Source organism: Eublepharis macularius, chromosome 5, assembly GCF_028583425.1.
Source record: "Eublepharis macularius isolate TG4126 chromosome 5, MPM_Emac_v1.0, whole genome shotgun sequence".
In the NCBI taxonomy this organism is placed as follows: domain Eukaryota; kingdom Metazoa; phylum Chordata; class Lepidosauria; order Squamata; family Eublepharidae; genus Eublepharis; species Eublepharis macularius.
The window spans coordinates 84,086,904-84,201,106 of NC_072794.1; the positions used below are offsets into that span (position 1 = coordinate 84,086,904).

The following is a 114,203-nucleotide window of genomic DNA, read 5'->3' on the forward strand; positions in this document are numbered from 1 at the left end:
CTAAGCAGGAGATAAACATAATATTAGTAGTGTTACCAACCTCCAGGTAAGGTATGAAGCTCTCCCAGGATTGCAACTGATTTCCAGACTACAGAGATTAGTTCCATTGCAGAAAACGGCAGCTTTAGAGGGTGGACTCCATAGCTTCATACCCTACTGAGCTTGTTTTCTACTCAAAAGTGTCCCAGATCTCCAGGAATTTCCCAACCCAAAGGTGGCAACCCTAAATGAGGCTGAAACAGTTTCTCAGCTTGATAAATACTGGTAAAACTTTTAAGAGCTCTGCACTTTACAATAAGCTGGGTCCTGGGTCTAAAGCTTGGTTTCTGGGCCATAGCCTTCAAGGTTGGGCCCCCCTCGCAAAGTGCTTAGGGTAAGATGAACTGAATAAGTAAATGGGGCAGCTGCATCCCTTCTGCTCTTCCAAAGCTATCATTTGAGTTAACCACTAGCCATCAAAAGCATAACTCAGTTTTAAGTTGGTCCTCCAAGAGCCAAGCTACAAGTGACGCCTGACACAGGTTGGACACTTGTCAGCTTCCCTCAAGTTTTGATGGGAAATGTAGGCATCCTGGTCTTGCAGCTGTAATGGAGAGCCAAGCTGTAAAACCAGGACGCCTACATTTCCCATCAAAACTTGAGGGAAGCTGATTCAGTTTTGTTTTCCCGGCCATGTCGGACGTTCCTCTCCGCCGGTCCGGGGGGAACTGTCTGAGCAGGCTGACTGGGCGGTTGACCCGCGAGGGTTAACCTCCAGGACTCCCAGGGAGGGAGCCTGGATCCGGGGCGCCGTGGGAAGAACCCTCTGGAAGTAATGCAGGGGGTAAATTGCCCGCTTGCTCCAACGGAGGCCGGCAGACTTGCGCAGCACCGCCTGTGCTGCCGGGCCATGGAGAACGGCAATAAGCAGATTTAAGGTGAAGACCTGTAAGTAAGCGAAGCCCTTCTGATTTTTAAGCGTATGCGAAGGATCGGTGGGAATTGAAGCTAAAAAGGCGCAGACTTCTTCCCCTGCACCGAGTTTCGGAACTTAGTTGGCGCCCCCCCCCCTAAGATGGCGACGAGAAAGCAGAGCCCAGCAATGAGTAAATCGGTGATGGTGACGTTACAGGGGAAGGGGGAAACGTTGGAAGAGCTGGTGAGACGAGCAGTTTTCGATGCTGTGCAGCCCTTTGTAGCGAAATTGAATGAAATGGGGCAAAAGGTTGATTCAGTGGAGAGCGAGGTGAAAGCCATTAAAGAAACAGCGACCGGAGCAGAGCAGTCTGCGCACGAGAATGCAGTACTCATGAAAGCAACAAGTAAGGAAGTGAAGCTTTTGGAGAATCAAATAATAGGATTACAAGTGGACCGTGCCCAAACGGTATTGCGTCTTCAAAATGTAAAAGAAGAGCAAAGTGAAAATTTAAAAGATTTGGTGTCTGGACTTTTGGCGCCATTCGCAAAGGCAACTAAAGAAGAGATAAAAAACGATATTTTAGAAGTCCGGTGGACATCTTCAAAGTATGCAATGAAGCGGCAGCTGCCTCGCGAGATTATTATTGACTTTTCATCTAAGAAGATTCGGGACACCATCTTAGACAATTCGTATAATGTGGACTTGGACTATTTGGGCAATAAGGTTAAAATATTGAAGGATGTTCCATTTTTGGCTCGTAAAAGAAGATTCAAGTATAAAGGACTTGCGGCTTTCTTGAGGAAATGTGATATAAAATATAAGTGGCTGTTTCCAGAAGGCGTCTGGTTCAGATATAAAGATCAAACTTACAAGATTACATTGGACGCGCAGCTGACAGACTTTTTGTTCAACCATCAGGAGTTTCAGCAGGAAGAAAGTTCGAAGTCTGAAGGGGAAAGTGGGGGGGAGGAAAGAGCGGGCGCAGCTGCTCCAGCTGCGCAGAGAGAATTAAGACCGAGACGCAAGGGTGGGGGGGAAGAAGTTCTGATCCTGAATATAATCTGTATTGTATAAAACCTACCAATCTGACAGCATATTAGAAAGTTAATTTTTAAGAAAAATTGCAGTATGAAGGGAATACAAGACATGTAGTGTAGTGTTTGTTGTTTGTATGTTGATTTTCCCTTTCCCCAGTTCTCCCTTCCCTTTTTTTTCCCTCTCCCCTCCCCTTTATACTTTTGTAGTCTTCTGTAGTTTTTTATGTTAGATATTAAAAAATAAAAAACTTTATATAAAAAAAACTTGAGGGAAGCTGACAAGTGTCCAACCTGGGTAAGGCGTCACTTGTAGCTTGGCTCCAAGTCTCAAGGCTGCTACAGAAAGAGTGTTGTTTTGCATAACCAAGAAAGATGCTTGCAAGTTGCAATGACAGTTTAGAGAAAGTTTTAACAGATCTCAAAGGCTCTACTCATGAAAGTCATACCCTCCCTCTTTAATCTCCTCTGCTATTTTGGGGCTCTAATGTGACAGGCATTATCTCAAGTCTTGCAATGATAAATGGAATGGGGACACAAATAATGTACATTTTTCTCTTTCCTTTTTCAGTCATAATTTATGTTCAAGTTTTTGAAGGTTTTTTTTATATACACCAAATATCTTCATATGCATTAGATTATATAAAGAGGAATGCCCTGGCTGTCCTTGCAAAGCTGGCTTCACACAAGGAGACACCATCAAACAGAATTTGTTTGTAATTACACATCTTAGATTGCTTGCGAATGCTCTATTTCCTGCTAGTGGACAACTTGTGCCTCTTGGGTTCCAAGTTATTTAAAGCTTCTTGCAAACATCCAACCCAGCTTCCATGACAAACAAGATCCAGATGCTCCTTGTTTCCTGGGATGGATGGATAATGGGTGGGTGGGTGAGTGTGCGCATGCGCATGCACGTGTGTGTTTAAATTTGGTGCTTTTTCAGAACATCAGCCTGTTCATTTTGGGGACCCAGCAAAAGGTGACATTAATCCACTATATAAAATGTATAGGATACTGAGCATATTTCCTCCTGCTATCCTGGAGATGACGTTGTCAGTGACAGCCCATAGGAATGAATAAGCAAACAATTATGTTTTATGTGTGTTTGCCACAGTGCAAATAGCACTCCACTGGGCCATCTCGGAAAATGGTATGGAGGGGCAGCAGTGCTTTATCCATTCACTGTAATCCCTGTCTGCATTGGTGGCCCATGTGCTTGAGAGCTGAGTTTTCAGTAGGGAACTTACACCTAGCATCTGAGTAAAAATCCCCATGGTAGACACATGTAAAACATAATATGTAGTTAGGTATCCAAGAGGGTGAAGAAGTAACATTTTTCTAGTGAATATATAGGTTCATATCCTTTACTGTTGAAACAATATAATTCTTGCCGGTGTGAACTCTTTACTCCAATGCACAATTTCTTAAAACAGGACAGATTACTTCCCAATTGCTTACAAAGAATTTGGAACATGGGCTTTTCAAAGAGAATAGCATCATCATGTTAAAATTGCATCAGGAAGAGTGGTGTGAATGGCATTTTGACAAAGCTGTGGATCACAGAAACAGTGCATATATAACATCTGCCTTTGTGGGTTTTATGAGACTATTCAAGAACAGAATTTGCAAGACAATTTATATTACACAAAATCTTTAACTCAAACACTCCAACATACAGAACAATATAACAAGGTTTATATAGGTATATAGCAGTGAGCAGAAACTGGCAACACATAGTATCAACAAATTAAGTCAAGAGTAAAAAAGTCTATACAAATTCATTCTAAAAGAGTATAAACTTTTATATTGTCTACTTCAGCAGCTCTTTCCACTCCAAGTCTTTCTCTTTATACAACATTTACAGTTGCAGCGCTTTTATTGCTTGTGTCATTTTAGGTCAAAGGATTTTACCCCTGGCCAAATCCAAAGTCCTTTCTACCCCAAAGTGACCCATGTCATCGGATGCCCTCTACAGCCCTCTTTCTGTATACATATGATATCACTCATTGCTTCATATTTACTTCCTTTCATTGCTCATTTCTATAAAAATCTCATCCAACAAGAAAAGTCTAGGCCTCTTTCTAATTTCACACTCTTCTTTCTTTTCCTTATCCAAAGTAGGTCTATGGTTTCTTCTCAAATATTTTATGAATCTGGCTATCTGAACATTTATGAACATATGAAGCTTCCATATACTGAATCAGACGCTCGCCGGCGGCACCCCCCATGTGCCCGGCCGCCGGGCCAAAGTGGAGCGGGGCGTATTCCCCGCCAAGGAAGGAAGGTGGATGAGGAGATTCTAGGAGATTCGAGTGCCCATGGCTACAGAAGAACACCCCCTTCCCCTGCCCTCCCCTCTCTTCTCCCAAATGGACGAGACGGGCACGCGCTTTTCCAGCTGCTCCGTGGTTGGAAGGAAGCCCTCCTGATCAAGGAAAGCTGGGCTTCCATTCGCGTTTCCAGGGCAAAAGAAGGAGGGCAAACAGCTCCGGCATTCCCCAGGCTCCGTTTCCACGGGGCTCCGTTCCCTCGGGAACAGATGGCTGGTGCCAGACTGTCTGCAGACTGCAATCCCAAACGTAAACTGATCGATCCGATCGAGACCCAATAGAGAGCCCCACCTGAGCGCTGAACCGGGAGCCGTGGACGGAACCGATCAGCCCGGTCCCAATGGCGCAAACGCCAAAATCGGGGCAATTTTCAGACCATAATTCCGATCGTGCCCATGTCTATTAAAAAGTCAGCATTGTTATTGTTAAGAAATATATAAGTAAAAGGTAATGAGAAGATGGGTAATAATGACTTTTTCGTTTTTTAAGATAAGGAGTTGAAATAGGTTTGAGTTCTCATGTGTTGCCCATCTGAAAATATATACCTTAAATAATCTTAATATTATCCTATCATTTTTAAAGGTTACAAATAACCTTAGTTGAATGTGTTTTAAGTTGTGTTGTGATCCGCCCTGAGCCCGCTGAGGTGGGGAGGGCAGAGTATAAATCCAATAAATTAAATTAAATTAAATTAACATGGGCAACATACTGCACTGAAACCTAGAAACGTGGACACGACTCATTAAATATAATATTGTATAGTTTGGCCCTAAGACTACTCAGAAGAAAAGGATCTAAACCATCCCTTTGATCTAAAATTTATTCTCTAAAGGATCCAACAAGATAGAATGTTTGACTGAAGGCTACAGATAAATCAAATAGATCTATCAAACAGGTGCCCTCCCCCAGTCTGTGTAAGGGAGACAGGTAGCATTGTTGAGGGTGCAGTTGTGTGGTCCCTGGTTGCTGCCCTAGTGTCTGCATTCCCTGCCTTGCAAAAAAGAATTTGACTGGAAGTAGGGACATGAACCCACATCTGCAGAGCTCCCTGGAGTTTAACTCCAGGACTTCTGCTGTACAAAGCACCAGCCACTTTAGGAGTTGTGTATTGGAAATATTTATATTTCATTTGCTAGCAGAGTTACCCATTCAGAAGTGCTTTCCCTGACATGCAGTAAATAGGTTCTTAGACAAATATTGTAGGGAACTTACATTTTATTAAGGTAGATTTCATTGACAGCATTTTCTTATACAAGGCAGAAGAAAGAATCCTAGTCTAAAAGTGAACTTCCCTATTGGGCATGGTCAGCTGTTCCAGTATCACATGCATGCAGGTATGTGGATTAGGCCTCCATTCATAAGAGATATATAGGTGCATCCTGCACCTTTGCAAGCTATGAGGAAGAAAGAGAAACCCTCACAATGGATTCAGGAAGAAGAGGAGGAACAAGAAGGCATCCCCACCTTAAACAAAGAGAGGCATCTTGCTAATCAAGAAATAACACATACATACAGAGGGACATGCAGCGCCTCTCAATGTCCAGGCATTAGGGTTGCCATGTCCCCTTACTCTTCAGTGGGAGGGGGGACCCAGCACTCACTTTTTTGTCACTCCTTGCATGCATGCTTCCAGGCCTGCGTAATGACATCACTTCCCGGAAGTGATGTCATCGTGCTGCCCTGGGAGCATGCCTAGGAGGCCTGTTCCACTGCCTTCCTCTCCTCCCCACTGGCCACGTAGGGTTGCCAGATTCAGGTTGGAAAATTCCTGGAGATTTGGGGTGCAGAGCTTGAAGAGGTTGGGGTTTGGGGAATGGAGAGCCCTCAGTGGGGTATAATTCCATAAAGTTCACCCTTCAAAGCAGCCATTTTCTCCAGGTGAACTGATCTCTGTTGCCTGGAGATCAGTTGTAATTCCGGGAGATCTCTAACTATCACCTGCAGGCTGGCAAGCCTATGGCCAGGTGAGTGATGGCAAGGGGTGAAGGGTGGGAGTGGGGTATCCCCCACCCTGACCAAGGGACCTGGATCCCTACCAGGCATGGTGAGTCACCTATTAAAACATCATGGAGGCAGCAGCTCCTCTCTTCTTGCTTTCTGGTGTTCTACCTTTGGGCAGAGTCAGAAGGTTATCAGTGGCTGTGACTGCGGCTGCCTCGGTCCATAATGGATGACTATACCTGTGTGAGCAGTGGGACGGGGCATCAGTGGCAACCCACTCCTTGGCTGGAGGGTGTTGCTGTGGTTCTACACATCATGGATGTGTTTAGCCTTCTTTTGATGGGCTGACACCCTTCTGAAAGATCAGGTGCAGGGTTAAGAAAGATGTTATCCCTGAAACTAAGCAAAAGCCTTAGTGGACAGTGGTCACTCTCTGTTCTATTACCAACCTCAAAGCCCAGAGTACAGTCTAGGAGTGAAGATGAAATTGCTATATAGTCAATTGTATTCGCTCTCCGGGTAGAAATGTACCACCAGAGCTGTCAAACCTGATGCCATGAAGGATATGTAGCTGATGAAGACAGCAGTTCTAACAATCTTAATCCTGATTTACTCAAGATCGGATCCTGCAATGATTGATCCAAAAATAGCAGGGCCTATTCTGACGTTAAAATCTTCACACAGAACAAGGTGGGAATTAGGAAAATGGAATGCCAAAGTTTCAAGACTAGTAGACAAGAAATCCCAAATGTTCTCCTCATTCTGAACTTTTGAGAGTTTGTGAAGAATATAAACATGGACATCTATATTTAAGTAAACGGAAATGAATATTATAAACTCCCAGTACCATGACCTTTCATGTAGGTTTTAACAGCAGGAACTGCATAGGCATGAAATCCCTGAAGGGTGTGGGTGTACCAGACTGCTGCACCCATGTTTCCTGTAGACATAACATATTGAACCTACATAGGACCCCAAGAAATTCAGAAGCATGTAATTTGTTCTCCCACCCCATTAAGTTCCAAGACAAAAGGTTTAGTTGTCAGTTGGGTTTCTCCAATGTTTCTAGTCTCTCATTAGAGTCCATGAAAATACACCCATTATTAAGGGAGGCCAATTCATTTATGACAGAAAAAATTTCAGTTTGGATCCTTGCGAGGAGGCCACATGTTCCCAGCTCAAAGTCTTTGAGATAGTGGTTTATAGTCTCTTCCTCACACCCCCTCTCTTTAACAGAGTGGTGAGGGAGTAAAGGTGTATTCTTTAGTTGGAGAGAACTTGTCATTAGCAGGGGAAACCCTTGCAGGGTTGGATAGAGAAGGGGGGCAGAGCTGGGATGGGCTTAGGTGGAGCCACATCTACATTAACCTCAATAGGAGGGGGAGGTGGCGTGGCACCGGCTCTGAAGGAGAAGGTTGCTTGAGAAGAGAGCTCTGTCCCTTCTCATCCTAATTCCTCATTGTACATCGTCATAACAAAACTAAACATCAAAATAAGAGAAGAATATGGGCAAACAAGGAATGGGGAAGAAAAAAGGAAAGTTAAACGTCTCAAAAAGACTGCAAGACTTCTTCCCAAACTCGCAGCAGGCAGCAGAGGAAAACTGCGCTGCAATCGAAATGGCGGATGAAAGCAGCAGAGGTAGGAGCAATTTAACTACCCTTGCTGATCCCACGCTTATTGGATTTCTGGCCCATTTGGAACAAAAAATAGTGAACAAAATGTCAACTTTGCTTCAACAATTGATACATCAGCTCATAGAAATAAAATCGGCTTTAGATAAAACAGCACAGATTGCTGGACAAGCACTAGCATTAAGCACATGGTTACAGTCTAAACTATCTGGGTTACAACAAGAGAACAAGCAACTACAAGACAAAATTGTACATATGGAGATAACAGCAAAAAAATCAAATCTGAAGTTTAGAAATTTTGAAGAGCAAGCAACTTTAAATGTTGATCTGCCTTCTTTTCTAGCATCATGACTAGCACAACACTTACAACTTAAAAAAGGTACAACCCCTTTGATTACCAAAGCTTACCGAGTGGGATCCCAAAAAAATCCAGAATCTAAGAAGCCTAGAGATAACTTAGCTACAATTCCAGACGGGGAAACACGGAGAAAAATCCTGGAAATAGCAAGGAAGAAAGGCTCAATCCCTTATAAAGGAACACCTATCTCAATACTTACAGACTTGCCATCTTCAGTTTTAAACAAAAGAAGAGAATTTAGATCAATAACTGAAGCATTGAGGAAAGCTCAGATAAAATATAAATGGACCAACTATACAAAACTTCATGTTAAAACACAGGACGTTACTTATCAAGTTACAGACCAGGAATCTGGAAGATTACTTTTGCAAAACCTTAGTATCAAGTTTTCTAACAACTGTAATAGTACCATACAGAAAAGAATCCAATCTCTTCCCAACATACAGGGGAAGCAAGATTCCAGTGAGATGCAGCCAGCAAGCCATGAGCAAATAAAATTTGATGTAACAAAATGTGATGTAACAATGCAAGTTAAATGCAAAATTTAATATCATGTAAATATGTTATGACCATATAATCTTTAAAAATCATATAGGAGTAGAGGTATGGGGGGGAGGGAGTGGAGCTCATATAGGGCTCCCATTTATTTTTTTTTACAGTTCTTTAAGTTTGGTATATATTTAGATACTAGTAGTCTATAGGGTGTATTTCTTAGGCTACAGGGAACCGTTTAGCATAATTTAGACCATAGTTTATTTATCAGTATGTAAAACATTCATTATTTAACCGATCTAGGTATTAATATCATTGAAAAATGAGGGAGATTAAGGTTAAGTGTGGGAGCGGGGAATGAAGGAAGGGATGATATGAAAGAGCAACATGTCATAGAAACTTTGATTGGGAAAAAGCAGCACATTTCTCTTGCCACTCAGATGGTTAGAACGATCCTGAAGATTGATGATATTCACAGACCTGGTGAATCTGAAGAATAAAAGCATAAATCCCAGAAATGTGGCCCCTCATCAGCTGGATGCTAGTAATTGCTTATAGGCTGCATTTGTTTCAGATTCTTAGATCAATAAATCACTGTTGTGACAAAAAAAATAACAATAGGAGGGGGAATCTGAAGAGGAATCTGGGACAAGGGTGGAGGTCTTCTGTCCTTAATTTCTAGGAGTCCCGATCTCAATAACTCCATTCTGTCAGTAATTTCCATCTGCTCTGAGGCTGGCAGAGTTGTAAAAGAACTGATCAAATCCTCCTGAAGGATGTGTCTCACAGCAATACTTTCAACAGAGGCAGGAGGGTCAACCCAGCTAATTAGATCTTGTTGGGGGGCACTATTCATAGCTGCTGAACTATAAGGGAGTAGATCTTTCATATTAACAAGTGGAGATAACATCATGTTGGAGTTAAGAAAGCTTTTCTGTGAAAGAGTAGCGAGGGAATGGATAGGCAGCCAAAAGTTAATAACAGTTTACATGTCTGATGTGTATCACTAAGGATCTCTATTGTTTTCAAGTCCAGAGAGCTTATTCTATTGCCAAACTGGCTTCTCAGATATTGCACATGAAACTTTGTATTTCAAAAGGGAATGTGTCCATTGTAATAACAATATTTAAACAGAGTACTTTTCGCACTAGGATTTTAAAGCATGTCCTTACTTGTTCTGCATCCCATATTTGCAGGGGTTTCACACTTGCAAGCTAGTCTTGGGACACAGTGCCGCTCTTTTTCCCCATTACCCCAATTTTTCTCCCTGCAGACATACCCTGATGTTAATTTTTAATTAGCTGCCCAGTCGGGGCTGACCCAATTAATGCCAATGTGAACGTTTTGCAGCACTTCCCCCCTCCTTTTCACTAGGAGCTGATTGGTTTGTTTGGAATTAACCACACCCACTGAGACGCACCAAGCCGGGCTTGGCTGGGACACCCGCTCTCGTGCTCCGCAGCACAAGAGCCACCTCATCTGAGCCACCTCGTCCAAGCCCCAGCTCACTGTGTGCTCACCTGAGTGCGCAGTGAGCCGGGGCTTGGCTGGGGTGGCCACTCTCATGCTCCTCAGACGAAGGAACGTTACTACATATGCTCAGAGTTTTTTTAAAAAATTGCTGTGCAAACTGAAGTCCTGCCTTACTCCTTTGGAAGAGTGGGGTGGGATGTAGTTGGTGGGTATGGGGGGGGGCTTGTCGGTAGATGTAGAAACGTTACTATGCATGCTCAAAGTTTTTTTTAAAAAAGGTGACGTGCACTGCAATGCCCCAAAAGTCCTAAACTGAATAGAGGCATTGAGGCAGGTCTGAAAGGAATCACAAGAGGCCAAATTGAAGCTGCTGGGAAGTGTGAAAAGATCGGTGCCAAGCCAAAGCCACTGTGACTGCTCAAAAATGGCACTTTAAACTGTGAGTGCAAAAGGGGTCTAGATCTTGTGAGGTTGCAGAACTAACTGATATGAGCCCATGGTGGTTCTAAATTGAGATGAATGAAGACCAACTTTACTCCTTTGTGCTTCTCCCAGGAGTAATTGGGAAGGCTACCCAGTTGTAACCCACCTGGCACCACTTATCTTTAGGGAGCCCCTGTTGTTTAGTCACCAGCTGGGTTAGATGGTCAAGCTTAGAGAACACTGAGTTTAGTTGTTCAAAAATACTTTTTACAGTATTAGTAGTTAGTAAAGAATACTCTTTCAGGATATGGCTGGAACTTCTAGCATTTTCCCCATCTCCAGACACTGGGAGGGTGGAGAGTCTGTGTTGATCCTCATGCAAAACATTATCTTGAATAGTCTCAGCAATGGCAGAAAGAGCTGTATATCAGTTTGAAGTGGGGACATTATACGAAAGGCAGTTAGCCGAGGCAAAGTAGTTGCCAATCTTACTTTGTTTGCAAGCAAGAGGAGAGGTACAGTCCTCTAGCTCACATGTTTACAAATTCCCATGCCTTTGCAACTATTTGTTACCCTCCCTAGGTTAGACACAGCTCCGTTGAAAAAGAAAATAATCCAATAGCCGAGAACAGCAGATAAAACCAGCAAAAATTTCAAGCTCTTCCACTAATTATGGGTGGCCTCGGCCATAGTGAAAGACTTTAAAGTAGCACCATCGATTGTGAATCCCACACTACCATAAAGAGGAAAATAAATTCACTGAGCAGCAATTTATAGTGATTTATGGTAGATTAGCCTAATCTCTAGTTCTTCCTAAGGAAGGTTTTTTTCTGCAAGGTCACAACAGCATGTGTTGGATACTGGATGTTTTCATAATAAATAAACATAGAGTAAGGCTCCTCAAGGCAATTAGTCACTCTACTCATACAACTGCCTTGTGCAAGTTTCGTTTCAGGCAGGTTACACAGACTAAATATCAAAGGCAACTGTTAAGAAAAATAAACAGGAGCCTCTCCAGCTGATGGTTATTCTGTCGCCATCTTAGCTCCTATCTGAGGAGAATGCATGGTGGTCCTTGAGAGCCATGCTCCAGAGCCGGGATGATGGCCCCTAGAGTGTAATAACAGCCTGCGGGTAGGGTTGCCAGGTCCCTCAAGTCTCCCAGCGGGAGACTGGGACGCTGGCTCCTACCTCCTCGGTGCTTTTCTTGTTGCGACCATGCGCACGCTTCACGCGTGTGCGCTCTTGGTGTGCGTGATGACGTCACTTCCAGGAGTGTGGTCATCATGCAGAGATGATGCGTCACGCGCGCCGGGGAGGGCAGTGGGCAGCTCTTGCCACCACCGCGCCCCTTGTCCCTGCCAGCGCGGGCAGGACAGGGGCAGCGGCGGCCGCAGTGAGAGAGCGAACTGTGGTGGCCACAGCCTGCTCGCTCTCTCGCCGCAGCCGTAGCTGCCCCTGTGCAGCCAGCGCCAGCAGGGACAAGGGGCACAGCAGCGGCAGCGCGAGAGAGAGAGAGAGAGAGAGAGAGAGAGAGCAGGCCGTGGCCACTGCAGCTCGCTCTCTTGCCGCCGCCACTGCTGCTCCCCTTGTCCCTGCTGGCACTGGCTGCACGGGGATGGTGGCGGCCATGGCGAGAAAGCGGGCTGTGGCGGCCACAGTGGCAGTGGTGAGAGCAGCGTGCTCTTACAACCGCCACCTGCTTTCTCTCTGCCGCCGCCTGCTCTCATGCTGCGGGAGCGCACTCCATACCCAGGGGCACACCACGCCACCCAGGGAGGGGGCACCCCAGGGAGTGCACCCCCCGCCGGCCAGGTAAGTAGGCACAGGGGGGAGGGGGGATCAGGAGATCCCCCACCCCAAGCGAGGGGATGGGAACCCTACCTGTGGGCCAGGGAAACTGCTTGGAGGGCCAGCATCCCATCTCCAGTACCAGATTTCCAAAGTCCATCCCTGCCTCTGCAAACAGCTAAAAGGGGAGTGGCCTCACAGGGTAGAAGCCCCAGAGATCCCAGAACGTTGCTCCACACACACACTCCCGGTAGCAACCTCACTACCCGCATGCAGCGGTCCTCTGACCAGCTTATCAAATGCCAGCAGCACTTATGCAGAACGAAAGTCCTCTGTTTTACCTCCCCCACCCCCGCCAGACACACAACAGGCAACACTCCAAGCCCCACCCCACTGTCTTCAGTGAAGTCGAAAGGAAGAAGAGGGGAGGAAGCTGGATGGAGCTTGAGTCTCCAAGGTGCCACTGGACACCTGCTCCTCTTGGCAGCAGAGCCACACAGGGCAGCCTCTTGCGGCCACTCTGTCCATACTGGTATAGGGCCAGAGATCAATCGCTGGAACATGTGTAAGGGCAGACCGACCAGGAAGTGGAAAGGGGAGTTACTGTTAAGCACAGGTAAGAAAACAGACAGGGAGGGAGTTGTTCGATATAGACTTTATTGAACAGCCAAAAGGGAAAAGCATGCCCCACTGCCCCTGTCCAAGTAGGGAGTTGTGCCTGGTGGCATGGAGGTCAGAGCCAACAGAGCCATCCTTCATGCTGCCTTCTACAGAGCACAGTCAAGACTTGGGCTACCTGGGGGATTATTCCGTGGGCTGGGATCATATGGTGACTGGGACGGATCTCCAGGGGCTGGCACAGCCATGTTCCTTGGCCTCCCTATTGGCTCGCCACCTGCCTGGGAAGGAAACAGACATATGTGTAAAGTAGGGGCAGAGCTTTGTGCAAGCCGCAGGTGAGTCTTCCATGTCCTGGGAGTCTGTCCCTCACTAGGGTCAGCGGTGGCAGCACCTCCATCATCATAAGCCCTGACAGCAAGCACGTGCTGGATGCCCCTCTAGCAAGAAAGTGCTTCTTGTCTGCATTGGGATGTCCCACTGCTGTGTAGCAGCTTGAAGCTCTGATCCTGTGAGGAAGACAGTCAGAGAATTATGCACCCACCATTGCAGGGAAGTTACGAGAGCAATAACAACAACAACAATGTTCGATTTATATCCCGCCCTTCAGGACAATGCCCATTCAGAGCGGTTTACATTTACAAAGTTTACATTATTATCTTCATGGCAATCACCTTGTAAATTGGGTGGGGCTGAGAGAGCTTTAAGAAGCTGTGACTAACCCAAGGTCACCAAGCTGGCTTCAAGCAAAGAAGTGGGGAATGAACCCTGGTTCTCCAAATTAGAGTCCTGTCACTTTTAACCACTACATCAAACTGGCAAACACCCAGTCACCCCAACCCCCAGCCACAGTCTCTCCTCTGCTAGGGGAGGGGGATGCATGGATGAGGGAGTCTTAATGGAGCCTCCAAATCAGCTGCTGGAAGCCCCCCCCGAATAGCTCACAGGCAGGGGGCAACCCCCCCCCCACCAGTGAGCCTCCCCTGCAGAGGGTGGCATTTTGGTGGTGACCCAGGAGAGGGGAGAGGGGAGGCTGGTGTGAATGAATGAGTCAGGGCAGCCACGTCCTCAGCTCCTCCTTACCTGCCAGTGCCCCATCGACCCTCCCCGAGCCACAACTCAGGAGTTGGATAACCTGGAAGGGATATTTGGTGGTAGTTGTTAGTCAGACATTCTGGACTCTCCTCTCCTGTGTGTGTGCACAGAACTCCCCAGATTTCGCCAAGTCCCTCCAGTGCACTCTTGTCCCGCCACTGTGTGACCCTCTCCCTGCCTCATGCTCCCTGCCTCATGCATGGCAGGGGGCTTTCAGACAGTGCCTCCAGCTGCGCCTTTACTTACCTGAAACCATAGCTGCCCCTGCTGGAGGTTATGTAGGGTGTGCAAGGTACTGATTGGCTGCTGGGGCAAGGGCTTGGCTGCCACAAGGGTGCAAGACGATTGGTTCTCATGGTAGTTGGCATCCGGTGCTCCACCGAGCCTCTTGGACGGGACTTGGCAGGCGGGGCAAGCGGATAACTTTCTGCCACTGTGAGGGGAATTCCTAGCCCAGATTAGTTTAGAGAGCTGATTAACTTGTGCCCCATTCCCCTAGACTGCCCCCCTGGGCACCACAGGGACTTATGCCAAACACTGTTATGAGGAGGTTACACCAGTGTAAGTATGGGATATGATGGTGTAACCCTTAGTCCATTCCCTGAAAGCTTTCCACACACACCTCTCAGCATTGGACTGTTAATCTGTTTCTACATTGAAACCATATGCTTAATAATCCATCCCTCAAAATATGGGTGCCATCTTGTCTTTTAATAGTTTTTAGTGATTTCTTCAACCATAGATAATTATGAATCCCTTCTTCAGTGTCAATTGTCTTCAGTTTTATATTTCTTCTGTTTGAGTTTATAATCCATTCTGATAGCCACCCTAGTGTAGCCGCTTGGCAGTATAATATTTGTTACTACCAACTCACCCCAGCTTTTTTCATCTTGTAATATTTTAAATCTTATTCTCGAGCTTTTCCCATTTCATGCAAAGTCACTTATTATTTTCTGCCATTTTTTAAAAAAATTCTACAATACAAATTGTTAAAATTTGGAAGAGAAATTTTTTGGGAATATATTCATTTTAACAGCAGAGTTTCTTCCTAGTCATGAAATGTTCAATTTTCCCCATCTTTGCAGATCTTCAATGATACTTGTTCAAACTTTTTGATGGTTGTCAAGTTATCATTTTGTCACATTACATTTATTCCCAAATATTCAATTGGTTTTCCTGTGACTGTACAATTTGTTATTTTTTTTAATCTATTCTTGCTCCATTCTGGTTGTTGCTAATGAAATTATCTTAGTCATCTTTTTATCAAGAGTACAATTCAAATCTAGGTATTTGTTCCATTACATATTTCAAGGAAATATTTGGTTTTGTCACTGATATAACTACATCACCTGCATAATTTTTCATTTTGTATTCTTCTTTGCCTTCTTTTATTCTGACAATTCTGGCATTTTGCCAAATTTTCACAGCCAATATCTCCAATGCCATGATAAACAATGGTGAAGATAATGAACATCCTGTCGCACTCCTTTTGCTATTTATATACCTCCATTCTGCATGAAGGGGCACGGAGGGTAGTCAAGTTAACTTTAAGGGCTTGAGTCAACCAGGAGCCCTCCACGGACTTTCTTTTACAGTTGTTTGATCTCGTTGTGGAGAAAAAAAATTGTTTTTCAGAGCAGTTTTACTATCAGATTCAAGGCATTGCCATGGGGTGTGCCACTGCCCCCAGTGTGGCTAACTTATTCATGGCACACCTAGAGGAGGATTTCATTTGCAATGCTGATTCTAATCCTTTTTTTATCTTATCGTTTATTACTGTCGTTACATTGATGACATTTTTTTGATAATCAGACAGGGAAATGCACTTGAAAGGCTTGGTGAGTGGATGAATTCTATACATGAGAACATCAGATTCACGTGGACTTGTAGCACGTCAAGTTTAAGTTTTTTAGACATAGTTGTCTTTAAGACAGACGGTAATACTTTGGCTGTTAGATCTTTTCGCAAAGGGATGGACCGTAACTCTTATTTGAGTTACACTTCCCACCACCCCAGGTCCCTAAAACAGAACACACAATTCAGCCAGTTACTTTGTATTAAATGTAATTCCTCATATGATTTGGACTATAGTAGGGACTCCAAATGCCTGATGCAGGCATTCTTTAACAGGTGTTATCCTCAGCAGACCCTTAACAGAGCTCTACAACAAGCCTCTACAGTACCAAGGGACAAGTTGTTTGACAAGAAAGGAAAAGACTGTGACAGCCGCTTAAGGTGGGCTTTGGATTTTACTCCATTATTGTAGGCCTGGAGTTGGCATGCCATACAGTCTGCATTAGCTGATTTACATTTCTACATTCCTGATTCCTGGTCAGTTGGCACACCACACGGGAATCAGGAGAGTAGTGTCAATATGTTTCATCTGAACACAATAAAATCTCTCATCCTTCTCAGAGCACAATATCCCCATACACTCTAAGTAATATTCTTACGTCTTAAGGTCCACTGTGTTCATCTCGCTATGCTTCATAGATAAGACAAAAGCATGATCACAGCGTATCTGCTTAGCTAGCTGTGACTGGTTTAGAATGTGTAACTGTTGCTATAGACATATTTGGTCATTGCTCTTTTCCGGGACTTCCTGAAAACTTTCCAATAAAGCCCTCGCCTCCGGAAGGAGGGTCAGACTTTGCATCTGGATCTGGGTCTCGTGTCATTACTACACATTATTCCACAGGATTAGACACATAATCAACAGACACTGGTTTATAGTTCGTGACATCAAGGGTTGTGAGTTGCCCCCTTTGATTGGTTTCAGGCGTACCAGAAATTTGAAAGATGTTATAATACATCCAGACTTTGGGGTAGCAAGACATGTTAGCACTCACCCTGTTGGATTATTTAGGTGCGGCCACTGCCGCGTTTGCCCTTTGGCTATTACTGGTACTAACATTCCCATACCAGGCTGTAATGATTTCAAGAAATGGGTGCATGTATCTTTAAATGCTTGGTTTGAGCTAGGTGAAGAGTGGGGGTGAAAGAGAGGAATGAGTGAGCGATATGATTGGTTGACTGAGAGTGTGGGCGGAGTGAATGCAGTTTAGACTGACAGTGCAGGGAGAAAAGTTTCAGTCAGAAGAAAGCAGGCTAGCTGTGTGCTGCCTGAATATGTTGAAGTGTTTATGAGAGAAATATAACCTGTGTGGAACCTGAACTGAGCATGCTTGTGAAAGGACATAGGGAAAGACAGGCCAGCTGTGTGCTGCCTGAGCAGGTTTAATATTTCTGTGAATAGCAGTCAGAGGAAAGCAGGCTAGCTGTGTGCTGCCTGAGGAGTTTTAAGCATTTCTGTGAGACAAATATTGAGTTAGAGGCAGGGGCGGCGGGCCTATTGAGGCTAGGTAGGCGGTGGCCGCAGGCGTGGGGTGCCGGAGGGAGCGCCGGAGGAGGTGCGGCGCGCGGGAGCGCGCGCCACAAAGCACCAGCCTCCTATCCCTCCCACCTCGCGCCACTGCCGCCGCCAGCACAAGCCCCCGGCCAGGCGCAGCCACCGCAGGCAGGCATCTGCGGCAGCGCAGGCAACCAAGCGGGAGAGCTCGGAGGCCGCCCGCCGCAGCAATCGGGCCGGCGGCGGCGCGTGCACTCCCGTGATGATGTCACGCGTGACGTTATTACGCAGGCTGGTGCGCGTGTGCATGCGCGCGCGTAGGGGCGCCTGGCCAGCCGGCCGGCCGCAAGTGTGGTAAACCCTTGCGCCGCCCCTGGTTAGAGAAAGAGGCTAACTGTGTGTGAAGCCTTAGAAGAGATCTGTGTGAATGAGAGTAAATGAAGTAACTACTTTTATGAAACCAATACGCTTCTTGAAAAATAAATTTTGTTTTGTTATATCCCAGAGTAGCTGTCATTGTTATATCCCATTCCTATCCTCAGAACCACATAGAACCACGAAGGAGCCTAATGCTTAGGAACGTTACCAAAGGGAAAATTTAAATAAAATATCTTGGAATAAAGTATTCCTGGTGGCAGCAGACTACCCAGATGGTTAAGGGATAGATTAAAAGAAAAATCTACCCCAAGGAAAGTAAAGATCGTAACACAGGCACTCACAATATCATTGTTAACCTTAAAGATTTTGTCACGTGTCAGACTCAAGGTGTGGTATATTTAATTATCTGTACATGTAACTTACTTTATGTGGGGAGTACTGTCAGGTCCTTAAAAACTAGGTTACTAGAACACATGTCACGCATCAGGACTGGCAATGTGGAAGCCCCACTTGTTGACCATTTCCTGCGGTTGAATCACCGGGAAGATGATTTTAAATTTATGGTTCTCTTCTCGGTCAACAGGTTCCCTCCCGGTCTCTGCAGAAAATCCTCCTTCAGAAGGAGTGTTTCTGGATACACTGTATGTGTTCTTTGAAACCTAAGGGGCTGAATCTTGAAATGAATTTGTCTTGCTTTCTGTAAGTTTGCTTTTTGTAACTCTGTGACACACATTGATGTATATATTGCATAGTAGGAGCTCTGCTGCCGCCTTGATTTTTCCTGTGTTAATTACCGGGAGGTTTTTTGACAGTTTAACTGCATTGGTAAGTCAATGTGAGGTCTTCTACCTTGTTTTTGCTGTACATGTACTGAGCTTTTTACTATTCCCTGTTAATTTTATATGATTGTAGGTCACGTTGGATTCCGCCCCTGAGGAGGTGCGTGTGCATGAAACAACTGGCAACAGCCAGTCCAGGTTGTTGGGCGGGGGAGTACACACTCCCATAATTCTCCTCACATTGCATGTGTATGCAGAAGAAGGAGAGAGACATTTTACACACTGCAGATTTCCAAAGCTATTTCGATAGATGAACTTACCTGACCTATCACTTCATGGAATTATCTGAGTGGACTCCAGTCACTCGGTGTCGTTCACTGGACTTTTCACTGTTTGGACTCTTTTCAGTTTTCAGGAGCGGCGTGCCTGTACCTTTACGTTTGATTGTTCCACAGCTTTCTAGCCTACAAGCTTGAGCCTATTGTATGACTATTGTGTTTAATATATGCAATCGCACATTTACTGATTTTCATTATATTTTACTTAGTATGTATGATTCTTGGATCATTTACCTCCAATTGCAGAGAGTTCTGCCTTGATGTTTCTGAACTTATAGTGGAGGAGCCTCTCTGGTCGTACACTGATATAACTATATCATCTGCATAATTTTTCATTTTGTATTCTTCTTTGCTTTCTTTTATTCTGACAATTCTGGCGTTTTGCCAACTTTTCACAGCCAATATCTCCAATGCCATGATAAACAATAGTGAAGATAATGAACATCCTGTCGAGCTCCTTTTGCTATTTTGATTTTCTCCATTAGGGAGACATATACTAGAATCCTAGCTTGCTGATCAGTATAAATGCTTTACATCCGATTTAAAAATTCGATCCTACAATTCATATTTTGTGATCCTTTCCTAAAAAATTGCCAAGAAATGTTATCAAAAACTTTTTATGTATCCAAAAAATTAAATGCCATTCTTTTTCCTTTCCTCCTTGAATACTCAATTGCATTGAGCAGATATCTGATGTTGTCTCTGATATGTCTCTTTGGAACAAATTCTATTTAATCTTCATGTATTCAATTTGGAATACATTTTCTTAATCTCTCTGCCATTACTGTTGTAAAAGTTTTATAGTCCACATTCAGTAGTGAAATTGGTCTATATGACTGTGCTATTATGGATCATTCCCCATCTTTATTTATTAAGGTTATATTCACCTCTTGTTACATCAATGGAATATGCTTTCTAGCTTATATTTCATTCATTATTCTTTGTGAGGATATTGCTAATATGTCTTTGAAGCATTTATAATATGTTGCCATCACTCCATCCGGGCCAGATGCTTTACCAATTTTTAATTTTTTGATAGCAGAGTTAATCTCTTGGAATTGTTATCGCTTGATTCGAGATTCTTTTATGTTCAGATGTAAATTCTTTTATTAATACCTCAGGTAGGTATTTCTCCATCTCTACTTCATCTATAGCTTCTTCCTTATAAATATTTGAAAATAAATGTTTAATTTGCTCCTTCTTTTCTTCTGCGTAAACTACTTTATTTCCTTTCCTAATTCCAGGTATCCTTTTTTCTGTCTCTTTTCTTAAATAATACACTAGATATCTTCCAGGTTTGTTCGCAGCTTCAAAATACCTTTGTTTTCAATATGTAATTTTTTTTGCACTTCTCCAGACCAATAAGTCTAATCGGTTTTTTAATTGCTTCATCTCTATACTGACTGATTCTTGTAGTACTTCAGAGTTTCACCACAGCATAATGTCTGAAGTTTCAGGATTCTGATTCTCTTCTTGGTGGCTCAAGATATATTAATCAAGTAGTGTATCTTCAGGCAAAGATTTTCTCATCACTTCAAACTGTGGTGCATGCCCTGGTAACATCTAGATTAGATTATTACAACACACTTTACATGGGCTGTTCTTGAAGACTATCCAGAAAGTGCAGTTGGTACAGAATGCAGAGGCCAGAATATTGACTGGAGTGGATCATAGGGACCATATCTTTCTAGTCTTGTTCTATCTCTACTGGCTCCCAATTTACTTTCAGGTCAAATTTAAATGCTGGCATGGACCTTTTGTAAGTGGTCATACTTGTCGTCACAATATTAGGGCTTATGAATATGACAATATCATAAGCCCCTCTGCTCATGTGTTTAAAACACAGACAAGCTGCCTGGCTAGACAGGAGATGGAAAAGTACTGGAATGTGAGAAGTGAAGTAAGGCTAACTTAGCCCAACACCTCTGAATTTGTGCATAACCATAGAACAATAAAAAGACCAACGCTATGCTGGGGATTATTAGGAAGGGAATTGAAAACAATCAGCTAGTATCATAATGCCCCTGTATGGTACTGCCTCATTTGGAATACTGTGTACAATTCTGGTCATTACACCTCAAAAGAGATATTATAGCACTGGGAAAAGTACAGAAAAGGGCAACTAGAATGATTAAAGGAATGGAACACTTCCCCTGTGAAGAAAGGTTAAAGTGCTTGGGGCTCTTTAGCTTGGAGAAACAACGACTGAGGGGTGACATGACAGAGGTTTACAAGATTATGCATGGGACAGAGAAGGTAGAGAAAGAAGTATTTTTCTCCCTTTCTCACAATACAAGAACTCATGGGCACTCAATGAAATTCCTGAGCAGTCAGGTGATTAACACATGGAATTCACTGCCACAAGAGGTGGTGGTAGCTTCAAGCATAGACAACTGCAAGAGGGGATTGGATAAACATGGACCAGAGGTCCATCAGTGGCTATTAGCCACAAGGTATAGATGGAACTCTCTGTCTAGGACAGTGATGCTCTGTATTCTTGGTGTTTGGGGGGGGCAATCAGTGGGAGAGCTTCTAGTGTCCCTTCCCCATGGGTAGACCTCCTGATGACACCTGGTTTTTTGGCCACTGTGTAACACAGAGTGTTGGACTGGATGGGCCATTGGCCTGATCCAACATGGCTTCTCTTATGTTCTTATGTTCTTAACAATGGAGCTCTCCAGAAGTACTTGAATGAATCCATTCACACACCCTGCCAATTTTACCCTTTACCCACTCTCCTATTATAGCCTCACCCATCCAGCCATCGTGGGTCATCAAATAATCTTTTTACACCTATAGTTCCTCTCAGGAAAACCTAATCAAATCTTCCTAGTTCATTGTCCCACCTTGGAGACAGTTCGCCAGCCTTATTGTCTCACCCTGGAAAGAACCATTAAGGTATTGTTTTAGGGTAGAGACTCAGTCCTGCCTCAGGGCATGTTACACAGTATATCTGACTGTCTTGCCATGTGCTCTGTGTGTGTGTATTCTGGACCTTCCACATGCCCTGAGATGGCATGTCTGAGCCCTTCTCCCTTTTGCCATGAAGTACTGGTCACTGAAGCTGCTCTCTCTTGGCCACCCTCAATCTTCTGGACCTGGTAACTATAAAACCAACTTTGCAACTCTCTCCAACTTTCTTCCCTGTTTTTTCTAGTTAGCTCTATGTGTGTGCTGTGTGTTTTGTATGCAATCGATCTGTAATATTTTAAATAAAAACCCTTTTTGATTGAATATCTGCCTGCTTATTGAAAGGGTTCTCTGGAGGAAGGGATCTTCATAGACATTGGTGCACAAGATCCCATAGTTACCGCCTCTCGCATAACTGTCTTCCTTGCTACTAATTCCCCCCACAATTCTCTTATTGCAAGGAGACCAATTTAGGTAACACTTTATAACCCTATACAACTTGGCACTAGCATATCTTAAGGACCATCTTATAATAACAACATTTGATTTATATACCGCCCTTCAGGATGACTAACACCCACTCAGAGCAATTTACAAAGTATGTTATTATTATCCTCACAACAATCACCCTGTGAGGTGGGTGGGGCTGAGAGAGCTCCTAGAGACTGTGACTGACCGAAGGTCACCCAGCTGGCTTCAAGTGGAGTAGTGGGGAATCAAACCCAGTTCTCCAGGTTAGAGTCCCGTGCTCTTAACCATTACAACAAACTGGCTTTTCCATATGAACCTACCCATCCACTCCAGTCATCTTCAAACGGCCTGCTTCAATTGCCCCCAACATCTGAGCCTAGATGAATAGCAACCTGCAAAGGGGCCTTCTTGATCATAGCGCCAAAACTTTGGAACTCCCTCCCGTGTTAGCTTGGTTGCTAGCCAACAGTTTACCGTGCGAAAGGGGGGAATCTTTGATATATCTTCAACTGAGTCAGATTTTCCCCAATGAAGAGAGAGCAAGGATACAACACAGGCCTGGACATAAATTTCAGTAAGTTTTATTCAAATCATTTTGCATAGGTTACATAGGCTTTGAGTATCGTGGTACAGCATGGTTTTAGCATAGCAATAGCTTGATCAACAATACAACAAGAACAAGGCATAGTAAATCATCTTACCAATCCTGGAGATGTCCCAGAGATTCTCGTTGATGGAAAGAATGGGAGAGCGTTTTGCCAACCTGAAAGGAAAAGGAGAGAGATAGCAAGGAGGTATTCCTTCCTTTCTCTCCTCCTAGCTTCTTAGACTCCATGGTTTTCTTGCTCATTTTTATACAGTTTTGGCTTACATCAACCCATTCAAATTCACCAATGAGATTCTTCAGAGTCATTCCTGGCACTGGAAATCGCCTAAAAATTGCAGCATTTGCAGATTTTGCGCTGAGATCGTGACATCTGTAAAACGGTCAGGTCATTCTGATCCCTTAGCATTTGCTATCATTACTCATATGAATATCATGTATCAGCAAAAATCCCCTAGATCTTAGCTTATTGCCACGTTTCCATTCAAAGTTCATTTAGACTCCATTTTGTTTGGTTCAGTATATCCTTAGTTCCTTATGATTAAGGCCTATGTGATTGATATATGCATAGTGATTGCTGAGTTATTTCATGTAGAGATATAGTGAGATTGATTGAGCTGTGAATATATGGATATATGCATGCATGTATGTGTGTTTCCAGCAATACAATCATGTGGTTAGTGTCAGCGTGATGTTATAGTCAAGGCAGTGTTTCTCAGTGACTTGAACTAGTATTTCTGAATGGTCTGAACTAAGTCTGCAATTGGTCAGTCAGTGTTTCCTCCTTTAAAACCAAAAGCTCTTTAAAAGAATCTCTCTTGCTGTGGATTTTCCTCATGTTCTCTCTTTGATTGTGTTCTCATGATTGCTAGTGTGTGCACAGTGTTTTCCTTCTTTAGGCATAAGAGTAGATGTATGAATTACTGGGTTTTAATGTCTTTGAATCTTAAAAGAGAGAAAAGTTATCCGTTTAAAGTAAGCTTCTGAGTTACTGTCTGTCAGCCCCTCCTTTTCTGCTAGGTTCCTGTGACACTGAGCATGATCAGGTTCTGGCTGACTGAGAAGATACTGACCTGCTATCGATTTTTGCTTCTGTACACTGGCTAATGCAAACAGCAAAAGTAAACACTTTGTCCTTTCCCGTTCAGAATATGTCATTTTGGAATTCGTCCCAAATGAGCATAGCTGTGTGTCAAGTAAAATAGTCTGGTACTTTCCATACTTAAAAATGGATTCCAGGATCTTTAGAAAATAGGCCGGCTTCACTTATACAGGAATACAACATCCGAGAGAATTTTATCTTCTCCTTGTACTGTTCTCTTCTACCTCAAGGTAAAGACCTGACCTGGATAGCCCAAACAAGCCTGATTTTGTCAGATCTCAGAAACTGAGTAGGGTTGGCCTTAGTTAATAAGTGGATGGGAGACTCCAATAAAGACCAGGGTTGTAGAGGCAGGCAATGACAAACCACCTCTGTTAGTTTCTTGCCATGAAAACCCCACCAGTGGTTGCTATAAGTCAGCTAGGACTTGACAGCACTCTCTACCACCACCTGCTTTTTTTAGCTTACCCTCAGAAACTCCTCCTTGGTTGTGTTGTGTCTATATGTTTATGTTTATATGGCTGGTATGTGTGTGAGAGAGAAAATAATAAACTTACGCTCTGAGGCTTTTCTTAGGTTTAGAAGAGAAATGAGAGTTCTTTATTACAGGGAACTCCATACTCTGATAGGAAAAAGGAGAGAGAGATTCGTATCTATCTGTCTAGTCTAAGGATGGCTCTGGATTGCAGGACAGGTCCTGCATCCATGGTACAAGATGGAGAGGAGAAGTGTGTCTGTGACAAAGAGGAAGAAGAAGGAAGAAGTCCTGACATTAGCAATCTACACATCAAAGGATTGTTCAGGACAGTAAAGAGTAGAGAGGAAACAGATGCCCTAATTTCTCTATCTTTCTAACTTCCTGGTTTGTCCGCCTCTGAAACCTAAGGAAAGGGACAGCATTGATCCTCCCAACGCTATGCATATCAACCTGAAAGGTTAATTTGCAGGGCAATATGTTCAAAAGTCACTTAAATCCCATTTGTTACTCTTGCTGCAGGTAGATTCAGCTGTCTTTCCTGCAGGTAGCTTTCCAGCATTCATCCAAGAAACAGCCACTTAATGCAAATTAATTACAAATAAGAAGTGGGCTCTACCCATTACGAGTTGTAGGTGTCTACCACAAAAATGTAGACATTGTCTATTCTAGTACAACTGAAATTTGTGTTGTAGCATTGCTCTTTTAAGGGTGAGATGAAGGAAACAATCCAGCATGTAGTTTAATACTGACTCATGTCAAACTGTCCTCATTTATTTATGTCATGTATTGTCATATGACATTGTCACGTATCATGAAATCTACAAGGTGCCCAGACTGATTGCAGAATATTGTGGCTGTGCTCAAGTGTTTGGTGTTTGTATTTTGAAGGTTAGTAACACAAATCTCCACATGACAGCTACTAACAGAGTGCTCCAAACCATTTTTTATGGAACTCAATGTTCTCTTGAGAATTACTTGGAAGAACTAAATTGAATATTGTTTAAATAAACGTAGCTGCTTGTCTTGAAGCTTTCACCTTACCCTCTCAACTAAACTTAGATATAAGAAGTGTTATTTTCACTGTGTTCTGTATAATGAATAGAACCACTCTAGTTTACACAGTGTGCTGGCAACAACACAGGAAGCTGTACTGAAGCTGTTTTTTGCATGGAATTGTGCTGCCTTGAACAGCTGCTTGTAGAGCTGAGATGGCCCTTTCAATCAGGACCCCTTTTTATTAGTCCACATGGCCTCAGATCCAGTGCTGAAATATTGCCAAAGTTTGAGGTCGAAGCCTGAATCAAATTAAGTCTTGTAGTGGTGGTGGGGGGGGGGAGTATTTGTTTCATGACCATCCCTGCACCAGATTCTGCAAATTGTTTGTTTTCTACTGTGCCACAAGAGTGGAAGGATTACAGTGTTCTAAGCAATGTGCTGCAAGCCAGCACGTGGCTTGAAAAAGCCCCCGTGGTTCTGTGCCAAAGCTTGGCTGCTGTTCCATTCCAGTATGCCAGCTATATTTCCCAGCCCATAGATATGGTTTGAAGCATTAATTTCTAAGCAGAGCCACTACAAAAAGGAAGCTGTAAATACGGGAAGCAAGGGAAGTTATTACTAGTTGTGGGTGTCTACCACAGAAATGACAAGTAGAACTTACTAAGATTAGTGAAGGCCTGGAAAAGTTTCCATTGTTCCCACCAAGTGGGGAGAAAGGACAACAGTCCTTACTTTGTTGCATAAGCTTCTGAAAAGCCAGCTCTTTAGATGCAGAAATGTTCCTGTCACAATTAGCCACAAAACTCTTCGATGTTTTTGCTACAACAGACTCAACACAGGTATTCTTCTGGAAAGGGCGAGCTTGGGGAACATGCTCAGAGATGCTTTACTATTAATTATTGTTTCACATGTACCAAGATAAGGGCTCAAAATTCAAAGACAAGGGCCAAGTACAGCAGTCTCGGGGACTTGACACACACCTTCGGGAGTCTCTAAAAGCGCTGAGAAGAGAGAGAGAGAAGACAGAGCCCCAAGCGCCTCGCGCAGTTCGCAGGCAGCTCAGCCCCCTGCACCCCTCCCTCCTTCGCTCCTCTAGCCAATCGCCCTGCGCGGCGCCTCATCCGATCCCAACGGCGCCTTCCTACTGGTTGGACATCATCCCTCTCCACTTCGTTGAGGGAACAGCTCAGCCAATCAGGAAAGAAGAGTGAGAGCCTTCGAGTTGCGTGGCGGAGCAGCCGTGATTAGATCGGGAGGCAGTAGGGGGGGGATTTGTGCGCGTGTTTTGAGGAGGGGGCGCAGTTAACGGTCAGCTGGAGCAGGGAGTTTGAAAAGGGCCTGCGTGTTGGCACGGGGTGTTTGGGGATCTTACGAGCGCGCTTTCTAAATAGATTCCTCGCGCTACAAAGGGGCTTTCTGCCTTCTTACCCCCTCCCCCTCCCAAGTGGAGCTCAGTAGGAGAGGGCGAGGGTCTCAGTAGCTGGGGTGGGGTACTGGATGCGGGCCCGGAGCTGCTGAAGCGCGGCAGGGTAAAGGGAGTGTGTGGGAAGAAGCCGTGAAGGAGCTGGCTTCTTTCCATACCAAGAGCGGGGTGGAGCCTGCGCCGCTTGCAGCTCTCCAGCTTGGAACAGGTGTCTCCTTGCGCTGAGGAGGCGCCTGAGAGGAAGCTTGTCGGCGTTTGTTGCGATTCATTGGTGCCAGCCGGAGTTGAGGAGGTGAGCAGAGAGTTGCTGACCGGCTCAGGATGGAGCCTCTGCTGTCTCTAGGGATTGGGCTCCTGCTACTCCTGCTGTGGGCCAAGTACAAGGGGATAGAGTACGTGCTGGTCCATCACCGCTGGATTTTTGTGTGCCTCTTCCTGTTGCCCCTTTCTGTCCTTTTTGACATCTACTATCAGTTCCGCTCTTGGATTGTACAGAAGCTTCACAGTGCTCCTTTGCAGCATAGTCAGCGAGTTCGCTACATCCAGTCACAGGTGAGACTTGGGGAGGTGCGGGAACAAAGAAAAAAGTGTGATTTAGAATAGGGAGATGTGTTTTTGTTGCAGTGTAATAGCGCGTCTGCTGATGCCCAGGTTTACATCTCTTCTTAGTGGTGTGTGTCTTCTACACTGCCTATCTTGGGGATGAAGCCTGCTTCACAGGGGTGTTGATAAAGAAATTATATTCATTTATTGATAGCACGTTTGCAGGGTGTGTTCCAGCTCACCAGAACTGTTCAGACAACAAAGCGACTGGTTTAAGGAGCAGAGAGTTCTGCAGACAATGCCAAGTGAGCTTTTATTTAATTTTCAATTAGTGATTTTTTTCTTATGACACACACAATTTAGACTATTTATTTATTTACAAGATTTTTATCCTGCCTTTCTGCCTTCACAAAGCTACCAAGGGGCTTACAGATTTAAAATAATACAAATTAAAGTATCATCTTAAAAACTATTAAAACCACTACATAATTTAAAACCAGAATTTAAAATAAATACTTTTTAAAAAAAGTTTAAACATCAGGGAGGGAGGAAATGCTAAGCAAAATTTTAAAAAGGCTTTACCCACTGGTGGAAGATGGAAACAGCAGGGGACAGGCAAACCTCCCTGGGGGTGGGGGTGACGCAAAGCTTTCTGGCGGTGTACTGGCTGGCAATACGAAGCAGGCTTGAAGCAGTAGAGACCACACCAAGTAAAGTTAACTATTTACAGGTTTATTCACAGAGATATATTCATATGTACAGTCCAATAGCTTATACAGTTCAGAGTGGCAAAGTGCTTTGCCAGACTCTGATAGCTATGCAGGCACATAATACACAGTACTAGTCATACATTTATACATACTCACGTCCAATCAGTATGTACCTGTGCACTCAGCACTTTCGGCTGATGCAACCTTTTAACCTTGATGCTCACATGACTCAACTGTCACTTAGATCAGTATGATCAGACCATGCTGGATCTTGCCAGAGTTACTTTCACACTCTGACACGCCTCCCAAGATTTCAGCATGTCAAACACAGTTCTCCTCTGAGTTTCACATATCTTTCAGTAGGTAAACACTTTGTGAAAACATCAGCTACATTTTGTTCTGAGTTGCAGTGCTCAATATTTACATTCCCTTTTTGCACTGCTTCCCGTACGTTTTGATATCTTATATTGATATGCTTGCTACGAGTATGTACACCTTGGTCTCCTGCTAATTGCTGTGCTGCTGTATTATCACACATGATTGTCACAGGTTGTGTACATTTTACAGACATATCTTTTAATAACTGATGAAACCATTCAAGTTGTACAACACAGTCACTTAAAGAAGAGTATTCCGCTTCACAAGAACTCGTAGACACATGTGTTTGTTTAATGGTTTTCCAGTGTATCAATGCTCCAAACACATATATTGCAAACCCTGAGGTTGACTTGGAATCAGAATGATCACCCCAGCTTGCATCACTGTATGCAAACAATGCCTCATTTGTGTTTGGTCTCAGAACTAGTTTGTAATCCATGGTACCTTTTAAATATCTCAGTACCCTCTTAGCAGCTTGCTAATCTTTTTGGTATGGGTTGGCATTTTTCTTACAGAGCCAGTTTACTGCACCACATATATCAGGACGAGTCCATCCTGCCACATACAACAATGATCCTACCAGTGATTGATACAATGCTTTATGCATGAACACTTCATCATCTGGTTCCTTGCAGAAACTGGTTGTCATTGGTGTTTCTACACAGTATGCATCAGACATATTGTACTTTATTAACATCTGTTCTATTTTGTCTCTTTGACACAATTCATACCATCCATTCTCATTTCTGGACACTTTTACACCCAGATAGTGTTGAATAGGTCCTAAATGTTTCATCCTAAACAGACCTTGGACAGTATTCATGAACCAATCCAATTCAAACTTTGAATAGTAAAAGAAACAGACGTCATCTACATAAATCAGCAATTTGCACACTTTCCCTTGTAGATTAACTTCATACAGACATGGGTCAGCTATGCTTTGCTTGAATCCATGCTGCTTCAATGCATTTGTTACACATACACTCCATGCATGAGCACTTTGTTTTAACCCATATAAGGCTTTCTTTAGTTTCAATACTTGTTGTGGCTTACCACACAGAAACCCAGGTATTTGAATCATATACAACTCCTCACTTATTTCTGCATGTAGATATGCAGTCTGGAAATCAAAGTGATCAATCCTCATACCTTTTCTAGCTGCAACTGTCAGTGCTGCTTTAATGGTTTCTGTTCTCACAGTAGGTGCAAAACACTCATTGTAATCTTGCCCTTCAACTTGAGCAAAACCTCTCGCCACCAACCTTGCCTTATATTGCTTGTTTCCATCAGGCTTATTTTTAACAGTAAATATCCACCTGCAACCAAGAGCTTTTTTGCCTTCTGGCAGCTCTGTAACAGTAAACACTTCGTTACTTATCAGTGAATCATATTCCGCCTCCATAGCTTCCAACCAGCTTTTTCTCTCTCCTGCATTTAGAGATAATACCTCTTCATAACTTTCTGGTATTTTGACCATATTTACAGAAGGAGAATACCTCTGAGGCGGTATACCTTTATTTACCCTTGAAGACACTCTAGGTGCTGGTACTGGAGTTTGCCTAGGTGCTGGTATTGGGCTTTGCCTAGTTTCAGAGGTAGCTTGTGCCGGAGCTTGCACTTCCTCTTTAACCTCCACACTGCTTTCTGCATCTGCAGATAGTGGCACCAATACTGATTCAGGCAAATCATTTGCATGTACCTTTTTCCACCCTAGTCCTTCACAAAACTCAGCTGATCTGCTATAGGTCAGCACATTTTCACCATTAGCAAATCTGTACGCCTTCATTCCTAGCTGATAACCTAAGAATGTAAGCTTGCGTGATCTGGCCCCTCCTTTTCTCCTTTTTACCAGAGGTATATTGACCCAAGCCTTAGTTCCAAATACTCTGAGATGGTTTAGATTCGGATCCCTACCATACAGCACCCGGTAAGGAACCTAATCTATTGCTTGAGTCCAGATCCTGTTTATGATATAGCATGCTGCCTTTGCAGCTTCTGCCCAAAACGACATAGGTAAACCAGCATCTGTCAACATGGAATGCATCATTACCTGGAGCATCCCTGCTCTTCTCTCTGCTATTCCATTTTCAGCGGGTGTAGCAACATTAGCAATCCTATGCCTAATGCCATGTCTACTAAACCATTGTGCTAGCTGTTTAGACACGTATTTGCCACCCATATCAGTTTGAAATGCTAGTATCTGGTGTTGAAACTGCTTTTCCACCCTTCTAGCCCATGTTTTAATCGTTTGGTACACTTCAGACTTTTGCTTTAAAGGGTAACACCACATGAATCTACTTGCATCATCAACTAGCAGTAGGAGATACCTTCGTTTAGAATGGCTATTTGGGAAAGGTCCCACTACATCAGAGTGAATTAAACCCAGGGGTGTTTCAGTGACTCTTTGACTCCATCTGGCGACAGGGACTGCTTTGGATTTGCATTGTTTACAAACATCACAATCTAAGTACACTTGACAATCAGACAGTTTCTCATTTTGTAACAACGCAAGTGTTTTTTGTATTGTTCCAAAGCTGGCATGCCCCAAACGCCTATGCAATAAACGTATGCATTTCTCATGTAACCCCTTATTCACCACTGAATGTGCCCTTCCTGTGTTAGCTTTCAACACATATAAGCCATTTTTTAACTCCCCTTTTGCCAGTTGCCTACCATCCCTCAGGATATCACACCCTTTATTTTGGAATTGTACCTTAAAACCTGCTTCATCTAGCACACAAATACTCAGCAGATTATTTTCTAGTGTGGGTACACATAACACATTATCAAATACATGGTTTAGTGCTGGGAACACCACACTCCCTTGGCAGGTCACTTCAGCACAATGCCCATCTGCCATACTCACAGATTGTAAAGCTGAAGACCTTGACTCCTGCAATAAACTTATGTTATTGACGATGCATTGGCATGCGCCCGAATCTAAAATCCAATTATACTGCGCTGGAAGTTCAGGTTCAGGTCCAGTAGCAACTACCATTGTAGCTGTCTGCTTCTGTGTTGAGCTGAACGTCTTCTTTCCACGACACTTTCTCCCGGCTGGGCAGTATCTGGCAATATGTCCCAAGGATCCACAATTGAAGCAACGCCGCTGCACCTGCAATGCTGAAGAGCTCTGTGACGATGTGTAACCTTCTCCAGCCGCAGCATTTCCACTGGCCTTGGCACTGCTCCCAGGCTTGGCTCCATGCCCGGACTTGGCTCCGTTCCCGGACTTGGCTTCGCTCCTGGAGTTGGCTTCTCCTTCTCTTTCACGTTGCACAGCTCTTGCTTCGAAATCAAAAAGCCTTCCAACGATGTAATTTAGATCCAATCTTGTTGCTTCCACAGATTCCAGTGCAGCAATTAAAGGATCGAAAGAGCAAGTAAGAGAGCTCAGAATTAGGTAGACCTTGTCTTCCTCTGAGATATCCTTCCCTCGCTGCACCAATAACTGAAAATAGGTAGTCAGTTTGTTTAAATGTTCTCTTACTGACTGATTTGGCTGCATAACGGCTCTATACAGTTGCCTCATAAGCAAGATAAGCGACCCTGCAGAGCTTGGCACAAACACAGCTTTCAGAGCATCCCACGCCGCCTTTGCTGTCTGTGCTTCGAGCACATGAAGGAGCTGTGAATCTCCAATGCTCAGAACTATCAGGGCCAATGCTTTCTGATCTTTCACCCTCTTCTCAGCTGTCGGAGCTTGAGGGGGTGCATCAACACAGTCCCACAGTGACTCACGTATCAGCAGATGTCGCATCCTGCACGACCACACAGGATAGTTGGTGTCAAACAACTTTTCCACCAGCAAAGACATCCCTGCTTGAACTTGAGCCATGACTGCGTCGTTATGCTCCACCAGCTGCACACTCGCCTCCTGCTCTGCCTCCTCCTCCGTATCCTCAAGGTCAGAGAGAGCTGGACTGCTGCCGGCACCGGACTGTATCTTCTCTGTATCTGTGTCACTCTCACCGGTCTCACTGGCTGACATTCACAGCTGCTGGCTCCCAACGCCTCCAAACTTCACCGGAGCCTCCAGAGCTCAGCACACGCCGCTGTAATCCTCCAGTCTGCACACCTGTTATGCCGCCAACTGCCAGTCTGGGCCCATAACCCTGACGCAAAGCTTTCTGGCGGTGTACTGGCTGGCAATACGAAGCAGGCTTGAAGCAGTAGAGACCACACCAAGTAAAGTGACCTATTTACAGGTTTATTCACAGAGATATATTCATATGTACAGTCCAATAGCTTATACAGTTCAGAGTGGCAAAGTGCTTCGCCAGACTCTGATACCTATGCAGGCACATAATACACAGTACTAGTCATACATTTATACATACTCACGTCCAATCAGTATGTACCTGTGCACTCAGCACTTTCGGCTGATGCAACCTTGCAACCTTGATGCTCACATGACTCAACTGTCACTTAGATCAGTATGATCAGACCATGCTGGATCTTGCCAGAGTTACTTTCACACTCTGACAAGGGGGAGTTCTAGAGTTTTGGTACCAAGACTATCTGTCTCTCAGGCTGCCACCCACCTAATCTTAGAAGGTAAGGGAGGTGAAGCAAGGAATCCAAAGATGACCATCAAGAAAGTTCTTAAGGGAGTAGGCGGTCCTTCAGGTTTGTTGGCCCCATGTAGTTGGGATCAACAGTATTTTAAGATTGTTTTTATCTTTTGTTAGCTGGTTTAGTGGCTTTGTGAGGGCAGAAAGGTGGGGTAAAAATGTTAAAAATCATAATTTGTCTAAATCGTGTCTCTCTTCTTGTCCAAGCAGTATTTGCAGCATGTTAGCAATGCAGTATGAAATCACATGAAAACTTTAATAAAACATTACTGACTAGCACAGGACTTTTGCACAACTATCATTCTCTGTATTGAATTTAGATGTTCCTGGTCTGCTGATTAGACCAGCTAGGCTGAACTTGGCATTTGATAAGAATCCTGATGTGGCATCTATTAAACGTGATGGGACACTTTCCAATGAGATTAACGAGCTTTTTTTCTCTAGGTGCGAGAATGGAAAAAAGAAGGCCAAAAAACATATATGTGCACTGGCCGTCCTGGCTGGCTTACAGTATCTCTTCGGGTTGGAAAGTACAAGAAGACTCATAAGAACATAACCATCAATTTGATGGATATTCTGGAGGTCGATACTGAAAGACAGGTAAGCTTGAAATTTATCTTAACACTTACATTGGACTTTTGTTTTAAGGGATTTAGGTCTTTGAAACCTATCATTAAGGCCACCAATTGTTGTCCTCCATGCAGTGTGATTTCCATTATTCTCTGATATGCCTGAACCAATTAATTAGGTGCCAGTCTACAACCACGAGAATCAAAGGAGCAAGACCTTTAAAGCAGCAGTAGTTAATTTTTCCTTTAATACAGAGTGATGCATAAATCATAATTCAGTTCTTTTAAATGCAGTTTTTTAATTCACGTGGTTTTTAGATTTCAGTGGAAGCCATAACTTGAGGAGACTTGAAACCTATTGTTTATTGGGTATTATGTAAGATTCTATAAACCCTAATATCATTTTTTCCTAAATATGTTTTGGAAAATGGAGCTTGTTATACCATTCTTACGTGAGGTCCATTTTAAAAATAACTTCTCTTAAACTATTTTCTAGCATATTTCATTTTTAAAATAAAAGTAAGGAAATCTAATGCTGAGAGTTGTTGTAAAGAGTTGAAGCTAAAAGGTTGCCAAAAAGATGCAGATTCTCTGATGTCTTACTGTATTGACTGTTTGCTGAAATAATTAAGGTAACATCAAACGTGGCCTGGCCCAAAAGCACATTCTTTGCAATGTGTGACTCTCTGCCTTTTTAGTAAAGGAAGCTTTCGTGACAGAGTGAGAATTTGAACTGGGTCTCCCGGATCTTAGTCTGACACAATATACCATGCTATACATACCCAAACAAAAAGGAGATTCTTGGTGTTGTTCTGAACCTCCATATGTTTTGCAGGAAAAGTGACGTAGGATTTATTTATAACAATCTACTGTCCTCACTACATTTCTTTGGCACTGTTACGACACCTTTCTTTCTCTTGGGTAGATTTGGTCTTTAAGCCTTTTATTCTTGCCCCCTCTTGGTAGATTGCTGCCACCAGAAATTAAATTCCAGAATAACTTAAATTTCTCCTTTTAGTAATGTGCCCAACGGACAGGATTTTTCATGGCACTATGTGGCCCTGCGGAAAGGAATGGGATATAGGAAGGAATGAAAAAAAACACCCCAAAGTAAACTTTTATTTTTATAAGAAGCGTATCGGTTTCATATTATTTCTAAATCTTGATGGTTTCAAAAGAGTAGTTCTCAATTCTTAAAGTTACATTACTTAAACCCAGTCACATAGATCTTCTCTCAGGCTTCACATGCAGTTTGCCTGCTTTTGATACTAATTTCTCGCTCAGTTAGAAGTAAGACCTTTTCTCAGGCGTGCACACAGTTTGCCTGCTTTCTCCTGTTCCTCCACAAATACACAGTTCAGGCTTCCACACAGATTATATATAAACAAGCTCAGGCTGCGCACAGCTTGCCTCTCTTGCCCTGACTCAATATTTTTCTCAGAAATGCTTAACCATGCACGCAGCTTGACTTTCTTGCTCTGACTGAATCTTTTTTTTTTAATAAAATTTTATTGGTGAGTGGAAAAACAAAAGAAAATTTTCCAAATTTAACACATATAATCCCATTTTTACCCCTTACTCTGTCCCCCACCCTTTTCCTCCCCCCTCCCTATTGACTTCCAACAGCTTTCCAACCCTTAACCCTTCTTATTACTTAAATCTATTTCATTTATATTTTCCTACCAACTTTGAATCATAATATCTCTTACTCTAAGCATATTCTTATTCTTTTACATAAACTCTATCAAACATACTATCAATATAGTATATCTCATATCAATATAACATAACAGTATAATATAATATATAGCAGGGATCGCACTATCTCTTACTTTAAACTTATTCTATTTCTTTTCTTTTAAGAATATACTCCATCAAATACACTATCAATATAGTATATATTATAGTAATATATTGTATATATATTGTATATATATTATATGCTATGCCACCAATGTAGCACAGCACACAACACCATATAGCACAACCACATACTGTGTTATAATGTAAAGTCTGATCCACTAACCCGTTATTTTATGTTATATATCATATATAGCAGGGGTGGCCAAACTGTGGCTCGGGAGCCACATGCGGCTCTTCTAGACATATTGTGCGGCTCCCAGAGGTCTCTGAGTATCGCCGTGGTTGTACAGTTTATTTTATTTTAGTCTATGTCTTTCATATTTTTAATAACAATGTTGGGGTTGCCAGGTCCAACTCAGAAAATACCTGGGGACTTTGGGGGTGAAGCCTATCAAGGATGTGATATCACTTTTGTCAAAGGTCAGGTGATGGCTCTTCCCAAGCTCCACTCCTTCCCATTATGTCACTGCCAGCATACTGCACCAAAACCCCACCCCTTCCCGTGATGTCACTTTCAGGACACTCCCCCAAACTCGCCTCTTCATCTGAAGTCACTTCAATGCATCATGCCTTGTGGCTCTCAAACATTTGACCTTTATTCTACGCGGCTCTTACATTAAGCAAGTTTGGCCACACCTGATATATAGTATACCTCATTGAGATGTCTGTTTACCCCTTCTCATTATCCCATATATTCAGTGTAAAATTCCCTTAAATATTATATTAGCCTAGATTATAATTACATTCCCCCTAAATGGTAAGATCCCTTCTCTCTTCTCATTGCAACATTGTTCTTTAAAAATTTTCAGACTGCCACAGTTCTCCTTTTACATCCCACTTTTTTTCCAAAAATTGTTTCAATTTCCCCCAATCAACAATATATTGTCCTAGGTCAAGATCTTTAAGTTTCCTTGTCATTTTGTCCATTTCTGCCATGTACAGCAATTTGTAAATCCAGTATTCTATAGTTGGTATTTCTTGTGTCTTCCATTTCTGCGCATACAAAAGTCTTGCCGCTGCTGTCATATAAAATAACAATGTTCTATGCTGCGTTGGAACTGCCTCCATTCCCAAGTTCAGTAGCAACAATTCTGGGTTCTTATTTATTTGTATTTGTAAAATCTCATTTATTGCTTCAATTATTTCTCCCCAGAACTGTTTAGCTACTTCACATGTCCACCACATATGATATAATGATCCTTCATGCTTTTTACATTTCCAGCATTTGTCTGACATGTTAGTATTTCCTAGCGCAATTTTCTTTTTTCTCCCTCAGTAACTAAAAATGGCATTCACTTCACCCCCACTTTCTGTCATCAACCAATCATATCACTCACTCATCCCTCTCTTTCACCCCCACTCTTCATCTATATCACACCAAGCATTTAAAGACACATACACACATTTAGTTAAAATCATTACAAGCACTGTTTGTAATTCATCTTGGGACTCTTGTAACATTATTCAGAAAAATCAATTTGCTGTGGAAGAGATTTCTTTTAAATTTTGAATTCTGTTTTTATCATGTGAGATCTGGCAACTGAATGGTAGAACATTTATGCTACTTTAAATTAGCATGGAAAAGTAACTCTTAGAATGGCCATTTATTTGCTCTGTTAGCATTCTCCCTTTATCCTCTCCTTTTTTTTTAAATAATTTTTTTATTTTTAATATCTAACATAAAAAACTACAAAGAACTACAAAAATATAAAGGGGAAGAGAGGGGAAAAAAGGGAAGGGGGGAGTGGGAAAAGGGAAAGGGCAACACATAACAACAAACACTACACTACATGTCTTGTATTCCCTTCGTGCTGTAATTTTTCTTAAAAGTTAACTTTCTAATATGCTATCAGATTGGTAGATTTTATACAATACAAACTATATTCAGGATCAGACTTTCTCTCTCCCCCCCCCCCCCGCGTCTCGGTCTCAACTCTCTCTGCACGGCTGGAGCAGCTGCGCCCGCTCTCTCTCCCCCCCCCCCACTTTCCCCTTCAGATTTTGAACTTTCTTCCTGCTGAAACTCCTGATGGTTGAACAAAAAGTCTGTCAGCTGTGCTTCTGATGTAATCTTGTAAGTTTGATCCTTATATCCAAAACAAACACCTTCTGGAAACAACCATTTATATTTTACATCACATTTCCTCAAGGAAGCCGCAAGTCCTTTATACTTGAATCTTCTTTTACGAGCCAAAAATGGAACATCTTTCAATATTTTAACCTTGTTGCCCAAATAATCCAAGTCCACATTGTACGAATTATATAAAATGGTGTCCCGAGTCTTCTTAGATGAAAAGTCAATAATAATCTCGTGAGGCAGCTGACGCTTCATTACATACTTTGAAGATGTCCGCCGGACTTCCAAAATATCGCTTTTTAACTCTTCTTTAGTTGCCTTTGCGAATGGTGCCAAAAGTCTAGACACCAGATCTTTCAGATTTTCACCTTGCTCCTCTTTTACATTCTGAAGATGCAGTACCGTTTGGGCACGGTCCACTTGCAATCCTATTATTTGATTCTCCAAAAGCTTCACTTCCTTACTTGCTGCTTTCATGAGTACTGCGTTCTCGTGCGCAGACTGCTCTGCTCCAGTCGCTGTTTCTTTAATGGTTTTCACTTCGCTTTCCACTGAATCAACCTTTTGCCCCATTTCATTTAGTTTCGCCACAAAGGGCTGCACAGCATCGAAGACTGCTCTCCTCACCATCTCTTCCAGGGTTTCCCCCTTCCCCTGTAACGTCACCATCACCGATTTACTTATTGCTGGGCTCTGCTTTCTCGTTGCCATCTTGGGGGGGGGGGGCGCCAACTAAGTTCCGAAACTCCGTGAAGGGGAAGAAATCCGCTCCTTCTTAGCTTCAACTCCCACCAATCCTTTGCATATGCTTAGAAGTCAGAAGGGATTCGCTTACTTACAGGCTTTCACCTTAAATCTGCTTATTGCCGTTCTCCATGGCCTGGCAGCACGTGAGGCGCTGCGCAAGTCTGCCGGCCTCCGTTGGAGCAAACGGGCAATTTACCCCCTGCATTGTATGCAGAGGGTTCTTCCCACGGCGCCCCGGACCCCGACTCCCTCACTGGGAGTCCTGGGGGTTAACCCTCGCGGGTCAACCGCCCGGTAAGGCTGCTCGGACGTTTCCTCCCGGACCTGCGGAGAGGAGCTTCCGACATGGCGGGGAAAACGAAAACGAATCTCCCTTTATCCTCTCCTATTACCACCATACTAACAGTTATTCCAGTACTGTACTGTACGTTTCCTCCCGGACCTGCGGAGAGGAGCTTCCGACATGGCCGGGAAAACGAAACCGAATCTCCCTTTATCCTCTCCTATTACCACCATACTAACAGTTATTCCAGTACTGTACTGACTTTTTTCTTCATCACGTTACTACTGTTAACTAGCTTGACATCTTTCCTTTCTCATTTTAAACAACTTCCCATTAATCTAGCACAGGATATAAAGCTGCAAAAAAAAAATTAAACCCATCTATACATACTCATTCTTGCTCTGCTTGCTGCTACTGCCCCTTGCCATTCCCCCTTAGGATTGCAGCAGCCATAGTCTAGAAACCCATTATTCCCCCCACTTTTCCTTTCCCCTTCCTAACTGTACTATAAGTATACAGTGGTCTGAGCTGGAGAAGGGTGTGAAGGGAAGGTAGAATATCAGTCCAAGGCCCAGAACATAGGCATAATCTGCACCACAGAACCTTCAGAATAATTTTGAATTTATTTTTATTTGTGCAAAGCAAAAAAAAGAAGGAAAGAAGTAACAACAAAGAAACAATGCTGGTGAATCTATAAAAGGTCTCCAAATATCGAAAAATAAGTCCATGTGCAGTTGTCATCTCTATGCGATAGGTTCAACTGTTGATAAGTTCATGAAGTCCTCAATCAAATGAGTTATGAGGAGTGGGCTTTTGTCTTTCCAGTGCTGTAATATAAATCTTTTAGTGACAGGACGGCACAGAGGGACCATCAGTTAGGTTCCATGAGTCAGGCAAATAATTTAAAACTACACAGATAATTTAAAAGTACATAAACATCCTCAGGCAAATAATTTAAAAGTACATAAACATCCTCAAACATAAATGAGTTTTCTAATACAAAATTAATATGAGTAATGACTTCTTCCCAAAAGGACCAAATTACTGGATATGTCTAAAGCATATGCTTAAGAGACTCATTTTGTAAGTTACAGTGCCAGCAATTGGACACTGTACTTAATTGTTTACTAAAAAGGCACTGTGGTGTCCAGTGTACTTAAACATAATTTTTTGCTGAATAAATCGCAGCATAAATCCATGGGAGCAACTGGTATTAAGGCTTAAAGCCATGTCTCATTGCCTTGGCCGAGCTGGATGACCTAGTTCATGATTTCATTCATCTTTTGGAGTCTGCATATCATATTTATTAACAAACATCAAATATTTATAAACAAATGTTAAAGGTTTCATTTTCTGTGTTGATTCAATAAGAGTTTCCAAAAGTGAAGAAGATTCTGAAATGCTCAAAGCGGTAGGGTCATATTTGAACACCAACAGATGTTGCAATTGTAAATATTTGAAGGCTGCTGAATTGGAATTCATATGCAAATTTGACTCTGTCAAGCTGGGACTGAATAGAGACTATGAATGGTTATCACATTATCACAGGTAACAGATTTCCTTTACAGAGGCGTGGTCTGGGGGAGCCCAGAGACGCCTGGTGTGGGCTTTGTTTGTCAATTATCTCAGCCTGAGTGCGTGTGGGCTTTCGGGGACCACAGTTCTCTTTGTCAGATGCAGCTGGCAGGGAGAGCTGTGGTTATCGAGGGCTTATACTACATAGGAATTGTATACCTTCACTGCGGCAAACTGACTCCACACCAAAAGGAGATGTTTACATTTACAAGCAAAGGAATGTTTTGATTGCCTTCACACTAATTGCATCCTGTCTTCTTGTGATATATGTCCCGTTCTTTCCCCTCCCCTCCTCTTCTGTATTTGACCAGTTCGGATCAGGCATCTGATGAAGAGAACTTGATTCTCGAAAGCTTATGCTACAATAAAATAAAATTGGTTAGTCTTAAAGGTGCTACTGGACTCTTTTTGATAATTGTAAATATTGCCATTCAGCAAAGTAGGCAAATCCTATCTAGACCTCAGCTGAGGAAAAGATGATAAATCATCATTATAACCTATTAGTTGATCTAAAGCAAAAATCCTGTTGTCTGCCCAAGCCTTTTATTTAAAAAAATTCCTTCCTATTTTAAAATCTGGATTGGCCTGTAATGTTAGTTGAATGGGTCAAATTGATATTGTTGTAAATGCTTTTCTGATAGGCAGGGCAGAGAGGTATGTCTGCCTCTGTTTTAAAGCATAATATGCAGCTTTACTTGATGCATCTGCTTGTCAGAATTGTTGAGCTGCTCCATCTAAAGCATGTTAATAAACCTGGACATTGCATAGTTTTAAGTTGTCTATTCTCCTCAGTTGTAAAGAAATATTTTCAGTAACACTAATCTGCACAATATACTTATATGTGGTATTTCTTGTTTTTTTAAAAAGCCTATGTTGCCTCTGGTGTGCATTCCACATGATGAAATGGTTGGTGTACAAGCAGCAGAACATGAATGACAGTATTCAAACTATGGCGTGTAAAATGTCTTCTGCCTTAGGTTGTCCGTGTGGAACCCTTGGTTTCAATGGGTCAGTTAACAGCACATCTCAACCACTTGGGCTGGACTATTCCAGTGGTACCAGAGCTTGATGATCTTACAGTAGGTGAGAAGATTGCTGCTCATAAAGTAACTTGATACAGTTCCATGGGTTTATATCAGGGTAATATACTCAACAAATAAAACTGAATTCTTGTTGAATCTTTTCTGTGATGCTACAGATCTTATGGTGGTTATTCTTATTAGAGGGATTTATCAGTAAATTTCTAAGTAGCTTTCAGCAGAAAGCCAGGTGCAGTGCAGCTGATTTCTGTACATTATCTTTTACTCAGGTGGCTTGATCATGGGAACTGGTATTGAGACATCTTCACACATATACGGACTTTTTCAGCACACTTGCAAGGCCTATGAAATTGTGCTTGCTGATGGAAGCCTTATGAGATGTACACCAGTAAGAGAGCCTGTTACTTTTTTATGGCTTACAATTTTATGCCCAAGGATGTGAATTTCAAAAGGCAACAAGTTAAACTATTAAAAACTTTAAGCATTAATTGGAAACTGCCTCTGATACAAGGAGAAGAATGACCCTACATATTCTCTGATTTCTCGCTTGTCTTTCAATAAGACTCCTCTGCTCATCATTGGCTTTTTTGTTTAAATATTTATAGAAGTACATAAATGGTAAACACATCCTTATTGTTCAAGTGTTTATAATTTACATCCCTAATTATACTTGTATCATCACAAGAGTTACAGTAGCTTTTTTTTTTCCTCAGGAGGAGAACTCAGACCTATTTTATGCAGTGCCTTGGTCTTGTGGTACCCTGGGTTTCCTGGTTGCAGCTGAAATAAAGATAGTCCCAGTTAAAAAATATGTAAGATTGCATTATGAACCTGTGAGAGGACTGAAGGCAATATGCAAAAGATTTACTGAAGAATCTGAAAAGAAGGAAAACCATTTTGTGGAGGGGTTGGTATACTCTTTGGAAGAGGCTGTCATAATGTCAGGAATTCTGACTGATGAAGCTGATCAGAGCAAGGTGATATAATTATTCTTTATGTTGAGATGAAACAAGGTGGGAGAAATTGGAGATCAATAATAATAAGTTTAAGGTTCTGATTTTTACTAAATGACAGTGACCTCCAGCCTATAATTGGGGAATTAATAGGCATAAGTTACAACTAGTTAAACAATTTCAGTATTTGGAAATACTCTTTCAATATAACGTGTGGAAACAAAATATTGAGGAGGCCCGACAGCTGTTCAAATGACCAAAACAATAACTATTTTTTCTTTTAAAAAGGCCAATATATACCAGCGGTACTCTCAGTGTATAACTCTTAAGGTGGGAGCTCAGTTGTTATATGGTACCCCAGTCTGTATTTCTGGTTGCCATGAGCAGCTCAATACCTTTTCTGCTAGATTCTTTCAAAGAATCACTGGAGCTCCACACTGTGTGGTAGGAACCATATTGAGAACTGAATTAGGTGTGCGCTCCTTCGAGGCAAGGGCCTAGGCATCTGCTTTTAGATTTTGGCTCAAGATAACTTACGTCTCCCTGGGAAGAACAGGTGGGCTTTTTTTTTAACTTAGTATGGATGCCTTTAAAACAACCTGGCAGAAACAGGTTACCTCCTGCTTGGACTATCTGGGGATTTCCCCTAATAATATTAACTGCCCCCGTCTGACTTTTATTAGAAATTTGATTTTGAGACATCTTTATGCTTTATATGAGTTCAGTACTAGAACCTGGGCCTGTAGAGTTTGTTCCTCTCTACTTGGGACTGGTATATCCAAAATCTAGCCCAGCATACCTCAACTACTTGACTGTCGCTAAATACCAACAAGCCTTTATGTTGGCTCATCTTAATTCAATCCCAACAGCAGAACTATCTGGCTGTTTTGGAAGGATCCCATTAGCTGACGGACTTTGCAGCTGCGGAACAGGGAGTCCTGACACATTGTTTCATTGTTTATTGGATTGCCCAAAATTCCGTAGGTATAGGACTATGTTTGTCTCTCCCTTAGTAAAGGATCTGATCTGCGTCCCAGCTCACAATAGATTACAGATTCTGGAAGTGATCATAATATTACTTTGGCAGTAGCCAAATTCTTTTCCAATGTAATCAAATCTAATAAATAGCTAGATCTAAACAACTTGGTGTTCCAGCCGTGTTGGTTATATCAGTCATTATTATTATCATTATTTGCTGTTATCATTATAATTATTTTTCTGTTCTTCTATATTGTTGATGCTCAAGACTGTAGTCGTAAGAGTAGAGAATAAAAACAGATGTATTGTGTGGGTAAAAATCTACTGACATTGACAGGAAGAAAGAGAGCAGGAGGAGGAGTGCAAGTATTGTCATCCTTGCTAATCACTATTATGGAGGAAACTCATAATGGTGGCACCACTATACGAGGCTTATTATTAATTTGCTTATTATTAATATTGGTCATGACAACTGTTATGTATTGTACTACTACATTATGAAGCAACATTATGTATTGTACTACTACATTATGAAGCAACATTATGTATTGTACTACATTATGTATTGTACTACTACATTATGAAGCAAAATCAGCATTATTTTCTCACTGTGTTCCTGTTCTTTGTGTTAAGGTTAATAGCATTGGAAACTACTATAAGCCATGGTTCTATAAACATGCAGAGAAGTATCTGAAGGCTAACAAGACAGGAATAGAGTATATTCCAACAAGACATTACTATCATAGACATACACGGAGCATTTTCTGGGAACTCCAGGTAGGATCTAATTTGTATAGGTTTATTATTGTATTTATATGTACCAGCAGTGAGTTGGCAATTCTGCAGGTGGTTAAGAGGAGAATTTGGGATATTGAGGCGCAGACTATTAATGCCGGCAGCTCCGGAGTCTGCTCCCCTCATTCACTGTCCCTCTATTCCTCGCACACCACCATGGCGGCATATATTGCTGATCTGATAAACCCTGTGTTTAGGAGGGCTTTTATGTTAGCGAGGTTCAATCTCTTTCCCTCAGCAGTGGTCACAGGCAGATACGAGGGTATTCCGTATAGGGATAGGCTGTGTGACTGTACTCTGAGGGAACCCGATTCAATCTCACATATTCTTTTTCGCTGCCCCAAATATTCTGTTATGCGCAGTTTATTGATTCGTCCTCTTTTTCCTGTGCAGAGGGATTTTTTGGATAAGGATCTAAAATTTTTCTTAGCTGACAAGAGTCCAGCAATAACCCTATCCGTTGCTGAATTCCTGGCTTATGTGTGGAAGTCAAGGGTAACATTTTATAAAGCCCCCTATGACTGTGCTGTATCCTGAGATAATTTTGCTGTCTGGGGACATGATTGTGCTGCCCTATGAATTTATTTCACAACATTTCTCCTGTTTTGTCTGTATTATTTATGCCAATAAAGGTTGCTGTGGCTGTGAATGTACCAGCAACTAATTCAGACATCTTTTGTGGTTTCTCTTTTTTTAACTTGATGGCATCTCAGTTTTATCTCCCTCTCTAGTCATAACCAGCCTAGTTGCTGGGAGAGCACATTGATTTTCTCATAAAAAATAACACTGAACTAAGATTGGGATTTCCCCCAGAAACCAGAGCCAAATAAATTTCTTCCTTAAACTATGTCTTTTACTTAATTGGATAGTAAAGCCAATCCTGAAACACTTTATGCACATATAGCATCCTATAGTATTGCTGAGTTGTAGTGTAATGGTCAGTAACTGGAGGCTAAGCTCATTCCCACACCTGCTGACAGCCACAGGCAAGAGTGTATGGCAGCGGTACTCACTTCATGGCTTATGGAAAGCCACAATTGCAATTCCATCAACCGAAAGAGCTGCATAACTCTGCATATTCCCTACACCCCACTGCACTAACCACACATATACAACAATATTAACTATACCATACTAATATTAAATGCTGTCAGTTTGATACATAATACCTGTGTTTATATACCACTCTTTTGAACAGATTAGTGGCCCACTCCGAATGGTCAACAAAGTCAATGTTGTTATTATCCCCATAGTGCAGCTGGGGCTGAGAGCAGTGGCTTACCCAAGGCCAGCTACTGAGCTCATGGAAGTAGTGGGATTCAAACCCACAGAGTGCTGATTTTTCAGGCCAACCACTTAACCACTATGCTGAGCCACCTCATTCAGCTGCCTAAATTGATGGAGCTTCAAACATCTCTGCAACCTTGATGTATAATCATGATGGTGCTGAGACTTCCTGCTGCAATAGTGTTGCAAAGGGATACTCCAAGTCAACACAGCAAAGTAAAAGGCATTCTGGCTTCCTGTTGCTGATACAGAGCCTTGCTACAAGTGACATTTTACACGTGAAGGATAAAGGATCGTTTTCGCAAGTCTTTCTGGGAACTGAAGTTCCTCTCCCCCACCCCTTTTCCTTCTGTTCCTTCCCCTCGCTGCCTGAAGAGACAGAGAGAGCCTACGGCAACATCAGCTTTTGCAAATCGTCTTGCAGGGGGTGGGGGGGAATGCTCCGGAGAAAGCTGAGAAAGTTGCAGCTGCCTGCCCCAAAGATCATTGAGAGCAGGCTTGTGACTGGAGAAACGATTTGCAAAAGTTGCTGTTGCCGCAGGCTTTCTGTCTCTTCAGGCAGCGAGGGGAAGGAACAAAAGGAAAAGGGGTTGGGGAGAGGAACTTCAGTTCCCAAAGAGACTTGCGAAAATGATCCTTTATCCTTCACGTGTAAAATGTCACTTGTAGCAAGGCTCACAGTTGCCAACTAGCCTAGAGAAAAAACATCCCAGTCCTTTAAATAGAGGTGTGTAATATGTAGAAGAGAAATGAAGTTTTTTGTGGCATGAAATGTAAATCACATTACCTGCTGTTAACTGAAGATCAAACTAATACTAAGCCCTTCTAAAGAGACGAGACAGTTTTCTCCAAGCCAGTTGGCAACCCTAACTGCAGGAGACCACTCTGATCAACCACCAGAGATCTGAGCAGGCCCCTACAGCCGGAAAGTCTGCATGCCTCTGCTTTTTCACTCTATCTTCAGCCCCAGGCAGCAAGCAAGATGGCCTGTGAGCTTGAAGAAGAGTAAGCTGGCTCTGGAGAAAGGGAAGCAATCCCTCATGCACATTGTGCCCCACTTCCTCTTGTTGAGGTGAGACTACAATGGTCATGGTGAAGTTTACTTTCCTTTTTCTACAACCAATTTGCTGATCTCCCGATAGCTGACTGAGTGCTGGGATGAGAGCGCAGAGGATATGGAGAAAGAAGCATTGTTGTACAGGAGGGGGCTTTATTTCCATCCCCATCACATGGCAGTTTATTCTGCCATCATCACCTCTGGAAAATACAGGGACAGAGGCTTGGAAGGCTGCCTGGCCCAGGAGCTGAGCAGGCCAGTAAGGGCTGTTGCCAGGCTGCCTGTGAGCTAAGATAGCAGGCATATACACTGTTGTCAGGCATAGGCTGGTGGGCAGTGCCCAGCCTCACCACCCACTGCCTGGGCCCACCACCAACAGCAGGAGGCAAGCATGCTGATGAGGATAATGCTGGTTGGGGTGGGGAGATGTTAGTGGGCTCGTGAGGCTACTGTTGGATATAGGTAAGTGGTGTAATGCCTGGCTTCACTACCCATCTGTGCCAGCTGCAGCCACCAGGAATGGTGGGATGCAAGCAGACTGGTTGGACTGCTGACCCTGGAGGGGAGGGGGGGTAGGCTTGTAAGGCTGCCACTGCCAGGCAAGGTCCGGTGGCACAGTGTCTAACCTCACCCCCCTTCCTGGGCCCACCTCTGTTGGATTGGATGGAAAGCAAGTAGACTAGTGAGGATGTTGCTGGTGGCTGGAAAGCAAGCAGGGCAGTGAGGATACCTGGGCCCCCTGCTGCTAGTTCATCTTTACCTGATTGGTCTCAAAGGTGATTGTCTTCTGCTTTTCCAGAATGCATGAGCCACTACAAATTTTATTTATTGGTCTCTTTGATAAGATGCACTGGGGAGCCCCCTTGGAAAAGGGAAGCTGCTTTTCTTCTCTGTGAGCCAACGGGGGATTGCTTAAGGTAATTGCCCAGACAGGGTGAAGCATTCCTAATATCAGCCCAGTAGGCAAGAGTTCTATAGCAAATGCTCAATGGACCTTAGAGGAAGGAGAATGCCATAACATGCAATTAATTGCTCACCAGTAAGTACAACTTGCTGTATTGCAATGAACAGCACATTGATGGAGAAAAGGCAGGGTATAGTTCACCGATTTTTAAAATCTATGCTGTACAGTTTTGCTCACTACTTGTTTTTGTTCTTTTTATAGGACATAATTCCTTTTGGAAATAATCCTGTATTTCGCTACTTATTTGGCTGGATGGTACCTCCTAAAATCTCATTGTTAAAGCTGACTCAAGGAGAAGCAATTAGAAAGCTCTATGAGCAGCATCATGTGGTACAAGACATGATGATCCCCATTAAAACTCTTGAAACGTGTATTGAAACCTACCACAGTGACATCAGAGTAAGAGGACATGCCCTAAATCTAAGTACTGTTAAATAGAATTTTTCTGCCAACCACAGGCCTGAGAAGGGATGGAGGTAGCTACAATATAAAAAGCAGCAAGCCATTGACATGACTGTTAAGTGTCTGCTGGCTGACCTTAATTTAGGAGACGGTATACTAATGAAGGGTGTGTCTCAGTAACTTTGACTCTTTACTGTGCCTGATTCTTTGTATTGCTACTGCTGTCTCTAATCAAAGAAACAGAACAGTGTTCTACAGTGGCTGCATGTGTTTCCCTTCTCTTCAGGTTTCAAAGAGCATGTGCATGCATAGCCTCCTATTTGGCTGAGATACACAGCATTAGTAGCTACATCACAGCATACAGGGAGGAAAACGGGAACATTGGCAGCAAGAGAGAGACTTGGGCTCTGATCACGTTACAGTGAATGCACATAGAATTTGTTTGCAGTGTACGCTTGATTAGTGCATTGAGTAATTTTCATCTTACGTTCAACACATGTGCAGCTGAACATGTGATTGAAATTGCACATTATCCAGATACTAGTACCAGTTCATTTGGAAAGTGAACACACATTGGCTCTGTCTTACAAACAGATGTACACTTGTACATGCAGGTTGTAAGTGCATTCACTGTAATGTGAACAGGGCTACAGGCTGAGGGAGAAGCATGAGAAGGGGAGTCTCCCTGAGTGTGCAAGTAAGTAGAGTTATACTCTTAAGTGTATAGTAATCACTCATGCTAACCAAATTGGAAAGAGGCATGTCTGTGAAGACTCTGTCCAACTGAGTATTTTCAGTATTTTATTATCCAAAATAATCATTGTCTATTTCCTGGGGCTTTTTCAGATGTGGGTTTTCTTGTGTCCTTACTGAGCAATATATTTATTTATTCATTCATTTTTATTTATTTATTCAATTTATATACCGCCCATCCCCAGGGGCTCTGGGCGGTGAACAGTTAAAATCGATAAAAACAAAAACTAAAATCAATATACAAATAATAAAACAAATTAACAAGGTGCAGTGGTGGGGAGAATTGTTTCATTTACTATCTTGGTGCTTTAGAAAAACTTCTCCATATGTCAGTGGTGTAGAATACTTGCTTCATTCAGTACTGTAGTATTGGTTTAAAAAAACAGTATGTGTGAGTAGCTTAATTTGAAGTGCGTTCTAGTTGATCATTAGATGACCTTTGCAAGTAGCAGCAAAGATGTGGACTAGAAAGTTTCCATGTGCATTTATTCATAAAATAAATGGATGACATTGCAAATACAATATTAGGTAATCTTTACAGCTGCAAAGTTGTAATATTTTCCTCTAGGAATGGTATGAATACCTATGTTTTTATTGATTTGCAAACTGGGAAATAAAACAAATACATACAATAATACAAATAAAAATTAAATTATGAATTCATTGTATTGACGAAGGCTTTCATGGCCAGAGAACAATGGTTGTTGTGGATTTTCCGGGCTGTATAGCCGTGGTCTTGGCATTGTGGTTCCTGACGTTTCACCAGCAGCTGTGACTGGTGTCTTCAGAGGTGTAGCACCAAAAGACAGAGATCTCTCAGTGTCACAGTGTGGAAAAGAAGTTGGCAGGTAATTTATATCTACTCAGGAAGGTAGGGATGGGCTGAGTCATCCTGTAAGAGTTTCCCAGGGTGTGGAATGCTAATGGAGGAGGCTTCACTGTATCCTGAGGAGGTTCTTTTGCATATGGATTGGTGCTTGATATGCTAATCTTCTCTGCAGGGCTATTGTCAGGTATAGAGTATTTTGTTAGCCTGGTGTTTTTCAGGACTGGAAACCATGCTCTATTCATTCTTAAGGTCTCAACACATCCAACTACTTCGTCAGACTGCACAGGGAAGCCATTGAAATTCATAAGCATAAGCACAATTTCAACAGGAAAGAAGAGATCTTAAGAATGAATAGAGCATGGTTTCCAGTAGTTCCAACGAAGTAGTTGGATGTGTTGTCCAGTATTTTAGTATCCTGAAATAGGATAGTGTGTCCTGTTTGAGTTAGGCTATGTCCAGCCACTGCTGATTTTTCCGGATGGCCAAGTCTGCAGTTTCTTTCATGTCCTTTTATTCTTGTCTGGATGCTACGCTGTGTGGTCCTGATGTAAACTTGTCCACAGCTGCAGGGTATGCGGTATACCTCTACTTCGTCAGATTGCACAGGGAAGCCATTGAAATGCATAAGCATAAGCACAAATTCAACAGGAAAGAAGAGACCTTAAGAATTAATAGAGTATGGTTTCCAGTCCTGAAAAACGCCAGGCTAACAAAATACTCTATACCTGACAATAGCCCTGCAGAGAAGATTAGCATATCAAGCACCAATCTATATGCAAAAGAACCTCCTCAGGATACAGTGAAGCCTCCCTCCATTAGCATTCCACACCCTGGGAAACTCTTACAGGATGACTCAGCCCATCCCTACCTTCCTGAGTAGATATAAATTACCTGCCAACTTCTTTTCCACACTGTGACACTGAGAGATCTCTGTCTTTTGGTGCTACACCTCTGAAGACGCCAGTCACAGCTGCTGGTGAAACGTCAGGAACTACAATGCCAAGACCACGGCTATACAGCCTGGAAAATCCACAACAACCATATGAATTCATTGGTTGATTGCGCAAGTCAGCTCAAGACCAAAGTTACAACTTTTGTCTTCTCTCACATAGTTCTTGTAGTCACCAATCTGATATGGAACTAAGTAACTACATAGTTATTGTAGTCACCGATCTGATAAGGAACTAAGAAATATCAAAGTGGTACTACAGAGAAGGACCATGAAAGTGAGGCACCCCAGTCCCTTCCATGGAAGGCAGTTACACCATTGAAATAGATAAGTGGACATCAATGTCCACAGAATGCACAATTCTTTGGGTGTGGTAGAATTAGTGCGTCATCAGTTCAGTGCCTTAACACTAGAAGAGTGATGTATGCTATAGTGTCTTTAATTTTTTACAAGTATTCAAATATATTACCTCAAAGTTTTCAGTTTGTTTGAATATAGCATTTAAAACAAACTTGGGTTTCTTTTCTAATCAAATATTTGGTTCAAGAATTTGTTGCTTTTGGGATGTGGGGTGCTTTTTCAGTTTTGTTCAGATAAACTTGCTAAATCAGATCATGCTCTGTATAGAGCACTAGAAAAATTTAGAATTCAGATCAAAAAAATTGAAGTAGCATCAGTAGGTAGCAGCATGAAATGTGCAACAGTTCCTTGTTGCTTAACTGGAGGTTGTAATCATGCAGATAAGCTTGTGAAGAAGTAGGATATTGGAGTGATGGTTATACTAGCTTGAGTGTCTTTATGACAAGCAACCTCTCTGAGATTCCTTCTCCCAAAAGTAATTTCGGGGGGGGGGGGGAGGCATTGTGAGGGAGGGGAATTTCTGAGAAGTGAAATATTGTAACTAGGTCCAACTTAAACTATTAATTTCCCCTGTGAATGAACTCTGACAGTATTTCTCCAGCCCAAAGTAGAATACGGAGGACTGACAAAGATACGTACAAAATTTTAGTCACCTTCTTGATTGGGTTAGGAATTATGTATGTATAACAATGTGGATGTTTGACTAAATAGTGTCAACTTTTTGAGTTGAATTAGGGTGACTTTTTTCCCTCCATTGCCTATAGGTTTATCCCCTGTGGCTGTGTCCCTTCATATTGCCTAATAGCCCTGGTATGGTTCATCCAAAAGGAGATGAAACTGAACTATATGTAAATGTTGGGTCCTATGGAGCGCCTCAAACAAAACACTTTGATGCCATGGCTTCCACCAGACAAATGGAGAAGTTTGTAAGGAGTGTACATGGGTAAGGATTTTTTAAGTCCTGAAAAGGAAATCTTGTCTTAATATGATTAGGAGAAGCATTTAGTAAATAACCCTTAGCTTGGCCCCATGATATCGTGGCTACACAAAGTGGATTTTGGCTTATGTTTGCCAATATAAAAATTAAAATTTTATTGTAGGTAAAGGTAATTGAAGCATCTTTTTTGTAAAGAGCTTTCAAAAGTCATTATGTTCTGTTACTAATACGGCTGAAGTCTTCTAAAAAAAGCAAGCTCTTCCATATTAGTTGGTTTATTGGTTTGCTAGAATACATAAGATTGGACTGAAAGGTTTGTCTGTTGATATAATACCAGAACAAATGGCTTTATGTTGCCAAAGCAGCCTAATTTTAGAAGTGGACAATAATTGCTGTCATCTTCAGATGCAACAACTCTTTGTTTGTTTCAGTTTCCAGATGTTATATGCAGATTGCTATATGACTCGTGAAGAATTCTGGGAAATGTTTGACGGCTCCCTATATCATAAACTGAGGAAAGAACTTCAATGCAGTGATGCTTTTCCGGAGGTGTATGATAAAATCTCCAAAGCTGCAAGGCACTAAATCTCTAACCTCAAGCAGGGAAATCAGTTTTCACAATAACTAACTGCTCTTCCCTTACAAAACATTTGTTGCTGTCCCAAAGACTTACATTTTTGATTTGAAAGTGCATATTCCTGCCTTTAAGGAGATATTACCAATTGTTTATCATACAGTGTCCATATTTTTTTAATAATGTTAAGAAATCTCAGTTGTAAGTCATAGCTGCAAAACTATCTGTACTTGCAATTGGCTATATCTTATAGGAGGCGAGTGGAAAAGCAAATCCTTAAGTAAGATGGTAATGTAGAATTGTAGTATCATTTCTGATAACTAGAAAATGCCAGTGGCCTTTTATGGGAGCTTTGGCATCTAGAGGCCTTTTTCTATCTGAGGGTAGTGCCAAACTGAGATTGCCTTTCAAAGGGTTGCTTGATTGAAGTAGCTTGTTCTGGCCAAGATTTCTGCTCAAATACTCAAAAGCAAGCAAGTATTTACAATTAATAAGGCTTTCTGCATGAACACCTTGGAAGCTGTGGCATGGAGGTAGTTTGAGCCAGTGTGAGGTTGTTCTAACTTCACTTGTTATTCCCATCAAGGTGTCCATGTGGTCAGAAAAAATGTAGCTTGCATATATTGAGAAGGGAGGAAACTAATACACTTCTCTCCCCTTTTTATATTAAACCACTGCTTTTAAAGTATTTTTGCTTAGGTACATGTAGGATGTCTGCTGCTTCTTTTGGAACAAACTGCTGTATTTGAGGTTTAAATTTTGTCCTATGCTGCTTTTTAGATGTGTTCTGTTACAAGATATGAAAAATTCTTGGATGATTCATACCTTGAGTTGCAAAGCCAGATTACCAGGTTTCTAATGTGCTTGTTGGAAGAACAGGACTCGCCTCACTTTTAACAGTACAAAGAGGATTGCCATTTAATTTGTAACTGAACAGCAAAAAGTAGTTTTTGTTTCTGTAACTCCTTTTTGCATTTTTTATATATGTTGTGTGAAGAAAATGTGGTGGTGTTGAAGTTGTGTAGTAGCTGATATACAGTAACTATGGTTTGGTAGGTGCTATCTGTTGCCTGCCTTTACTACTGACAAATTTTGCTAATATCACTCAGGGTGGTTCCATGTTATGCAACCTTTTTGCACTGCTGAAGAATGCCTCTTCAACAGCAAACAGAATAGAAATGATGGTGGTGCATAGCATTATGTTCCCCATTGCGACAGGACATATAGTAAGATTGCTACTTTGAAATACATCCCTTTTACCAAAGGTCCCACTTTTCCCTGCTTTTTTCCTTTTGGTTCCTTGGTTTCCAGCCTGCTTAACTGCTTACTGTTCTTTTCCAGCTGGCCAGCTCTGTGGTGCATGGGCATTAATGTGTAGGTGGCTAACTGTTGGGGGTGGGGACTGAGTACTGCTTTTTGCTTTGTAGCGAGCCAGAATCCATGCTCATCCCTCTTAAATTATCATTTCACTCATCATAGCATGATCATGAAATAAACAAGTATACGTTTAAAAAAAACAGAACAGTGGCTTTTGTTTCCTAAAAAGTGTGAAACAGGAAATAAGCCTTTCTCCCTTGGGGAAGAATAGATAATTTACAATTGATTCAGAAATGTTGTGAGATTCTTCCCCTTTGGAGATAATTGGAAATAATTAAGCTGGGATGAGACAAATGGTGAAATGTTAAGGAAACAACAGCCCTGGGAAGTCTCAACAGCACGTTGACTGTTCAGACAGCTTGGTGTGGCAGTTGAGCTTAATTTTTTGTTTTGTTTTGTTGGTAATTTCAAATCAGATCTTTAAAAAAAAGAGACCCTCCCCTCCCCACAGAAGATGCTGGAATTGCAGCAGGTTAATTACAATGGCATCTGGATAGTACATAAAAGGTGGGTGGATTGTGATAATTCTAATAGCACATTATTTGCAGTGCATCTCTCCAGGTTCTTTAGAGCCTTATCAGCTGGAGGAAGCCTGGCCATCTTATGTCAATTTATTTTTCATTCAGAAATGTAAGGGGGGTGTAGTGAGAATCTCCAGATCACTAACTCGCCAAATGTGTGTTCCAGAGCCAGATAAAAGGAAATTGAGGTTATGTATTTTAAAGACCCAGAATCCGAACCTGGAGGCAGGTATAACAAAAGGGGAAGGAATAGCATAATTTTTCTTCATTCTATTCCTGCTTCAAATTGTGAGCTTATTTCCAGTCAGTGCTTCAGTACTAATACCATAGTAGTAAGTCCAGTTTTGCTGGATGAGGTCCTGAACTTTCCCATAAAGAAAATTAACTGGCCCTTTAAATCATTAATCAGCTTCACAGGCTTTTGTTGTCCCCCCCCCCCTTAATTATACCACAAGTTTAACCAAAGTCTGACCCAAAGACTAGTTAGGTATAATTTTTAAAAATGGTTTGCAATATTTATTTGAACTTACAGAAAAATGTTGATTTGAGATATGTTGGCAACTCTCCATGATGTTTTATTATATCCACCTAGTGATTTTATTAGAGTTGAGGAGAAACTGTAAGGGAGAAATTTAATCATTTAATTATGTGCAAGTGTGCAGGCTGTGAGCAATCTTACAACTATTCCATAAAGGTAAAGGTTCTGCTTAAATTTCTGTAGTGATTTCTCCAGACTCTTGAGAATCTTTTTTTTTAATGCTTGTGAGGTATGGGAAATTACTGAAGCAGCAAAAAGCCAACATGGCTATGCCAGTGGGTGTACTCTGAATCCAGAAACAGGGATTAATTGATTGATTTTACTTAAAGTCCATTCTCCCTGTGAACAGTCTCAGACTAGATAACGTCGATATTAAAATTTACATTAAAACCATAAATAAGCATACAATTCTGTCATAAAAACACTCTAGACGGGGGGCCATATTACCCAGCCCCAATAAATGAGATTTAAAGTGTACCAAGGCTTGCTGTTCATCTGCCTGAAAAACTTGGCGTGAAGAATTTTTTTGAGTCTGCTCCGTACTATGTATTTACTTTTGGCTATACACTGTATTTTTCTCAGCGCAGGTTGTTTTTGTAAAGTGGTTTTTGTACCTTATTGCTACAACCTTAACAGAAGCCCTGCTAGCTCTGATATCTAATGTAGTATGAGTATAATGTCGCTGCTGGTATTATCACTGTCAGCATTGATACTTTTAGACAGAAAGTGTACGATTACAATAAAAATACTATTTTGGTGTGAGTGACTAAAATAGGGTTGTACTGTAACATATAATGGTGTACGTGACTTAATTTGAACAGAACCTTACTTTACTAGAGTATTTGCATAAGAACAATACAAGTAAGGACCTGCAAAGGACTCAGGATGGAGGAAATCTCATCCTCTCCCCAAAGATCCTCTATTGCCCATTGCCACCCTCCCTTAGTGGTACTTGTGCCTCCTGCCAGCCAGGCAATGTGGGAGAGGGGCCTTTTTATACTCACAGAGTGATATGACTCTGATCCTCACTTCTGCTTGTTTGGCTCAAAGGATGCTATAACTAATGATATCAGTGACTTCTGAAGGTCCAGAATGATCAACAGTGCTGTGGGTGGTTTCTCAAAGTGACCAAGATCATTAAAGATTGGAGAAATATGTTGCATATAACACCTATAGAGAACCATTTCAATATAGATTCTGAATAAAACCTGATCAGAAACTGGACTGAAATAGGTTTAAATATTGTATTTACTTACAAGAAAGCTTGGAAATTGCACTGGCCCAAGGTTTCAGTGCATATGCCAAAAAGCATGTAACCATTTAGTGTTTACATGCTCTAAAAGTCAGTAGCGTACTTTATAGGATTCTCAGGGAACAAAAAAATCCCTAGTTGCAAAACCAGGCCAATGCTCCATTGAGGCTGTATACCTTTGGGCAACATGTTAAGAGACACCCAGTTAAAATTATGCAATGCATATCTGAGCTCAGGAACAGAGTACAAATCAGCCTTGAGTATGTAGATCCAAACACTACAGAGACACTCTTTCTATAACTTTTGAGCAATAGACCTTCAGTGCTTTGTGGGGACAAAAAATTGCAAACACTGACTACTCTTTTATCACATAACAAAAGTGGCAACATTTTTGATAGCAATAGCTAGCAATTTAAAATTGACATAATCGCAGTACACTAATTTTGAAAAAGACACATGGGTTTACCAAATTCCCTGATTAAATGGTATAAGAAATCATAAGGAGATGATTGCACGTGGGCTTACGATAGTTCTGTGCTGCAAATGTGTAGGTCTCTTAGCTATTGGATCTCTGCCATCATTTGTCAGAATTTCTCTGTGGAAATTAACTATAGCAGTGTCATTGATAATCAGATTCCTTAACTGTAGTTGGTTTCAGGAAGTAGCAATGATTCAGAGACTTGCTGGCCTTTATTAACAGGAGTAATCCGCTCCCTGAAAAAGAGATGAAAAGAATCTGTCAGACATCTTTTGTATCCCACCATTCTTCCAAGAAGCTCAGAGTTACACTTTAGTTTACAACAACCTTGTGAGGTACTATACTTGATTGATGTATATGGGGGACAGTACATTTTCAGAAGGCCATCCTGTGAATGTCCTACCTGACCAGGTTGGGACTTGGAAGGTGTTAAATAAAAGAGCTCTCTAGAAGAAAGGCAGGAGCGGACTCTTCGTTTTTGTGCAAGAAACAAACTATGAACATTCTCTCTTGTTCTTTGTATCTTTTGTGCCTAGGTGTATGCAAGGTAGCTTTTTTAAATTTGTGGAATAAAGGATGCCTCTAAATACATGAATTCCCATTATACCCCATGGGCAACATTCTGCAATAGCAACACAGCAAATGTTTGCCACCATTTGTAGCATAAGGGATAAAATCTTAGTGGTGTCCTATTCCATCCTGTAATGGAATTTGTCTATGAAATCAGGTTAAAGGGTTGAGAAAAATAGCTCACAAGGAACGTTTCATATTATGGCCTTGTAGATTTTTGTTTCAGAGTGTATTTAAAATTTATTTAAAACATTTATATGCTATCCTTCCACCCAAAATAGAGTCCCCAAGGTGGCCTTTAGATAAGGTCTGAATGATATTTCTCTCTGGATAGCTTTTTGTCCTTCTCTATCCCTCAACAGTGAAATCTTCATTATTTACAGAGTTCCATCCCCATGGACCAAACCTGGCATTCAGAACAAGGAACCTGAACTTGGATAGTAAATTGACGAATTTGAATAACTACAGAATGTCATTCCTTTGTTTACAAAACTTCAAAGGGACATTTTTGTGGATATGGTACAATCAGTTGCCACTTTTCTGTTCTACTTCTGTAAGACTCCACTTACTGTAAACACTTGTCTTTTTCCAAGTTACTAAGATAACGTTGGGCTTCATTCGTGTAAAGTGAACGGTATCTGATCGTCTTTGGGTATTTCTCATGTTTTGTGACATCATAGCGGCCAACACCAACTGGGTTCTGTGAATGGAAAAGTAGAGAAGAAGAAGCTTCAGGGACAGGAACTGCTGACTAGTGGCTCAGCAAATTCTTAAGCCTTTGCTTTCTGCATGACAACTGCAGAGTCTTAGGTGGACCTCAAAGTGGACATGCACAGGTCTTAAATGTGTGTTGCCATCTGTGAAAGGATACTTCAGATATTTACAGTGGATGTTTAAAAGAAGGGACATTTGGCACCAGTACAATCATCAATATATCCAATTCTCAACATGGCCAGATCTGTGGATACTTAAATCTGGAGACTGGTGCCATGAAGAGACAGGACAGATCATTATACAAACTTGAGAAAAGCCCCAGATTTGCATAGTCTGAAATCTTTAAAAAAAACAAAACACGGGGGGGGGCTAAAAAACTGCAAAATTATTGAAGTGCCTGCACCTTTAAGAAGCAAATGCCTTAGGAGGCAGCTGCTAGACAACCACAACAGTCTTCAAGTTAAAAGCCTTGGTTTCTGTCAGGCCCCTTTCCAAGGCTGTTTTGGCCTTTGAAGAAGGGCTCATCAGGTCTAGGACCAGCAGCAATAACTGGATGAATTGCTGCCACATGCTTTGCATGACTTAAGCAGGTGCAGCAGCTAGCTACTGTCCAACAGACACCACACAAAAGTTAGTGGATATGGTGGTTAGAGTTTCAGACTAGAATCTGGGAGACCCAGGTTCATATCCCCACTACCATAGAAACTTGCTAGATGACCTTGGGTCAGGGTTACACGCTCAGCCTAACCTACATCACAGAATTGTTGATAAATAGAATAAGCTGCTTTGGATCCACATTGTGGAGAAATACAAGGTAAAAATAATAAATAGAGCTGACAAAGCGGGGGGCAAATAAAATGTAAATTGGTTGGTGGGAGGGAATGAAAGGAGGAAGGGGAAAGTGAAGAGATGGAGACTGCAGGCAGGACAGAGGAATTAGGAGGGCAAGGGAAATACAGGGGAAGCTGAGGAGCCCCGTGCCAGTCGGTTGGTTCCCCACTGCACAACTGGGTCTGGCCCAGTGGTTTGTACTGTACAATGGTCAGATTTTTCCCTGGGATAGACTGCTAGGTCTAGGAAAGGAAGGAAAACAGGAGGGGGAATAAAATTAGGCTGGCTGGGGGTGGTGAAAAGAGAGAAGGAGGCAGGAAAGAGAGGCTATAGGTGCTTTTAGGGAAGGGAAAGTATAAATAGTGGGGGGAGGGGGAAGTTAGAAGCCTTCCCCTGCAAGCCCTTGCAGGTTCCCTGCTTGGTCCTATTTGAGATTTCAGCAATGAACTAGTTTCTTACGAATGTCCAGATGTGCACCCTTATTTTGAAGCCAATGTAAATTCTGCTGTTGATAGAGCAGACATAAGAGCACTTCCCTCAAGTTACTGGGGGAAACCCCTAACAGAAAGGGTAGTGCACAGACAGTAGCAGAGGGCAAATTGTGTTGACAAAAATAAAATTGAGCACACTTTGCTTTCCTTCCACTAACACAGAGAGAAGCTTAGTAAGATACACTGGAGTGGCCATCTAAAGTCTCTGGAGTTACCAGGCAACAGAATGCCTTTTGCCTGATGATATTAGAAGAATAATCTGAAACGCAGTGTTGGAGCCTATAAAGGATATTTTCCAGAACAGGCAACTATGATGTTCATTTTCTCCACAAATTGTTCTTAGTTTCTCTGCCTTGTTGCAAAATGATCACTGAACATTTAAGGATGCTTGTCCAAGAGCAGGTCATGTGTTCTGGCTGTGGAATTTTGCTTCTCCATTACCTCACATTTCTGCCAGCACATGTAACCAGCCCCATATTTATGCATACGCATGTGCGCACACACAGGCTTCAGACAAACTTTTAGTGTTTTTTAAAAGGGGGGGGCACAGTTATCCATTTACCAAGATTTTAAAAAAAACATCCTGAGAAAAGTAGAAAGTGGCTTTAGCTGCCCCTTAGGGCAATCTCAATACTATGCAAGGAAAGTCTGAGTCTATCTACACATATGTAACCTAGCCTCATGTTGTCTGCTCTTACCGAGCAGTGGTTCTGGATCTTGAGGAAAGAAGTCCCTACCATTCTACCTGAGATCTTGAACTGGAGTTGTCAAGGACTGTCTCTTTCTCTTCCCTATCTATAGCAGCCCTGCCAGGAAACAAGCAGTCTGCAGGCCATTCAATGGGCCTGAGAATTTCATATGTGACTTTTAATAGATGCTGCTGCTTCAGGGGGAATCATGCAACCAGAACACCCTTTTATAAACCCATTGTTCCTTATATCTAGATGGAACAATTACTAGCAGAGCAGTGAGAACACCACCCCCATTCCAGCACGCACACACGTACACTGCCAAATATCCTGCATTTGGGCATATTTGCACCTGGCAGAATTAAAATGTTCTTAAGCATCATTCAGAGGTCTTTGATGCTCAGACATCAAGAATTCTCCTGCATCTGTCAACTCTGGTTGTTGGAACACAGACTGCTAGCGAGGCCTCTTCTTTCTGTGTATTTAATCTGCTAGTGAATTGCAGCACATCCCCAAATTATTTCCTATCACAAAAAAACCAATCTCCCACAGGTTGCAAGGAAGTTCAGCTGTCCATCAACAGGATCAGTAATAACTAGCAATGTTCCCCCTCAATTATAAAAGAACCTTCATTCTCAGCCTCTTTGAAGTTGCCTGTTCTCCAGCATCAAGGGGAAAAAACCCGTCTGGAAGTCCCTGCCTGTTTTCTTAAGTAGAAGTGAACTCTTTCACATGCAAGCTTTCCCTGACTATTTCAGTCCATCCAGCTTTGTTCCAGCTCACCACAGGAACCCAGAAAAATATAGATGATACAAGAAAGGGCATAGGGTAAAAGCCTCCCTTTGACACATCATTACTAAAGGAGGTTTAAGCCTGTGAACTGACTCAACACAGTCCTAAGGGAGAAGGGTCCTGAAAGTGCTCAGGGAGCTATGCTGATGTATCTGGCACTTACATCATTGTAAACCCAAGTTACACTGGCAGAGCTTGTCAGTGGTGTCCTGCTAGGGTTTCATGTTGGAGGGGGGGCCACCATGCTCAGCTGCCAGTAGACCTCAAACATAAATCCCCGTGCCTGTGTGTGAATGGGTGGGCCAGGGGAGGGCAGGAGTCAGCTCCCTAAGTTGCTCCAGGCTGGGGAGTTCCCCAAATAGCAGCAGAAAATTAGGCCATGAAAAAATACGGCTTAGCTCATAAGTGCCCATCTACTGAGAAAAGTCAACTGTTCTGTCATGCACTGCCCTACCCAAATGGCCCACAGGAGTACAGGATGGCAACTAACACCACAACCAATCTGCTTGCACCCAGCAGCAGTCAAGCACCCAGTCCAACACCCAATCATATCCCCCCCCCCCAACATAAACCTTGGTCAGGATGCCCAAGAACTCAGTAAATAGGGGGCACCCTGCGGGTCTCTGTCCAAGAACCCCCAGCTGTGTAAGGTGATACTGAGCCTGTGGAAATTCAAGAGCTTACTTTAGCATGTGCAACCTAACTCTATATACCTTAATTGGTAATAAGTTCCACTTGCTCTACTGGAAAAGAATGAAGAGGTTAACTAAAGGATATATTGGTCTCCTGTTGAATGCAAGCAACAGTTATACCCTGCCTTTCCCTTACAGCTCCAGGTGGTTTACAATTCCAAAAATTAAAAACAGATACAATACAAAATCCTTCCCAAACCAGCAGCTTAAAGTCCTTGTAAATAAAATAGCCTTACAGAACCTTCAATACACTTCTAAAGACAGCACGCATACACACCTTCCAAGGGAGCCAATTCTAAATAGCAGGAGCCGCTATAGAAAAGGAAGGGCTCCAGTAGATGCCAAGTGGGCAACTTAATAGAAATTGGAAACCAGAAGACCATAAGTGGCACATGGGAATATATGGGAACAGTCTTTCAGACAGAGTCAGTTCATTTGTGCTACAGATAAGGTATTGGGTATCCAAAACAAACAATTTGGAAGAATCGTGCTTTCAGGCTGAAAGTAGTCTCTAAAAAAACTGATAATATTTGTGCCCCCAATGGCTTTAGTTTTCATTGATAAAGATCAACAATTGCCCATATACATGCATTCTCTATAGTAGCCCTCACCTTGTGGGATGGCCTATCTGAAGAGGTCAGGTCAGCCCCCTTTTGGCTTTCCACAAACTATGTTACAGAATTGTTCAGGAGGGCATTTTTATAAAGGAACAGGTCTGCATTCTACCAGAATGAGTATACTACTGATATGTATTATCCGTTGCTGTATTTCTACTTATGAAATATAATTTCTTGTACTGTTTAATATGTCATCTTTAATACTTATGCCTTGTTTCAGATTTCTGAGATCCTAGTACTATTACATTGTTTATTGTAAGTCTCTTTGTGCTATTAATTGTACTGATTTCCATTATTAATCTGTCTTGAGTCTCAGTGAGAAAGGTGGACTATAAATAACATAAAGTAATAATAAAGAAATATGCAGCAGATTCTCAAACAGAAATGCACAAAGAGGGAGCACAGTGGTGAATGTTTACAGTAAAATTTAGCACAAAGTGGGATTGGAAAGGATTAAATGGAAAACACCTATACCTACAGGATAAGAAACATTTGAACATTACAGCCACCCACAACCCGCATCAAGAGGCCAATGGAAACCACATCTGCATAGCAGTGGTCATCAGAAGTCACAACATTTGAAAATACCTTGCTACTGGATGGATCCAGTTACATGGAGAGGCTCCATGGCAGCACCAATAACCATCCATTTGGTGAGCAGATTTCAGATGGTTTGGCTGTGATACACTGTCATACGGAAAAGACATTTTGGCAGGCTCCAAGCGTGGGATGTAACATTTCAAGTGACCACAAGTACATTTTAAAGGCAGAAGCCAAGGGATGGAATGTATGAGGCCTATTCCTACTATGTCCTTTTTTTTACTCACAGCATTTCCGAAAAAGAGTCTGTAGGCTTTCCGGTCAAATCGTTTTGCACCAATCCAGAATGGTGGTTGAGTCTCAAATTCAGATCGCTTAATAGGCTTTAGGTCATATGATCCTGGCCCTGCTATGAACTGTAGCAAAGTAAGAAGCAAACACTTTTAATTAGTGACTCTCATTATATAATAAGTATTATATAATCACTATGCTAGTTATGACTAATTAGCAAAAATCATTATGGCAAGATGAATACTTTCCTGCCTTCAAGGGGCCACTTCACACATTACATAGAGAAACCCAGATTTTCCACTGACTGATCACCCAATAGGAAGCTGCAGCCAATCCTAGATCATTGGCAGGTATACCTGTATGATATGTGTGTCTGCAAACATTTGTCACATGAATAAGCTATGTTTTAAACATCTATTCAACAAAAATCTTAGAAACTTAAAAGTGTGAACAGACCCTATCCAGCAAGTTTTGTGAACTGTGATTATGCAAGTATTACTGGTACTAATGACTACCCTATTTTCCTAAAAGGAAGACTAGGTTTGTTTCCAAATGTACCATTGAGAGAAAGAGGGAGCAATCTTTAATTCACATACAAGTTACAGTTCTGTTTGGTAATAAAAATAACTTTTGTGTATAACCTTTTTTTTTAGCAGTGTTCATCATCTTTTTGGCTAAATATGGTATACTCTATGATGTGATAACAAAACAACTCTCACACCTCTTCCCCTGCCCTGTCTGTGCATGCCTCCAGTGTACTACCATAAGCACTGAATGGCTTGTTCAGCAGTAGGTCTGTGGTTTTGGATTTTTAAGCAGTCTACCCCTTTCCCATGTATTTGAGATAAAAACACCATTACTAAAGACATGAAGCTACTTCAGCCTGCCTTTCTTCTGCCTGTGGTCTTGAAAATAATTTGTATTCCCTGCTTTGGGGAGGGGGAAAGGGAAGCAGCATCCACACAACTGAAATTTAACAACTATAGAGCTGAACAGCAACTATTCTGTGATCTACGTTTTGCATTTCATACTAGAGATTTTAAATTAATAGTGCAGTTCCAAGGGAATTATACCCTTCTAAATCTATTGAAGTCACTGGGCTTAGAATAGTGTAACTCTGTTTAGGATTGCACTGCAAGTGTATTAATTAGTTTAAAAAATGACATCATCTGTTGTTGTTGATCTAACTTTGCATAAAACCAGCTTGGACCATTTAGATGCCTGATTGCTGAAGTGTCTCCTAGGCACAATTCTGCCTCTATCTAAAATCAGCCCAGTGTTTAGATGGACTAAGACTCTTCATGAGCTGCACTAAAGCACATTTGTTTTTTGTGTTTAAAAAGAAAATGTAACCCTTTCTTTATTTGGCCTCATACTGCTTCCTAATCCGATTGCTCTATTTAGAGGAAATCAAATATTAAACTAACAATTAAACACCAGAGGAAATGCACTTACTGCAGTACGTGGACACTGGTTAACCGTCGCCCAGAAGATCCGTTCAGAGGGGCAGCCAGGGTTCCGAGCAAGCCTGCTGAACAAGCCATGTTTCTTTTTCTCCTTTGTCTCCAGTTCTTCCAGGAAGCTTTTAATCCTGCCCTTTCCCAACTCGATAGTGTATTTCTAGCAATGTTAAATAGAGAACTGCCTCAGGAAGAGAAAGGAGTCAAGCAAACTTGCATTGTTTCACCAGTAATTGCCACAAGTAATTCTTGTAACACAACTCTCACGGAATATACTTCACATTTATACCCATGTGAACTCCGTAATCTGAACTGGAACTGGATGTGGTCCAGTTCAAATGAATTGCCATCATACTGCATGCAGAGTTAATCCAGATGCAGTCCACTGCAATCTGAGGATGTTGAACATAGGGTCTACATGGATTCTTGCCTGGCTATGCTGGCTGATTTTTTTCATAATTTTCCTTCTCGTCCTATACATTCTCTCATATGGGAAAAGGCAACAATAAAATATGAATCTAGACAGAGAATTCAGAAGAACTGATCATCCTTAGATTTCCCATGGACTACCAGGCAGCTGAAGTTATAGGAATCTTTTAGCCTTACCTTCTTCTGGGATAAAGTTATGCTAGATGGCCAATGTGCTATGGTGGCTAAGATCTGGTCACAGCAGATTGTGGAGGGGGTGAAATGGGAAACAGAACCAGGTATGCCATCTTGAGGTCCTTGGAAGCAGGCCAGAGTAAAATTGTACTACCTTATCAGACTATTGTTAAGTATTATGAAGATAATGCTTTACAGTGCATAGGAAGAGCCATACTGGATCAGACCAGTAGTCCATCCAATCCAGAATCCTGTCTGGTGCAGTAAAGTGGACAACCAGTTACTGTGGAGGGAGAATGCAAAGTCCTTCACTTCCAACAGAATCAGCACTGGAGGAAAGTTATTTCTCCATATTTGCGGCTCCATGTGGAGTATTCAGTGCCCATGGAAGAGCAAAAATGGGGAAATAACTCTTACCTCTTGCTGCTTCCATGTAGGAAAATGGCTTAGGAGGAGGAAGACAGAAGGCCTTTTCTCTGCCCCCCACCCCCCAATCTCCTCATAGCTTCTGTATGGTATCAAAGTTCATGAAAAGCTTGAATGTTTAGTTTTAAAAGGGATTGGTGAGGCTACAAGCTTCTCCATGTGATTTTGCACAGGCTAAGCATCTCATTTAAAATGTGCAAAATAGTAAAAAAAAGTCCAGTAACACCTTTAAGACTAACCAACTTTATTGAGGCATAAGCTTTTGAGAACCACTGCTCTCTTTGTCAGATGCATGTGGTTTGGCGAGAGCTGTGGTTCTCGAAAGTTTATGCCTCAATAAAATTGGTTAGTCTAAAGGTGCTACTGGACTTTTTACTATTTTGCAACTACAGACTAACACAGCTAACTCCTCTGGAAAATGTGCAAAGTCACTCAGCACAAGAACTCCAAGGAGTACACACAGCTCCTCTGCATACGTTGCAGCAGTCTAAGCAATGTCCAGAGCCCATACAATCACACAGAGTTCTTTTGCCTCATCAGTGTGGCATTTCATTAAGGCTAAAGATGATGAATAATGTATAGATTTCCTCTCAGAATATTCAGTCTTTCGATCTTAATAGAAACTTAGCAAATATGAATCTTAAAGACTGTAAAAGACAACACATATGAAATTCTTTTTTTCTGTTATAGGAGTAAAATACTTATCCTTTCTTTTGAGGACTGGTCAAATATTTTCTTTTTTATTTATTTATTTATTTTTATTTATTTTTATTTTCATTAAAGAGGGGAGGTCACTGAATTTTTGAAGGCTCATAAACCAAAGTGAAGACTGGCAGCTCTTGCTGGAACTACAAACCAACACTACAATCTTTGAGAACCTCTTGCAAATGAAGAAGATAAGCATACATACTTCAACAGCGTGATGTCCACAAATAATAGGCTTTGATCTGTCTCCTGTGAAGGTGTCATAGGGACCTCTTGTGCTGACCACTCGCTTCAGCATCTCATCCATACCATTTTTGAGATTATAAGAGCCAGGTCCCAAACCACTTCCCTAAAGCCAACCAAGAATTGAGAGAAAACATTTTATACATGCCGATGCAAAGGTCAGCGATTATTGAGCCAGCCAGGTGAAGTCTTAGGAATACATGGTCCTGATCCAACTGTAATTGTACACAAAAAGTACAATGGTCTCAGGTGCAAATGTGCAACCCCATTAACATCAAAAGATACATCCATCCAATTCAGACCCTCATGAGCACTGCAATACAAATGCACAGCCAGAATCATATGCAATTGTATCAGCTACATGTATGGGGAACTGCTTCAATAGATGCATCTCCTTTTTGGCGGGGGGGGGGAGCAGCATTCATCTCATGGCAGCTGCTGTCTGTCTCTAGAGGAAAGACAGCATGCAGTTAGTCTTTGGCAGATGCTTGTTTCCTATTTGGTACATTTGCTTGATCTAGTAGCCAATGCTCCTGAAGAGAGGCTGGTTTTCAACTTCCTAGTGAAAGCCGTTTCCTATAAAAATGTAGTATCAGCAAAAGTCTGGAGTAGTGGAATATGCTGGAATGGAAGCAACAGAGGTTTTTTTTCTATTGCTCCTTCAAAAATGCAGGTGCTTTCCCCAGTAAAGAAAACCGGTATCTCCATATTTTATTATCATAAAATAATTTGGGAATATCCGACACAAGAGATTAGACAGGAATATGCCCATCACTAAACACAAAGAATTGAGAATGCATATCTATCCTATTTGTTCTAGCAATTTAGCAGGGACTTCAAGGGGGAGAGAAGAGATTACAAGTGGCCCTAGGCCTCAGCCTTTAGGGGATCTCATTTGGATGAGGCAGAATGGGGGGAAAGGGAAAAATTATTCTGGATCTAACTATAAACAGTACTGCTTTATCTGAAGAAGGGAGCTTTAAAAGCTTATACCCTGAACATGTTGTTCTTTAAGGTGTCACTGGACTCATATCTTGCAGTAATTATTTGGTTATTTTGTTATTACAATCACCCTTTAAAAAATGAGAAGGTATAGAGGTAGGACTTTGCCTTCATTCCCTACCCAACAACTCCTTCCATGTGGCAAAACAATATTGAACCTTTTCCTTCTACAGGGTTGGTAGTTACCAGACAGGAAGACTATAAAGATAAGCAGCCAAGTGAAGAATTAAGAGCCCAAGCTTGCCATGTTAGGAAAGGTGAAGCATTTTGTAGTTTTGCTGTCCATTATCCCCAGTGCAGTAACAGCGTGTTTTTCCTTCTCCTCCAGGCGAGTATAAGGATTCCCATATGTTCCTGGACCAGGGTAACACTCCTAGCAGGATGACCAATGAGAAGAGAACAATGATTGGACAATAAACACTTCCTAATCATAAATGCACCACAAATGGACCAAGCTGTGCCATGATCCCAGAAACCAGCATGATTCCTAATACCCTTCATATATTATCAAGTAAGTCTAGGGTTAGCTTTTATTTTTATTTCTTTTTTTAAATTTGCTTTTCCCAGCATGCTGCTGCAGTGATGGGAAAATAATCACTTACCCAGTTCTGTTTGTCACAGTTGTAACAGGCAAGGGAATCCTGCTAGGGGGAAAAGCTATTGACAATCTTAGGAAGTCAGTATTTTCTCTGGTACGTAAACTGGTTCTTGTTTGTAGACAACTTCATAGATGTCTCCAGCAAAAGAAATTGTCCAGGAACAGCCCTGGCCCTGGACTTGCCACCTTGCCACTCCCAGCCTCTGGAGCCTTGCATGACAAAAAAAGCAGCTGACAGGGGCCATGAGAGTAACACCCCAAACTCAACACAGCTAGCTGGGGATCAGGAGGGGCCCAGCAGCAGAGGAGATGGCAGCATATGCTCAGCATTGCATCACCAGAAGAAGCAGGCAGCCAGCAGAAAAGAGCAGCATGGATAGTCACTGGGGACAGGCAGGCCTGCAGGTGGCAGGTACAGGCCAGGTGGTGAGAATCTGGCAGGTCTTCTGGGTCAGCCAACTGGAGCCCCAGGCAGTCCCAGGGAAGACTTATTGGGGGAGCAGGGGTGGGAATCAGCCCAGCCCTACTCTAACAGGCCAGGCCATCCATGGGACAGGGGAATGGGGGAGGCTGGCAAAGAGCTGCGGCCAAACCCAACCCATAAACAGCAGATCCAACAACAGGCCAGGGAGGAAGCAATGGGTCCTGATCCAGGATTGCAAGAGCAGACATCCAGGGGCGGGGAGAGGGACTAAGTGGTGCAACCTGCTCTTCTTCCTATTCTGAGGTCTGGGGAAGCTCGAAGGCTGACTCCCACACAACAATGGAGGAATGGGCTCCAAAATCAACCAGGGGAGAACATCACAGAAAGCTTTCGGGTTTGTGCTTTTAGGTGAAGAGTTCTGGATTCTCCTCTTCCTCCGCAACAGATGTTGTAAGAAAACATTATTTGGGCACCCAATATTACTAGTATATCATCTTTGCTTAAATCATTTATGGGCATACTCAGAAAATATAGCTAGGCATTCCTTGTGACAGTTTGTAGTGAAGGAAACAACAATAATCCAAAGAAGAATGCTGTGATCATAATTTTTTTGGAATTCTGACTGACTTTCTAGCAGGTACAGCTGTAACAGCAAGTTGTTTTTCACACTCCACTGTGAGTCACTCTTACTTCATAAATACTAGTATCAAACTAGTGGTGAGAATTTTCAAAAACCCCTTGTTTTTAACCCCAGTGGGCAGTCAGTCTATCCATTTTTTCATTCCCACCTATCAGATTCACGGGGAGTAAAAGATGCGTGGGTAGGCAATTGTTCATCCCATCACCATGCCAACCTTTTCACATACAAAGGCCATAAAACGTTTCCTTTCCTACAAACACAATGGCCTCTTCTCAGGAGAGGTTTATATGTAGTTAGTTTCAGATTTTTAGTGCTGCTAAAGTAGCTAGTAAGAACTAGATTCTGGAATGACGGCAGGAAGAGAGGGATGGGTTCTATACATTGTATCAAGAGAACAGAAAAAAAATCACCAGGATAACAGAGGCACCCTCTTCAACTCAGTTATAATATTATTAAGGAAAATGGTTATAACTTGGTTGCTTTCATTGGCCAAAACTGGAATTACTAGAACTTGACCCAAATGAAACCTTCTCTGACAGGAAGAAATGTCAGCTGAAAATTGTTGATTTCCATATCCCTGTGCTATAGTAGCCCTCACCTACTTTACCCTTCTATTTGCAGTACTGGAAATTCACAGTTCTAAATGGTACAGACAGGCCTGGCACGTTCATGGAGGCGGTGCCGGCAACTGCCTCAAGCGCTGAACTCTGAAGGAGGCGCCGTGCCGGCCAAGGCTCCCAGCGAGCCAGGTGCCCAGACAGTGCAGCAGCAAGCAGGGACGCAAGCAAGGAAGCGAGCCGCCTCCCTGCCCCTGCCCCTTCGCTGCTGCTGCCTGCCTCAGGTGAGGGGGATGCTCCTGTGCAATGACATTGCACAGGGCCACCACCTCCTGCCCCAAGAGCCCCATGACCACACTACTCTGCTGCCCCTACCAATTACCAAGAATACTGAAAGCAGGCTGGAAAAGCTGTGAAAGTTATAATTTTGGAGATTTTTCTGGCACCAGCCCTGGGTACAGACAGGGCTGGATCTACAGTTGCCCGCACCCAGGGCATGCACACGGTCCAGGCGCTGCGTGATGACATCGTTCCATGACGTCATCACGCAAGCAGCGTGTGCTGCCCCACGGCAAGCCGGCTGTCCCAGCATGCTGTGGAGCTGGCAGCGGCAGTGTGAGTGGCTGGGAGGCCGCCCATACCATTTGCCTGCCCCACAGGACAAGGGGTGGCTGGCTTGCCACGTGCCCCTCGTCCTGCGGAGCAGGCGAATGGTGCGGGTGGCCTCCCAGCTATCTGTGCTGCCTTTTGCCTGCCCCGCAGGACAAGGGGTGCACAGCAAGCCAGCTGCCCCTTGTCCTGCGGGGCAAGCGAATGGCACGGGAAGCCTCCCAGCCACCCGCGCTGCCACTGCCAGCTCCACAGGACAGGGGTGCGTGACAAGCGCGCCCCCTGTCTTGCCGCTTGTGCGCTCCCAGGGTGGCAACTTTACCCGGCGCCCCCTCTTTGGTGGTGCTAGGGGCAGACTACCCCTCTGCCCCCCCGTCGATCCGGCCCTGGGTACAGAAGAGGGACAGCAATGTCTAATGAAGTTGCCTTAGAGCAGGGGTCCCCAACGTGGTGCCCATGAACACAATTGTGCCTGCCAACAACTTTCCTCATGTCTGCCAAGTGTTTTTAGAAAATGAGTGGGGCTTTTATAAAGCATGGCCTCTGATTGGTCATTGAAGTATTGGTTGCCTGTACAGATTTTTAAAAACATTACTTTGGCAGAAACTGCTTCCACAGCGCAAGAATCTTCACTGTGTGACTGAAGGTAAGATGTAGCAGCCATTTTGTGTCTGGCTTCATTTCCTGTAGCAGCCATTCTGTGGCAGCCATTTTGTTGCTGTGCCCATCACACTATGTCAAAATTACAAATGTGCCCAAAGGCTCAAAAAGGTTGGGGAACCCATTCCATGTTGGAGGTTTTAAGGGTTCAGGGACCTTGTACTGGAATGATAATTTCTCTTATGAGGTTTCATACAGTATCTTCCTTATTAGAGCAGTTTTAGCTGTAATATCAGTAATATCTGATGACCTATCAGTAAGAATTGAAGAAAATAATGTTGAACAACATGATGTAACCAACTGCCAAGGCAAGTGTGATAAGAGGTCAATCATCAGCCTGTTCAGATTGAGGCTTGCTCACAGTCATCAGATCTGAATATTTTTTCAGGAATACTTTTTATTTTAGTGATATGATTAAAAGCCCAATAAAAGGGCAGAGAAATAGAAAAAGAAAGTAAAGAAAAAAGAGTACAAAGAGAGAAAAAGAACAAAAATTGAAAATAAAGAAAAATAACACATTTCATTTTCCATTTTTCTCTACACCTATATTTTAATAAACATTATACTTTTAGTTTTAATATTTCCAAAATATACCTTTTCAATACTGCCCCTCTTCTATTTATTTCCCCCAAATTTATCTTCCGAGAAATCAAACCCACAAATCATCAGTTCATTTTTCCTCTTCTCATGCAGAAAGTCAATAAGGGGTTTCTAGTTAACCATAAAGGTATACCATGTTTTATCTCTGATCAGAGCTATAAATTTAGCCATCTCCACTAACTCCGTCATTTTCACAATCTAGTCCTCAATTGAAGGCAATACTGTACTTTTCCATTTTTGCACATATAAAAGCCTAGCCACCGTGGTCATATATAGAAATAAGATACCATGTTTGTTTTCCAACTGTTTATCCATTAATCCCAACAAAAAGTCTTCTGGTTTAAATTGTATATTGATCTTCAACATTTTTGTATTATCATATGAATTTGTGACCAAACTTTTTTTGCTTTAGGGCAAGTCCACCAAAGATGATAAAATGTTCCTTCATGTTGCTCACATTTCCAACATTTGTTTGACGTACTTTTATTCACTTTTGCTAATTTATCAGGAGAAATATAGCACCGATACATAATTTTATAGAAATTTTCTTTGTGTGGAACTCAAAATTGAATTTGAGCCCCTTTACCCACATATTTTCCCACTGTATATTATACCTAATTTTTAAATTTGTAAATTATACCTAATTTTTAGCCCATTTTACCATACAGTGTTTCACACCTTCTTCTGTTTCAAATTTCAATGAAAGTTTGTACATTTTGGAAATAACGTATTCGTCATTTGTACAAAGTTTTTTTTCAAACTGTCTTTTTGTAACCAAAGCCCCATAATTTTTTATCTGATTTAAATCTTTCTAGAAGTTGGGCATAGAAAAACCATTAACATTTAGCGATTTTGAATTTGCCATTGAGTTTAGCTATTAAAGTTTCCCTTGTTGCAATCAGTATCAAGGACATTTCCCTTGCTGCAATCAGTATCAAGGACATTTCCAAACAGTGTCACGAACATTTACATAAACAATGTCATAGGATTTTACAAAGACATAGCATTAGCAAGGATCCAATACAGAGTTGAAGAACTGCTGAAACAGAACATAATCAGTTCTAGGAATGACATTAGATAACATGAAGCATAGGTAGTATATAGGGGTACATATTCAAAGCAACAAATAATATGCATAGTAAGTTCAAAGCAACAGATAATGTGCATACTGAAGTCTATGGTTCCTAACTCATTAGTGAAGCATCTGAGACCCCCTCCCTACATACTTTTCTCCTATCTGAGTAAAAAGCCTTTTTGAATAATTCGGTTCTGCATCATTTGTGGAAAGCCACGAGAGTGGTGGCTCTCCTGAACTCCTCAGGCAGGCCGTTTGACTGAATAGGGGCCATCACAGAGAAAGCCCATGTGCGGGCTGCTGTTTATTTTGCCCATGTGCAGGCTGGCACCTGCAAGAGACCCTGTTCAGATGAGTGAAGCTGCCGTGGAGGAATATAGGGAGGAAGGCAGTCCTGTAGGTATGCTGGGCCAAGGCCATGAAGAGTTTTGTATGTAATAACCAATACTTTGAACTGAACATGGTAACTGATAGGTAGCCAATAGAGTGACTGTAGGATGGGAGTGATGTTCATGCTTCTGCATGAAATTGAGTTTATTTTCAGATTTGGAACAATGGGTTCCAGGGGTTGAATTGGGACATAGGATTTTTCTCACATTACAGATGCTAATTTTCTGCATTTCACACCCCTGCTCTATCAAGCAAATTACAGCATGTATTATAGCTAGCTTCCTGACACTCTAATTTACAATACCCCTCCCATCCTCTGCCTGTATTATAAAGACTTCTTCCTTTTCCCACTTCTCATATCTGAGAAAGGGACCTTTTGTTACCAGAATGGGACTCCTTGCAAGTAGGGGAAATTAGTGGCAAGGACAAGGCTATGCAAGAGGGATAACAAAGTGGGATACTTCACCAATTTTTACGGGGTCCCCTTCCCAAGGCAACTGACAAGACAGGTTCTTTGAAAACAAAGAGTGATTTTTATTTAAAGGGGAAAACACACACATACAAGAAGTAACTCACAAGCATACAAGGTTTCTAGGAAAGCAGTGGTGAAATTAGAATAGATTTGAGGGATATTCAGGCAATAATTACCTATCCGGAGAGCAGAATAGTCCACAGTGGAAGAGGGCTTCAAACGGCCAGTGTTCTTGACCAGGAGAGGCTCAGAGAAGGAGACTCTGAGGGCACAGTGCTAGGATCCAGGGAAGCATGCACAATTTGAGGGGGTCAAAGTCCTGGTTCTTATAGGGCAAATCAGGCCCTGGGGCGGGAAGGTGCTTTGGCCATTAGTACAACCAAATAGAAAAGTCTCCCAATAAATATTTTAATTTTTTTAATATAAATATGTTTAAGTTTTGGGAACAAACCATGTAATGTGCTCAGTGCATATAATAAATAGCAATAAATACAATTAATAAATAGTTCATACAAAATTAGTCAATTACATCCACATCATTAGCAGCATAATAGCTCATATATGTACAATCCATGTAGAAGACAAAATCCTTTTGAACAATAGATGGAACAGTCAATGCACTTGTATAAGAGGGTATTGCCATCTGGAATTCTCCTGAGGCTCCCACAGGAAAAGGCAACGAGCAAAGTGCAAAGTGCAACAGTATCTTCAATCTATCCTACATAGTATATCTAGTATGTGTGTGGAACACCACCGGGGCAGGCTCCGCCCAACAATCTGCTAGCCACAATTGTTTTGCTATCCAAGCTTCTTCAAGGGTAACATTATAGTGGTGACTCTTATTCTTACACCAGATGTACCTTCTTCCGATTCGACAGATGCAGTTTCCGTCTCCCTTTGGGGCTTCCATTTTGTGATATATTGCTTTCGCCATTAGGACAAAGACCTTAAAGGTCACCTCCTGGGAAGGTCAAAGATTTGAGTACCTTTGATTGGTGCTACCAGGGTGTGACAAAGAAATCAGATTGGTTACTCCAGGTGCTTTATAAACCAACAGCGTTAATTAAATGTTCCCAGAGCTTGGCGAATGAATTTAGAGTTTTGATTAGATGTTCCCAGGAAGAAGTTACAAACTTATCAGAGCAGATTGATGGCCCTTGATCGTAGGATAGGATTTAATCAATGGAAAGAGGGGAGACTGGAATGTACAGGGTGGTGATTCACGAGCACCTTTATTGTCAAGATAGCACATTCCGTAGCATAGAGAGGCGGGAGCCAATCATGTCCAGTCACTCAGCTTTTACTCACATTCCATTTGTCACTCATTCTCCTGTTTGGGATCCAGCAATGCTTTGCTCAGCTGGCTAGTTTACTAATGCGAATTAAACCGCAGATTCAAGGGGCTTATAATTTTTATATCACAAGCAGCTCTTAAAATGGTGGATGCCGGGCTGACTGCTCACACTTTGACTCTTGAAAGCTCATACCTTGACAATCTAGTTATTATTTATTATTTAAGTCATTTATAGTCTGCCTTTCTCTCTCAGACTCAAGGCAGATTACATAGTGTGAAATTAGTACAGTTAATATCAGGAACATTTCAATAAACAATGCAATAGGGTAAATAAATAAAAGTTTACAAAGACATAACATTACGAAAAATACGATACAGAGTTGATGAAATGCTGAAACAGAGCATAAGCAATTCTAGGACTGACATTATACAACACAGAACTACCCAGTAGGGTCATACTCAAAGCAATAGGTAGCACATAGAAGCACATACTTAAAGCAACAGATAGGACATAAGGCAACATAGTGGTGATGTCTATGGTTCCTAACTCATTAGTGAAGCATCAGAGACCCTCCTCCCTACAATACAACCCTCCTATCTGAGTAAAAAGCCTTTTTGAATAATTCAATTTTGCATTGTTTGCAGAAAGTCAGGAAAGTGGGGGCTTTCCTGACCTCCTCAGGCAGGCCATTCCACAGGGTAAGGGCTACCACAGATAATGCACTTGTACAGGCAGCTGTTGATTTCACCCATGTGCAGGGTGAGTGAAGCTGTTGTGGAGGAAAATAGGGAGAGAGGTGGTCCTGTAAGTATAACAACAACAATAACAACAACATTCGATTTATATACTGCCCTTCAGGACAACTTAATGTCCACTCAGAGCAGTTTACAAAGTATGTCATTATTATCCCCACAACAATAATCACCCTGTGAGGTGGGTGGGGCTGAGAGAGCTCCAGAGAGCTGTAACTAGCCCAAGGTCACCCAGCTGTCTTCAAGTGGAGGAGTGGGGAATCAAACCCAGCTCTCCACTACACCAAACTGGACCAAGGCCATGAAGAGCCTTGTATGTGCTAGCCAATACCTTGAACTTAGTACGGTAACTGATAAGTAGCCAGTGGAGAGACTGCAGGATGGGACAGTGCTACTGGACCCAGATCTTACTCTTCAACTGCATACCAACATGGCTACCCACTGTGTAGTCACCTACCTTGATGCGGTCTTTAAACCTCACTTCTCCAGTGTCACAAGCCCCTTTAATGCTACACGGACGACTCTTCAGGAGTTCCAGAAAATCTGTATAGTTGTATGTACCAGGACCCAGTTTTTGTTTCTAGGCAAGGAAATGAAGAGGACGTATAAAAATTACATGACTGCACCTGTGCCTCTTTAACACCCCTCCATCTGTAAAGGTTGAAGTGTACCACAGTTAGGGATGCCACTAAAGTTCACCTAATGTTAATATGATTGAAATCTGGAAGTTCCTGCTTGGACAAAACATCTGAGAAATACTGAGGGAAGCTAAAATGGTCTGTCAAAGTCAGTGGGCCTTTTTCTCATATTTAATAATGGTGACATGCTTGGCTGAGGGTCAAAGAAGATGAAACCTTGTGGGATCTGTGACTGAGAGTCTCTCTACATGTTACTACGTACCTAGGGATGCTCAAGTGAACCTCATTTCACATGTTCCCTCTCCAACTTTCCATGCACTCGCTCTCACAGTCACACTTCAATTTGCTCTGCGTGAATAAATTCACATGTTCTATATCAATTCCTCCTCAACTGCTAAAAGTATACCAGTCTCCCCCACATATAGTCATTGAAAAGAAGATCTTGACACTTTCTCAAACCTTAAAGAAATGCAAATTGGCAAGTCAAAGGATCTTACAGTACATGTTCTCACCATGAAAAGAAGAGCTGAATTGGTGTTCTGCCCTCCAGAATCACTTGCAGATGTAGTCATACAAAGAGAGGTCCCATGAAAGTGGCATTCACATGCACAGAGCAAGAACAGCCTGCAAGTGAATTGAAAACTACACATACAATCCTGCACTTGAGCGTCCCTAGGTACTTACTAACATGTAGAGAGACTCTGAATCTTCCTAGCGTAGTATAAAGCTGAGTTATAGCTGTACTGGGCCCTCATTCAAATCAGGCCATGCAAGGAGGGGAGATTTAGACATTCCACTACTGTTTGGTTTCAACAAGCAAAACTACAAATACACACAGTGATAGCTATAATTTTTGAAAGGCAAGGACCTATCTTTTTTTCTTTAGAGAGCTAATAATAGTACAAGACCTAGTTTCAATTAGAGAAACCAAGCAGGGATGGAAGGTTTAAATGCCATCTCCCCTCCCCACATCACCCCAGTCTGAATTAGAGCCCCTTGTGGCTTTTATTCACCTTCAAAAGATGTAGATGTACTTGTGATTTCTGCCATGTCTACTTGTGACCCTAAGGCTACAGTTACTTGAGAGTAAGCCCTGTTGAACTCAATAAGACTCCAGTAAATGCTTCAGTAAATGTACTTACGATTACACCACACATCATGCAGACAAATCCCTGGTTTACTGGGAAACAGTCTTCAGTACATTGCCAGGTTCAAGAGAATGCACAGGGGCTGTCTTATACAACAAACTGAGGTACAGTCATAATGAAATTTTGTTCGTTGTCCTCAACTAAATCAGTGATGATCTGCTTCATATTTTCAGCCCTTGTTCCCACCAACATGCAGTAAAGAGACGAAAGCAAAAAGCTCACCAGAAGTTTTCCTTTCTTGCATATTTCCTTAAAATTAAAATGTGGCATTTGAGTGAGTCTTGTTGCTTCCTGTGCTTTTGCCCAGCTGGAGAATGAGAGCTTCTGCAAAGCGCTGGAACTGAAGCCTCCACAGTCAACATTGTAGGTGCCAGGTCCTAATCTTCGGTTCTAAAGTAAATGAAAGATTAATCTTTTTGGCACACAGAGAGTTTCTTTGAAAAGTGGGGTAAATGTTGCAGAACATTAGCAGCTAGATCAAGTCTGCAGTAGACCAGGGGTCCAGCTCAATGGCTGTTCTCAGTATCATTAACATGCTTTTATATAGTCATCCTGCCTATTCTCCTTCTTTGTTTGGCTTACTTAAAATTCCACATACCTTGGGATATCAGGGAAATAATGGCCTTGTTTCCATATTTTTGAAGACTTAAAGTACAAAGAACACATATGAACAGAAGGAATAGAACATTGGTGTGGAATACAAGGAATAGAACATTGTGGTATAGAGACAATGTGCCCTGGCCTGGGTAGCCCAGGTAAGCTTGATCTCATCAGATCTCAGAAGCTAAGCAGGGTCTTCTTGGTTAGTAATTGGATAGAAGCCCTCCAATGAAGACCAGGGTTGCAGAGGCAGGCACTGGCAAACCACCTCTGTTAATCTCTTGCCATGAAAACCCCACCCAGGGTCGCCATAAATTAACTATGACTTGAGTGCACTCTCCACCAAATAGTTAATGTAATGGAAGTGGAGCATTTGCATCACTGGGTGATTGAAGACATAATGTAGCACATGGAGTTTAGAAACATGGGATTTGGGATTATTACACTTTAACAAATCCCACTGAGTAAAAGCCTTCTGTGACACAGAGCTATTTCCAGATCCCTGTTCAACTTTGCAATAAAGGTTATGTGTGTTTCCCAAATTAGATTCTGTGCCTACCTGATAGCATTTTATTTACTATTTGTTTACTATTTGTTTAATAGTTGTCCATTACAATGCCATACTATCTACTTTCTTGGATTGCGAAATGCCTTCCTGTGGTTGCTTTGTGAGTGAGAATTTTAATTACTTTTGCAACAAGAAAACTTTCTCCTGTCTATCTAAAATTTTGCAGGGATAATCCCTTAGGTGAGGAATCCCTGAGATTTCTTCACAGTTCAATAAGGAAAGAAGATATGTTTCTCATTGAATCCAACAGAAAAAAAACCTGACTAATTAAACTAATTTGCTTTAACAATGAACATAATAATGAAAAATGTGGAGAAATACCTTTTCACTTCAGGGTTTGGGCTTGACAAAAAAAACCCACATTCAGGTTTAAAAGTTTTTTCTTCCGCCTAGCAGAAGACAGGCAGAAGGGGGAAAGTCAATTGCTTCCAAGTATCACCCAAGTACCACCCTCAAAACTTTGGAAATGCCAATGGCTGTACTGGTTGGAGACAATGAAATGGCCAGCTCATATCTTAGCTGGAATCTGACACATAAGATTTGCACAGAATTGAAGGTTCGAGAAGCTAGATTGTATCTTCCTGAAGACATCAGGAAAGGATTCTTTGAACCATGGAGCGGTGGACAAAATCTTTTGGCATGGAGAACAGGAACCATTTTGGCTGATTCTATTTGGGGATAACTTGCAGGAGGTAGTTCCCACATCAAGTTCCATCTTTCCACATGGAAGAGACAAAGGGCTGTCTCCAAAGTAATGAGAAACTGTAACTTCTATATTAAAGAGCCTTCCTTAGAACAAGATCAGCTAGGGCATGTATAGGAGTTGAGGGACAGAGGATTGTGTGTTTACATCATTTGTCTTCCTTGTTTGATCTATTGCTGTGTGGAGACCATGTGTGTGGTGGACTTTTGACTATTAATAAATTCTTTACTATTTTAAGTGCCAGTGGTTGTTCTCTGTACCACTTAGACCTCTACTGTTCAAACACACTAAAATGGGTGTCAGGAGAAGGGAGGCAGTCAGTGGCTAAACTATTATTTCCCCAGGAATGTGCAAATGTGGCAAGCCATCCTTGTGGTAACCAGACCTTGGGTAATGGGAGATGCAGTCTGTAGGCAGAGCCTCAGAACAGCAACAAGGAAGGGAAGCTGGGAGTTCTGGGAGACACTAGCACACTGGCCGGGTAATTCCTAAAATGACCAGTTGGTGACAGCATACTGAAGAAAGAGAGAGAGCAAGAAAAACCCTCCAAGTCAGGTGAGCAATATGTTGCCAGGCAAAGACTCAGGATGGACACTGGGCAACTAGACACCTTGGAGGGCCAAACAGAGCAGCACTCATGGGTCAATAGGTCTGTTCAGCCACAAAAAAACCAAACCATGTTCATTCTCACACCTAGATGGAAGTCAGTTTACACAATAGGTCTGTTGGATTATATCATACGTTTGGGGACTGATTGACTTGTGCAGATAGCTAGTTGTGTGATAGGTTAGTTTATATAAGCAGTGTAACATCATAACAGCAAACTTACATGAGATTGTCCCTTCCCTTCTGTGAACTGGAAAACTGAAGATATAAGGGAAGCAGGTTTGTAATGGCAGAAAATATTATACCAGGCTCAAACAAGATTTGTATTATGTTTTATGTATTATTGTCATGAGCTTCATTTTTTGTTCAATAACCTAGCGAGTAAAGAATCATTTCACTATCGATAGACTCACCAACTCTGAACAGACAGATTTGCAGTAAGGGGCCTGCAGGAAGGTACTGGGCTTCTTGACTTTTGGATAAACTGCTGATACATCAAATCTAGCCAAAGGAATACAAGAAGTTACAACAAACCTGGACTGTAAAGAGCCAACACATCCTTATGTTGCCATTGGAATCAAAGTCATGTGACATAAGTGCTTCTTGAACAGTTATTGCCATAACACAGTATTACCTGCAGTTATTTGGAGCATCAGGAGGACACAGCCAGTTTGGACTTCTTTGTCTGCAGCAAATAGACACTGCACCACAACCTGTCTATGAGGCAGTGCTTCAGAGTTCAGTCTGACTCACAGTGTTGAGACAGAATGGTTTACTTTTAAAAAATGCAACTGTCTTTTTGACAAGATATATGTAAAATTTTGGAATAGAAAGTATATCAGTAGTTAATTTAATATTTGATAAATGCCTCTTTGAATGTGTATATGTTATGTGCCGACAAGTTGCCTCTGACCTATGGCAATCCTGTGAATGAAAGACCTCCAAAATGTCCTATCATTAACAGACTTGCTCAGATCCTGCAAACTGGAGGATATGGCATCTTTCATTGAGTCAAGCCATCTGATTTTGGGTCTTCCTCTTTTCCTACTGCCTTCTACTTTTCCTAGTATTATTGACTTTTCCAGGGATCCTACGAAACTGAATCACCCAGAGGAAGATTTGTTAATATATTTTCTGCTGAAGGTATATTGGCTATCAAAATTTCTCTGATGCATAATGTATATTTTTTTTTAATTTTAATTTAATTTATTAGATTTATATTCCGCCCTCCCCCCACCAGCAGGCTCAGGGCGGATAAATCAATCTACTTAAATAGATACACATAACAATTGTGAGTATACAGGATTCATATAACAGATTCCAGCAATATAGCTATTTATAAAGAAAGTCATGAACATAGGCATTGTCCAACAACAACAAAAAAGTAACTCTTATTTCCATTAGAAAAGAGCAAGCCTTCAGCAGCACCACTAAGACTAACAAAATTACACAGCTCACTTCTTCAGATACAGCTAGAATGTGAGTCCATCTGTCCTTCTATCTTGGAGAGTGGTGTGATTACAGAAGTTGAATGATAATAGCTGGTGAATGACAAAGGCAGGCATGATTGAATAGGGTGAGGCATGCAGAGGGGTAGTGGGTGTGGAGAAATTAGCATTGGTAATGAAACAGGAAGCCTTTGTCTCGATTCAGTCCAGGCGGATGCATAGTCTTGAGCTTCCTTATCAGTTGCAATTCAACAGTCTCTCTAATCTCCCTTTGAAATTCCTCTGCAGGAGAACTGCTACTTTTAGGTCAGCAACTGAATGTCCTGGAAGGTTAAAATGTTCCCGCAGGGACAGCTTGCTACAAAACAAGCCCAAAGAAAATAACAACAGAACACCATTGGTGGTCACCTACAGCCCAAAACTCAAGCCAGTTCAACACATGATTAAGGACCTACAACCTATGCTGGATTGTGACACTTTCCTCACACAGGCACGGGGCGGGGGGGGGGCAACCTTTTCTTGCTTACAGAGAGCCTGCTAACCTGAAACAACTACGCACACACAATTATAAACTACTTAACACTAACATGGACTCTGGTATCAAGGCCTGCAACAAACTTAGATGCCAACTTTGCTCTCATATCAATTCGAGCAACATCATCAGTGAACCCAACAACATCAGCCATAACCATCTTGAGTTCACACTCCTGTTCATCCTCCAATGTGATTTACACCATTACTTGTCAGCAATGCCCCTCCACTCTCTACATTGGACAAACCGGCCGGTCCCTTTGGCAAAGAATTAATAGACATAAGTATGACATCAGAAACCAAAACATTCAAAAACATTCTTTCCCACATGCGCAGAAACAGCTTGCAAGAGTTTTTATGCCATAGAAGGTATCATAAATATATAATATTTTTATTTTAAACATTTACATATAACATACTACAAGTAATCCTAGATTTTCTATGTGAAATAACATTGATTCCCATGTAGTAAGACATGTTATCATCTTGCTTTTATTGCACTGTCTTCTACCTTTGGAATTCTATTTTCTACATTGTTTATAGTATACCTTGTTTTAGGCAGTTTGCTGTTCACATTATTTTCTAATTCTGTAATCCTAAGGCCCTTTTCACACTGCTTACCAAGACTCGCAACAACACGGAACATCACACTACAAACATTGTTCACCAAATGTTTTATGGTGTCTGATGGCAATATATCCTGTAATCCACCTTGAGCCTCAGCAAAAAAAGGCGACTATAAATAAAGTAAATAAAATAAATCTTGGGAAGTGATAGCATATATAGCCAAAGGCCATTACAATCAATCACAGAAACTTTGGGCAGTGTAGTATTTTAATATAGTACTTTTAAGTCACTTTATGAATGACATTTTAATTAGTTTTACAAAGAAAATGCACACTTTACTGGAACAGTATGAAAAGCTATCATTGCAAGTCTGTACAAATATGTGTTGTGCATGACCAAATGTAGTTTCTATTAAGGAGCTACTAGGTATGTTTTCTCTAGTTAGGCATTTATAGGAATATAATGTAGGTGGTAAGGATATGTGTGAAGGAACATGTTTATGTGTAGCTTGTGGCTCCTGGGTGTTTCATGACTTTGAATTTGAACCAATATCAACATAGATACCTTTACTTACTTCATTTATACCCCATCTTTCTCCCCAATGAGAACCCAAAGTAGCTAACAACGTTCCCTTCATCTCCATTTTATTCTCACAACAACCTTGTGAGGTAGAGTGGCATGTGACTGGATCAAAGTCACCCAGCAAGCATGATCTACAAACTGTAAATCTCTGGGAAATTATTTGTTCTTATTTTACCAAGAGCATTTTTTAAATCCAGGTTCCTTCTGCCTTCCTGGAAATCAAGTCTTCTGAGCTATAAGCCCTTTTACCAAATCTCAGATGTCTGGAGGCAAGAAACAATTATTTAAGGGTCAGGAGAGGGCACTCTGACCATGCTCAGAGGCACTCTCATATTTCTTGTTTCATATAATCAAAATTTTTCCCTATCTGTAGAAACAAATAAATAAATGAAAATACAGTTTTTGGATCCTGTTGTTGCTTTTCCTACCTGGCTGCTTGAGACCCAAATGGGGCTCCTACAAAGCCCTTTGGTTCCATGTTCCATCCTGTGATAACTGGAGTATAGGAAAACACTTTCTTGATTGGTGACTACAGCTAAGATTCGTTCTGGAATTTCACTGCCATAGCAACATCAGACGCTTGAGCTTCTATTGCCTAGTATCGGGGAGGGGCAAGTCTTCAGGGCAGCCTGCCATGTTCACAAGGAGGAATCAATGTTGAAGCAGCTGGTCCACCTCAGCAACAGAACCCACATTGAAAAAAGAAGACATTGCTGTGATTTAGGGCTTGTCTAGATAGCAGGTTCCTCCCCAGTTTGTTTGTGCTGTGTTGCTGAACTAGAAGTAGGTAAAGGGGTGCCCCGAGAAACACAATAGGCAGACACAACAGTAACTTTTTAAACTGGAGTCTGTGTTAATCCTGCTAGTCTCTAGTTTGCCATTTGGATTAGTGTGGTGATCAGGAGAGGACTGGACCAGCCACACAAACACACACATATCCATGTGATCTGTAGGTGTGAGATGCTCTGGCACTTGAGAAACCCTATTCACTTCAGGTTGGAAGCAAATTTAGGGCTGCTTTTTACCATCTTCATTGCATGCTGATCCCCAAAGCTGAAAAATATGCCCCTTGTGATACTTGTAAGTGGGGCACATGTGTTTAATTTACTCTCTAATAGTTAGCAACTAATGCCTGAGTTCAAATGTGACAGCTGATATCACTGTACTATGTAATTTTTCCTTGTTGAGAGCAAGATCTATACCCTTGTAGGTTACAATAACCTGCCTCAGCCACAACTCACTAAACCAGCCTGTCTGCACTTTCTTGTGAGTAGTGGTGGGATGTGCCTGAATGTGTTTAATATTATCTTATAGCTTCTTCTCATTGTTCAAAAGTATTGCTAAACTATACAAACTGCAAAAAGCCAACCACCATCCAGAGTTTCCCCTTACTCTGTGTTATTTATAAGTACTGTTTTTATATAGTCATCATTTGTAAACTGCTTTGACTTTGATGTTAGTAAAGAAAAGTAGTATATAAATATTTCAATCAATATATCTAATTCTCAACATCACCAAATTGGCGGATACTTAAATTAAGAGACTGGAACCATGAAGAGACAAAACAGATCTTTCTACAAACCTGAAAAATGCCACAGGTTTGCAGGAAAAAAATGTAATTTTAAAAAAGTATGAGTGGAAGTTAAAAAAAACCCAGTTAGTAAAAGAATCACCTGTAGGTTTAAAGAAATAAATGGCCTCAGTGATTGTTGCTAAGTAACCACAACAGTATTGCCAACCTTCAAGCCTTTGTTTCTGTTAGTAAAAAGCAGGGGAAGGGCCCTTTCCAGGGCTGTTTTGGTCCTTAAAGGATTCATTGAGGCTAGGCCTGGCAGCAACCACTGAGTGACTTGTTACTATATGACTTGCATAACTCACCCAGGACTGGTTGCTAGCTACTGTTCAACAGCAGCCACCCCACAAAAGCCAGTGTGGTGTAGTGGTTAGAGATTCAGACTAGGATCTGGGAGACCCAGGTTCAAATCATCTCTTTGTCATGGAAGCTCATTGGGTGACTTTGGGCCAGTTACACGTAGAATCATAAAAACATAGGGTTGGAAGAGACCTCTAGGGTCATCAGGTCCAACCTCCTGCACAATGCAGGACATTCACAACTACCCCCCCCCCCAACTGGCCCAGTGACCTCACTCCATGCTAACATACCTGACAGGGGCCGTTTCCAGATGGCTTACCTGCCTCCGGAACGTCGCGCCATGTTGCAGGGAAAATGCGAAATATCGCGTTTTCTCGTGCGAGTTTTGTGCGACGTCATGCGTTTTCCCTGCAACATGGCGCGATGTTCCAGAGGCAGGTAAGCCATCTGGAAACGGCCAGGGTTGCTGTGAAGATGAAATGGATGAGAGGAGAATGATATAAGCTACTTTGGGTCCCCATTGTGGAGAAAGGCAGGACATAAATGAAGTAAATAAATAATAACTACAGCTGAAGATGGAGTGCAGATAAAAGGTAGATTGATTGGTGGGTGGGAAAGAGAGAAGGAAGCATGGAAAGGTGATGATACAAAGGCTTTCAGGAGAGGGGAATGCAGAAATACTGTGTGTCTTTGTGGGTACCTTACCATGTAACTGGGCCCAGCGCTGCAATCAGCATCGTGCAACTGGGTCATAGTTTTCCCAGACAGTGGGTGGGGTGGGGGGAGGGAAAGCTGGACAGGAGTGCAGAAAAGTAGGTTGGATGGTGGGTGGACAGGAGTGAAGGAAGTTGGGAAAGGGTATGGGCTTTGAGGGCTTTCAGGGGAGAGAAAGTGGAAATAGTGGGGCAAGGGGAAAATGAGATTTCCCTGCAAGTCCCTGAGGGACCCCTGATTTAAATAAATAAAAGCCAATGGCAATATAAAAACATTTTTTAAACCCATATTTTGAAACATCCACTATAATAATGTCTTCTGCTTTGTCCAACGTAGAACCCTAGTGGGGTTCAACATGTGACAGGAAGTCACATAGCATCAGAGTCACATGACAGAAAGAGGGGAAGCCAGTGTTATTACCTCACTGGTGTTAAGACTAGGACTGTGGACAGCAGAACAAGAGCTAAACCACATGAAATGAATTACATGAGGATGCTCAAGTGAAGAGAGATGCAATGTTAGCAGGGAAGTGTAGTTTGAATTTCACAGAGCTGGTTAGATTGTTCCTCAGAGGGTTTGTTAATTTCACCTCTCTACAGAACTGGCAAAGATCACTCTTCAAACGGTTTGTTAATTTCCTCTTTGCCTCCTGGAAGGCTCTGTCAATTATTAACGAATCCTCTGAAGAGGATCTTTGCCAGCTTTGTAGAGAGGTGAAATTAACAAACCCTCTGAGGAGCTATCTAGCCAGATCTGGAGAGAGAGGTGAAGTTCAAACTATGCTTTCTGGCTATCTTTGCTTCTCCCTTCACTTGAGCGTCCTCGTGTAATTTGTCTCATGTGGTGTAGCTCTAAGAAAGCCAGGAGAGAAAACACAAATAGAACTCTGGGAGTATAGTCTTCTGAGAAAAAAGGGTCAGATGCCGTGGAGCTTCACCCTCCAGCTACCTCTCCACCAAGTGACCTTGCCTCATCCTCCTGCTGCTTCTTTTGGTATCCATGTAAAGACAGAGAGGAGGGTGATTCCCTTGGTATCTATGTTTGAGCACTAGCAACAGATCCTTCCAAAAGTCTGTGAAAATAATGGCTGTTCTATGGAAGTTTGCAACCAGCAGGTCCCAGCCCTTGGTTTGTACTTCACTGCACTATAAGATACTGCATCCCATGCTGGGTTGAATCTGCATGCATTTCATAGCACTTGCTTCTACTTATTGGCACAATGTGTCTTGGTCCTTTCAATCGGTTACATTTTTATCCTACCTTTCCTCTAAGGAGTTCAGGGTGGTAAACATGATCCTTTTCTTCATCCTCGCAACCACCACATGAGGTAGATTACATTAGGAGAGAGTGACAGATCGAAGGTCCACCATTGAGTTTCACGGTTGACCAAAGTTTTGAAATTGCATCTCCCTGGCCCTAGTTCAACACTCTAACCACTACACTGTACTGATCATCTCAAGTACCTACTAAATATGCTGACTACAGAATATTGGCACAGTTGCTGACTGACCATTCTTTGTTAAGTTGGTATCTTGCTAATGGTTAGAAATAATCAGCAAATATTTTTCAGTGGCTAATGTGGGGCATTAATCAAAGAATCTTAATGTTCCTTGTAAATGAATGAAAGCCAGTTTGGTGTAGCAGTTAAGAGCATGGGACTCTAATCTGGAGAGCTGGGTTTGATTTCCCATTCCTCTGCTTGAAGCCAGCTGGGTAACCTTGGGTCAGTCACAGCTTCTTGGAGCTCTCTCAGCCCCACCCACATCACAGGGTGATTGTTATGAGGATAATAATAACACACTTTGTAAACCGCATTAAGTTGTCCTGAAGGATGATATATAAATCAAATGTTATTGTTGTTGTTGTTGTTAGGGGAAAGTGACAGCCCTTGAAATTAATAAAGAGGTCAAGAAAGTTTGGAGTCAGTTCTGCAGTTTTGAAAGAAAGAAAAAAGAGCAGAGAATTTACATGGAGCTAGCTCATCTGGGTTCAGCCTATGTCAGTTAGCAACTGTGCTACATGCAGAACGAGTAGGGCTGCCAACCTCCAGGTAGGGGCCTGGCAGTTTCCCAAGATTACAACCGATTGCCAGACTACAAAAATAAGGTGCCATGGAGAAAATGGCTGCTTCGGAGCATGGACTATATAGCATTGTACCCCATTGAGGTCCCTCCTAAGGTCCCCCCTATATCTCCAGGAATTTCCAAACCCAGAGTTGGCAACCCTATGATATGAATGAGTGTCTCTGTTTATATATTCACAAATAAAATGAATATTTAAAAGACAGCAGATGTTCCCTGAGTTCATCCTGGGCTGATTTAAGACATCCTGAGGTCCTAAACTATGTCACATTTAAGAGGACCAATAGCATTACCAAATTTAGTAATTTAGTACTTTTTTTGTACTTAGGGTCCCTTCAGATTCTGAAGCCCTAAACTGTAGCTTACTTAGCTTGTGCATAAATCCTGCTTTGTCTGAAGCACTCTTTCCTAGTGCTCATTTGAAAGTTTTATTTATCGCTTTAGGTATGTGCTTCTTTGTACTACCTGTTGCTTTAAGTATGACCCTAATGAGTAGCTCTATATTGTCAGTCCTAGAATTGCTTATGCTCTGTTTCAGTATTTCTTCAACTTTGTATTGGGTTTTTGCTAATGTTATGTCTTTGTAAATTTGCATTTACTTACCCTATGGCATTGTTTATTGAAATGACCTTGATATTGACTGTGCTAATCTCACACTATGTAATCTGCCTTGTGTCTCAGTGAGAAAGGCGGACTATAGATGACATAAACAAACAATCAAAAATAAATTTACATTTTATAGCTCACTATCCTCCCCAAAAGGTTAAACTGGAACACAAACATCATAGAACATACATCAATAAAATGTTTAAAAGCATATAAACTTAATAATTTCAGTTGTGGTGCCAAAACATTGGAACTCCCTCCCCAGGGAGATTTGCCTGTCTCCCTCTTTCATTGTCTTCTTTTTTGTTTCATTTAGCTTACCCCCAGTAAACTCTTGTTGGCCCTCCTCTCTGGTTGTGTGTGCGTTGGTTTATATCTCTAAATGTTTTTATTATATTTATGTATACATTTTAAATGTCATTTTGATGTTTTAAAATGTGTTTGTCACATTGGAGACCCTATTTTGGCTGGAAAGGCAGCATATAATTTTCTTTTTTAATTACAAATATTTAAAAATCAATAAAGCACAAAGCAGAAAGTGGCAAAACAGCTTAAACCCTAGAACTGCTCCTCTCTCTAGGAAAAGAGCATTCAATTGCGTCTTGTCCTAACATGCAGTATCTTAGTCATTTCCAAATATTCTAAAACATTATTATAATGTGCATATTAGGATGTGTTGGTATAACTTTAATAAACTCTGAAATATAATTCAAAGAGGGCAGCATAGGAGAGTCTTGTGGCACCTTGCAGGCTAGTGAATGTTTTCTGACATCAGGAGCCTGATCTTTGTCCTGTACACATGCTGTGACATCCTGCCAGGTCTGGCTGCCTTGCCCCTTACTGACAAAGAAGGAGATTTGATGGAACCAGGCCTTTGTCTGGTCTTAGCTTTCAACCACTCTTTGTACAAATGACAACCATGAACAGCAGGCTGGAGGAGAATGACAAGCATTCTGTTGTGCTCCTCCCTTTCAGAACCCTTTCCAGGCGCCGTATGAATCAGCTAAACCAGAAATACAGGTAAAGAAAGAGGTGGAGGAGGTGGAAAGGCAAACATATTGCAAGGGAGCACGAGGAGGAGAAAGCAGGTAAGGGAACACAAGTTGTTTAAGGGAAACTGGAGCAGCTAAAATTCGATTGGCAGGAAAATGGAAGAAACAGAAGTGGATATTGATACCCTCATTGATGAGATGGATTATATTCCTGGTCACTTTCACCTAGATATGAACTTGAATTTTGAATCTTCTTCTCCTATGAATTTCCAAGGGAGAGACTTGAAGTTAAAACGAGAAAGCTTAATCTATGAGTTAGAGTTTGAAACTGGCTCCCAGCAATTTGCCATCAAAAACCTCCTTGGGGTCTTTTCCTTCTACCTGGAAGACGTGGAACAGGCCAAGGAGATTTTCCTCCAGATCTCTCAGGAGGACCCGGATAATTTGAATGCTTGGGCCAATCTGGCCTATGTGTATGACCGGCTGAACAACGAGCAAGAAGAGGCTAAGTGTGCCGAAAGACTCTCCCACCTCATGGGTTTGGATTCTGAAGAAAAACCTCAAGGGGCTCCCCAGCTCAGAGCTGCCCGGTGCTTAGCAGAGCAGGGCTACGCTTATGCTTTTGATGTTGGGCTGATAAATGAAGAAGAGAAGCTAGAGAAACTGACAGCTGGCCTCACTCTCTATGGGAAGGCTCTTGCTTATGGGAATCAGGTTGGTAGGCAATCATATTTTTTATGTTACCGATTTATTCAGGGCAGGGGGGAGGGAAATGATTCAACAGATAAGAAGGGGCTGTAGCTTAGTGGTAGAACTAAATGCCTTGCAAGAGCAAGGTCCCAGGTTCAAACCCCGATCTCTTCAGTTTAAAAGAATCAGGCCTCCAAGGGCTACCTTGAAGCTGCTTGCCAGTCATAATACACAGCACTGGGCTAGAGGGAATGATAACATGGTATTACATTCCCTCATCTTTAAACAGCAGAAATGGCACCTGAGGCATTTTTAAAATTCAAAGAGCACGAACTAGTTTGTTTATTTTAGATGGGAAAAGTCAGGTGAAATCAGGGGCTGAAAATTTCTGAGGTAAAATTCAGAACATGCACAAACTTCCGTTCTTCTGCTCTTCACTGTTACTTAAAGCTTATGAGGCTTTGGTTCCCTTGTTTTCCCCCAATCGCTCTAGTATTCTTTCTTACAGTATTCTCTTTCTCTTCTGGGATTAGAATGGCTGGTACCCACTTTCTAGTACCCCAAGCCCTCTCTCTTCACACACCAGTGCTTTCCTTCAGTTGTTAACTGAATTTGAAGGTCTCCACAAGCAGTTTCCAACCACACCCTACCAGGGATCACTCTCCAGAGCTACCTCCCTATTTGACTAGGTAGGGAAAATCTCCTCGCCTTAGAAAATCTATCCCCTTTCTTTGGCCTGCTTGGGAATCTGCACCTACTTCCCAAACTGCCCTCTATAAGGACTCCAGCTCTCAACTCCTTCACATGGGATCTCACCCTCTCTCCTAGGACTAAAACCAGACCCTCTTTCCAGCTCATGCTACCCAGTCAGATCCCTTGGAGTAGCCTGCCTCTCAAAGCTCTCTGATTCTGTGAGGAACTGACTCTTAACCGCCCTGCAGCCGTGTGTGTAAGCACTTCCAGGCTTTGTAAAATGTGCAATCTGTCACACCTGGCTCAGTGTGGCAGCTATATCTGGTCGTAGCAGTTGATTGCTAAAGGCAATATCAACAGTATTGAAACTGTGAGCACAGTCTGAATCATTTTTTTCTGTTAAAGCATCTAAAGGAGCAGGAGTTAGGAAAAGCCTTTTCTTACCTGAGATTATGGGGAGCCAATGCAAGTCCAGAAAAAAAACTCAGCTAGGCAGACAAATGGTATAAAGCTGTTTCATATGCTTATAGTATCTGATATTCAAGCAGGCTAGCCCGAGGTTTACAGGCACCATAGGCTGGGAACACACACACTTTGCAATTTTGTCTTTAGGACTTGTACTATATCCACCTTCTACATAGAAATGTTTTAAAACATGGGGGCTAAGAGATGCTGGAAAATTCATGAACAAATCTCCATGACTTTTTATTGCTTAATAGCAGACATCCTGTCCTGCCTTCCAATCTGGATTGGAACCATAGCTTGGTATAGGGAGATTTAACTCTTTTTTCCATGCTTTTGCCTCAAATGTGCTTGTACGTAACATGAACTGTTATTTAACCCACTGGGGGAAAGATACAGCTTGCCGTCTGATGTCTTAAGTTTCCCCCTTGGAGCAAATAGGTTTGGGGGAAAGATGCTGAGGTTGGGAAAACTGTACAGGGTGGAAAGAGTTAACTCTCCCTCCTGTGCTTTACCCTGAATCAAATCCTACCACTGTCATTTAACAATAGAAATGCGCTAAATCTCTATTCACAGTTTTGCCAGAATTTCTTCTGGTTCAGTCCTAATAGTGCAATCCTAAGAACCCTGAACAGACCTGAACAGGATTCTGCGCAGACCAGCTTGGGATTGCTCTCTAAGTAATATGTAAATATAACCATAATTGCTAATTGATGCAGCGTAGAAGAAGGAGAGAGGAAAACAGAATGATCGAGGACAGCCGTAAATGTATAGTTACCAGGCAGCTGACTGCTAAGTATTTCCCAGTTCCAGAGGATCTGATGCCTTAATGAAGTTGCTATGGATGCTGAAATCCACACAATACACTTCGCCATCTCTCTAGGGCTGAGTGCTAGTTCTTCCATTTATCTGTGGGAAGTGTGCTGTTACAGAAAATTCTCAGACACTTGTGTCAGGTCAAGGGAAAGCTCTTCCCATTAAGAAGAGCCACACATTCATTAAAATACTTGTCACCAAACATCTAACCTTGCATAAATGGCATGAGAAAAACTTGCAGAATGGATAATACTGCAATGGTAATATCCCACTGGAAGGAAGAATGGTGATAATATTGAGAAAATGGTTTTTGCAAAGATATTCTGGTGGCCTCCTATGGGAGCATGGCTGTCCAGCAAAGCTTCCAATCCCCTGTGATCATACAAAGTTACCACAAGGTAATGAACATGTACTGTATTTACTCAAATGAATGATTAGGGTTTCTTCCTTTTATGCTATAAAAAAGAGGGGACAGTGGAATTCACATACAATTTACAGTTACGTCCAATAATAAAAATCTTGTATTTAACACTGGGTGGAGGGGTCTTAAATGGTCATCTTCCTTTCAAATAAATATGGTAGGCTTTGCAGTGGCTGAAATGCTTCTAGGATCGCAAGCATGTAAGTTACTCCCAAGCCCATGATAGCCCTTTGGGGTATTCAAAAAACATTCATACCTTGTGATAGTAGCAGCTAACAGTAAGCCAACTTTTCTGTAAGCAGACACTGATAAGGCGAGCTATGAATATTTTCATAAATAAAAATTCAGTCTACTAAACTAATACAACACATGCTGGTCCAGCTCATGATTCTAACACAAAGGTAGAAGTCATAACATTTTATTATTTTGATTTATTTATATTTCTATTCTACCATTCTTTCTTTTTGGGACTCTGGCTGGCATTAAAAAGAAAGGTGGGGGATACATTCTCTCTTTTCTCAAAGACAAATTCTGCCACAGAAAGTTCTTCCTCATGTCCATGTATAATGATTTTATATCAAGTGTGCCCAAAAGATCATCATCACCAAAGGATATATCTTCTACTTTCAGAATTAAACCATTGATGTCCTTAACAAAAGGTCTAATGATAGTGACAAAAGGCCTAAGGTGATAATCCAAATGTTTTACCAAAATATATCATTTACAAGTATATAATTGGATCCAGAAACTGTGAAGTCTGCCAGGGGGAGGCCTCTAAGGCTTATGAATCTTGGGCGACCTATATATAATGGGAATCTGAGAAAATTCATTGATCAAGAAGGAAGAAACAGACTCATCAATATAACCCTATTAAAGACGCTCATCATAAGTAACAGTTTTAATAATAGAATGTGCTTTGTAGGATCGTAAAAATGTCACTATAATTACCTCCAGGTGGCCTCCCACTAGGAGAAGGTTACAAGTGCTAGAATAGACTGGGACCAGCCATAGTCCATAATGGGTGAAGAAGGGTACAAGATGTAAAGGCGGTACCTTACCAAGACAAAACTGGAAGAATGGGAGGAAATGAAAATATAGACAATGTTATCTGTGTAGGCAGTGTACGAGTGCTTGTGGATATGGTATCAATGAGCAGTTTAATGGGTTAAACATATAAACCTGCCTTTTTCTGAGTCAGACCAACGAGTCATTTCGGTCAGAACTGATACAAGCAGAGGCCTTTACCAGTCCCTTTATCTAAGATCCTTTTGAATGGAGATGCCAAGGACTGAAACAATGATATTCTGTGTATAAAGCATGGGCTCAGCTGTGAGTCTATGACCTCTCTACCTCAGGGAAAAATCTGTCGGGGGCAGCAATTTATATTTAAGCGGAAACATTTAATTCATTGGTTAAAATTAATGAAAAACTCTTTGTTGACTTGATTAATTTGACAAGCTGCGTTTAAAAATGCTATTTCCCCCTAATATTATAATTACTGTAGATGGCAAGCACCCTCTTAGAAGAGGTATTCTCTTTACTCCCACATAAACGAGAGAACACCTCTTCTAAGGGCCAAGCTACACATGACGAATGACACTTGAACGGCAAGTGGATTGAGTGGAGGGCAAGTGAACAGGGAGAAATACACTTGCCATTCAAGTGTCATTCGTCATGTGTAGCTTGGCCCTAAGATAGTGCCTGTTGGACCAACATGTGCAGGCAACATCTATACACAAAGTGTCCCTTTTGTGTCAAAACTATTTTATTCACATTTAGATTTAATCAATTAACATTAATCAAACAAATTAATTATCTAAGATTTCTTTAATCAGCGGACAGTTTTAAATTTTAAAATAGTTCGAATAATCTACTGCTACTACTACCACTGTCAGTAAAGGAAGAGGGTAAATCTAAGTAAATTAAAAATACCTGGATTCTGCAGTTAGATGCAATGCTGCAGTTTCAAAATAATGTTCTAAATAGCTGTGCACATGGCTTTGAGCAAGACTCAGATATAACCAAGAAGGGCCCATTTGTGGTTTGCATTTGTTTATATATTCAAGTCTGCTAACAGTGCCCCCGACAGCAGCCACTGTTGCTGGGTCACCATTCTGACAGTGCGCAAGCATAAGACTCATAATGGCTACACAGAGTGCCAAGACTTTTAAAATGTAAATTGACCTTTATGGCATGTAACAGGGGCAAACAAAGCACTGGCACTGCAAGAAAAGCAAAATGTAGGCCTATGGGCTGCAAGTGGATCAACAAGAGCCTCAAGCTCTCTGCGCCAATTTCTAGTAGTTTCAGTGCTGAGAGTGGATGCTTTTCAAGTCCTATCTGCTATCTAAACAAAGGTGCAACCTGTATGCTCAGTTTATAGTTTGCGTTCTAGAATCCTCTGCAGAAAAGGCAGGTGCCTGGGTTGGAACTCCGTTTCTAAAGCTAAGTGTTTGCATTGAGGCTGGGCAGTCTTTATCTTTAAACGACCAGTGTTCAGCATGCAAACTTCTCAAGACTGAAAAAAAAAAACTGAAAAGAGGCTTTTAAAAAACCAGACTAAAAATTTCTTGTAGCATATTTGCCACTTTGGCAAGGCAACATAAAAATGTTGCTCTACAAGTTGTTCAGCTCAAGCAGCAGTCCTCATTTCAGTGAAGATAATTCAGCTCACTTAAAAGTAAACCCTGCTTATTTCAATGGGATTTGCTCCCAAATAAGTGTACACAGGATTGCACCAGTTGGGTATCTGTCTTAGTCTATTTTAGGAAAACAAAACAGAAGCACCTTAAAGACTAACTACTTTTATTCCAGCATGAGCTTTTGGGAGAGAGCTCACTTCTTCGGATACAACAGCAAGAATGAAACTCTTTTACTTCAAGATCGCAGTCTTTCTGTTGCAGTTTGGCTGAATAATGACAGATTCTTTTTCAGGCGTGTTGTAAATATTCTGTAACCTGCATACCATTTGCTTGCTATGTCTTTTCCTTTTGCTCAAAGGTGTATCTGTAAAATTACACGAAGTGTAAACTCCATGAACACCTTTGCTGAAGCAAACACCAAAGTTCAGATGTGTTTTATATTACTGTGCTCTAGTTGATCTACTTAGGTAAAATAACTTCTATCTAGTCAGCCACAAAAAAGACTGCTCTTGTAGAAGTCTTGGTAAGACTGACTCCAAGTAAGCTCTAAAGGGAGGAGGGCAATATAATTTGAGGCTAATTTTTGCCTTATTGTAAAGAGAAATGAACATTAATTTCTGGCAGCTGATATTCTGACTGTATGTGGCAAATAGAGGCAGGCACAAACAGAAATGCGAACTGAAGTTCGTCAGGAACCAGGCTGGTTCATGGTTCGTGAACTAGTGGTTCATAGGAGCTCATTTCTCACGAACCCTGACGAATTTTAGCCTCGTTCATTTGGTTCGTATTCCAGTTCGTCACTGCAGACAGCCTGGCACCGATCAATCAGTTTCCTAGGCAACGGGGGGGAATGGGCTCTCTGCAGACCTTCTGGTGACCCAGAAGTGATGTTTTCACATAGTGAATGAACCGGTTCGTGAACTGGGGTAAGTTCATGAAAGTTTGTGGTTTGTAAAATGCGACGAACCACAAACCGCACAGTTCAGAATTTTCCCAGTTCGTGCCCATCTCTAGTGGCAAACATTCATTACACATTTCCTACATATTTTTAAGATGGGGACCCTGAGTCATGTTTAAAGCCTGCACTGCAAGAATGCCATTATTAAGCATAATGAGAACAGGGCCAGTTGCTGGAATCCATGGAGCTATTATATCTGCAAAGTTCTTTGCCTGAATATAGCTTTTTTTTTCCTGCTGACCTTTCTCTATTGTAGATCCTTTTGGAGGAGAAAAGAAGCTGGTACTTCACTATGGCCACACTGCATATCAGGTAAGACAGGACTCAAGAAAGAAAAGCAGCCATCGGACCCCCTCTCAAAGAAGTAGAGGAGAAAAATTGTAGAGCAGCTAGAGTAATTTGAGTGACATAATTCATTTTTTGCTGTAGCTATTGGTCATGTTGTAGGCTCAGCAGGTGGTTGGCACTGCACTGTGAATGGGGCCCAAACCTTGCTTTCACTCCTGTTGGAGGGCTGCCTGGGAAGAGACATGACAATAATATTCTGCAGTAGCAGCAAAGCAAGTGGGTCAAGCAGTCTGCGCATGTTGTGAGCTACGGATTAAAGAGAGTGACATCACCTGGTGCTGTTCCAATTCCTATTATCTCCATGATCCACTTGGGGCTTCTGCCATGGTGGAATTCATCTATTGCAGGAAATGTGTGGTCTTTGGGCCAATACTTACCTTTTAGAGAGTTGCCTTGGAATGCTGTCTGAAGTTTCTGTTTGGGCTGTTCTAGCTGTGATCTTGCAAGCAAAAGAGGTGATGTGTGTCTGGCTAACAGTAGCAATAATTGGAGTGGCTAGATTTACCAGAAATGTTCATTGTTTCCTCCACTTGCCCGTGGGATTATATTGTCACAATTTGTAGCCAATATGGTGATATTCTGTTAGTATATGTCCAGAGGGATCTACTTTCTGCACTGTGAATATTTACCCTGTGCCATCTTTGTGGGAGATACCACAGCAGCAGCTGAGAGAAAGATGGTTGAGTCGATACATACTAGTTGATGGGGGAGGAGGTAGACATCTGCAACAGTAAAAGTTTGAGGCAGTGTAGTAGGGTTTGGTTGCTATTGTAAACAGTTTTCATATTGGCATTAGGGTTGTACTGCAATTTACTTAACACAATAACTACAGGGTAAGGTAAATGAATTCCAGTTTTCATGGAAATAACCAATGCACACATAAATTCAAATATTCATTAAAGGAAATACATAATTCATTTATAAACTTGAAGTACTTTCTCTATTTACTACCAGAGAAGATATTAAATATCTAGAGTAGCGCCCTGTAGCTTTGGTCTAAAGTATCACAGCCAAGATCATACCATCAGTTCAAAGTTATAGTAATGAAGTATTTGTTCTTTGCTGAAGAATCAGTTAACAGCCCAACCCATGTAGAAAAGATTCACTGTAACTCCAGAAGTTCCATTTCGTATAAGAAATTATTTATTTGGAATGAGCACACTGTTATGATAACAAGATAAGAATGGAGTTCCCCCCCCCCCCACTCCTGCTAAGGTTCTGGATTGCTGTATTATAAACAGACATGATTTAAATGTAATGATAAGCCATCATTTGTTGTCTTGTTGGGCATAAACATGGGGGATCCTCAGACTCCTTATCACCTTGCATGTGGCCTGCTAATGAAAGACTTCCACTTTTATGGCAGACTATAGTTGTCATTACCTCTGAACCACAAACTATGGTTTGTATACTTTCTTACAATCTAGGATTCCAAAACACGGTCCAGTTTCTGTCTTGGTTTGTATGGAAGAGTGCAACTCATAACCTGTGATTCAGCTGTAACGGCAAACTATGATTTGCCACAAAAACAGAATTTCATTTGCTGGCTATTTGCAAAGGTAAGAAGACAGTGCACAAGCCCAGGGACCCCCCCTCCCAAACTTGTTTATGTAGCAAGAAATTTTAGTTTGTCATTATTTCTGAATGATGTCATAATATGTTGATTAGCACCGGGTTCTACACACACAGCTCTGAACCAATCAGTATCAGATCAAAGACATCATGAGATTTTTATCCATGGGTGTTCCCAGCTATTTTACACATCAAACTTTATAAATATTTTTGCATAAAAGGCTGTTTCAAAAACAGTAGTGAAGCAATTCTCATGAAAGCACAGTGTCACTGGTATAAACAAGACTGCCAGAATGCTTGCCAATAAGATATAAAGGGTGAAACCACATTAGTAGGGTATAATACAAATCAAGAAATATAATGAAGTCAATCCTATATATTGTAATACAAAAAATTCAGCTCTGTCAGAAATATACAGAAAAGTCAATATATATAAAGAACCATCCAATAAATACATAAATTGGTGCAACAAAACAAGAAGTCATTCCACAGGAAAGCTTCCAGCTAGGTAAGTAGTCAGTCACACAAATATTCAGTATAATGAATTGCGTATTCTATTTCAGGTGGAGCCGGTGAAGGCGGGGTTCACAAAGCCAGATTTGACTGTGTTGATTGTATTCTTGATGGTGCTGTATATTGTATACTATTAACTAATTTTGCTGTATGGTGGTAGCATTTTGCCCCTGAAGAGGTTGTCGAGACGAAACAGCAGATTCAAGCCAGCATTGCATGTAGGGCGGTGCGGGTTTGCTTTGTGCACCCCGCCTTCACTGGCTCCACCTGAAATAGAATATGCAATTCATTATACTGAATATTTATATGACTGACTACTTACCTAGCTGGAAGCTTACCTGTGGAATGACTTCTTGTTTTGTTGCACCAATTTATGTATTTATTGGATGGTTCTTTATATATATTGACTTTTCTGTATATTTCTGATTGAGTTGAATTTTTTGTATTGGATTGATTTCATTATATTTCTTGATTTGTATTATACCCTACTCGTGAGGTTTCACCCTTTATATCTTATTGTATTTGAGTGGGTTCCTCTTTTATATTTGCTTAGAATGCTTGCCAAAGCATCTTTCAGAAACATATTACTGTATAAAACGTAACATTGAAAAACTTACAAAAATATTTACGATAAAGCTGTTAGGTATGATGACATGGCACACAGTGATTCAAGAACATACTGTTATTCATGGATGCCAGTTGTGAACTTACAAACCAACGTAAAGGAGGCTACCCCCGCCGTTGACTGCAAACTAAAGGAAACTCCACGGGGGTTATAATCAATATTATATACAGTACACCATGTATAACTCACAAAAAGTAATTTAATCACTATTTAACATCAGCAAATGCTTAACACATGACAAAAATTACAATATTCAATGTATGTTTACAACCATTCAATATCACTATGTTCAGAACATTCAAGGTATCCAGAATGAACCTTCAGAACAAGTACAAGTTAACCAGTGTCCAGCAACGTATCTTCTCAAAGGTCACTCAGCAAACAGTGTCCATTTTGCAATCAATTGAGATGTGATGAAACAATGAAATAACTGCAGGGATAAACTATCCCCACGGGTTTATTTCAACGCAAGCCACTCGTCCTGAAAAGGAAGTAAAAGAAAATAGAGAGAGACACGCCCAATCTGGGGCCGGCTGAAGCTCAGATTTCGTCAATGCCTCCTCAGGAGCGTCAGTCTCCGTGGTGTTCTATTCTCAAAGCGTGCATTTTAAACATCTGTAAACAAAAATACCCTTATATAGCCAGACCTTCTCCTCAAATTCAACAACTTCAATGTGGAAATTAGCTTACTCACTGATGCATACACCTCTTAATGTTCCCAATCTCGGTGAGTCCTTCATTCCCCACTGGTAACGTGCGGCGGCCATGTATTCTCTGGCGCGCCCCGTGTGGATCAAGCCCAACATTCTTAAAGACCACCCACTCAGCTCATACCTTAAAATTTAAAGTGACCGTTGCTTCCAACAGCTAAACATAAATCAAAGAAAACAATTTAACACCAACTCATTATTTAACCCTTGAGGTTTCACGGTGCGCAAGCGAGAGATCCAAAATGCCTCCCTGCGCAAAAGAGCTACCTGATCTTTTTGTACTACTTCCAAGATGGCAACCCGAAGGGAGTTGCTCTCATGATCACACTCTATCCAGTGCTGCACCAAAGGCGCTTCTAAGACCCTGTTCCTAATCCGTGAAAGATGTTCCAACATCCGTACCTTTATTGGTCTACCCGTGCACCCTACATAAAATAATTTGCACGGACATTCAATCAAATAAACCACCCCTGCAGTGTAGCATGATGTTAAATAGTGATTAAATTACTTTTTGTGAGTTATACATGGTGTACTGTATATAATATTGATTATAACCCCCGGGGGTTTCCTTTAGTTTGCAGTTGTGAACTACAAGCAGAAAGTCATTAGGGAGCAGAACTATATCCTGAATCAATCAAATCCATGTAGAAAGCAGGGGCTGGCAGAACTTTCAGAGGAGTCTGACTCCTGCCTGTGGATTTTGATGCTGGTGAATAGAAGACAGGAGTCCACAAAACAGTGTCTTCACAGTCCCATGAGCTTGACCGCTTTTCATATGGAAACTCCACCCTGGTTGCTTTTCTGCCAATGGGACTCCTGCGGGGGGAAGGGGGCCTTTTGTATTTAATTGTACTTTAATTCCTATGATCCAATTTTTTCCTTAAAAGTGGGATTAAAATGTAACAAATAAGTAAGGTGGTTTCAAGAGTAAAGTATGGTAGCAAAAGAGTTCAGCATCCACCTTCACTTTAAATTACTCCTCTCTCCATTTTGTATACATTAAATGACAGCCCACCACACTAGCAATGTTGCCCTCAGCCCTAAAGTTACATAGTTTAAATATCCTCAAGGAGGTCCATATCCCTTGGCAAACACTTTCGTGGCCATGCCTTAAAGACTGAGAAGTAATTCATTCAAGAAGAACATGATTTAATCATACAGACCATGTTAAAGTTACATTGTTCCAACAGCTGCCAAAAAGTAGGTCTGGAGTGCCAAAGAAAAATCTATCCAGTGGGGGTAGCGGGTGGGGGAAGGATTATTGCAAACCAAGTAAGGGAAAACAAGTAAGATTCCAAAAGAGTTTGTAATTGTCCTGGGGATTCACAAAGGGGAAAGGGAGAAGAAAAGGAGATGTTAGATATTTGGAGATGGAATGGAAAGGAAGAAGATGCAGAATAAGCACCATTCAACCTTCCTAAAATGACAATACAGGTAGATTTTTATTTCAAAGATGGTATTCTGTTTTAAAGACAGCAAGCACATGGGAAACTAACATTTGTTCCCACCTATTTTCTAAAGAGCAAAGAATTCTTTTATTATATTTTAAATTTATTTTATTACAGTACTTACTAAAGCATATTCCAATAAAATTTAAACTAGAAACCAACATTTTTGTATCTTAATTAATGCATTCTATACTGTCTAAGCCCTATTACATTAATTCTGATTCCAAATAACATACTAAGGGTATCCAACTTTCTTCCCTGTATCTAATACTCTTAGAATTTTGTAGCAGTCAGTTTTATCATTTTCATTATAGCCTATACTTTTAGCATCCATTCTTATTTACAAGGTAGTAATTGAGTCTTCCAGTATCTGTTGAAAACTATTCTTGCTCCTGTTTAACAGCCTCTCTCTATATACTATTGGCACTGTTTCTATGTAATTCAATCAAAAAAAGCTTCTGGACGCATTGAAAGCCAATGTTCCATACATCATAAATTACTCCATGTACCATTTTCCAAAAAAATCCTGCTCTGCTACATCCCCACTACATAAGCTGAAAATCAGCATTCTTCATTAAGTAAAACCAACATTCCTTACTCATTTTACTGCTAATTGCAGACAACATTAGTGGGGTCATAACAATTGGTTGATAATTTTAAAGCAGTTCTCCCTAAGCTGCTCCCTTTAAATAAAACAGCAGTTTTTCTGAACTAATTTCATAAGTAAATGCTTTCTGCCATTTCAGATTATGTTCATTGTTCCTTTTGTATTCATTTTTAATCAAAAGATGATATAATTTATAGTTCCAGAGGAGTTAGCCGTGTTAGTCTGTTGTAGCAAAATAGAAAAGAGTCCAGTAGCACCTTTAAGACTAACCAACTTTACTGTAGGATAAACTTTCAAGAACATCTGATGATAATGAAAGGTAATGATAATGAAAGGATAAACTTTCGAGAACATCTGTGGTTCTCAAAAGCTTATGCTATGTACAGTAAAGTTGGACTCTTTTCTATTTTATAGTAAATCTTCTGATTCTCCTTCAAAGCCTGTTCAAATTTAAACCTTTTCACTTGTAAAGCCACAAAGCTTTTAATTTACAAATAATTAAGTCATTTTAATGTTCTTGTTTGCAGGGATAGTATCATAAAGAGTATTTCCATTATTGCTTACCAAGTCAATAAAAACAAAGAATTCTTCTAGAACCGAATTAAGCACTGTGTTCATTAATTCTAAGTTTCCTAGTCCTCAAACAATATCCTTGTTGGGACAATACATTTGTTCAGTTTCACTTCATACTGTTTGAAGCACATCTCACAACCTCACATGGACTACCAATATCATCTATGTACCAAGGTCAAATTTACAAGGGCACAATGACAAAGAGTCATTGATCCAAATTAGTAAAATTTTAGTATATGAGGGGTTATGTCAGGGAATAGAAATGGGCACGAACTGAAATACGAACCAAAGTTTGTGACGAATTGGGCCAGTTCGTGGTTCATGAACCTACAGTTCGTCAGAGCCCATTTCTGACAAACTACTATGAACTTTAGGCTGATTCATTTGGTTCATTTTTTGGTTCATCACTGCAGACAGCCTGGTGCCAATCACTCAGTTTCCTAGGCAACAGGGGATGGACTTCCCGCAGACCTTCTGCTGGCCCAGAAGTGACCTTCTGCTGGCCCGGAAGTGATGGTTTGCTGGCCTGGATGTGACATTTTCATGAACCAAACGAACCGGTTCGTGAACCGGGGCAGGTTCATGAAAATTCATGGTTTGTGAAATACGATGAACCACAAACTGCATGGTTCTTTTTTTTCTTTTTCCCCCCCGGTTCATGCCCACCTCTATCAGGGAAGTATATCTTCCCTATATTTTCATCTTTTTTCCCAAATGTGGCAACAGAGCAAGCAGGAGGGTATCTGGAAGAAGCAAATTGATTGTGTCTACACGTGGAGAAATAAACAAAAATAGCAGTTCCCTTTCTGTTTCAGATTGGATGGAATGTGGCTGAACAATGGTAACGATGAAGAAAAAAGGTTGCCAGCCTACAACAGGACACTAGTTTTGCTTCAACAAGTCCTCAAATCTTCTAATTTAAATTACAGAGGTAAGAATAAGAATAATCTCTATAGTACAACAGCTGCATGTGTAATTCACATCTTCCACTGCTTAAAACTGTTTCCATCAAATTAGGAAATTCTGCTGTTCAGCTAAAGGGTACAGGTTCATGGCCAAGATGCAAAAGAGCTATTATATATATTGAGATTAACAGCTCTTTATTATAGTAAACATCTTTATTGGAAGCTGGAAGCAGACAGACAGCAGACAGGCTCAACAGTAACTAATATATAATTACAAAACCACACCCACTTTTAACAACAACCAATACAAGGTAAGCAGCTAGAATCCTTCACTTGCATAAACTATATACAAAGTAACTACTTGTAGCACAGTGATTGGACTATAAGGCAACACTTTTGATTGGCCAATACCAGCACAAAAGACCAATAGTCTTGTAAGCCTCAGGAGCGTTCGTTCCTATTCAAGCAATACATAACAAGAGCTATTTACACACAAAAACATACATGCTGGCAAGCTGCTATTCATTTTCGAAAATGGTTGGTATTTTCAGCTGACAAGAAAAACCCCTAGATACTTTATCTTTCCTTATACAGATATAAAACAATTTTAGGGATATTTTCTACCATAACTCCCCATAATTAATTTGGTTTTTGTTACCATTATACAGGAAGAATTGAATTTCCAAATGATTGTCTTGTGTCTTGATATGCTCTGAATTCTGTATTCCTTTTCATTTTAGCTCTATCCTGGTGTTACCTTGGGATATTACTTGAAAGGTCAGAAACATTTTCAACTACCCCCATGGGTATTCATGATTGTGGTTACACTGGGAATGGTTCCCTTGACTGCTTTGGAAAGGTAGGTTGATATATCATTGCTGAAATACAGAGAAAATGGCCATAAACATTCAGGGATTCCTCTTCTATTTTTTTTCTTAATTCTACCTACACCCATTATTCCCCAGGCTGCTCTGAAAACCTGAATGGAGAGTTCCTTAAATGGAATCTTAGTATTTCATGTTTGGACATGGGCTTGGACAAGCTGAGAAAAAATAGAGTAGAGGAAATACTGTAGGCTGTGATGAGAGGTGTTACTTTTCCCTTCTTATGTTCCTGTGTATATAGTCACACAACACAAACACATTCCCCTGCAAGATGTAAAACATGAATTGGCCAATGCAGTTATAGTTATTTAATATACATACGTCCATCAACTGTAATTTTAGCTAACACAAACACACCTAAATACAGCTTAAATCATGACCCAAATCTAGACATTTCAACAAAACTTTCTCTGCCATTCAACAAGCAAATGTAAAAGTTCCTAGAGAATTGTGCAAACATTTCTGTAATAACTACACATTTTTTAAAAATGTTCAAATATTCAGAAGTGAGATCTCCCATTTTTTAAAAATTCCTGTAGAAATATGGCTATGGATATACAGAAACCTATTAAACATCTCAAATTGAACCCCCCCCCAATTGCTGTCTTGCAACTTGCCTGTTAACGTGAGAGATGGAATCTTCTTCTCTTTTGTTAATTTATTTTCTGCACCAAAAGTAGACATTATCCCAAACTGGATCTGGCACATTTAGTCTTTCTAAGGGCCATCATTTGTAACTGTGTCCAATATGTGAACACAACGAAGTAAATCTCTCCTGTTTATAACTAATCTATACAGCGTGCAAGTTCACTAACTGAAAAAAGTTCCTGAATTCATCACATGAGAGGGACATTGGTGTTTTGTAGCAGGGGTGGAGGGGATAGCTGCAGGTCAAGACATTATCCTCTTTGTGAAAGAGTTCAGGGTGGGGAGATGGAAGCTGTATAGGAACAGGGTCTGCCCCACCTCCTTCTCTTTTTGACTACCAATGAGGGAGACATGAGGAACACCACAATACAGGCATAATTGCTTGAGGGATGGGTGGGGTAGAGCACGCAAACAGATATGGGAATCCACCTTTTGAACATTGGCTCCTGCTGCCCTTCCATAAGCATCCCCAGTCTTGGAGGTCTCTAGCCAGCCTTCAGGGCACACTTTCATATAAGCCACACAGGAACAGAGCTCAACCAGCACATCTCTCATCAGCAGTAGCACTGACAGGGATCCTTTGTGGATTTGTTTGCTTTGAAGGCAATAGAAATAGCGAGAGATAATCCACCTGTTCTAAACCGTTTGACAAAAATCTTCCAATTCCTTGGTAAGCAAGAGATGGCAATGGCCGTCTGCAACATGGCCTTAGATGCACTGCCAGACCCAGCACTCAACTGGCAAGCATACTGCATGCGTGCTAAGGTATGTAGCATTTCAACATATTGCTTTCCTAATATACCAATGTTATTGAAGAGACCAGCTTTTTCTGTTCTAATGTTAAAAAGAAGTGTGTTTCTAGTAGCTTTGCCCTCTGGAAGGCCCTTATAGTCAATGTCTGCCTTGTAAGTATCAGCTGTATTTAGGGCTGCCAGCCTCCAGGTGGTAGCTGGAGATCCCCCAGAATTACAACTGATCTCCAGCTGACAGACATCAGTTCCCCTGGAGGAAATGGCTGCTTTGAAGAGTAGACTCTATGGTATTATACCCTGCTAAGCTCCCTCCATTTCCTAAACCCCACCCTCTCCAGGCTCCACCCCCCAAATCTCCAGGGATTTCCCAACCTGGAGCTGGCAACCCTAGCTGTATTGGCCTCTGACTAGCCACAGATCCACATCTCAGGAAAAGTGCCTCTTCCTGGGTCTTGTCCTAATGTGGGCACTGTTTGGCGTTCTGGTGCTGGCAAGAAAAACCAAGAATAATGCATTAAAACAAAGAAGAAGCCTTAATATTCCTGTCTTTTAGATGCTAATTAAACTATATTTGCGTGACCTGGAACGTGTAAAGATGGGCTTGGGGGGAATGCCAGACCAGAAAAACCTCTCTGATGCCAAAGCTGATCTTGAGTGTGTCATGAAGGTACATCCATGTCTGAAGACATACCTTGATCTCGGCCAGGTGAGTGGAGGCATTCACATTCTCCAGAGCTTTTCATTGCTTGTTCATTGCTTCCTTGTTTTATTTTCACAAATAGGGACAATAAAATGTGTAAATTATGTTGTGGTTCTGAGGGACAGTAGAATGCTAAAGCTAAAGGAGCACGTTGTGTCCCAGTAGGGATATTATAAAAATGTAGTCGAAGAGGCCAGATTATCATCACAATTGTAGGCATTTAAAACCATAAATGATACCAAGGAAAGGGCCTGTACATATGAATCTCGTCAGGGATAAGCAATATAAGGTTAGCAGACACTGTCAAGTCCCCCAGGGCTTCCCCTGCAGGATATGCACTCCTGCTCTGTTACTGTGCAGTGACTGAGAGCCAAGCTACAAGTGACGCCCGACACAGGTTGGACACTTGTCAGCTTCCCTCAAGTTTTGATGCGAAATGTAGGCATCCTGATCTTGCAGCTGTAATGGAGAGCAAAGCTGTAAAACCAGGACGCCTACATTTCCCATCATAACTTGAGGGAAGCTGACAAGTGTCCAACCTGTGTAAGGTGTTACTTGTAGTTTGGCTCTCATTCACTGCGTAGGTAAGTGTAGAGACTAGATAGTGTCTTGGATATACTGGAGGTTTTCCACAAACAGGAGAGGGTGTTTACTAGGTCTTCCCACCTGCCGCAGACCTCTGACTCCCCCTTATATTGCTGGGAGGCCCCCTGCCCTCAGGAGTCATTTCAGGGGTCATTTGGGGCTTCATCAGAAGGGAGGAGGTGAGAAAAATATGCTCTGCTGACATAAAACTTTCAGTTTGCTAAAATTCTCCAGAAGAACCATGCCATAGCCTTATAGGCCTTTTGTAGCTTTGCTATCCTAACAGACTTCTGATTCTCTCCTTATGTTGCTTGGGGGAGGGGGTCCTGTGCTAATTTTTAATATTTTAAAAAATATTCAAATAGGGTCCTATTTCAGATACTTTCTCAGATTGCAGAGATCCATTATCCTGGAGGAAATGGCAGCTTCAGAGGGGAGACTCTGTGGCATTGCATCCATGCTGAGCTCCTTCCCCTCCCCAAACTCTGCCCTCCCCTGGCACCACCCCTAAATCTCTAGGAATTTACCAAACTGGAGGGTTGCTGAAGTAAGTATGCCCTCAAACACCACCCCCTTTTCTGCTTTTCTTTTAGGTCTATTATTACATGGGAGTAGATGCCATGCAGGAGCTTTTCCTAGTGGATGAAAATGCCCTGAATACTGCCCTTGTGTTCTTTGCCAAAGCTATGGAATTGGACCTGGGGAATGTCCTACCTGAAATTCAGTTACTGCGGGGGAAGTGTCTACGAATCAAAAATGAAGAGCTAAATGCCATTAAATGCTTCAAGCATGCAATAGAGCTGGATGATGTGGGCTCCGTGTGTACAGAGAGTTTTCGATGTTTGATGGAAACACTGCTTAACTTGTTCAGTCAAAAGAGGATGAACACTGAGATGCTGATGCAGGAAGTAGAGCTCTGGGTAAAGAAGGCTGAGGAAAAATATCCAAAGCAGCGACTGCAACTGGAGCTTAAGCTAGTCTGTCGCCATTACACAGCCGAGGTGCTTGAACTTTCAAAAGCCATGGTGGCCAGAGGGAAGACTGAGCTGGTAAAACTGCTCTTTGAGACAATGAAATGTGATTTTAACAAAGGCAAACTGAATGAACGCTCACTGTCCTTTTGAACAGTTGATTTCTGGGCCACAGTACAAAAGAAGTTTTCACTAAGCCTGAGCTTTTAGTACAATAATTTGTTTACCTTGTTCAGCAGAGAAACTATTTTATGAAGAGCTATGTAATAAAATGATGTAGTCTCTGGAGCGCCTGCCAAGTATTACACTCACTCCTATATACATGGAAGAACTGAGGTATGTGGGTTGATATTCATAAACGTCACCTCACATTTTTAATTCAGTAAGAAATGTGGATGTTTAAACCTTCCAAGAAAATATAATACCACCTCAGAGTTGGACTCTCAATTATTTTTGCCTCATATATTTTGCCTCATAATATATATTTGCCTCATAATATAGTTATGCAGTTAGGCAGTTCTTTATATGACCCTCACAGTGAACTCATAAGCAGGTGTACCCAAAATCCTACTGGTCTACTCAGTGGGACTTAGTCCCAGAAAAGAGTTCTTATGATTACACTGGTAATTACTAAATCCAAATGTGGTTGGATGTTGATTCTAATCTACTTTAAGTCCTTGGATAGAATACAATAGAGAGCTTCTGTAGCATAGTGATAAAGTGGTTGGACTGTGAATCAGCACTCTACCAGCAGCCCAATCTGCTGTTCGCGAGCAAGCTGTTTGTGAGGTCCCGTTCCCAGCGAACATGTGTTCGTTCCAAGCCCTCTTCGTGGCGTTTGTCAGCCGTTCATAAAGCCAGACAGTCTGGTGCCTTTCAATCAATTCCCCTGGCAACATAGGCATGGACTGTCTGAACTCTGTCTGAACTCCTGGCTTCTAATCCCTCAAAGTAGCTTCCAGCAGACAGTCCAATTTTTGCCACTGTAAACAGAAAATGACATGAAAGGGAGAGACCCATGGATCATGCCTTTCCCGGGATGCAATCTCTCTGAAACTTGGGTGGTCTTCAGAGGACGGTGAGGACTATGTCCCCTGCAAATTTGGTGGGTATTGGACATGGGGAAGGTCAGTTTGTTACCCCTCAAAGTAGCTCCCAGCAGACATTCCAGTTTTTGCCAGTGTAAACAGAAAATGACATGAAAGGGGGAGACCCATGGACTCTCCTTTCCCTGGCTCAAGTTCAGCTAAGTCCCAAGGGGGCTGTTCTGGCTCCCATGAACCTCCAACTACGAACATGTTTGTGAACATGTCATGTCCATCAATGTTCGTGAATCCCTGTTCGTGGATGGCAATGAACAACGAACATCATGTTTGGGTTTTTTCCCCTGTTCATGCCCATCTCTACTTTGTTCCCCACTCTGAATGGGCACTAATCTGTCCAGAAGTGAGGTATGTAAGCACGTTGTTGTTGTTACTAAATGTTCATTTGCTTTAAATGAAGCAGTCTGGTATGGGCTGTAAGGCTGAGAGAATCAGCCTCCTATACCTTTTATTTAATATAAGAGAGTTCTAAGAACAAAACTTATTTTTAAATTGTCAAAATATGTTAATAATATATATATGGAAACTCTCTTTCCCGGGCCCTTGATAGCTCCTCAGCACTTCTGGCTTGGAAAAGATCGCTGTAGTAGTAGAGGTTGGCCCACAGCAAATAGGCACAAGTTAGCTAGTAGTGAGTGAGGACAAGCAGACAGGTGGAACATGAACAGCTGTCTGTGAGTCTAATCTTTCTACTTACTGGAAGGGACAGATGAGGCAGGAATGTGAAGCCTAGGATCTTATGCCAAGGACAGTCAAGCACAATGACTTATTCTGACGTTGCAGCAGAAATCAATCTGAACACATTGCAATGAATAACTGTGTGTTTTTACTGAAATGTATTAGTGATGTACAGTTCCAGAATAATTATCTCTATATATGATATTCATATATTCATATCATTAGCCATTTCAGAATCCAATAGAGAAATCCATGTATTAAGTTGCCATTTAATTCTTCCTTCCTCTCCATATTGTGAAAAGTGAAAAAGAAAAAAAAGCAGTCTTTTTAAAATGAGGGTTGGCAGGAGGTCCCTAAGTCTATGATGATTCTATTACTCTGAATTTCATTTCATTTTAAGCTGTCCTTTATATCAGTGAGTCTGAGTTATGATCCAGCTGATCTACATTGGAATAGGGGAACTAATACTAATACTAATGTCTTTTTAGTGTACAACATGCTTCACATTCATTGTCTTGTTGAAATCATTCAACAGCCATGTTAGGTAGACCAGTATCATTATCCCCCACACTGCAAATGGAGGTCTGTGGCTGAGAGGATGTCATCCCAGAACGTTGAGTTGGTGACAGAAGTGAGATTAGAGCCAGGCACCTCCCAGATCCAAGCCCATTTTCTTAGCTTCTCCCCTACACTTCTTTAATTTCTTCCCCTAAAGTGCCTTTCACAGCTTTGCACCACACATAGCAATACTTAGACATAATAACTAGCTGCACCTGTGCAATTTAGAAATACACTACTGTGTAGTTAGGCAAGGTTAAAGTCAGGCATGCCTAAAAGAAGTTTGTGTTTTAATATACAAGGCTGTTCTGTCCTTGGTGAAGTCCTTGAATGCTCAGTGCTGAGTAGTGTTTGCTGAAGCAACCAGCTCAGAGGCCAAGGCATTAAGCAGGAGGAAAAAAATTGCAACAAGAACTAAACCATAGGTAAACAAAAATGTCTTGTGACATCTAACGAACTTATTGTGGCATAAACTTTTGCAGACTAAATTGGTTGTTTTTCAAGGTGCCACAAGACTCTTTAGCTGTAACTCATTAACACAACTATCCCTTGAGAATAAGTCACAGTTGCTGAGCATGTAACTATTCCACATTATTCTGGATGTCCGGAAGACATTGTTAAATTGTCAACCAGCAGCAGAATTGTGAGAGCTGTTGTTGTAAAAACTTTGTTACAATTTGCATAGTGGCATTGTGGGAATAGCAGAGTCATAAGTGTCCAGTAGATAGTACCCCGATTGGCCCAATCCATAGATATAATCCCTGTAGTTTGTGCTGGGATAAAAGCTCATGTGACGGTTTTAGTCATTCCCAACCACAAACTATGCTGGAGACATCAGCCAAACTCCAAGTTAGCCAAGGCAAATGCATCCTCCGCTGGCCTTAGTGGCCCCATTTCCAATTTAGCCGGAAGAGTATAAGAATAGTTTAGCTTACAGTAAAGAGCTTGGGACACTTTGAATATTTCAAGCATATTAACATGGTGGGGGAGGGGACCTAGCTAGCACATTCTTACAAATAAACAGACAGAACTGTTAATTAGAAACCTGGCTGTCAAAGCACGTGGCACTGTGACTTTATTCTGCATCCTCCCATCACACCCTAATATGACTGCAGATTTTCTGTTCAGAAGGTATCTTGCAAGTGGATTGTTGGGCAAAGCAGACCAGTGGTAACACAGGAAAGATGTGATAGGAATTATAATGGAGAACATTATAATTGTAAAATGTTGTGGCAATGTCACCTTGAAGACAGACAAGAGAAATGCCCTGAATATACTACCTTTCACCTTCATTCAGAGTGCAGGAGTAGACTAATGGTTTCATTCGCTGGGAACACTTCTGGTGAGCCACTAACTTGGAAGGCTATTGGCAGCCAGGACTGAGCTGAGCCATTCACTCAGGTTGTTTCAAGGCTATTTTAATGTAAACATGCAGTTAGCAAAACATTTTTGAATGACACAGTGGTTCAGTTGTAAATCTTGGAAATACCAGTAGTCAAAGATTTACTTAGCTATTTTAAATCAATGAGGAAAATTCAGTCCAATTTGCCTTTCTGTCTATTCTCCCAGAAATAGCATAGAATCCATTGTCTCTATAGAGGGCTGCCCTTAAAGACCATCTGGAAGCTTCTTTTTTATTTTACCATACCAAAAATATAACAAGTTTGTTTGCATATCCCAAGAAGAAGAAAAAATATCAATAATGAATATTACCCTTAATAATTCTTAATAATTCTCAAATAACAGATTTAAACGTTCACCAAAGTTGATCTCATATGCTATAAAACTTTTTCCATTGTAAGTCTAGTTTATTAACATTTTCATTTTTTCTGCAGAGCCATGAGTTCCAATAGGGCATAAAATGTTTTATTTTTTTTCCAAAAATGCCCTTTGGGAAGAGTTTTCTTTTGCTTCCAAAGCCCAGTAACAGTCTAGCTGCTGTCACTACATATAAAGGCAATGACCAGAAATGTTTTTGATATGGAAACAACATGATTCAATATAAACAATCCCAGAGTATTATGTCGAATCCAGTTCCTCATGACAGCATTATGGTGACCACTTTCCAAAATTTCTCTGCTCTGCTGTATTTCCACCACATGTGAATAAAGTTGCCATAGGGTTCATCACAAAACTAACAGTGGCCTCTGAAACCATTACGTGTTCTATCCTATCTAGCTGGAGAAAGATGCCAGTGATGTAACATTTTTACAGCTTTTTCTCTTACCTACAGGAGTAGAGAAAGATTAGAACTTTTATATTAATTTTGTACTCCAGCACCAGATGCCACTTTTTATCATATTCTTTGACAGAGCCATTTACTCCCATTCTTAACAAATTGAAAAAGGCTGATAGAGTACCCTGGCCACAGCGATCCATGCTTTCACCATATTCAAGTTAGATTACTGTAATGCTCTCTGTGTGGGGCTGCCTTTGAAAATGGTCCAGAAACTTCAACTGGTCCAAAATGCAAGGGCCAGGCTATGGTCAGGGGTTGTTTGTTTACAGGGATTGTCTCACCTGTGTTGAAAGCTATGCACTGGTTACCCATTTGCATCCAGGGACAATTCAAAGTGTTAGTTCTTACTTTTAAGGCCCTAAATGGCTTGGGGCTGGGGTACCTGAAGGATCATCTCCTTCCATACTATCCAAATATTGTGAATTTCAACAGAGATAAAAGTAAAGTTCTGCATTTAATTAGAAAAATCAAATGCATAATTATAGGATGGATGAGTCTTGTCTTGTTAGCAGAACATGTGAAAAGGATCTCAGGGTCTTATTAGACCATACACTGGACATGAGTCAGTGGTGTGATACAGTAGCTAAAAAGGTGAATGCAATTTTGGGCTGCATCAATTGAACTGTAGTGTCCAGATCACACGAAGTGATGGTATCACTTTACTCTGCTCTGGTTAGACCTTGTTTGGAGTATTGTATTCAGGAAAAGTCTGGCCTAGTTCTGCAGCTGTTGGGCTGGGCCAAGTTGTGTGTACTGGCCCAGCTGGGCCAGGTTGCATGGTAGGGAACATCTAAGGTCTTGCAGGGGAACACCTTACTTTCCCCTGTATCCCGCTCCCCACACTTTCTTCCTGAAAGCCCCCATATCCTCAACATTTCCTGCTTCTCTCCTTCCTACCCAGCAACCATCTTCCCTTTTATCTGCCCCTCCCATCTTTAGCTATAGTTATTATTTACTTCATTTATACACCAAGACAGCTTATATCATTCTTCTCTCCTCCATTTCATTCTCATCACAATCTTGTGATGTAGGTTAGGGTGAGCGTGTATGACTGGCCCAAGGTAACTCAGTAAGCTTCTATGGCAGAATGAGAATTCAAACCTGGGTCTTGTTATGAAACTTTAACCACTACACCACACTGGCTTTCATAGTGTGGCTGCTGTTGAACAGCAGCAGACTGCTGAGCCTGGGTAAATCATGCAAGCCACTTGGTAGCAAGTTGCCTCGTGGTTGCTGATGGGCCTGGCCTAGATGAGTCCTCCTTCAAAGGCCAAAACAGCCCTGGAAAGAACCCTGCCCCCCTCCCTGGCCTTTTATTGACAGAAACCAAAGCTTGAAGGTTGGCAATACTGTTGTGATTGCCTAGCAACAGCCACAGACAGTACTTGTTTTTCAAAACTACAGGTTCTGCTTCTATTATTTGCAGGGGTTAACTCCCATTGATGTCTTTTTTCAGGTTTGTAGAAATATCTGTCTTATATATTATTTTTTATTTACATTATTTATAGTCCACATTTCTCACTGAGACTCAAGGTAGATTACACAGTGTAAGTCAATGTGATCAATGGCTGAGCCATTTACAACTGGACATGTATTGCAGAAATTTTAAAACAAGCAGAAACTGAGTACAGAGCTGAAACAATGCTAAAACAAAACATAAGCAATTTGCCAGTACATGATTCCAATCTGCCGGAACTAGGATGCTTCTTTAAATTTTCTATTCTAAACGTAAATCAAAATAAACATGCTAAATCAAACCAAACTTTAGTTATGGACTACTCTGATTTTTCAAAAACCCTGCATCACTGAGAATGTTCTCCTCTCCACTACTTGTTTCACACTGGACTCAGTAAAAAAGCACTCAGTAAAAACATTCATTTTTCTTGAAAAGAAAAAAAGCCTAAGCAAAAAAAAAACCTGCTTGGTGCAGCAAATGCAAAAGGCCTGATACAATAGGAAGACATTCCATCTCTGGGGTGCCACAGCTGAGAAGACTCTGATCCTATGTACATATACATATGAATCTGTCTTACATTGACTCAGGCTACTGGTCCATCAAGGTCAGTATTATCTACTCAGACTGGCAGCTGCTCCTCAGGATATAAGGTAGAGGTCTTTCACATCACCTATGTCCTGATCCTTCTGACTAGAGTTTCTGTGGACTGAACCTGGGACTTTCTGCATGCAAGCCAATGCTCTATTACTGAGCTCCAGCCTCTCCATGCTGGCCTGTCTTTTTATATATACTCCCTGTTTTTATATATAGCTTGGAAAATATGACCCAATGAATTTATATGGTGGCTGGTGAAAGCCAGTGCCGATGGGTTGGGGGCCCAATTGGAGGTCATTTTTAATATATCATTGAGCTCCGGGGGTTTTCCCAGGGCGCTAAAGGAAGCCGTAGTGAGGCCTCTTTTGAAAAAAACATC

The 114,203-nt window shown here is 41.6% G+C and overlaps 3 protein-coding genes across 4 annotated transcripts; 2 read left to right on the forward strand and 1 right to left on the reverse strand.

Annotated features, from left to right (window-relative positions):
• Positions 1 to 26,709: 26,709 nt before the first annotated feature.
• Positions 26,710 to 55,307, forward strand: DHCR24 (24-dehydrocholesterol reductase). The gene is made up of 9 exons (XM_054979366.1): positions 26,710 to 27,467; positions 33,565 to 33,720; positions 41,212 to 41,317; positions 41,544 to 41,662; positions 41,988 to 42,251; positions 43,839 to 43,982; positions 47,510 to 47,707; positions 51,366 to 51,544; positions 51,970 to 55,307. The coding sequence occupies exons 1-9, from the start codon at positions 27,237 to 27,239 to the stop codon at positions 52,121 to 52,123; spliced, it is 1,551 nt and encodes a 516-aa protein (XP_054835341.1). The 5' UTR covers positions 26,710 to 27,236; the 3' UTR covers positions 52,124 to 55,307.
• Positions 55,308 to 56,425: 1,118 nt separating this feature from the next.
• LEXM (lymphocyte expansion molecule) lies at positions 56,426 to 82,913 on the reverse strand. The gene is made up of 10 exons (XM_054979367.1): positions 82,836 to 82,913; positions 79,693 to 79,780; positions 77,025 to 77,192; positions 75,474 to 75,596; positions 67,189 to 67,317; positions 65,905 to 66,048; positions 63,961 to 64,125; positions 62,502 to 62,630; positions 57,418 to 57,548; positions 56,426 to 56,514 (listed from the first exon to the last, which is right to left on the reverse strand). Exons 1-10 carry the CDS (start codon positions 82,883 to 82,885, stop codon positions 56,439 to 56,441), a joined length of 1,203 nt encoding a protein of 400 aa, XP_054835342.1. The 5' UTR covers positions 82,886 to 82,913; the 3' UTR covers positions 56,426 to 56,438.
• Positions 82,914 to 88,580: 5,667 nt separating this feature from the next.
• On the forward strand, positions 88,581 to 107,646 carry TTC22 (tetratricopeptide repeat domain 22). 2 transcript variants are annotated; one of them, XM_054979113.1, is made up of 7 exons: positions 88,583 to 89,387; positions 95,612 to 95,667; positions 102,567 to 102,682; positions 103,397 to 103,515; positions 104,792 to 104,953; positions 105,494 to 105,646; positions 106,819 to 107,646. In XM_054979113.1, the coding sequence occupies exons 1-7, from the start codon at positions 88,830 to 88,832 to the stop codon at positions 107,347 to 107,349; spliced, it is 1,695 nt and encodes a 564-aa protein (XP_054835088.1). In that variant the 5' UTR covers positions 88,583 to 88,829; the 3' UTR covers positions 107,350 to 107,646. The 2 variants fall into 2 exon arrangements, with proteins under 2 accessions (XP_054835089.1, XP_054835088.1); XM_054979114.1 differs by lacking the exon at positions 104,792 to 104,953 and having other exon boundaries at positions 88,581 to 89,387.
• Positions 107,647 to 114,203: the final 6,557 nt, after the last annotated feature.

Coding starts and splice junctions, on each gene's coding strand:
- LEXM (XM_054979367.1), bottom strand. CDS start 82,885: ATGGAACCAAAGGGCTTTGTAGGAGCCCCATTTGGGTCTCAAGCAGCC. Junction 79,781..82,835: donor TTTGGGTCTCAAGCAGCCAG/GTAGGAAAAGCA, acceptor TCCTTTGGCTAG/ATTTGATGTATCAGCAGTTT. Junction 64,126..65,904: donor GTGGACATCACGCTGTTGAA/GTATGTATGCTT, acceptor TAACATTGCTAG/AAATACACTATCGAGTTGGG.
- TTC22 (XM_054979113.1), top strand. CDS start 88,830: ATGGAAGAAACAGAAGTGGATATTGATACCCTCATTGATGAGATGGAT. Junction 102,683..103,396: donor TTCTAATTTAAATTACAGAG/GTAAGAATAAGA, acceptor TTTTCATTTTAG/CTCTATCCTGGTGTTACCTT. Junction 103,516..104,791: donor CCCTTGACTGCTTTGGAAAG/GTAGGTTGATAT, acceptor TTTGCTTTGAAG/GCAATAGAAATAGCGAGAGA.
- DHCR24 (XM_054979366.1), top strand. CDS start 27,237: ATGGAGCCTCTGCTGTCTCTAGGGATTGGGCTCCTGCTACTCCTGCTG. Junction 41,663..41,987: donor GCCTTATGAGATGTACACCA/GTAAGAGAGCCT, acceptor TTTTTTCCTCAG/GAGGAGAACTCAGACCTATT. Junction 51,545..51,969: donor TTTGTAAGGAGTGTACATGG/GTAAGGATTTTT, acceptor TGTTTGTTTCAG/TTTCCAGATGTTATATGCAG.